Source organism: Chlamydotis macqueenii, chromosome 1, assembly GCF_036417535.1.
Source record: "Chlamydotis macqueenii isolate bChlMac1 chromosome 1, bChlMac1.mat, whole genome shotgun sequence".
Taxonomy (NCBI): Eukaryota; Metazoa; Chordata; class Aves; order Otidiformes; family Otididae; genus Chlamydotis; species Chlamydotis macqueenii.
In genome coordinates this window covers 124,428,787-124,572,965 of record NC_141556.1, presented here as the reverse complement: position 1 = coordinate 124,572,965, position 144,179 = coordinate 124,428,787, and the positions used below count along the sequence as shown (strand labels likewise).

Genomic DNA, 144,179 nt, shown 5'->3' with positions numbered 1-144,179 from the left:
AGGAGCTGCAGAAGGAACACTGCTGTTTAACATGGTACCCCAGAAAAGAAGTTGCTCTGCTGCTTCCTACTGGGCTCAGAAAAATGCGTGATTGCACAGGGAGAGGGAAGGCCCCTGGCCTGTTTCTCTTTTCATCACTGATTGCTTCAACAGAGCTACTGGGGCATCCTGAGAGGAGAGAGATGAGGAGCTTTGCTATAAACACAATCCATCCTCAGAAAGCTGATGCTGGCAAGGAAGGAAGTTTTTTCCAAAGATGAAAAGTAAGGGTGATTTTTTGGGGACAATATAATTTTTCACAATTAATCAGCCAAAACCTAGCAAGCATTACACTTTTCCAGCCAAAAGGCTTCGATGCTGTGAAAAACCCAGCCCCCTCCAAAAAACTGAATATATGAAAGTTTCTCATGAAACATCATGATGGTCTTTTGTAATGGAAAGCATTAAGCAATGTAAAATGACAGGGACCTTATCCGCTCCTCCAGAGGTAATCAGTAAGTGGTATAGGCTTTTAAGAGAGTATAATGAGGATGGAGTTGCTTATCACAGACATGATGCCATTTAAATGGGAGCCTGACAGGCAAATAATCTTGAAGCTTGTGAGTACTGCTGTGCCCAGCCCCTGCCTTGGCTTGTGTGTTGCTCACCAAGTCTGGAATGCAAAATCAGCTGCTCTGATGGAAACCGCAACTCTGTGAGCTATTTTCAGAAGGCATTAATAAGATTTTGCTTTGGGATTATCAGAACAAAATGGAAAGCCCAAGGAGGATAGAAGGGACAATTGCTCTCTGGCAAAAATATAACCACATCTACATAAAACAGAAGTTCACGTTTACCAAGAACTGAAAAAATTGTTAAAAATTTATTTAAATAGGGCATCACCTGACTTTACACAAATCTGGTCCCATGCTGAATTAGAAGCATACTGGGTTTGTGTATGGACAGCCCATCCCAGCCATGCTACAGGCAGGCTGTCTACAACACAGCACAGTTTGATGTTGTGTCACATGTCTTCCCAGCTGATGAAGATCTTGTGCCATGTTCCCAAAATGTACATAGCCGACAGGTGGTCATGTCCATGACTATGTCATCCAGAAACGTATCCTGATACACAGTCATGCTTGTGTCCTGTTTTACTGTAGATGACATGCTTGCCTAGCTATGTTCAGCCTGGAGATGTGACTTCATTGAGATGTGATCCCGTCTCTATTAATGGCATACTCAATCACATGTCACCACAAAGCTGAAAGCCTCTGTGACTTGTTCATACAAGTTAGCACACAGGTTTTTATTGCTCTTGGGGTGCTAGGACTTTATCCTAGCTTCCTGCAATCAGAGGTTTTGTGTTCTCCTATGCTGCTTCCAAATCGCTGTGTTTAAGAGCTACTGTGTTTAAGAGAAACAAGTTCTGGGAGTTGGAACAGACTCACGGCTCTGCTGCAGCGGTAGTAGAGCAGCCTGAGTCAGAAGACACTTCCTCCAAGCTCCTTCAGCATGCCAGGTACAAATAGCCTTATTTTTCTTTTCCTGTAACTTCTACACACTCAGGTCTGGAAAAATATTCAGAGGTGTCTGAGAGGTGTGCTGAACAGTGTGCCCTGCCTGGAATGACCTGTGAAACTGTCTCTGCATGATGCTAAACCTAGGCTGGGGCTGAGGTCAAACAGTGAATGAGCCCACTCAGGCATTGGGATGAGGATGGATACCTGTTCTTGCATTAACTGCTCCTGTGAGTTCTTTCTCCAGGCTCAGCCAACATCCAAATGTCCTAGTTCAGATTTTATATAGTCTCACCAGAGATCACCTCAACTTTCCTGATGGACATTTTTCTTTCTGCCCATGTTGTAATTAATTCATGTCTGACTCCTCAGGAAGCCTCTGGGAAAGTCCCTGATGTTGTCTCCCTTTCTACTTGCCAAGTTTCAAACTTTAGAAGCTGAGGCCACATTATAATGGAGCAGCTTGTTATACTGCCTATTAGTGAAAGGCCACTGTGACCCCTGAAGAAAATTATTGGAGTCCTATAAGCAATTCAATAATCTTAGTCATAAAATATGACTGGGTTAAAATTCCACAGTTCTTTGTTTAAATTCTGTGTTTTGTGCAGAGCATAGAGCTACCCATAGCATGCTATTAAAATACAGTTAGGCAGAATATTATATACTAATGGAAAACCATAACAGCGATAGCAGAAGAGCTGTGGTATGGAACCAAATCAAGCCATGTATTTTGTCACAGCTCAAATGACCCTGACTCTAACTGATTGCTAAATTACTGCTGTAGCTGCTACACGGACATGCTGGGAATATACAAAGAGTTGTTCTGACTGTTGCCCAACCCCTTTCCTCTGTGGAATGACAATTTCGCATTCCTCAGTGTCCAATACTCCTTCAGGTAATTATCCAGATATGTTTAATTATTTGTATTACTGTAGCACAATTCATACCCCAAGACTTAACACAGTAACTGTCATACCAAGAAATAATCAAGATGTCATTGAAGACACCTTCTTCTGAACAGTCTATGTCTTCCTTTTCCAGTGGAAAATCCTTTTTTTCAGTTTCATCCTCCCAGCAAGATGCGAGCTTTGCTTTTTCAAAGTATTGTTTCTTTTCTGTAGCTATGGGTACAGCTATACAGCTACTTCTGTATCTTATTTGGTTCCTGTCCTTTACAAGCATTTCTCCTTACAAGCACAGAGCCATGCTGTCTGCCATCAGTTCTCCATGTTTTTCCTCCTAACTTGTCACTATTCACCCAATATGAGGGTCTCATACCTCCCATCCCATGGCAATGTATGTGAATACACAGTATGATACAGCAGAGTTCCCCATTTTTAGGCTCGCATTCACTGGTGCCTAAATGAGTTTCTAAGCCTCATCTCTCCTCGTTTGTGGTGTTATCCCTTTCTGCAGCTGCTCCCTTACTAAGACCCTTCTAGTACCTAAAGGGGACTTCTAAGAAAGAGAGGGAGAAACTCTTTAACAGGGCCTGTTGCGATAGGATGAGGGGTAATAGTTTTAAAATAGAGGGAGGTAGATTCAGACTTGATATAAGGAAAAAAAAATTTTCACTGGCACAGGTTGTCCAGAGAGGTAGTGGATGCCCCATCCCTGGAAACATTCAAGGCCAGGTTGGCTCTGAGCAACCTGATCTGGTTGGAGATGTCCCTGCTCCTTGCAGGGGGGTTGGACTAGGTGACCTTTAAAGGTCCCTTCCAGCCCTAACAATTCTATGATTCTCTGATTCTATGACCCTTGCTTGCTGACCTCCATTCCTCGCCCTGCCTATGCAGTGATTCTTCTTCAGATATATTCTTCCTCGGCACAGTCACTTAAATTTTACGAAACACATGAGTATGCCTATATATGCACACACACAAACCCACCTTTGGCTCCACCATCGGTACAGTTAGTGCTGCCCTCTTTGCTGAGTCTAATCTGCTCCAGCATCAGTTTGCACATGCACACACATACCCTGTTGTTGTTACACAAGAAGTTACCTCCCACTCAGTCAAGTCCCTGTTGAGTTGTAATTTTCTTTAGCGCAGGACCAAGCTCATGTCTTTACCCAGAGGCTCCATTTCAACACCCCTTTGTATCCAGGAGGGTCTCAGTGAATCCACTAACCTTGCCCAGAAAAAGCTGCATATGGAGTATTTCAAACCAGTATCACCCAGCTGTTACAGGCTTTTCCTCTTCCCAAACCTTGCCATTCTTAGCCTGCTCAGAGCCACCTCTTGGTGGAGAAAGGAAACCTCTTACCAGGTATTCTGGCTTTTCTGGGACAAAAGAATTGTACAGCTCCCATTATTTTTTCCACAAAAATAACGGACTTTTGGCTTTGTGCATGAATCAAGAGAAGGCCAGAGTGATAGCCGTTTATCTTGGTCTACCTCTCTGGCCTCCTCTTCAGGGACTAGGCCAGAAAAACCAGTTGACGGCTCTGTATTGCTTCATAACTTACTACATTTGTGTTTTCTTCCTACTGCTCCTCTGGCAAAAAGATGCTGCCTGAGGCAACAAAGGCTTTATAGCATCCTGAATCATGCCTAACATGAGGCAGGGTCATCTCAACGGCAACGGCTAGGTTAGGGGACAGTCTGAAAATTTCCTGGTCCTCTCTCCACTCCAGTATAAAATCCCAGTCTCTTTTTCCCTAGGTTCATTTGCAGCAGCTCTGCTATTTGTGTAGCACAGGATGGTCACTGAGTCTTTTAGATTTTACATAGTACTCCCTGAACAGAGTTACTGTCAGTGCAAAGATTTGAGAATTTGAGAAATTATGGGCATTTCTTGAGTTAGTCTCTGTAGACTCACCAAAACTGTCTGTAGAAGAGAAATATCCAGTGGAGAAACTTATTATAACCTTTTGTTGTCTGAACATTGATCCTATCTGGCCATAAAGATGAGTGGCTGAGCATGCAACTCTCATCCCTTTCCTTAAATCCTCACTATGGCTTTTGGAGTATGTCGTAGTTCAGCCCCGATCAGGACCAGACTACACAGTCTCTCTCGCTCCCCCCACCCTCCGAGAGAATAGGGGGAGATGATATAAGAAAAACGGCTCAAGGTTTGAGATAAGGACGGGGAGAAATCCTTAAAGTTACCGTCACGGGCAAAACAGACTCGACTTGGGGAAAACTATTCATTTATTTCTAAAATTAGCAGGAGAATGAGACAGGGAACAAGATAACCTCCCCCCACCCCTCCCTCTTCCCGGGCTTAACATTATCTCTACTACCTTCCCCTCCCGAGCGGCACAGGGGGGGAAAAGAGAATGGGGGTCGCGGTCAGTTCATCACACGTTGTTTTACGCCGCTGTATCATCGTCGGGGGAAGAACTCCTCACATTCCTCCTCTGCTCCAGCGTGGGGTCCCTCCCATGGGCCACAGTCCTTCGTGGAACTGCTCCGGCGTGGGTCATCTCTTCCACGGGGTGCAGTCCCTCTAGAACAGCTGTCCCAGCGGGCCCTCCACGGGCCACAGCCTCCTTCAGGCCTCCACCTGCTCTGGCGTGGGGTCCTCCACGGGCTGCAGGTGGATCTCTGCCCCTCCGTGGACCTCCATGGACTGCAGGGGGACAACCCGCTCCACCATGGTCTTCACCACGAGTTGCAGAGGAATCTTGGCCAGAAGCCGTATTACTCCTCCCCCTCCTTCTTCACTGACCTTGGCGTCTGCAGCTGTTCCTCACAACAGGCTGGCAGACGCCTCTCAGGATCCTTTTTACATCTTATTCACTTCTCATCTCCTCTCCACTTTTTGCAGCCAGGCCGGGCCGAGTTGGGCCCAGTCGGCTGCCCGGCGGGAGGCCAGAGGGTGAGGCCTGCAAGGCCCATGAGGCTCGCGCCTCCCCCTCTCTGCCCCCCGCTCAGCTGCTTCACATCTTCTCCTCTTTTTTTTCTGTTTTCCCCTACTTAAATACGTTATCGCAGAGGCGTTATCACGGGACATTCTGCTACCAATTGGCTCGGCCTTGGCCAGCAGCGGGTCCGCCCTACACCCGGCCGAGTCCACTGAACAAAGGGGAGTGACTTCTAGCAGTTTCCTACAGAAGCTACCACCTTAGGCCCCCCCTCACTAACAAAACCAGAACAGAGTATGATTTTTTTTTTTTTTTTAGCTGGCTACATATATTAGGACTCTGTTCTCCTTGACTGCTGTAGACACACAGAAGGAGATCCTTCTGAATTCCCACGGAGCAAGAGTCACTCTTCTCTAGAGCATGAAAACAACCCAGCATACATCAGACAGAAGAGGCATAATAATGACAATAATCTACTCAATGAGCAAATAGCTTCCTTAGTAGTGGTTCCCACGGTTCTGTCAGTCCCTGCAGCACAGGCACTGCTTTTTCTCAATGTTCCTGAGGGGGCAGATCAGCACAAACTGGGTGAAATGCAGCTCTCTGCCTGCTTCCACCAGCGTGCACGCACATGCACACACACAGAGTCCATCCATGTCATGAGTCAGTAAAGACAGCCAGAGACCAAGCAACATCCATTCAGCCGAATCATGACTGACACATACCTGATGTCAAAGAAACTCTGAGCCATGCATATAGAGTTCAGCCAAACCCTCAGTGATTTTTCAGTCATAAATCATTAAAAATCAGAATTTATTTTCCTTAGTCTAAAACTTGAAAAGATATGAACAAATTAGCATAAGATCAGAAGACAGAAATGAAATGAGTTTTGAAAATAAGATCTGGGACACATTAATCTTAAGATTAAATGGTTTCCAGACAGGGAGAACCTCCAGGCAGGTTTAAAATAGCAACAGGTGGGAAAACCATGCCATACAATCCTAAGAAAGGAAGGGAGGTGACAGGGAAGAGAGAAGGTGCACTAGTGGGTATAGAAGATGGTACAAATATTTCTTTGGTTTATAAAAAAAGACAACAGATGGGGCAGACAGCTGAGATGAAAAAGATGGGGTTTAGTTTGCTGGGAAATAAAGATTTCTTTATGTGATCATCTGAGACCCCAGAAAACAAAATCTTAGGAATTACAGGCACCTAAAGAGCCTCATTTTTCCATAGCAGCCAGCTTCAAGGCACATATACCTTTTGCCATTAACAGTCTTCTGCAGACTGAAAAAAACAGGTATGTTTTCTGTATAGACTAAGAAATGAGAACTAAAAATAGCCTGTAGAGTAAAATAATTCTGAATATTGAATAATTAAATTACACTTAGTACTTCCACAATACATTAATTTCCAGAGCAGTGCATGAACAGTAATTAATAGTCATCATAACAGCCAAGAGAGTGTATAAATATTATCTCTGGTTTATAAATGTGAGAAAAAGGGGAGGGACAATAAGCAAAATGCCCAAGGCTGTTGAAGAGTTACTAGAAGAGGCAAGATGTGAAAGCGGGTATCTGTGGACCTCATCCTCCACTGGTCACCAAAATGAGTTGTTCTTCACACCACTGGGCAGTGAGCACAGACTCTCACTGGTGGAGAATGGGGGAGCATTACACACATTGCTGGCTGCTTTAAATGGCTGCACAAGTGCTAGGCAATGACACACCGGGTTCTTTGTGTCCTGGTCCCAGGTTCAAATAGTAATGTCCCCATACATCACCCTTCTGCAAAGGAAGTACGGTTCAGTTACCAGAAACTCAGGGCAGAACTGGAAGAAATCAACTCTAAGTTAAAACTGGAAAAAAAAATCTATGTTAAACATTAATACTGGGGAATAATTTAACTAGTACACAACAGCAGAATATAATACGAAAGGACTTTATACACATGGGCATGTTTGTGCACATAAAGTAAACTCCACACTCCACTGAAGTCTGTAAGATCAAGATTTTACCTGCTTGACTTTAATGAACTCAGAAATTTGTCCATGGGTTCTTGGTCTGAAGACTGTGGAGGACACCATGTCGTTCACCATAAACGTTATTAAACAGAGACAAAGAAAAGGATGGAGGACTTTCATTTCCTAGGATAGGTTAGTAATAATAAAATATTTCCATCACCCTGCACAGGGGTGACAAGAGCACTTCAGCAGCCATCCCCGCTAATCCACACATTTCTCCTTCAACACCATTCTCAGAACTGTTACAACAATAGTTATACTCTGCCAGAATTGCATCTCTGTAAGTAAAAACTGGTTATAGAGGCCGACAGCACAGCAGCTAGATCAAACTGTGAGCTCCTCTCCTTCATATGCACCCCCAATATCTGTTTTTTAGAGGCTGGCTGCGGGGCACCTCTAGCAGATTTCTGCTTTCATGTGAACATGCTGGTAGCTCCAACCACCAAAGCTGAGACCTGTGCAGACAGACCCTGGCCATAACTGGGCTTTCTAATTTTACAGCCGCGCTATATTACGACTCATCGAATTTTGCAGGGCGATGAAATTGATCTCAGCAGTAAAACTGCACCCACGAACGCTGCCTGTGTGACCCTGTTTAAATTGGAGCTGCAGAAAAGACAAACTATTGTGATTGCTTTTATTCCAGTCCCTACAACAGATATTTTCCAGCCTGGTGTGTTGATAGGACGGAGAAGAAGAATAATCCCAGACTGTCTTAGCTGTGTCAGCAGAAGCCTCTGGTGCAGATCCAGCTATACGGGCAAGAGTTCATGTTTGCTGGGATAGTTTGGTTTGCTTATAAAATACAGCTTTGCTTTCTTTAGGAGCGCAAAGAGCCGAAATGGGGATACAGCTGCACACCCAAGCACGAGACATTTTGTTTAAATCGTTGTACCTATATTACTGTATAAGTAAAGTCCTTGTAGGACCAGATGGCTTACCGCTGTCACACATGAACTTTGAGAAACCTGAGCTACTGCTTTAATATGTGACCAGCTCCAGCTGTCACTCACCCCCAGTTGAAAAGGTTATTGCCCTCTTAGCAGTGTGAAGAGAAGGAAGTGTCACTTGTTCCTTGGTTGCTCCAAATTACGGTCCCCAGCATTAGTTGAAGTCCTTAATGTGCATGATGGTGAACAGAAGCCAATGCAGTTGGGTGCACATTCCCTTCTGTTGACTCTTAGAAGGTCATAACTTTGAATAGAGGGACAGAGCAGGCAGCTGCAGGCAATAACATCTTAAAATGCTACAGCAAGGGTTACCATCTGGCAAAGCCCTTTGTAATGAAAAGGTATAAACTGAATTGAGAAATATAAGTGTTAATAAGATATCAGCTGCTAAAGCCCCAAGAAAAAAGGAGGAATATATGGGAAATTTCCTTTGTGTACCAGCCTTGCCTTAGGATTTCTGTGTCTCAAACCAGGATCCAACCCTGATGCTTTCCCTTTTGACTCAGTCTCTAGCAAGAGAGGGGTGACATTTTTCAAGCTCTCATGTGCTTGCTGGTAAGGAAATCTGCAGACTGGGACCTTTCTGGTGCCCACATGTGTGGGCAGGGTACAGAACATCCCTGGCACCTGTTCTGGTAGACACCTAAAAACATAAAGAACCTCCCTGCTTATCCTGACGCCCCCCTCTGGCTGTAAAGTGAGTGTGATGGAGCCAGAAGCAGAAGAAGCAAGAGGAAAATGGCTCCAGTTATCCTTCAAGAAAAGGCAGCCGGTGTCTTCTCCCAAAACAACCTGCATCCTACTCAATGACCACTTGTGTTATTACTGACATATTGCAAGGAGCTGAACCTCCTGCTGCTTCCCAGATGAGACTGAGACTCCCTCTTGCTAGCTTTCCTCCTGAGCCCCTTGAGGTTTGGGAGCTAAGCCCCATTAACAATTGCAGAGGGGTCCCCTGTCAATAGGAGAGAGAGAGGGTGCCACATGCTCCCTCCCTGGCTCCCCTCCATGCTGAGGTTGGCATACTCTCATATCAGACAAAACCAGATCTTCTTAGGCTGAGGAAAGCAGAGAGCCGAGGCTGCTCATACTCAAGGCGCATTTTCCACTCCCTAGGCTTATTACACGGTGAGATGGCAGGGAGAAGCAGATGAAGAAAAAGACATGCTACTGCCACTGCCTTTTCTTTAAAAAGCTGTTGATCCGCCTCAGAAAAGCAGTACCTCTGGTGGAATGAGTCATCCAGCATTTCCTACTCATTTCTTAAATTATCAATGGAGAGAGATGCTCAAAGATGCTGAATTCATATCTGGAAGTTTCTAGGGACACCTCTTTCCCTCTCTTAATGGTACAGAGAATTTGCTTTAGAAAGACTGGAATAAATGTTTCTACACCATGGCCTAGAGGCCTAAAAAGTAGGCTTATGCTGACCTAAATTGGAAATCTTTGGGTACTTGTTTGTGCTTGGACAACACTAACTCAGGAGTCACACCCAAGGAATACATCTATGGTGCTTCAGCCACTGACTGGACTTCAGCTCATGGGACAAGTCCAGAGCCATACTCAAGCAAAAACCCTGAAATTGATCTGGTAAGGACAACAGATCCTCAGAAGACCACCCCTCACTCTCTGAGGTCTTCCTCTGTTGCTGCTCCTCACTGGCTGATATGAACACAACCTAAGTTGGCCATGCGGTGTCTGCGGTGGCATTTATCAGGCTGGTGTGCTGCAGCATGTTCCCTTCCCTTGTGTCTCGTCCTGCTGCTTTTGTCCCTCTTCCTTTAGTGCTGCTTTCCTGCTCACTCTTCTCTCCTGCTCCCACTCGGCAAGCTGCTTGTCTTCCAAGGATAGCTTGACCCTCCAGGTCAGAGCTGCTGCTAGTCACCGCTTCATTTCTTATTAGTGTTTGAGGAGTTCGCTCTCTGCCTCCTAGGTCTGCCTGCAATGGCTGTAATGACACATCTATAAAATATCTGCACCTCCAGTCTAATGACACAAATTGGATTTCAAGGCTATTGAACTAACAGGGTATCTTAGCAACAACTATTTATTTGAATAACAATATTCCTAGCCATGTTAAACAATCATCTACCGCAACAGTCAAAATGCCCTAGAGCATTTTATCCTGCCCCACAACCCATTCCCTGTTGACTCATCCTCCCTTAAAAGAGTTACCAAAGTCAATGCCATTGTCCCAGAGAAGTTCTCTTCAGTGTCTTCCCAACTTTTTAGAAGAATATGAGAAAAGAAGCAGGCCACTGCGCTCCTGCTAGCTGCCCACACAGACTTGCTGCGGGGGCTTTCCTCTCACCACCTGCTAGAAATTTCTGGTCGTTTTTTATGGTGATCTGCTCAGAAGAGTGATGTTGAACTGCTTTCTTGCTTTGCTTGTTAAATGCATATCCAAAGAATCCAACACGCCAGCTACTTCCCCAGCAATGACAGCCAGGCTGATGGCTGCCCTCTTCAGAGTCAGTCCTTGACCGACATCCTCTCCCTGAAGCTGTCAGGAAGCAACAAGTGACATCTCAGCTGATTTCCCTGCTACCTCTCGTTCATGCTGCTCACCCAACTCACCACGAGGTTCACCATCCATTTCCTCTGGCCCTTATTAAAATTCTGGGAAGGATTTTTCTTTAAAAGAAATTTTCCTCTTGAAAATTAGATCTAGTGGAAATATTCTCACATCAGGAATAATTGCTAACATAACCACCTAGCTTTGCTGGTTTATTGTCATTGTACATTTTGCAATTACCTTTTTCTTTCCTTTACTAGCTAAACCGTGAGACTGCCTGTGACATCAAACCATAATTCATATGGTCACTGTTATAAATTTGTGAAAGCAAGTAATAGTTTGTCTTATGGAATAAAATAACACAGCATGAAATTATAGTAGCTTATCTTCATATTCCTTGGACAGCACATTGTTGCTCTCTGATGGGTTGAAAGCTCTTTCTTTTGATAAAGCCCACCAGTATCTGCCTTTGAACTCTCCTAGTGAGATATTTTAGTGAGAGAAATATCCAGAGACTTTTTTCTCAGCAAATCTCTACGCAGTATAAATCCAGCCCTTCTTATCCCCGGCACTCATTGGGGTTCGGCTTTGTTTCAGGAAGGGAATACTACAGTCATCAGAAAGTGCAGCCTCTCCTAGCGCGTGTTTTCCTGGGCATTGTTGAGCAGTACATTCCCCATCCCTCCCTATTTTTCCCCATATTGCCTGCCATTAATCTGCGTGTCGCCAGCAGTGAACTGAGTGGTGCCTGAGCAGCTCTGCTCCAGGGACTCGGCATGGTCCAGCCCAGGGAACGGGCACTTGCCCAGGTCCTGGGCATGGTCCAGCCCTGGCCAGCGGGCACTCGCCTGGCTCGCAGGCACAACCACTGGCTCCTCACTGGATCGCTCTTCCACCAGGTTAATTTCAGTCTAATTATTTTCTCTCTTCCTCGCACCACCCTCCCTCCCTGGTTACAAATGAGTGGTTGTGTACAGTGCAGGGAGAAACATCTTTCACAGTTTCATAAAAATAAATGTCAGCCTGACACTGAGTTAGTCAGGAAGATCTGAGGGGGTCGAAAGCTGTTCAAAAGCTGCCATCATGCATTATTTAGTGATCTCGTGTGTGTTAAGCAGGTAGATCTGCTATCCTACAAACTGTGTGCATGGGCAGGGGAATTGGTGAGGGGCACTCATCACCCTGAAACAGCCACAAGACTGTCAGAAATCTTCTGTGGAGTGTTATTGTTTGTACCTGGATAGCTGCACATAACTTAGGTTGTAAGAGGAATGTCACTCACTTCTGTCATTCTTGTTTGGTAAGGGTCTAAGTCCAAAACACGTCGTGTGACCTGTACTCCTCCCCAGCCAAGCGCAAAGAGTCTTTTGGGTAGGATATCGCATACTTTTGGTCTGAAAGCAAACAACTCTTCCTCTGACTCACTCAGCACAACTTCATTAGTGACAAGGACTAAAAGTGACAGCCTCATCATTTGATTTGATTGCTTATTGTGTTAATTTGGTATGGAAGCACTTTGAAGCTATTAATCTATTGATTCATTCTTGCTTGAGAACATAATTTGATTACTGGGGTTTTTTTTGCATTTTTATTACTTTTGTAAATAAACTGTCATGCTTGCTTCAGTTTATGTTTACTCTATTGTTAATTTTGATAACTTCTATTAAAAAAAGGGCTGCTGAGCTGGTTTACTCCTTTAGACCGCACCAAGGGCCACTCACCTAGCACGGCCAAGGCAAGCCTAGTCTTCTTCTACACCACCCATATGTAATACATACAGCTCTACTCCGTGCCCAGCAGCACTACTGACTCCGCCGGGCTACTCTATTCATAAAGCACAACTGACTACTCCAAATGCATCGCAGTACTTTTTTTTTCTGATTTATGAGCCACATTTTTTTGCAGTTGCATTAACCAACCTTTGCCAGTGTCCCTCTAAGCCTGTGACAGCCCCAAAATACATCTCAGTTTTTCTAGGTGGAGCTCTTCTTTCCATTCACACAGAGTAACTGCGTATACATACGCACACGCACGTACATCCATATAAACTAGGGCAACCTGAATTCATAAAAGCAGGCAAGCTGTTGGTGTTTTTGTCTGTTTTTAGCACTGCTGCACAGCTGAAGCAGGAAAAATTGATGCAGGCTGGCCATTTAACTTCCTGCTCTCCAAACACAAAGCGGTTTTCACCATTGCCGAGATGTTCATTTCCAATCTCCGTTTCTACAAGAATCTGACATGAGTTGTAAGGCAATACTTCTGGCTATAAATTTGTTTTTTACGAGCCTCAAAAGAGGAGAGGCCATGTAAGCTACAGTGTTGAGTGCTTCTTTGTAAACTGGCCTAAATTTAAGTTTCTTTATATACAGCTAGAGCAGCAATGCACTGGTTGGATTGTACCTAGGAAATGGAAGATGGAAGATCTGACCTTTAAAAATGTGACCTCTTTGTCGAATGAAAGTACAGCCACTGTCACCTCTTCCTCTGTCCTGTGAAGGCCCACGTTCACCCTCCAGCCTTTGCAGCATTGTCACCTTCAGTGTCACCCAGGAGAATGAAACATACTTCTCTCTGGAGACTATCGGTATTTTTTTTTATTATAGATACAAACAGTAGCTGATCAGTTAGGTAAGCAGTTAAGTATACAGCTGGAAATGAGCTGAGAAAACAATGGAGAAAGGTCCCCTCAAGTACCTGTGCTTAAGCAGACACATGATCCAGCTCAGCCAGGCTTGCATCTCTTTCCTCTGTTTTTCAGCAAACATTTGAATTGCCACTGTCTGTTTGCAGGGATATTTGAAATGGGATCATCAGTGTTTGTACTCAGACAAACACACACTGCAGGAATTGGTACCAGACAGGTTTAACCCTCACCGTGCATGCAGCGGGTGTTTGGGAGAACACGAGGAAGCACGAGGAGACCAGGGAACAAAGCAGCCAACACTTTTAGCCCAGACCCACATGACTGGTGGTTGACAGCAGTGAAAGAGGAGGAATCCTTGAGATGTGGTGAAGTGTCTGACCGGAGATGAGGTGTTTGTGGTCCAGCCCTGGAGCGTCTGAGCAGGAGCTGGGCAGAAGGGTGCAGCTAAAGACAAACTCATTATGTGAGCAGCCCTGCTCTAGTTCTGACCTTAAAGATAACTGAAGTGGGCTTGTTTGGGTGGAAGAGGGAGAAACTGTTAAGTATTTAGTACATGGTTCACGACTGTTCACTAAATGAAAGGGACAGTTACCAGATACGCTGCCTAGAGATAAGAGTGGAAAGAAAATTGGGCATCTTGGCAAGAGTTCTGCTGGAGCCGAATTCAAACTGCAAACTAATACAATATTCACCAACTCTCCAGTTCTTATTACCCTCTTTGCTAGGTTGAATCAAGGTCCTCTGTCTTCCTGGAGTTCAGTTCTTCTTTTAACTGTGACATTCTATCTGAAGAGCAACTCTCCAATTTAGGGGCAGGCAATAAATTAATATGACGATTGGTATAAATAATCACCGGAGATTTGGAATAGCTCTGCAATCACTTGGGTCTGTAAAGCTTAGCTAATGTTTCTAACGCATGTTCTGCTGTGAGATTTAATGTACCTTGTACAAGCCATTTAGTAATCTAAGCACAAATGTAGAAACAACAAATATCTATCAAACTAGTACATTTATGAGGTGGATTTTTCCATCATTAGATATTATGGCAATGCTATACAGATGATTCTCAATAAATAGCCTCAGCTCTAAACTCCATTTAATTACACGTTTATTATGCTCTTATTGTATTTGTTTTCCATTGAGCCATAAGCATCATGAGCTCTCACATGAGTTTTCTGGTTACAAACAACTAATTTACATTAAGTGGTTTTCTTAGTCATCTCTCTGTTATGTCATTACCTGGACAAAGTGCCACATCAAGGACTGGCCCCTTTCCATGGATTTGGACTGAGTAGTCATCACTCCAAGAGCTTATGAATGATGTATAAGAAAGGATACCATTGAGGTCACAAAAATCACAGTAGGATGTGATTACCATACATTCAGTTATTTTAATTAAATTGTCCATGACATTCCCAACATACCTCCATGTGCTGTCCTTTGGTGTGTTAGAAATGATATTGCACTTCTCATAAGTTAATAGCAATTAGCAGTATCCTGGTTGGCAGTTACTTTAGGCAGTATTATCTCTTAGGTAAGCTCAGTTTTCTTCTCGGCAGTCATCATGGTGGATCTGAATTACTGCAATCTCTCTCTTGGTCACATGGTCCTTGACTATAAAACTTGTTAAAATTGGCTTCAGCCCAAAGTAACTTGCCATAAAAAAACCTCTTTCAGTCAAAAGCAGTGGGAAAGCACCCACTGGTTAAAGAGAGGAATGTAAATGGAATTGAAAAGTAAAAGCTAAGAGAAGAGGGTATTCAGCCAAGACCTGACATCTTCTGTACCCAATCTGTGCTTTTTTTCGACATCTTTCTCCAGCTAGGAGAAAGTTATATGCTTCTTGATGTATCACCTGCCTGTTACCCAGGGAGATAAAATTCTTCAATAAAAAAAATGAAATGCAAGGCTGCATGCTTTCAGAACTAAGTATCATTATTTAAATTCAAACTTCTCTCATCTTCAGGAAAAATAGCATGCAGTTTCATCTACAGACTTCTGATTCCCGTGTTTTGAATTAATATTAACTATGAGCAACTGTACTTCTGGTAGAAAAGAGTGAACACCAGTGTTACAGAACCAGCTCCTGGATGTGTACAGTTCCAGAGGAGACTGTCAGCATTGCCCTTCCTTGTTTTACTGTGCCCAATTAGAGCAAACTCTGAAATGCTCGGATAAGCCTGGTACTGTATGGTCCTAAGCTTGCCTTGTCACCTACCTTCCAGATTTAATTTCTCTCTGCCCCCTGCCTCTACTGCACTTTAGAAAAATACCAGGGCTAAATAACTTCTTTTTAGTGAGTGTTGATTACAGAATGCCCTGGTCTCATCTTGCTTAGATTGCGTGAATATCCTACTGCTAAACTGTTCTGAACTTGACCCTCATTCCGCATCCAAATTCAATCATACAGCCATTCATCAGCTTGATTTTGGCAGTGTTATACATGCCCTCTGAAACATTGTTTTTGGCAGGCTCTCAAAGCACAAGTGACTTTCAGCATACAAATCTCACCGACTTGCTGCATAGTCTCCTTCATGATCCTTGATCAGCATGAGCTCAAGACCTCGGTGGACTAGCATAAAACACAAAATAGTGCGTTTGACAATTTGAATGTTTAAATGACAATTAATATGCAACCTCAGTAATAACAGCTGCTCTGTGATTGCTTTTCTCAACTCCTCTTCAGCTGAGCAGGAAAAAGGTGCCCAAGAGGGACCTGCCGCTTGTCCCAAAGCGAAGCAAATATTTCTGTAAGTTGACTTGTCCCACCAAGAACTGTCTGGAGATGGTAACTGCAAAAAGCAGGCCCGTGAATCAGGGCCTTTTTGGTTAGAGAAGAAGCAGTAATGACTGTGTATTTTTGTAAGCTTCAGAAAATTTTAGAAGCATTTCTATTCTTTTTTATAGTTTAATGTTAGTTAGTCCTGGGCTATCAGTGGGGAAATGGTAGCACATAGCAGGGCAGGGGGTGTCCCTGCCGCTCAAATTCAGTACTTGAGTACCAGTTCCCAGGCTTTTTCTAAGATCACTGGATCTCATCTCTTTAAGTTTTCAAACCCTCTAGAGAAAAGTACAAGGTGCCCTGGCATCCTTGTACACAATACGTGAGTGTCCCTGCAGCAGTTCTTTCGAAAAGCAGCAGGATGTATTTGATTGCTGCAGTGCTTTATATAATCCAGCAACTAAATATCCATACGCAAAGGTACCTAGCCCACCCATAACTGAAGAAGTGCTGTGGGGATCTGCTCAGGTCCACTAAGGTGTAATTGATAGCACTGCATTCCAACCACCCTTCTTCAGAAACCCCTGCAGAAAAAACCTGGAGGAGCTACCTGGACCCTGGCACCATCCTCCACTCCCTCAGGGAGAAACCTCAGGACCAGAAGTGATTCAGCAGAAGATGATGCAGCACAGAATTGATTTGCTTGGCAGCCACCCCACTGCAGGTCTGCTAACACTGTTGTACAACACCTTTCACCGACAATGAGTAAAGCCGAAACCCTCGCCTTTCATGGAAGGGAGATACTGAACGTGACACTGTTTAGCGTTGTTTTCTGAAGATAACATCCTAATCCAGCAAGCAGAAGTCATCCTTCATAACAGTAACCCACACCTCCGTTCTTTCAGCCATACTAACCAGAGTCTTCATATTTCTCGTGGTCTGGGAGCTGGACCCAACCCTCACCAAACAGGTCTTAGCACCCCTTTAATGAAAGAAGAGACATGCTCACACTACAAAGCCTGATTCTTCAGTCTGTTCTGCATATTGCATGCCACTAAATAACCAAAGTGAAATCTGTGTAGGAAGCCAGTAAAAGCTATTTCGTGATGATGAGGGATCAGGCTCTGCAAAATGTATCCAGAAATTAAACAAGTAAGACAGAGCAAACAACTCTGGCCTATCAAGGTAATTTATATCCTCTTAACCAGGAGAAAAAAAAACAAAACAACCCAGGCACAAGAGACATCTGGAAGTGAAAATTAACTAAAACCAAACTAATGACATAAACAAGAGAGAAATATTGCCTCCAGATCCATGTAGCTGAGCCTGATGGATATCACAAGTTAGATTGTTAGGAGTTTTTATTTTAAAAAGAATACAAGAAATCAGGGAGGAAATTTTCCATTTAAAGCCATAACTACTCGATTCAGAGATTTGTGGGGCATAAAAGACACAAGCAAAGAATAAAAAAATTGGCTGCCACAGCCCTAGATGCGTGTAGGGCCTAGAACTAATTGAATAACAATAACCATTATTTCAGAATCATTTTTGTTGCCAAAATTCACAACTAGTATTTACAATCTGCTGTATGACCACCTGCAGGTCTAAATGAATTTAAAAAATACATACTCACATATGCAACATAAATAACGATGAACAACTATTTGAAAAATATTAATGTAGAACACACATTTAAAAATGCCAGTTAAGCAAGCAAATTCTCCCCCTGTTGCAGTATCATCTTGCACTGAGGGCATTTGCTTCTGGTAGTGAAGAAATTTCTGGCCACAGTTTTCACTTCATTGCTGACCTTGAAATCACTTTCCTGTTCTCTTGCATATCTAGCTACGAAATCTTCATCCAAACTGCAGTGGGCTCTGCCATCTGTTTGATTCCCCAGCAGATCTGGGCAGAGCAGTTTTATGACTGCTTTCATGTCTATAATAGACAGTATTTTTATAAAGGTGACAAATGCTTCTGCTTAAAAAACTGAGGGGATGTTGGTTTATTTTTTATTTTAAATATTGGCAAAAATATCTTTATGGAGCTTTTATTTACTCCTATTAGCCCCAAAACCCACCAAATAAAACATTCACTAAAATAATGGTAAGCTAAGCAAAGCAGAAATGACCAGGTTTTGGATCATATACCATTATATCTTATGCAACAACAAAACTGCTTGCCAAATTCAGAGTCCACAACATTTCTAAGCACAAAAGTAATTTTCAAATCTCAGGCTAGGACTGCAGTGCTGACAGATTAAAATGCTCTTTTTCTTTACTTAGAAGTTGGCCCAATTTGACAGAAAAATCTTCAGGAGAAAGTAAATGCAGAACTCTCTGTTTTATTTGATACTACCTTACTGACTACAGGCATGCTCTGAATGTCAGTGCTGTTATCCAGGTGCTAAAAATGGAATCCTGCATCAAAACATGTCCCTGAAAGGTGCACCTGGTTCTCTCATTCCTGCATGGAAATGGTGAGGTTCTTTCCCTATGGTACCACCTCCATGGTGCACCTACTGTGCATCTTTTTTGTCCTGCTCCTGTACAACAATAATATCCAGTATTCGTAACTATTACAGAGGCTCTTGTTGTGCTTCTGAAATCACCAGAACCTAGTGTAAAAAAACAGTATATAATTTAGTTTGGCTTCATGTGACTTGTGACATCCATGTGGCTCCTTCACTTAAGTATGTCGTGCAACTGCCGCGTGAGGAACTTCCCGAAGGTGGCCTGCGGGGTAAAAGATCCTCTGTATGTCTGCAGCCTGGGCTGGGACTCAGAGAGGACTGTAAAATGCAAGCTGGAAGGAAAACATGCAAATTGCTTCCCTGAAATGGAAAAAGAGAAGAGACAGAGAGACTTACTTCATTTTCTAAAGCCTGTATGTTCTCAGAAGCGATGAATAAGACTTGTTGAGTTCTTCCCCATGGGGGATGCTCACACGAGTGTCACTGGGATGCCTGCAGTGACTCCCAGGGACTGACAGCACACTTTGCATCCTTAATCCATGAAGCCAGCAGGATGGCAGGAAGACGGGGGATGTTCTGGTGCTGCTCTGCAACTCTTGCCTACCAGGTCAGAATCCCCAGGAGAAAGTGGACAGTGTAGGGAGGTCTTCTGAGGTTGTTTAGATAGTGTGTTACAGTTCTGATGTTTATCCAGCCCCCTTTTTATGTCTCCTTTTGCCATGTGAAAATGAATAGTGAATATAAGTGACTTTTACATCATTAAAAATTCTTCCAAATGAGTCAATAAACCTCTTATTTCAGTTCCTAATACAAATATATTTCTGTAGATTGCCAGTAAAAAAAAAAAAGAAACGTTAACAAATACATACCATTCAGGACAAACACATAAAAGAACCATACATTTAAAAGGCAATCAACTATTACAAAACATTAGCAGTCGCAACTATATGTGTTAAAAAAAGGAAAGCCCTACCTGATCTGGTGTTAACTAAAAATCTTGAGTATCTACAATCTAAGTCGGGTTCCAGCAGACCCAGCATGAAGGGCCAGCAATGCAGCCAACCTTTGCACCTTATGAGTCAGTGACAGTGCCACCCCCCGCCCCCGGGCTTGCCTGCTGTGCTCTGTGCTGGAGACAATGGTGGATGTACAAGACCTGATCTCCTTGCCCCCAGGCTTGTTGCTGATACTGCTATTGGTTTCACCTGCACAGTGGGCTGAGCAGGCAGCTAACACAGCAAGGGCCTAGGAGAGACTGTAAGGTAAAGACAGGTGGGGATGATGGTGGCCGAGCGATAAGAGAGAGGAGAAGATGTCTACAAGTAGTAGGCATTTTGGGGGCAGGATATCAGAAAGTGGAGGGGAAGAGGCACCCCCTCAGAGCTGCAGAGGGAGGAGGTAGCCATGTGTTATCGAACAGTGCCCCATAAGGAAGAATGGGGGAGCATGAAGCAAGATGTCCTGGTGCCTTTCCTGTGCACCTCCTCACCCTTCTGCTCCCAGCTCCCTTTGCCTCGAGCTCGTCCTTTTGCTCCTGCTGCTTGAGCATATGGTGCTTTGTTTCCAGTGCCAGAGAGACTTTGCGAACAAGCTGCATATGCTTCTTCCATTCCTTGACCTGAGCCCATCTAGGGTGGGTAGCCAGCTTGGAGCCCAGGCGTGGGCTTGGGCACGGCTGCAACATAGCTGTTCCATAGCTCAGGTGGAAAGCACAGGAAGAGTGCCCAGCTTAAAAGCCCCTCCTGAGAGAAGGGCAGCTTTTCCCACCGAGGCTTCTCACAGTGTTTTCTCAAATAAACCTCTTTGATTCGAGACATCACAGTAGCACCCATTACCTAAGCTGGCCCTGAGCCCAAGCAGTCAAGACCCTACGAATGGCAGGAGGGTGTGCTGGGGGCCTGACAGGCAGCAGCTGTTATGGCTGGTAAGACTGACACAGATTTGAGTCCCTGACGGCGGCTCCTCCATTTAGAGGAACAGAGCTCTTCACACAACGCCTTAGGAATTTGTCTGTATGGTTGTGGAGGAAACGAGGCTGCTCACTGGAGGAACCTGAGAAGGGTAAGTAAAGGGTGTCTCCAGGAAACAGTGCCAAGATTGCTCTTCCAGAAGGAAGGGATGTGGGCGCAAAGCAAAAAAAAATCCTCCACAGAAGAGCTGCTCTTGTCCACCTCTCAGTTAATCCAAGAAACAAACAGTGTTTGAGTGAACAGTTCACATCTACTTTATTCCCGAGCATCACAGGGAAGGAGCCTGCTCCTGCTGGGCCTCTAAACTGGAGCTGCATCTTTTGCACGTTCATATAACAGACACCTATTGCATGCAACATGCAACAGCCTCTCCTTAAAAATTGAGATCTCTGCGTAGACTGGCACTGAGGTGGGTGCAAGGTATGCTCTAAGTATCAGTCTTGTTTCTTTGGTTGTTTAAAGATTTATTGTCACTATACTTTATCTGTAATGAATTTGGTCTTTTAAATGTTATTGCTTTATACAGCTTAATTCTATTTGCCAGAACATACTGACTATTAAAATGTTGTATTTTTTTCTGTTTATCACTAGCATGCTGTTGTAAAACAAATGGCTACTTTAAATTCAATCATCTTGTTTTCTGAAGGCATGAAGAGGAGTCATTGTTTAGAGGAGGAGAAGGAAACCTAAGGAGCACATCAAGAGAAAACACATTGGCTCAAAATTCATGCAGCGTACCTCAAAAGTTCAATATGTGCATGGTGTCACTTTGCCACCTTGAGTGTGGCTATTTATCAAAGAGCTCTTGGGCTGACTGTGGCCTCTGTGACTCTCTTCACACTGTCCCTCGTCCTCCTCTACCCTGTATAAAGTAAGGACCCCTCTGGGTCTCCTGGGGTATATTTTTCCCACTGAGAATCAGGTCCTGCCAGTTGTATCCTGAAGTTAACAACAGAATTAGCAGGTCCCTGATGTGACCCTCTTCCTATGGTGCTTTCCCTCATCCTGCGCTGTTATGTCACACTAACATAATATCACTTTCCATTGCAGTGGAAGTTCCACATCCTGACCTCCCTCGGCAGCATCCATTTTGTCCACAGGCCATCAGCTGTCTCACACCTGAGGTTTCCCAGCCCTCCTATCAATAAGCTGAGGACATTCAGGAGTCTCTGAAAATACTGCACAATAAGCAGGTACTATGTGTCAGTCAGGAGTCTGCATCTCTCACATAAGCGGAGAGCTGCACCTGCGTAACAGAAAAGCTGGAATTTGCTTGCTTGCCCCTACCTCTTATGTGACACTTACAGACCTGTGATGATAAGAAGTAACTTCTGCCAGTGCTGGAGAGTAGGTCAGGATCCCCAGTTCCACCTGTACTTGCCTCAGGGCAGGCTTAGAAGAAATCTAGTGAAAACAAATCACTGCACAATCAAGAAAGGAAAAGGAGGAAAATGGAAAGAGTATTGAATGCTGTGGTGTTCAAATTTCAAGGTGGAGCTCCACCACACTTCTTGACAGAAGCCATGTAGCAGGAAACTATGGACAAGTGGGACCCCACAGATGCTCCTTAACCCCTCACATTGATCTTTCCATTTCCAAGAAGAAATTATCTAATTCCTCCCAAGGTAATTGTAAATTACTACTGATCTTAAGAAAATGTCAGAGTATTCCAACTAAAAAGAAAGAAAACAATTTAAAAAAAGAGAAATCACAGATTGTGACAAACCAATCTGAGTGACTTGGCAAATGTGCAGGGTTAATTGTTGCTTTATTGCTAAAGGTGAAGATTATAAAATTGTACGGCTTCATTTTTTGTGCTGTCAGTCAAAACTTGTATCATTGGAGATGCAATAATGCTTCTCCTCAAATAATACAGACATGCTCTTTGTGTATTTTTCTGCTTTCTCTCCTCTTATCTTTTCCAGGTCCTCCACCCTTTCTCTGTAAAGGCTGATGATCTTAATTTATCTTGTTATGGTAGCTATACTTAGTCACAAATGTATTTCTGTCCCACTCCCTTCAGAGAGGACACTTTGCACAGCTTTAGAGTAAACAGGAAAGTCATCACAAGCCATCAGAAGTGCATGCCTACAAAACAGCTGGAAATCTCTTTTAAATCAAGGTATGTCCTGAGAAATAGGAAAAGTTACGAAAAGCATATTCGTATCAAAATTACTGATAAAAGCCAGACATTACATGCCTACTCTGAAGGGAAAGGGGATAAAGGACATCCCTCCACCATACGCTCCCTCCTGCCTGCACACAGTTGGTTGGATTTTGGGACAAAGTTGCTCAAGCTTCAGAAGTAAAGCTGCAAAAAAATCAAGAATTTCATTGTCCCCATCGCAAGGAACAATCCAGAGCCAAAGAAGATTACAACACGGCAGAGCCCTTACTTTGTCATCTAATAATTATTATAAAACAGCACAAAACCAAACATGGCAAGTGAACATACCTAGTTGCCATCTGGCTTTCAGGAGGATGGGAGTGTAACCTTTACCGCAGTTTTGGTAATCTGTACCATTTTTGATCTTGTAACTGGTTAGTTTGTGTTGTTAGAGGTATAAAGTTCACTCCTTTTACCACTTTTCTCTCCTAAAACTATTTACTTTGATTCTTATACCCTTGACATCTCTTTTTAGCCTAACATAAGCCAAAAGCCTTCATTTTCTGAGCATAATTCATAAAGCATGATGTGCATTCCTATAAAGCATCTGAAGACTTTCATAAAAGGCTTAAGAAAGCTTCTTAGTATTACTGCTTCTTCCTCTGTAAATACATACTGCTTGCTCATCAGTCTGAGGTGGCACTATGTTCTCAATAGTGCAGATCCATTCCACAAGCCCCGTTTCCTGAATTGGTGCTGAATATGTGTTTTGTCCTAACTCAAACTTGTTGATAAACTACTAAAGCTGATGTCAGTATCTGCTCCCTTATGTCTGTGCTGCAGCAGACTGGATGTTCTTCACTGCTTGTTGTAAATGAGCATACCTTAGTTGACATCATCAACACTACATGTGCCTCCTTACAGGATCTCTTCTAACAAATCATTCCCTGAGATTGGCCATGTACCCGCCATAGCTTCCCTGGGGACATAAAAAGCCTGAGGTTTCCTTAGAAAACACATTTTGGGTCTTGGGCCTGATAGTTTGGTTCCACTGATGCACCTGCCAAAAGCATGAAGCTACCAGCCACGTAAAAAATCGGCTGCCATGCAAGAGCTCTGCTTTCTCAGAGCCAAATTACCATGCAGAGGTGTTGGTGGGACCTGTACAGAGCCACTTGAACCTACCCAAGACACATGAGCGCAGCAAAACTATCAGACACTTATTTTTCCCGCTGCTTTCTGTCTTTTGCCAAAAAGATTGTCTTTACTTTTACTTACCTACAGTACCAGGCTGTAGGTACTGCCAGCTGAGGACAGCCACTAGCAGGCAACATGGAGAGAGAAAGAACGAGAGAAAGAGAAAAAAACAAACCTCTGCTCTCCAGGGAGGCTGAAGGGAGTGTGGACGGCAGAGGTTGTAGCCTTTCCTTTCAACAGCACCACAGGGAATCTGGGGAAGGCCAGAGTGGGCTTGAAGAGAAGAAAGTGTCACATTTCATTACCCCTGCTATAATGGCAGAAAGGGGCGAGGTCTTATCACACTTGATACAGTGGCTGTTTACATCTTTCCAGCACTTTCCCCAGAAAGTTTCTATTTAACCATCAAATAACCAATGCCAGCTTCAGGTAAGGATGGAGGTCCTCTTTTTCACTTTCTACAGTGCGATGCTCTCCTGTCGTGGGACGCAGAAGCTCCTTCTAGGCCGATGCTCTGCAGACAGACTTACTGAGAAAGAAGATATTCCCTGCGCATTATGAAGAAAAAGGAGGTCAAAGGCACCGGTTGTGAGAAGAATCCCCTGCAAACTGCTAGTGTTTTAAAGAAATATTTTTCAAATGACACAGCTAGGCAAAAATGTCCTGTTTTCAATAACTACAATAATGTTCTCTCTGCAGGGAGATGTGAAGAGCAGTTATGTTCCCAACTTTGCAAACATGGATTACAGAACTGAAAATGTATTTGCTTCAGGAAGATTTGCTTTGATTTTGTTCAATAAATACTTGAAAATCTGTACTTCCAAATCTGCAAAAATATGATAAAATCATTTTAAAAGGTAAATGTTATTTCCAATGGACACATGAAGGCTAGCAATTGTTCAGTAATCCCACTTAAGCCTAAAATGTTTGACGGCTTGGTGTTCTTGTCATATTTTAACGGTATTTGATGTAACCAGGCAGATTTATGTCCAGCTCCATTCAGATATTCTCATTTTTAATCCAGAATTTGCATCTACATCCAATGAAGTATATGCTGCTTGACCATAAGTCAAAAAGCAACTCAGCATTCCTCCAAAGACAGTCTCAGCAGGAGACTATAGATTTGGGTGGAGATAACATGGAGTATCTGGTTCTCAGTTCTCGGGACATCAACCCTGTGAGAACACTCAGAGGCTGATGTCTCTTGCAAAAGGAGCCTGACCTTCCCCTGAGCCCTGCTGCTGTAACTCTGCCCCTGGAACTGTGAAACAGAAAAAGACACAACCCCAGGAAGCTGGAGACAACAGCACCCTCATTTAGTCTGCACTGGTCATTTAGTCTGCACCGTTCCCTGCCAAGCAATGGAAGCCAATGTGAGAGGTGAACACTTCTCTGGGTGCCCAAGGATAAGCTGAGACACCTTAAGTATCCCAAGTTAGGCACTACAAAATAGAGTGACCTAAAATCACAGACTATTATCAAAAGAATGTGAGCTGTTGCCTTTGTCAAAATCAGCTTCTACCAAGACAGCCATGCGTGCTTTCTGTTGGCTGGATATTTAAATTCTGGTTGATATTATATTTTCTTTCACACTTTCTTAAAACAGTTGAAGTGGAGGGGAGGTACAACTGTAGCTACTGTTACTATCCCCCAGCCTGTGACAGCAGCATTTATCTTTTCTACAGTCCTTGTGTGAGGGGCAGGAAGATAAGTCTCTCCTGCTCTCACTTAGGTATTTTCTGTCAAAAAATCTTACTGTAATTTTTGTACAGTGAATATTTATAACTGTTGTTAGTGTCAATATAATTTTTTTTTTTGCCGTGACTGCACTTATTTACATTTTAATGGCCAAGTCAATAAAGATTTATGCACCTGTCATCTGAATTTTCCACAGAAGTGGTGAATGCTTTGAAAAAACAGTATCTCCTGCAGAATATTCCCCCTCCAAGCATCCTTTAAATGCCTTCACTGTTTCAGGAAACAGTAGGCTATCCATTAAAATAACCAGCTCTTCAGTCAAACTCAGTAAAATCTTGCAGTAGTCTTCATGGCAAAACTTCTGCATATTACAAAGGCACTTGCTCAGGGACCATTTTTTCTCTCTCTGTTTTTTAAACACTGTCCCTTGAATGGCAAAGTCTGCTTTATCACTTTGATAAGTCTCAGCTGCACAAACGACATTTTTTTTTTGTAGCTTGAGGAGATACACTGCTTAGCATTGACCTTGTTTCAATTTTAACCCAGTAAAAGGTACAGTTTGCAGGCAGGTGTGCAGGCACACCGCTTAGGAGGAGCATGCTGCACACACCTTCCTCAAAAACATGAGCTACAGAAAGGAAAACCTGAAAGCGTTCCCTCCACACCTGCTCGTGGGCTTTGTGCAGCAGCTCAGGCTAGTGAGGTGCTTGTGCACACTCACTCTGGCCGTGCTTTTCTTGAAGGCAGCCACATCACAAGCCTCTTTCATCCCCACCTGGAGGAGTCCGGCAAGACCCAGACTGCTGCTCTGCTGCCAGGGCTCTGCAGGATCAGCTCCCTTTTAATTCTTCTCCTAAACTAATACGGTATTCCTCTGCTGTCCATCCCTTGCTGGATCTAGCGGTGGGCTGGCAGCTGCAGGGAGACTAAGGAGAAGCAGGCTCTCCCCAGGGCTCTGTTCTCTCTCCAGGGTGTGTTGCCACTTGAGAACCATCCTGGCCTGCCAGAGATGAGCCAGGTCTGTTCCAGTTGAAGCTCACGGTGTCAGAGACATACAGAAGTACAAGGTTTCTAATCAGTTTAGGCTGGGGTTCAATGGCCAGATTAGTTTTAGGAAGAGTTCAAATTTGAGGCTGCGGTGAAGCCAAGGTTAGGGACCAGGGCCCAGCAGCATGCCAGCTTCATGACCTGCTCTTGTGAGGTAACATTCCTAAATCCGGCTGTCTCAATGCAACCCCGTGTGCTAGAGCTGGCAAAGAGGGGTATGTCAGAGGTGCAGAGCTGGAGGAGCCCTGGCCCCCGAAACGGTTTGGGTGCAGCGCTCCTGCTCTCAGACACAGCCCGGCTCACCCCCATGACACGGCTGCGAGCAAAGCGCTGTCAAACCCCGCGGTCCTCGCATTTGCTGCGGTCTCCAGATCCCTGCAGCTTGAACGCGAACACAAATTTATTTCCATCACGACTCTGAAAGCCGTCTTCTCCCCTGCCCAGCCCCGACTTTCCAGCCCCTTCCCCTCAAGGCCCTGAGCAGGCCAAGTAACGCCCGTCAGCACCTTCCCAAGAAAAGAGGGCGTCGGGGCGGGGGGAGCGTATCTTTCACTTCCTCTTTGAAAACCTCAAGCTCTTCCCCTCCCCGCCACCCTGCGATATTCCAGCCGATCTCACCCCGGGGTGGGGAGCACAACCCAGGGCCCGGCGGTCACAGCCCGGCTGACCAAGCCCCACCGAGCCGGGCGGCTCCGAGCAGGGCCGGCAGCGGCCGGTTGAGCCCCCTCGGCGGCGCCCCCTGGCGGCGGGGCGGGCGGCGGCAGCGGCGCGGGGGTTGCGCTCCCTCCGGCAGCGGCGGCGGCGGCGGCAGCGGCGGGGGGGGCCGGGCCGAGGCGAGCGGCGGGGCGAGCCCAGCGCTGAGCTCACCTCCCTCCGCCCTTCCCCCTCTCACCCCCCCGCTCCCCTCCCCTCCCTCCCTCCTCCTCCTCCCTCCTCCTCCTCCCGCGCCCAGCCTGCAGCCGGGATCTCAGTATTATGGCATCGAGGAGAATGGAGACCAAACCCGTGATAACGTGTCTGAAAACCCTCCTCATCATCTACTCCTTCGTCTTCTGGGTGAGTGCGGGGAGGGGGAGGGGGGGAACCGCGGCGCGGATACCCACCCACCCACCCATCGACCGCCGGGCACCCCCGCGGCGGCCGCGACCCCCACCTGCCCGTGGGGGACCGGTGTGCCGTGCGGGGACGCACTGATGCCGGAATATATATCTCCATATATATATATATATGCACACACGTGTATATATATATATTTTTTTTTTCATCTCTTCTTGTACCCCCCGGAGGGGGCGAAAGTTGCAGGGGTCTCCGCGGCTGCCGCGATGCCCACCCCCACCCCGGGCTGGACCGGTTGGGGGGTGCTGCGGGGCGGCCCCGCCGCCCGCCTCCCCGCTGCCTGCCGCATCCCCGCGTCCCCCTCCCTGACCCCCCACCCCCGGTGCTCGGACCGGGCTCTTACCTGGGCGCAGCGGCTGCTACATCCTACATGCGCCGCGCTGCGTTTCGTAACCCGGCTCGGGCTCCCGTAAACGATTTTTTTATGACCCAGATACATGAATTGAGCTGCAGTGATTGACTGACGGGGAGCCGGGTTGCTCAGGCGACCCCGGAGGCTGGAGGCTTTCGCGGCGTCCCGGCCGGTTACTCAGCAGATCCCTGGCGTGAGCAGGGTGTCGTGGCGACAATCTGCCCGTTAAAGACCTCAGAGTGGTACAGGGGGACAGCAGAGGATGGTGGCCCCGCTGCGTGCTGTTAGGGACGGCGATCTGCACATCGCTGATATGCTGAAGCAGATTTTGTCGCTTCCTAGCAAGGGAAGCCGATTGTGTATTATTGTTCTAAGAGCTTGCCTGTTACCATTTTAATAGCTTTATGCCGTGAAAAGTGGCTGTGAAAGGGAGTAACTCAAATTTTCATCATTCTCCTTAAAAATGCATTCTAAACAAAAAATTGCTTATTCATGGCAATAATCGTTTACATCTCGATGGTGAACATATGACTTTAACTTTTCAACTTTAACTTCATAGCCTTTTTTTTTTTAAAAAAAAAAGCATAACCAAAAGTAATTTTGCTAATCCATACTTAAAGCATTATTGACCCCCCCACCTCTAGCATTTAACATACCCCTCTGCTTCTTTTTTAACAATTTTGGTGGTAACTGCAGCAGATGTTTCTGCTGACTGAAATGGATAGGAAACCGGAATCATTTGTTGTTGGTTTTTTGTTTTTTTTTTTTTTGTTGGCAAGTAGATCCTTCACACTAGTCTCAAGGAGGTAGGCTGCTAAGTTTATACACTTGCCACAATTTAAAGATTCGTCCTTTCCAGTGCTCCATTCTCAACGATCTACAAGAAACTCTTCTTCCTGTGATTAATGAGCAACTGCAGGAGCTCTGGTGAATTCCTGGTATCTTTGCAAATTACGTCTTTTTAAAAGTGACCGCTGTATCTGCTGTAGCCTGAATAAACAGAGGACTTAAATCAGCACGCCCGTCGAGCTAGCACATTTCATGAACACTGATCTCATTAAAAAAGAGAGAATTGTACATGGAGCCAAGCAGCTGGCTAAGGGCATTTGCGCTGCAGGCTGTCGTGATGCCAGGCCAGGTTGACAGCTGGGACCCCGTTCGGTAAATAACACAGCTGAGCTCTTGTTTGGGCTACAGCAATGCGTCTCTGCTGGTGGGATGCTCTTGTGCGAATTCTTTTCCTCTGAACTGTCTGTCAGGCTCCCGTCTGTCCCAGCCTTCTCCAAGGGCATGGCCCACTAATGTGGGTCTTCCAGTTACTTAACACCCGACAGCCGTCAGGGAGTTTGTCTGTCCTCTTCCTTGAGCCTGGAAGAGGAAGAAAATAAATGGTTGGAGACAGAACCCTGCAACCAGGACCAAAAGAGAACAAATTTCTTTTCCACCATGCTTCCTGTTGTATCTGTTTTCCCAAGGCACCAACTAGGGAAACCCAGGCAAATCTCAATGGGAGAAGACAAAAAAAGGCTTGGTAAAGGTCCAGAGTAGTTGACAGCAGACTCTAAGTCTTCATCAGTTGTTCTTCCTTTAGCACAGAAGAAGAAAAAATAATTCATGTTTTTGGCCTCTTTCTGGGCTTTGAATCAACCCATTTAATATAAATTGGAGCAAGGCTGCACTTATTGCCAGGAGTAGAGCAGACACATGGTGTGCTCTGGCCCTATCCTCATTTTCTTTTTACAGGCAAATTTGAGAGCTGAGGGATGCACGGAGTTGTCTCAATCCCCCTCCATTATTTTCTGGGGTGCTCTTTGTACCCTTACAAGCTTCTGGCTGCAGAGTAGTGTAACTCAAATTTGGTCCCTGTGAATTCTCAGAGCTGAAAATATGGGATGGATTCAATAGGAGGAACTATTTAAAAAAAAATATTTCTTGGACTTACCTAAATACCAGAATGAAGACATGCCAGTGCCACAAATGGCTGGTTTGTAGAATTTTATTCTGACGGCTTACCCACAGTTTTTTGAGAGGCTGTAAGTTAATTTCTGGAGGAGAAAGCCCTGCATTCCTTAGCTGCAGTTTGTACGGGTTTTTTCTAGCTATGAGGATGGAGCTGCAGTATAACACATGGTAGAAAGTGGTCCTGTGACAAGGAGGTATGTGGTAGAAACCCTTCGGATGTCTGGCCAGGTGATTATGGATTGTGATGTGAAGGGACGGGGAGAGAAGATGCTTGTTTGAATCCAGTGAGCTGTTTTGAAACATCCAGAAGGACTTGCCTGTGTTTACGTTGTTTATAAAAGAAGAAAATCTATGTGTGCAGAACGTTCCTATCATGAGTGATTATTTGTCAGGGTTAAATATGCATTGCATTTGTATCAATGGGTGAGATGTATGTAGATGAAGGCTTTTAGTATAAGCATTAAATGAGGCTCCACTGACTCCACGGGAGCTGCAGGGCAGTAATGAAGAGACATGGTTCATTCAAATTTTGCACTGCATAGCGTGTTCCTTTAGAAATAGGTTTTATTTAAAAGTATTTGTTATTTTGAAAGCTTCTTCTCCTCCCTCTCACTGTACTTCCCAACTTCTTTCCATAAATGTATCACCATGGTACAAAAAATCCATAAACAGAGATAACAAGCTTTTTATGTGCTCATATGTATTGTTATTCATAGTACACATTAAATGCCTAGGGTTACCGCTTTTGGTCCTTAAGGGACGTAGTAATAAAAATTCAACAGCCGTTTTTTTCCTAATCAGAATTCTGTACTGAATGCATCTGATTTGGAACTAGTAGATTAAAAAAAGGCAGTAAAAGCAGTCCTTGCCTGTTAGCTATTTTTATTTTTTTCCTTTTGGGCATCATAAATTGCTTCATAGAAATCCGAGATATAACCTGTCTTGTTTTTAAGGGAAGGTGAATTTTGGATTAGGCTTCAAAGTGATTTTTTTTTTTTTTTTTATAGGGGAGTGAAACCTTTAAGCACCCCTCAGTACCTTTTATTTCTCTAGTTCTTAAGTGATCTTATGTCTTAAAATGTATGTATACTTAATATTTCATGGTAGGCTTTGAAATATGTTTTGTATCAAATTAACAGCCTGCCTCAATGTGTTTTAGGAGGGAGCTTTAAGGTCCTTAAAGTTACAGGGCTGCAGGAAATGGGTTTCATCTTGCATGCAAAGCTTGTTGTTGCCCCGAACAGGCACCGTAGCAAAGTGATTAGCTTCCGATTTTAGGCCCTGTGAGGCACTTGGCATTCAAATGAGTGCTTTGTGTGTGCTGTCCTGCTGGTATAGGGATTTCTTGCTGTTAATTAAGGTAATAAAAATATCTAAGTAGAGTTTCCATTCAGATGTTTTTCCAAGGTGAGTCACTGATCTGAAGAGCATCTTCCAACCCAGATCTTTGTTTTGGATACTAAATTAGGTTCTTAGAACTTGGCTTGTCTTTTGCTATGTGATAAAATCAGAACTAAGATACCTATTTGCAATAGTAGTAGTTCAGTTTTCCAGGATTATATCCCTTGGAAAATGGATCTGTGCATCCTGGTACGACCCTTTGGAGCTTAGCAGGTGGCAGGAGAGCTGTGGACTGGACTGTGGTGGGACAGGTAAGTGTCGCTTGTCTGTGAGGCCACAGCCAATGCTGTGAGTTTAAAACAGCTTGAAATTGTGTATTTACATATCATTCATCTTCTTTTAGCCAGTTCCTCTGGTTGCTGTGGGAATGCAGTGTCAGTGGCCTGGAGGGCTCAGGTGGTCAGAAGATGGCCCTGTGAAGGACGATGGGCTCAGGCCCCCTCTGTTACAAGGGGCATGGGTACAGCTGGTGTCTGCTTCAGAGAAGTGGCCCCCCCATCTCCCTCTTCTCTCAGGCTTCCCTGAAAAGGAGGTCGGTGGCGGGGGCACGAGAGTGGCTGTGGCGTCGATGCAGGCAGCTCCCGGTCCTCACATTGCAGCGATACGGCAGAGATGGCATTCACCCACCATTTCAGGACCACACAAAGTCATTTTCTGGGAAATGCCCAAGACAAAGAACAAGCATGATGGCCTGCTCTCTTAACGCAAATTTATGGCTGAACTGCTGACCCATCTTCAAATGCAGCCATTTGAGCCATGCATTCTAATATAAGATTAAATTTGCGTGTCCCTCTGAGTTACTAGTGGCATTAGTCATCTTCACTGTGAACGTCCAGCTGGATTGCTGAAATTACTGTTTTTTCTCCTTGGAACTTCTTTCCAGTGCTTCTGCATTGGTTTCTGCATGTGTCTGGTCTTTTTAATACCTCTTACCATGCTTATGTTTTTTCTTTTAATCTTTTTTTAGTATCTGTTAGCAGACGGTTTTAAAGGAAATATTTTGGGAAATGTTTTTACTTTCCCATGTGGCTTAGATTGCTCAATCTTTTGGTGGCTCCATTGACTGCAAAGTCATCATTGCTATACTTTTAGAAAGAAATGTTATTATTTGTACATAGTCACCTGAAATCCAGAAAAATTACACTCTCAAAAATGCACAATGTCCCCGTCATGATGGATTTGAAGTGCCCCATTGTTAAGGCACAAACCTCATGCACTTGCCTCCTTAAGTCGGTTGTTTCCTGTTCTGTTCTTATAATGACATACATGAAAGATTAAAGATAATGGTGTTTTCTTGTGAGCGTAGCCCAAGCTGAATTCTGTTGGCTAAATAAATAACTGGATTTAAAAAAAAAAAAAAAAAAAAAAAGGCTAGATGGTCTTTAAAAACATAGCTCCAGCGTCTACTTTCTAAGTTTTCTATTGGGGTACCTCCCCAACTTGGCTTAGTTGTGCAGGTTTTTTTTTTATGGGATTTTTTGTTTTTATCACAGCTGTGGTATAAAACTCCCTTAATGACAGTCCTAATGGAGGAGAGCCATGCCAGCATGACAACTCTGGTAAATGCAAGTAAACAGAGAAGATAAAGCCATGACTTCCACTAGCAAGTGCTGGGGCTGTTCTCGCAGATGTGCTGGGAGGTGGTGCCTGGCCCTGGAGTCACCCGTGAGTGGGACGGCATGGCAGGAAAGCTGCTGTGTGAGTGTGCCTTCAGACATTGCAAGGATGTCACGTTGTACTCCTCCTTGGCAGGGAATTGGTTTTTGTGAGTGTAGCCAGCTTGTGTGTTTTGGAGCAGAGGAGTTGGCAAGTCGATATAGTTTTTGCATTGCTGATGCCCATTCACATTCAGAAAATTGTGTGTGTATGGTGCAAATTAGCTTTGTACACCTCATTTAAGGGAGTAATTGAATTTTCTCTTTGTTAAATACTCTTTCTTTTCTTGCTGTTTGGGTAACTATGCTTGCGTCTTGACAAGGTACCTGCAACACCTTGACCTTGGAGTTTGTATCTGGACAGTTCTCTAGTTCAGGGATGGTAACTTTTTCACATTAACACATCAGTTTGGACTGGTGAAGAGGGATAGTGGGTGACTTGAAGTGTTTCAGCTATATTTGGGAAGACAAAGGATACATTCCTAAAGAAGAAGCAGCAGAAGTCCTTGCTCTTTCACAGGTGATGGGGTGTGCTGGAGTACTGCTGTCTGTGGAGTAAACACTTCGGCTGTTTAGCGTTCCTTCCTGCTCTAAGCAACCTGTTGTGTGGCCTAAACAGTGTAAATACCAGTCCTAAGGGAGGGTGCTGGGGAGGCCTTGCTGGCACTTTTCTGTCAAAAAAACAGTAGTGCCCTTTTTCTTGGATGCTGGTTCATACCAGCCTTGCTCATCAAGGAAACGGAGGCAATTATCATAGGTAAACCAAGGGAATTTAAAATGGATCCAAGAATCTGATTTTATCTCTGATTATATGACTATTTATCAATTCCCTGTGCTGTCAGGGAGGTAAATTAGGTTACCTGGTACAGTTAGTTGTCTCTGTCTCTGGATTTATATCATTGTTTCTTCAGTTGTTTCAACTGTCATAGAAATTTATGTGCCGATGAGCTAATAGATGAATATCTAGAAAGGCTCTTTGTGCATGTGAGCTTGCAGAAACATCTCCTTCAATCTTTCACATGCTTTTTAAGTCCAATGATACTTGGTACAGAGATGCTAGCTTTACTGCAGTACTGAGTCTATTCTGCATCCACCAAATTTGCAGGTGAAAATCCTGGTGACGTCAGTGTCTTGCAAACCTAGGTGACTGAATCTTTAGAATAAAACACAAGACTCCAGAGGTGACCATAGGGAACAGCTGACAGTTACTGTAAGGCTGCTTTTATTTGCATAATGTTATTTCTTTAGACTCATCACTATTAATTAGCGTTTAATCATCTCTCAGAGAATAGGTTCTTCGCAGCAGTACAGCAGGCCTCGTTCCGACTTTGCTCTCTTTCACCGTGGTGGGCAGATGGCTTAAATGTTCTGTCTTTATAGCAGTTCTGGGTTATGAGAGGGAAGCATTTAAATTTCTCTTGCACTAAAGGGACTCCGAAGCATGGCACGCTCCTGTCTGACTGGATTATCGTTATTTCATAGCTGAGCTGGTTCCTTGAGCTCTGGGAGTAGGCCACGGGATTTTTAGGAGCTGTAATAAAAGAATGGAAGCGATGCTGTTAATATTAATTTTGTGGTAATTTCCATGTAGCATTTTGCACGATGTTTTTCAGATGTTCTTCTTTAATCTATGTAGTTCTGAGGACAGTGCTAAAATCCTTAAAAGCAGCAAGCAGCCCCCCTTCCCCTTCTGTTTCTCTCTTTCTCCGTCTCCCTGAATTGCTGAGCAGAGTTCAGGTGGTGGCTGGCCACCTTGCAGTGCCCATGGTGACCCTCACCTGGAAGCCAGCCTGGAAGCACCATGAGGCAGGAGGACTCTGTGGAGCCACCCACGCCAGGCAGGAGGCTGAAACTGTGCCTTGCCATCATTTATTTCTGGGAGTTAATTTGCCGTGAACTTTGAGAAAAGGTTGGGTTTGGTTTGGGCTGCATGTGGATATGGATGGATCAGATTGAAATGTCCTGTTTCCATATTCAGGCAAGATTTTTTAAGAGTTTATTTGCTAGGAGAATTTGATGGTGTGAATCATGAGGTGATGAACTTAATCTACAAAAGTCTGTGGAGCAAACCTAAGGAAAAGGTTGGCGTGCGTATACAGTGCAGCAGAGAAGGAAGATAGGAGGGAAGAGGAGAGGGTGAAACCCAGTAAACATCATGGGAAGAGGAGCACTTCCATTTCCCTAAAACTGGGAAGGGAAGGTAAGGAAGCCCCTGCTGTATGACCCTTATAACCGCTCACTGCCTTAATGCTCAGACCTCCTGATGCCACAGGACTGAAGTTATCAGTGAAGCTAACAAGTTCTTCAGGATCTTGTTCCTGACCAGATTACAGGTACTGCTTCAGAGAATATAGTACATGGGAACAGAAAATTGCTCCGAATGCCACCAGCAAAGTGTGTTTCCAACTCACCCCTTGCACACGAGAAATTATTCTTATTGCAAGGACCTAAATACATTCCCTGCAACTGAAGTTTCAGCTAGACCATGCTGATTTAATCCTTTGGTAAGTTTTAAAAACATTTCACATTTGGATGGAGTTTCCGATGGGTTGGCCTCCGTCTGGCAACAACTTTGACATGTTTAGAAAATTCCTTTCAACACTTTTGGCAACAGAATATGAGAAAGTTCTCATTTTCTATGTTTCTAAAAATAATGGAAGCTATATCAAAACCTGAAGTTTTTGATGGAGGTAGTCCTCTAGGGGATGGAAACTGTCGGTAATTTGGGAAATCCTAAAAAAATGAAGTTTTCAAAGAAATAAGAATTTCCTGAATATGCTAGGTAACCTCAACATTCTTTTTTCTATCTGGTCATGAAACTTAGGCCAGTTTATGGTGTCATGAATTGTGTCATGGCATGTGTTGAATGAGTCCAATTAGGCAGAACGAAGGCCTGCCCTTTTGAAGACCTATAAAGTGTGCTGGCTTCAAAGTTGCATCTGGGGCTTGGGGCTCAACCAGAGTTGAAAGTCTGTAGCAAAAGTGGGGAACTAGGGGTCTATGGGTCTTTGCAGTCTGCAGGGATGTAGGCCTGTATTGGGATTTTTGTCCGTGTTAGAAGATAACGCAAAGGTGCATGACAGTGTGCAGCTTGCCTGGGGCTGCCCAAATGCTCTACTCTGACCTCAGCAAAGAAAATGTGAAGGACATTGTATATAGTTATGGAAACGTGCACATCAATTCCAAAAGCTATCTGAGATGGAGGATTGCTGCAAATTTCCCGTGGTGAAAGGGAGAGGGGAAGATCCCATGATTTCTGTTGTGTTCCCTTATGGTCTCCTGGCCAACTTGCTGTTGCCACCCTCACATCAAAACACAATCAAAACACCAGAAATCTGTCAGGAAAGTTGTGGCTTTTATTCTTGCAAGAACAGGTTAAGATAAAAGAGAGGACACTTTCCAGGTATGTATTAATAAAAGAGAAGATGGAAACTCAATCCTCCTGTGTGTGGTTCACTTCAATAGTACTTAACATCTAACTGGCTCTAATTAGGCTGGGAATGATAATATAATTAAGGGCATGTCACTTCTGTTTCCCTTTGAAAACAAAGAGGAAACAGAAATACAGACAGGTTACCCTCAGTACCTCGGCGCTCTCCCTGATGGCTGCGTCTCATTGCTGTTGCAGCAGCCCTGTGCTGGATGCAGGGCTTACTGCTCTGCAGCGTGCACTGGTTGCAGACAGAACGTGATTCAGTTTACCTGTAAAATAATGTCTTCTAGGAAACCAGCACCTGATATTATTGTGTGTTTAGAGATACTGGTTTTTAACTACCTCTTAGTTTACAGATCATTGATGCTACGTTAGAGCTGCTTTTTTGGATAGCTGCATCTTTGAGTCAGTCAAAGCAGACCCAGTTTGCAGTCGCTAGCTAATGTTGAGATCAGCTTGCGATTATCTGGGACCCAGTTTCTCTTTCCAGCATACTTCAGGAAAAACTGCTGAGTTAAATCATGCAGGTTAAATGACCTAGAGGTTTAAATTGATCTCTCTTGTCCCACCTGCAGACTTTAGGATTTTTTTTTCACATGTAAGTGCAGTTTAAAAACTCCTGAAGAAAGAGCCAGGACGTCAAGATGTCGAGGAGCTGGTTTTGGGAGTATTTCAGTATTATTTCCTGGAACATACAAGCCAAACCCCATATTCCTAGGTGCCTGTTCTCATAAAACAGGGGATGATGCAAAGGGATTGGATCAGGATTTACAAACAGAAGGTCACACCTTTCAGAAAGAAAAAAAAAAGTAGTTTGCAAGGACAGCATTACAGGTTTATTTTTGTCATGGCAAGTAAGACTGGGGATGCATAAAGCCTTTCTAGGAGGCAACAAGACCTTGCTATATTTCATCGGTTTGCGCAGGGTCTTTGTGGAGCTTTCAGAGTGCTTGTTCAGAACTCTTGCTGGCAGGATGAGGCAACTGTTGTCTTTGCCCATGGCCATTTCATAGAATCATAGAACCTTAAGGGTGGAAGAGACCTCCAGGATCATCAAATCCAACCGTCAACCTAATACCACCATGTCCACTAAACCATATCCCAAAGTGCCACATCTACACATTCTTTGAACACCTCCAGCAATGGTGACTCCACCACTTCCCTGGGCAGCCTGTTCCAGTGCCTGACCACTCTTCCAGTAAAGAAGTGTTTCCTAATATCCAACTCAAACCTCCTCTGCTGCAGCTTGAGGCCATATTTTCTCATGGAAAAATACTCCTTTAAAAATCTTTCCCTTTGGTCTGCTTACTTCAAAATGATGCTTTTGCTGAGCATCCTCCCAGCCTGGAAGGGGCAGCTTAGTGCTCTCTGTCCCCTTGCACGGCACTGAGCTCACCCACCCTCGCCCGTGTTTACCAGCACACTCACCAGAGAGGCATGTGAGACAGGACCATTGGTCCTTGCCCCATCCGAGGTGGACCCTCCTGCAGCTGTGGGTCAGCCAAGAGCCACCCAGCCAGGGCGAGAGCATTGCTGGGGTCTGCTCTGGGGCAGGCAGGCATGGGGTGGGCTGTCTCGCTGTGCTCGCCGGTCTGTGAAATTACAAGCTGCAGGTGATGTGCTGGACCAACCAGTGTGGTAATAAACTGAGTATTTCATCCAGCAATTGCATTATTTTCAACCGAAGCCAGCAACAAAAATAAAACCTCCTACTTCCAGGAGTTTTGTGTTTTGTAAGCAACAGCTAGTTGCTTTCTGACGCGAAAGAGGGTTGTACTTAAAATAGGTACATCTGTGGGAGAGAGAATTTTAAGCTAGTGAAATTGTTCAAAATGATATGGAAAAGTTGCCTTAGCTTCTGTGAGCTGGCATGATATGCATGTAATACTGAGGCAGAGAAATAGGTGCTCTTTAACACAAACCAAACCTGGTTCCTGTCATACGGAAACCTGAGCATGCTGCACCATAGCTATTTTGTAACAGAAGTATCAGATTTAAAGTGTTCCCTCTGCCCTCCCTCACTGACCTCAGATTGCCAGGGGACCAGACAGGATTAATCCCTGTACCCTGAAGAATATCCAGTATTAAAGCAAGGAGGTGGGCTGTTTCGTAGAGCAGTGCAGTCCCCAAATCACGAAGAATATAACCGTGTCACAACAACTTAGTTGATTTATTCTTTTAATTTCATGAAGTGCTTGGCTTTGCAGTTTCATGCCAGATGTTAGACTAAAACAACTTCCTATTTTTTCCAACATCGTTGAATATGTAAAATACATAAAATGGCAGACCTCTAAATCTGAAGGATATCAAGAAGAATTTCATGCTATGTCTTTGCTCTTAGGCAATCAATCAAGGTATTAATGGTATAAAACCAAGAGCCACCTCATCAGTGAGAAACAGACGGTTACTCGGTTTTTCTTCTAGTACCGTTCACCAGCCGGTCAGTTGTGGACTCCAAGCCTGAGTCTGTGTGGCGGTAACATCTGCCTTCTGAAAGCATATTTGCTCTGTATCATATGTTAATGCAATACTGGTAAACAAAAGGATATTATATAAAAGGCATTTTAAGAAGAATTAAATCAGCTAAGGTTGATGAGTACATGCAAGTGGACTGAGCTTTGCCCATATGAAATAATAAAATACCTTCCAAAGTCATCTTGCTCTGCTTAAAATCAGTGGGAAGCATACATGACCAGACTGTCTTATGCAGTCAGATGATTGTTTCTGAAACTCACCCGTGCTTACTATTCAGTTTCGGTGAAACAGAAGGCTATTCTGGCTTGGATCCCACAGAACTCCCATAGTGTTGGGATTGGGAGGGTTTATCATTCATTCTTGTGCTGGATATCTCAGCAGGATAAACCTTTTTCCTTTCCTCTGTCAAGACAGGAGACTTTTTACGTTCTGCCTCCTGTCTCTAGATGTCCTTTGGTTGCGCTTTGATTTTGCAGCACAATGCAGTTTCACAAGAAGATGTGTGCTCCTCCAGCATGGTGGTTCCACTAAAACTTAGTAGATGGACCCCAAAAGAGGCAGAATGGCATTTACAATTTTGGAGCTTCTATAAAAACAAAGCCGAAACTAAAGAACGTGAGCGCAAAAGACTCGCTCTGTACATGTGTTGATGAGATAGCGCACTGTGAGATCACACGTGAGTCAGCTCGTGGATGAATAAATGCTGAGTATTATGGCCAGCATCAGAGCGCATGGCAGAGTGCACGTTGTTTGGATTAAATTCAGAAAAAAATGGAGCCTGGTGCTCCCTGTGTGTTTATAAGGTGGGTTTTTTTGCAACAGTGACAGTTGAGTATTATGTTTTCCTGTTCTTCAAATACTGTTGTTCTTAAGAAGCATTGTGTCATTACTTCTGGGAAAACTAAGTCTTCAAATTTATTTACCAGTGGTAGTTCTTGAAAAATAATAGTTGGCAAGCCCATTGTACAAAGACACTTATGCAAGTCAAGCAGCAGGTCTAAGGAACAGTTTGGTCAAATTTGGCACAGCTGTGAATCAGTTATTTTAGGGCCCTGACTGTAATAATTATTATATTGTGGCACTCACTTTGACATCTTATTTCAATTGCAGGAATAGCAAGCTGAAGTAAAAATTGCATTTTACCTGCTGTTAAGGTGGCTATTGTAGAGCATGGGAACATTTCTGAGAAGACTAATGAATACTGCCTGGGAAAAGTGATTATTGGATGGAACAGCTGGCTGTATCTGAACTATGAAATTGGTAGACCATGATGCTTCTTTATTCTGATGTTGCATACACAGTGCACTGGAAAAAACATTTCAGGTTGCCCAGTATCTTGGGAGGGGGAGCAGAGCTGCCAGTGCATGATGGCAGACGCCCAGGTGAGTGGGCTTCCACAACTGGGAATGATCCAGCAACTTTCCTGACTTCATAGATCAGGCAAGGCCTTTTGTAGGGGGAAAAAAATCCCCTCATACAGGGCACAGAGGTGGATAGTTTTCCTTCAAAGAAGTAAGTGTACATTTCTGTAGAGGGATATCCACCTCTATTTTGAAAGATCATTTGGCTGGAGTGCAAGGATGTCAACATGCTTACGCCAAAGGAAGGAAACTCGGTGTGCCTGCTTAAGAATGTCCTCATCCTCTTGGTGCTAAGTGTCAGTGATCTGCTATCTCCATGGTATGTACCAAGCGTGGCAAGCAGGATCAAATTTAAATGTTGACCTCCAGAACAAGCTGCGTACATAAAGATACAGAGCAGGATTTTGCTAACATGGAGCTCTGTTTAAAGACCAGTGTGCAGAATGTTGTCATTTGTGGATTCTGCCGGATTTTCTGAGTGAGATTGTCAAGTGCTCCTAGGAATTGGACTCACTTCTTAGTTAAAGAAGGATTTCTCTCTAATTTACTTGTGCAGTGGATGCTATGACAGCTGCAAAGACTTATTAGCAGTTTTCTTTGCTAAATTTTAATCGGACAGCTACAAAGTACAGTCCGTGTGGAGATGGCAGCTCTTGGGATTCTGCTTTAGCGCAAGAAAAGTGCACTAGCACTTACTGGGTCTGAGGCTGAGTTGTGATGGGAAGGACAGAGTGGGCTTCCCAAGCTGCCATTTAAGGCTAGAACAGCTTGTGAGGATAAGGATTTCACTTATTGCTCAGAGGAAGCATTTAGTTTGGGGATTTCTTCAGGAAGAAGGGAGTTTGTTCATGCTGAGAGCCTATTCTGTAGCCATACCGTAGGTCTGTGCATTCGCCCACACCCCAGCGAGGCCCATCTGGAAGAAGCTAATGCTGGCTGCCCTTGGTTTTGTGTCAGAATTAAATTAAGTTTTTTCACTAGCCGTAGATTAAGGTGTGCTTTGTTGTTTGGCGAGTGTAGGTGGGGACACCTCATGGAAAAAAGTGACCATTCGTCCTAGTATGCATCTTGGAGCTGAGCAGGTTTGGGTGAATGGCTGGCTAGTTTTCTTCTGGTGGTCCCTGTGCAGTTTTATCCTAATGTCCCTTGTGATGGCTATTGCTCAGCTGGTCGGGCTGAGAGCAGAGCAGAATAGCTTAGAGCAGTCACTGTCCTGTTCTTGTCCTCTTGTATGGTCTGGTGGACAGGAGGGGAAAGGGCTCAGCAGGGACTCAGCAAAAGGTCATTCATTTCTCTGGTTTTTCTGGACCTTGCCACCTAAATCAGAGAATTTTCAGGTAAGCTACAGCATGATTTCTGTTTCCCACTTCTCTTTCTCTGTAAGTGGTATCATGCAGAGGCAGAGACTGGCCTGTGGTTCACTTCATGCTTTCGTATCTTTTATCACCTTATTTGGCGCAGTTTAAATTACACTTTTTAAATGGTAAATTATGAGTTGCTTAGGAAAGACTCCTTAATGCCATTTTTTTTTTGCTGGCAGTTTATTTCTTCCTTTTCCTGTAAGTAGTACCAATCTAGTATCTAGTGGGACTGCCTGCTAAGCAGTAACAGATGGCCTCTGCTAGCTAGGACAGGAAGGATCACAGGGGCAGGAGCCAGTGTGATCTACATGCGTGTTTTGGATTGCATCAAGAATGCTTCCCAGGAGGGAGCACAGCTGGCACTGGAATTGTGGAAATCTGATTTTTGGTATTCTTTATTCCAAGTCTTGGCATACTTGAAAATTAACGTATGTGGTTCATTTTGGGTTATATCAATAATATTGAAATTATACCCCTTCTTGGATAAAATTGCTGTGCTTGCTGATTTTCTCATTTTTTTTTTCTTATTCTGTAATCAAAAGTACCGCATGAGAAAGTGTACAGAAGAGAGCAGCCAGTTTCATTATGTAATCTTACTTCCATGTACGCTCTACCACAGGATGACCTTAAAGCAACTAATGCAAAGCAGAAGGAGGAAAAACAGAATTACTCGTAGACATTTTGGACCAGTTTTTCCCCTGCTACCCTTGCTCCTGCACTAAAGTGCTTTGGTATCATGATGGGCAGGAGGCCAAAGAGGAGAGAGGGATGTGTCAGAAAGTGTCTGCCTTGCAGAGCTCTTGTCTTGGTGCTGTGTCTTCTTTACGCTGGGCAGGCAGCATCCTCCACACTCGGGCTTGGTTTTCGTCTGTAGCAGTAGGCACATCTCTAAGGGAGAAGGGAAAAAACGTGGATGAAGGAAGCAGGGATCTGAAACACAGTACGTGTAGGCAAATCTTTGGTTCTGCTCGGGTGGCTAGGGCTTAGCCACAACCACTGAAATTACAGCGTGCTTTGTGCACTGTATTATGTTGGATGTTTTTCAAGGCGCCAGCACGGAAAGGCCAAGAGATCCCAGACATGGCCTTGTGATTGTGATGTGGTAGATCAGGCCTTTTGGAGGGCTCTTAGAGTACGTATTGGTATCTGTTTCCTCTTGACACTAAGAAACCGTGTTTCTGGGAGGCAGGAGACATGAATAAAAATAACAGAAACTTCTTACTGAAAAATTGTCTGTCAGACATGGGAAAATCTTCACTTTATGGGTTTTTTTTCTTTTTATATTGTGGGTTTTTATGTTATGGGAAGCTAGGAGCTTCCCATGCAAATCCAATCTAGAAGATTACATTTCATTCAGTTCTCCTTTTCCTTCCCCCGGAAGGACAGAGGCTAAGCAGTCCTTACTTCATGTAAGTTAACTAGAGCATATGGTGACCATGGGATGATGTAATGCTCTGATTTCTTTTCTTTACAGTAGGATGATAACCACGTTACAAGTGCCCAGAGAGTGATGCAGAAGATGACCTAAGGTGGTCGGAAAGGCTGAGACTTTGTCCTTGGGCAGCTGAGCAAGGGGAAAACACTTCTCCTCAGCCTGCCCTGGAAGCATTTCTGTCTCACAACTTGGCTTATGAAAGTTGTGCTTTTCTAGTGCTGCATCACTGTGATGACAGTAGTTCCTGCTGTCTTGATGTCTGTCTTTTGAGCAAAAGCAGAAAAGGCTGGCAATGTGTTATGAAAAAATCCATGAGGAATGTTTCTGAATTGCCCTGGGAGAGAAGAGGAGACCAAGTAAGGCAGTGAAAACTTCTCCTCTCCCCCTGTCCCTCATACACACACTTGCTTGAGTCTAGGGTAAAGCCAAATTCTGCGTGGGCTCACTTACAAGCTTTTCTGGTCATTCAAGAAATAGAGAGATACAAGTGGTACATCTGGAGCCTCTTGCTAAATTAACGCAAGACTTCTTTTTTTGGAAACCTCTTTCCCTCCATTTGAACCATCTTTTGCCTCATTTGGTATTAAAGTAATCTCAAAGGCAATTTAAGCCTTCCTTGTGCCATTCTGTGTTTGTGAACTCATTTTCGTCTGTAGAAGGTCATTTTCCTTGAAGCAGTCACTTCAGCTTATAGAAATGAATAGCTTTCAGGACTCTAGTGGCCATACTGCCTTCTGCTGAGTTTCCAAGGAAAGGCTGAGATATTTCAGGAATTTCTCTTCCAGGTGGTCACAGGATTCCACCACAAAGATCTCTTGTTCTGCCAGCTTTCTTCCGAAACCTGCCTGCTTGTGCTAGCAAGACTCTTCTGCATGTGTTCAGCACGAGAAAGTCAGAGGGACTCTGTTCATGGTGGACTAAAAGCCTTTCTTTGATATGATGTGAATCCCCTGGGCAATGCTGTCACAAAAATGACCGTGTTTAACAGTATTTTTCATATCCTTTCACTTTCACCTTGCTGGCCTGAAGCTAGAAGGTTGTTTCAAGGCTTGTTCTGTCTGAAGAAAAGTAGCCTCCGTCATTTGCATTTGCCTTAGGAGCGCTTCCATCTTGGGCATATGCAAGATAACTGCATGGTCTTTGTGCGATGCGTCTGCAAAGCCCCATTTCTGGGAGTAATTCTGAGAGTAATTCTGTGTTAGGCTCTTAGTTTGGCAGAAACCAGCTCAAATATAAGGAAGGTCCAAACTTCAAAGGAATCAGGACTACAAAGCCCAGTTCTTTGTAAAGGCAGTGGAACTGTGCCTCAGGTGGACCTGTCATCCTAGCACAGTGTAGTATTGCTCTGAGGTACCTGGGTATCAGGAATGCACAGGTTTGACTTTACTGGTTTTGGTTGTACAGCTGCTCCACAGTGCTCTGTTGTGCACTGTAGATGTACCCTAGATGTCCCTAATCTGAACTCTCCACAATGTTTGAAGTTATGGTTTTTATGAGGGCACCTCATTGACAGTCTGAAGTGCTTTTGTGGTGTGCTGAAGTGATATTCAGCTGTTTGGGGAGATTGGTTACTCATATATATAGAGATATACAATTTTTTTTTCTCTCTAGAAGGAAATTATTCTATACTTTATCTAATAAATCAGAGGATATAAAAATTTTTTGTGGGTTTGGTTTTTTTTTTTGTTTGTTTGGTTTTTTTTGCAATTTGTTCAACTACTGTTTGCTGCGGAGTTCTTACTGGGAATTTATTTTCCCTTATGAATTGTCCAGGTTAAGGACTCAGATAAGTTTATGTCTTCTGTGGGAGCTAGAACTGCTGTGGGATATTTTCAGAGCAGTGAACTTAAATGGTTGCCCCAGTCCTGTGCCCTGCCTTTTCACCAATGGTCTTGTTTGCAGAGACAGGACTAGAAATACATTGTTGGTCATTCAGTGGTAGAAAAGATGAGTTTATCCCCACTCACTCCAGGAGCCGTAGAATACATGGCTGTGCAAAATGATCAAATGCACTTACCCTTGATGGAGGTGAGAGCTGAGCCTTTTCTCACTCTTCTGTGCTCTGTTAGCTGTGTGATGGAGTGCTGTGGCATTCCTTCTGCAGAATGGCAAAGGAGGGAGCACCTGCTTTTGTACCTAAGCTGCTGAAGGGATGAAAGTATTTAATGCTAACTCTCCCTTGCGCTTCCCTGCTTAAGCTCTGCTCTTGAAAAATAGCTCGTTAATTTGTTAGTGGCCTGGTGAGGAAGGAGAGGGTGGAAAGCCACTAACAGATGAGTTTGGTCCAGGTCCAGTCTCTCCATAGCAGTTCAGAACCTGCTCTTTCCCTCTTTGTTCTGATGGAGAGATCAGGAGCTGGGTGGTGAGGAAGGCGCTTCCCTGTTGTGCTGTATATTAGTTTGGCTGCTGCTCATACACTGACGGCTATATAAAAAGTCTCTTCTTGATGGACATGAGAAGTTGCTTAAGAAATGATGGTAAGGCTGTACAGCTTACACAGATTTCGAGTTTAACAACCACCTTCCTCCCAAAACTTCATACCAGAGTTAAATGTAGTACCTTTATTTCCTTTTCAAAGGTCTTGTGTATATCACAAGTTGTCAGGCAAAAAGATCTTTATAATAATACTTTGACCTCGTAAGTCAGCCTTCTAGATAGATAGAAATTGGCAGGTTCCTTTTGTGTGGGCTTGGCAAGCACTGCTAGAGGAAAAGACAGTTCATTACCTGCTCAGGAAGGAGAATATCGGTGTCATAACACTGTCTATTGCTGGCCTTTTCTCTAGCTCACGGGTGAGATCGGTTAGAATGAACTGTGAACTTTTTACCTGACTTTGAAATGGGCAAGAAAACCACAGAATGACTGTGAAGTGTAAAAATTTGCACTTGATTCCTGTTGTAAGAAGACATGGTAGGTTTGCACATTATTAATGCATGTTTCCAATTGGGCAGAGGAAGTAAGGATGCCTGTAAAGACAGAAGATTTTACTATGCTTTGTATTCCAGCAAACAATATGTGAAAGGTGATTAATTGAGAAAAAATGGAAGAATTTAGTTAACTTGATCTCTGATGACACAGAAAGATGTTTGAAGGAGGAAAAACTCTAGCATCACTTGTTTTGAAACTCTCTTTAATGAAGTGCCATAGTCACTCACAAATATACTACTGAAGTTTTAGATGTCTTTGTTCCTGACATACCTGCCAGTGTTTCTACAGTACACCTGGGTTGCACCTTCGATTCTCTCAGCTTCGGGAACAGGCAGACAAATGATGAACAGGTTGTCCTGAAATGCCTAATGATAAAACGGTGTTTGTATGTATATCTAACCTAAATAACAACAACAATAATATTGAACGTCCTGGAAGTGGTCTTGAAGTTCAATATTCCCTCTGCATGCTCTAGCTTATGTTCTGGTAGAATAAAGCAACAAAACATTTTCCCCATTCTGAATACTTCTCTTTGGCTAGTGAGCTGGTTTCCTCTGTCCCATGCGGTGGTCCCTTCCCAGACAGCTGCTATGAAGCTTGCCCAGGACGCAGCCCTGGTGTCAGTGGGGCATGAGGGATGGACCTGCACCATTTGTCTTTTGATGTAAGGGTAGCCACAAAGGTCATCAGTGGTCATTAGACCACTGTTTCATGGCAGCAGCTGGACTTGGGTCTTTCTGATGCCTCCTCTGTCAGGTGCCATTTGCCCTCTACTTCCAGGTGGAGATGTTTAAGCAATCTTCTCACACCCCTCAAATGTAGCACCTTTAGGGCAGCTCGTTCTCTTTAATTTCTTTTCAGAGAGACTCTCATGCTGTGGGATCATTGTTTTGGAGAACGGCAGTGGATTTCTTTGGGTTTTGTGATGGCCAGTGCTACAGAGGGGATATTTGGTCACCACATTGCTAAGACAGGCTCTGGGCTTTATTATGGGCTCCCCAACACGATACCTGCAACTTCAGCCTGAGCATTGTGGCAATTAACTTGGCACAAGGAGTATGGGGAGAGTCGAGTTACTCAGTTACTTGCAGCCTTCTCCAGCCTGCTAGTGTTGCCTCTGCTGTGGCTGATCTCTGCTTGTGTAGAGCTGGAGCTTCAGGCTGGAAGGGTTAAATGCTCCTTGCATTTCTGAGGTTGGACTTTCCCAACCAGCACAGGCAGTGCTATTCCCCCACCCATATGATCCAGTCTCTTTCTTAGGTAAAGTTGCTTGTTTTTAAGGAGTCCCCATTACTGCCTCTCTTTCACCGTCTTCCTGATGCTGCCAGTGTGTTGACATCCTCACTTAAGACCAAATACTTAATTGTCCCCACTTTAGGCTGCATCATGCACTTTAGACTTCCACCATCTTGTGTACAAGTATATACATCTATTTGTTCTGCTTCCCTCTTTTCCCATGTCCCTTTTAAATGGGACAACTTATTCAGACTTCTCTTTGGTTTTTCCCCTCTTCTTTTTGCCAATTCCCATCCTCTCCCCGGCTTGAGGCTGCGGAGGTTTTGTGACCTGGTCCACAGGAAATGCATCATCCTTAACACTGTGTGCTTTTGCACTTCCCCATTGCCTTTTGTTTAAAAACTCCTGGTGAAATAATCTCTTTCTCTTATTTTTTTTTTCCCCATCCAGTTTAAAGGTTTAACATCTGATTCTGATGATTTGGTTTAGATGAACCTGCCTTCCACTCTGCAGGCTCCCTCTGAAACTCTACCCAGCTCATCAGGAGTCCAAATGCTGCTGGGGCTTTTAGGCTGTGGTACAGTTTGGGGGTCTGAGCGCTCACCGCAGGCTGTTTTCCCTGTGATTTTACCTTTGTACAGCATTTATGGAGAGTTAGGTGTTGGGTCCTGGATGCTGCTAACACAGAGGCGGAGGAACTGTGCTGAGGTGGCAAGGGTCTGGCTGCTGGACAAGGAGGGGTTTATATCAACACCGAATAGCACAACCACGCTAAATCCACCCTGTGCCAGCTGTATCTTGGATTTGTAATGCTTTCCTAATGAGGCTGTGGCTATCTACTGTGCATGCTCCGTACGGCCGCCTGCCCTGCCCTCCTTGGCACCTGCGCTCCTGGGCGGCATCACTCACCCTCTCACTTGGGTCCCTGCTCTGCCCTTGAAATGTGTTGGTGTTTTGGGTTTTTTTTTTTGCCTACATTCAACTGCGTGCAGGGGGAAGGGGAAGATGCTGCACTGCGTTATAAAAAGGGAGGGGGAAGAGTGAGGAGAGGTGAAAAAATGGAAAATAAACAACAGCATCAACTTTGGTGCAGTGCGTGCTGACGCAGGAGGGAATGACATCGGACAAGGCACTGGCACACACAGAGGTGTCAGGAGTGCAAACCAGGCTGCAAGCCCTAAAAAGCTTTCTTGTCATCTCATTTGCAATTAACCCCCCCAGGCAGTATGATCTCTCTGTGTATAGATTAACCGTCACTTGCGGTGTGGATATCGGCAAGTATCATCTCCAGAGGTGGTGTTGTGGGCAGGCTGCTTGCAATGTGAGTGGCACCAAATATCTCCTCCCATGCCCAGGCAAGACAAAACTCATTTTGAAGACAAACAAGTCAAACAAGTCATACTGGGCTCACGGGTTATCCTCCAGCAGCAGGCAGTGATGCTGTGGGTCTCGGGCTGCTGGGCAGCTGCTGTGGGGCAGCAGCCCTTTGCTTACCTCTCGGTGTGGGGTGGGAGCAAGACTGGCAGCATCGGGGATCCCTGCTCCTCACCCCCTAATGCCATTTTGGGAGTTTCCCTAAAGGCCATGATATCATGTAATGCCTTTGGGGCAGGGGTTTGTCCTTTCTTTCCTTTGGGCTTCTCCTTGCAAGGAGTGAGCATGGATGTCACTGCTGTTGGCTGCCTGTTTCTAGCCCTGTGAAATGAGGACACCAACGACTGATGGAATTTGGTTGCGGAGGCAAAGATGGAAAAGCAGTAAGGGTGGGTTAATGGAAAGAGAGGAGAGGGACGTATGGAGGAGGGAGGTGAAAGTTAATGCAGAAGAGAAGGGCAAAGGGAAACGGATGCTTCAGGCAACCAACCAGTCATTTGATGGTCAGTAAAATAAAGAAGTGGCTAGATAGAATAAAGCGGGCAGGTGGGAGAGGAGATGGGGTTGACAGGGCATGCTCTTTTATTGCCCTGTGCACTTGCTTTCTGGGACCTTTCACTTTTCCTAAGTTTGTGGCGTTTAAGCTTCCTAAACTAAGGTTTCTTCAGTAGCAACACGCCTCTTTACATGCAATGAGGGCCAGTGTATGGGTACTATGGGAGTACTGTCGTTCTGCGTGCACGTGGTACCAGGCAACTCTAAAACCTGTAGCACTTGGTATGTACCCTTCACTGTGAGGCTGATTCATGGCCCTCTCTACTCTCCCTTCCCTTGGGGTGGGGAGCTGCTGCCTTGCTGACCCCACTCTTTGGGGAAGGGGGAGGCAAAGGGCTAAATGGGGTGGAGCCAGGCCGGTCTGTGGGATCAGTGGGTCTCAGAGTGGATTGTAGTGGGATGGAAGAGGGAAAAATTCAGTTGAGTGGCTGCAAAACTCCTATCAGCTCCTTTCTCAAATAGCTTTATAATGTTATGGCTCTTGGTGGCATTGAAATTCACAGTGCTTCCGCCAAAAAAGAAAGGTGCCAATGGCGTTGGTGTGCAGGCAGAGCTGGGTAGGAGGGCGCCTGGGCCTTGAATCAAGGCCTACACCTTTGGATGTGCCCATGTGACTGTGTTTTAAAGCTGCATTTTGTATCCTGGCTGCATAGGGACAGGGAGCGCATACCGAGGACACTCAGAAAACATGTCGGGCTGCAAGAACTTGTGTCACTTTCTGGGGGATTTGTCACAGAGCCAGCTACAGCAACATCTTGGTCCGTCAGTCATTTTGCCATTAGTAAGCGTAGACACTGAAACCCCAAACGTGCGAAGCAGTCCGCTGGCTGCGTTGTGTGTGGATGCTTAATATGCTGCTGCTAAAGGGGCTTGGGCTGTGGGAGTGGGGCCTTTCGTGTAATCCTAAAGCCAAGGGACCCCAGATGTCTGGGTAGCTGTACAGCTGAGCAGGCTCCAAAGGCCTTACTTTCCACCCCGTTCCTATTACAATGCCATTTTCTCCCAGTTCTTCTGTTGAATTAGAAAGCCAATATCACTAATAATCCTGTTTTTAAAAATGAGTTTCAGAAATTCATGAGCTGCCTGGAGGGGACAGAGCATCTCTTTTGTTTACAAGAGCAAATAATCAGATCTTTGCCAGACCATGCCCATTGAGGAGCAGATAAAGAGACTTTTCTTGTGCCAGTAAGGGACAGAAGATGTTGAGACACCCACCATAGCTGCGCCTGTGGTGGGCAAGCCTGTGCTGACAGCAGAGGGCTGTTTCAGAACATTTGTACTAATAAACTTTCTTTGTGCCTTGCTTGTTTATCTGCTTTGTTCCCTTAAATGATGGTGCATTTGTGGATAATTTCCTCCACTGGTAAGCTCCCCCCATCAAGTTGAAAGTTGTCTATTTTTAAAATGCCAGCTGCCTCTCGCATAAAAAAGCCACTGCTGATGTACCGTTGCTTGCGATGCATTATTCAAAGTCCTTTTTAGACTCTCAAATAAAGAGCTTCATTAATATTTCAGCAGCCACTGTGATTCTCTCCAAGGGGGCTCCATTCTTTCCTCACTTAACACCCCTGTATTTTTGTGTGTAGCAAAGATGCTTGGACTTCATGTTACCTTTGGTAGGGCGAACTTAGCGTTTTCTGGAGGAAGTGAATCTTAAAGGAAACTTTGACCTTGAGATTGGTACTAAGCAGATACCTGGGATACCCAGTGTCTTACTGCAGCCTTCGCAAATAGGAGTGGTTTGGGGGTAGGGGGGCTGCTTTCATGGACCGACTGCCAACGGTTGTGCTCCCTCACATGGACTGATCTTCCTAGCTGGCTTTGCTAGCTTAGAGGAGAAATAGGAAAGGGGATTGGAAAGGGAGAATCAAAACAGGTTGGATTTCTTTACGTCAAGGTTTACTTAATAAGGTTTTCAACTTTAAATATTAACTGCATTTGTACTGATTTCCAAACCACACTGAGGGCTATTTTCTTCCTTCTCTGTTTTAGGTATAAAACCTGTGGTAAGGCTGAGCTTTTGAGAATGAGCATAATTATTTCCTCACCTGAGGTTCTTGTGGAAAAAATGCTTTTGGCTCTAAAAGAGGAAGGTTGAGACAAAAAGTACCAACCATTCTGAGCTCGCTGTGTAAAAGCAGTTTTCTTAATCCATAGGGATCTTACTTTTTTCCATGTGATGCTACGATAAAAGATTCCTTTGGCTTGATTGTGCGTGACAGGTTTTGATGCTGGGAGATGGAGGTCTAGTGATACAGAGCTGCGTAATACTTTTAAAACACAGTTTCTCAATACATCAAGCAATTAAGTGTTTGAACCACAGACAAGTGTTCAAAGCTGTTGCTCACCCGTGAAACAAGAGCAAGAGTGATAAGGCTTGCTAAAAATCAGTGCTGCAGTCCCCTGGGTGCGTGAGAGCTATGGGCTGGAGTCTCCCCTGCAAATGGAGGCAGCAGGGGAATGGATGCTGGAGAGATTGATCTAAGTAGGGTGGGGACCATCACTTAGTGAAGAAATAAAGCAACAGTAAGCAGTGAGGGGATTCAGGCAGTGGGTAACTGGACACTGTGTTACGCGTCGGGCAGTCCCCGCAGTCCCACCGGTGCAGCGTGCAAGTGGAAGTCTGCGGCTTTGCTTGCAAAATTCTAGAGATGCTGTGAGCTGCAGTGGTTGAGCATCCAGCAACTCTGAATTTGCTGTTGAAGAAAATGACCCTGACCAGCTTGTTAAGAATATGTCCCAAGTCAGCACTGAAGTGAAATTATGGGTAAGAAATAAGATTGGAGTTTTTTGGGGGTAGGGGTTCATTTTTATTTTTATTTTTTCTGTTGATGCTGCTGTGCTTTAAACTACAGCTCATGTTTAGTTATCGTATTCAGTGTGAAATTAAATTACATCCTTAATTTTGTGAGCTAAACAGTAGTTTGAAAAAGTGCCAATCCTGCTCTCCCAAAATGTACAGAGAGGTTGTTTATTCCTTCAGGAGAGAAATAGCAGCTGCTGTTCTCAGAAAATAAAGATTTTTTTTTCCCCTACTTCCCTGGAATCATTCATGACTTTCCCAGTGTAATTTATTTTAAAAAAGGAGCTGGGCTTACAAGCTGTTCAGAAGGTACAGGAGAGCCTATTGCATGGTGCTGGGAAGACAGAGGGGGTGCCCAAGCAATACATTTCAGCGTATTTTGACTGAAATATTGTGTCTTGGTTGGGCAGGTGGTGGGGTTAGGCAGCCAGCACATCCAGCAGCCTGTGGTGGTCATGCGGACCTCGTGGGCTTGTGCTGTGTGGCTGAGCAGCTGAGCTGCCGGACTCTGAGCTTCATCATGGTCGTGTTGTTAATGGCGGGTGAATCATGGGGTACGCCCAGGCCAGCAGCACTCGAAGCACGACTGGAGGGTGCGGGAGCTGCCTAGGAGCTGGCTGGCATGGCTGCTATCCGGGGGTGCGGAGCCAGGCAAAGGATGTGTGCAGCCTCCCTGCCACAGCCCCTTTGGCGCCTGCAGATTATCACGTCACGCACTTACTGGCTGACCTTAATCTTCCTAATACGGGATCGCCCTCCCTGAGAGGGAAAATAAACAACCCAGATTTTCCCGCTGATGGTAATGCGGTAAGCAAACCCATTGCTCCAGGGGGGGAGCATTTACAGGGCGCTGAGATGTGGAGGATAGAAAGAGTGCCCTGGGGAAAATGGAGGAGAGATGGGATTGCGTCCTGCTTTCCCTGTTCCATGTCCATCAGGGCTTTTGGGGTTCATGTTGTCTGATGGGAAGTTCGTCCTTCTCAGGTTGCTTTTCCTGGCCAAGAAAGCTTTTTCCTTGGACTCCCTGAGGTGCTTCAGCTGGCTGCCGTTTGCTCTTTCAAATCACCGGAGATCTCTGCTTCTTGTTCCCTGTCCCAGGAGAAAGGGGAAGCATCTCTTTCCTTTGTCTTCTGGTCCTGCTATCCCTGCCTTTCCTTCAGCGAACTGTTAATGGCAATTAAATGCCTGTTATTGGTTCCTGCTGAAAGCGTGTAATAGATGGCTTGCTTTTGCGAAGGTTACAGAAGGGTCCTGGCCCAAGGGACCCATCTGAACGGTGTTGGAGCTGTTGCTCCCATCTGCTTGTTAAACAGTTGAGACTCATTATTTTACCTGAATGGTGACTGCTGGAGAAATTGGGGCCATTGTGTCTGAGGTCTGGCTGGTGTAAGAGCAGATGCTTGAAAAGAAAGATGGGTCCTCTGGTCCGCCTGCCCTTGCAAATAGCTTAGCTTGGGAAACATGAACCAAATTTGTTTCAAAAGCTCTTAAAATTTGCTAATGGTAAATGTTTGTTCCAACACAGGAAGCAAGGGCTATGTGTAGGAGGAGGGAAAAGACAGTGGCCGAAAAGCAGAACAGGAGTTCAAATCTTTTGGGCAGATGCTTGATCCAGTATCTTAATGGATCAGGTTAGCACATGAAGATGCCTTTTTGTAGCTTTCAACAATTCTTTTCAAAGCTGTGCATTTTCTAGAAACGTCCTTCAACAGTTAATATTGTCACTGATTAACTCCAGCGCCCTCCAACCCCCTTCCAAATTTGGAAGGTTGAGATTTTTCTAAAGCGACAAAGGTGTTAAGACTCTTCTGGTGAGATGTGTGGATCTCTCTCATAGCTCTCCATTTTCCTTTCCTTCTTCCAACTCAGTTCTGAAAAAGGTCTCTGAGATTTTGTCGCTGAATTCCTCTCCCAATGGGAAGAAGACCTTCTGCAAGCCTCCTGATTCTTATTTGCTCAGAAAGGGACAGGAGCTTCAGTCAGAAAATCTGGTTTGGTTGGAGGGCAGCCAAGCAAACAGGCACTCGCACGAATCACTGCTACCGATAGAGTGAGACACTGCTAGAAGTGACTCAGAGGATTTGGCTAATGCGCCCTGCAGCTACAAAGAAATGTACAGAACAAAATGTTGTTGTCAGCAGAACATCTGATGATGCAGTAGGTAAACTTGTGGAAACTAGGAAGTGAGGCTTGGAAAAATGTCAGGCGCAGCCTTCCAGGTAGCAATTGAATGCTATATTCTTGGATGTTTGCAAGACTGTAATGCTTATTTAAGACAGTAGAAAGCTAATTTGTTAATTAAGTGTTCTGTCAGCTTACTCCTCAGTGCCAGCTTGTCTGAGTCACCATCAGCCCAGCCTTCCTTCCTACAAGTGTCACAAGCGTAAATTTTTACTGCAGCTTGATCTACATGTACTTGGAAGCTGAACTCTGCTCCTTTAAACCCGTGCAAATATAAATATTGCCTGTAGCATCCCCAGCATGGTTAAAATTACCTCTTTTGTGGTAAACACTTCAGAATTGTGGAGCTGGCTTGGGTTTTCTTCTGGGAACAGCCGTTGTGCCGCTGATGGTACTGCAGGAATGCTGTTGGGTTGTAGCGATGAACAGGCAGAAGAGGAGAGTATTGGCACAGTCTGGCGTGTCTGTAGGAGCACTGGAGTACTGAACTGCTGCTGTGTGAAGCAGAGAGATGGCATGTTGCAAATGTCTATAGTGCAGTGTCTACGTTTCCTTCTGGTTTTTGCATCCTTGCCCTGGAGTCGGGGGTTTTGCCAGACATCAGTGCGGTCCCACGTAGCTACAGCCTCTTCATAGCCAAGTTTTTGGTTTGGGGATCCCAGCAGGGGAGGCTTTATGGGAGACTTGAAATTGTAACTCAGAGCAATGAGAAAATCCACAAAGCACCTGTCATGCCGCCTCTTGCCTGGACACATGTCTGTTTTTAAATCTTTTTGGGAGGGTGCCACTTTGGAGCTGAGCTCTCGCAGTTCAGGGGTACTTTCAGGAGGGAGCTCTGGCTCAAAGTGCTGCTGTTGCTCCTTGCTCGTGCAGGGGACAAGAAGGGAGACCTCTTGCTTCTGAAACTGCCCAAGCCAAGAGGTTTTTGCAGAAGGGTGCTGAGGATAGCCTCCCCTTCTGCTGGCCATCCTGGTGGGAGCCGGGGAGCTCAGTGCTGTCCAGAACTGTCAGCGCTGCCATAGGCAGGACCTTGCTCTGCTTGCTCTTGCCGGCCTCTCACAGCAGCGAAGCCCTGGTTGTTGGCTTTTTTGGGAGCAGGTGAGATGTTAGGCAAGTATGTGCACTGCTGACTTACAGCCCTTCCAGGAGCATCAGCAAAAGAGTGCATGTCGTTTTGCTAAGCTTGTGTGTAGCTCCCTCAATAAAAGGGTCAACTGCCAAAAGTTTCTTCAAGACACAAAAGTGACGCTTTCCTGCTGGCTTTTCAGTAATGCCTTAAAGGGCACGTTTCACTGGTGCAACACGAAATGGCTCTTTCTGCTAAGTGCGGTGACAGTGCTATTACTACATAGTGAATTAGGTCTTGGTCCTGAAATTAAGCTATTGGGGCTCTTTAACACTATTAATAGGAGAGATTCAAAAGCCCTTTTCTCCTTTTCTTTTTCTGCTTTTCTTCCCCTCACTTTCCCCTTCTTGCTTTTAGATGTGAAATGATTTAAAATTGCCCCAGATGGACCTTCTGGGCAGAATTATCCTAAACTACCTAAACCTGGGCAGCACAAAGAATATCTCCTTGCTCTTGTGCCCATCAGTCTAATGGGAGTGAGGAGTGAAACTCTTGGCCAGACTTTGCCAGCGTACCCCTGTGCCTGTTTATTTTGTGCCCTGTGGAGTCTTCGCCTTCCAGGTGTGCCTTCTCCTGGTGAAGGGACGGCTCACTGACCCGGCCAAGCTGAGGTCTCGCGTGCTCAGACTGGGGCTGGGAAGCCCAGTTCGCTTTGCAAAGTCACTAAACCAAGTCGGTTTAAACTGCAAGTCAGTTGGCATGTAAAGCGCTCCTGAATGAGCTGAGTTGCACCTTCTCGTGGCAGCGCCTCTTAGCCCACAATCTCCAGAGTGAGCCAGCTGTGATACTGTGCAGGGGAAGGCTGACTTTCCATGACTGAATCAGAGGTTGGGTTTTCTAGCTTTTTTTTTCCCCCCCCTGCCCTTCTCCGGATGCGTGACTGCTGCTGATTCCTAATGTGTGCAGCTCCTTTCTTCTTTCTGTGCACAGGCCATTCTCTGTGGCTTTATTACCCTCAGTTTATGGAAACTCTTGTTGAAACATAGTTCCTGATGAGCTTTGCTTAAGTACTAGTACTTGCAGCAATAAAATACACAATTATTTTTAAAATAATTTTTGAATCATTAAAGAAAAATGGAGAAGAAAACTTTTCTAGAGCACCTGCTGTTGAACAGGTGGGAAACCCAACAGTAGAGCTAAGAAGAAGGAAAAAAATAGTTGTTCTTTCTTTTGTTCTGTTGTTTTTTTTCTTTTTAATTCTATGTCCTTTGTGTATTTCTTATGTGTTCAGATATAGAAGAGGCTTATTTAGGAATGCAAGGTGTCCTACCTCTTTCCCAGTCTGTTTGGTTATCCAGCATCCTTCCTGTACCTCTGCTCTCCTCCCTGGATGTGGGGGAAGAGGCTGTGGCAGGTAATGTTGGGGAGTGCTGCTGGATGGAGTTGGCTCTGTAGCCAAAAACTGGATATCCTTTTGTTATTGCCTCTAGCTCTCTTTCTGTTTCCCTCTCCTTCATGCCCCTGCTTTCTTTTTTTTTTCTTTTTTTTTTCTTTTTTTTTTTTAAGGCAGTGTTTGCATGGGGAGATTTTCTGTCACCTTCTTCTGTAAGAAATTGCTTCCTTTTGCAAAATATATATTGCTTCCTAGCAATTCCTTTGACCTAGAGAGCACCAGACACTGATTGTGCAACTGCTGATGTTTCTGTGCTTTGCTGGTTCGTCGGAAAACCGCTAAATGCAGTAGATTATTCTCTCAGGGCGTTGAGCTCATTTGCAGTGGCGCTGCACAGGCGTTTGCCTACAGCATAAAGCATCACATGTTTTTTGGAAAATGTGGTTCCTTGATTGTGGCGAGGGGAGGACTGACTGCCTTAGACTGACTGCACAAATGTCTAGCTGGAAAGTACAATTTATCTTCAGTGCACTTTTCTGCAAAACCATACTCACTGGCATAATTTGTCCTCATATGACTAGTGTCATTAACTTTAATGGCTTGCATAATCAAGTTCTCACATTATCCTACCCTTCACTGTATTTTACTTTGCTTCTTGTTCTCATCCAAGCCTCTGAGGAACAGCGTGTGCCGTTTCGACTGGGAACAAATCTGAGCCGGTTGACGCTGAAGTGCACAGGCTCCACTTCTCATGGCCGTTCGGCTACCTAAGAAGCAAGGATAGCGGGTTTATTAATTTGCCCTAAACAACCTTTAGAAGAGTGTTTTACATTGTAAGTAATTTCAGGGTTCATATTTCCGTTTTCAGGCGTTATCAGTGTCAGTAAGAAATAAGGATTGAGACCAGTAAAGTATTTGTGCGATGTGCACCCGGCACTGGGGAATAATGGGAGTGTTGGCCTTAGTCCAGGAGAAATGTGACCCAGTAAACTTCTTCAGGCTGTTCAATCGCTCTCTTTATTATGCAGGAGCATGCAGGCTGTGTACAGGATGAATAGCATTTTCTTAGCTGCTGCCAAAGGAAATATTTTCTACGCTGTGTATAATAATTTTCTCCACTTTGTTGTGTTCCACTGCTGGCAGTGGAAGAGAGCCGCTTCTTGCCTTTTCTCAGGGCGATTTGTACTGGTGCAGCTTGAACTGAAGTGAGGCACAAGGGGACCCTTCATGAGTGGTTTGCTTCCTTCGAGCCTAAGGACAACTCAGTTGGTCAGTATCTTTGCAGAGGAATCCTCTGTCTTTCTGTAGTTATATACATCAGGAGTGAAATAATACAGGAAAAAGTTCTTGCTGAAGAAAAACGCTGGGTTTTTCTAGCGGTTACCCACTAGACAGTGGGTAACTAGATGGGAACAGATGTGAGGGAGAGACCCCTCTGCCAGCTCTGCTGGTGGCTGGGATGGGGGCTATCCCCTGAGCTGGTCCTGCTGTACCCCTCTGCAGAGGTCTGTGCCCACACCCCCAATATCTTGGACCTTAAGGGCCAGGGTACTGGAAAGCGCCGCAGGGCTGTGTTTGTCTGTGCTGAAGCTCATTTCATGCCCAGTCCTAGGAGCTTTGACCACCACTATGCAACATGGTTGTTCGGCTGGAGGTGGGGTGAGAAGCCCAGGCACCTGGGGACGGTGGGCTTCTCTTGCAGCTGAGGGCTGTAGAGTACAGCTCCTTCTGCAGGCTCCTTTCCCAGGGCTCCTCGGCTCCTCTCACTGCTTTCGGATGATGAGAACATCACTCAGACACCTGCGAGGTGTATTTTACCCCTGCTTGCCACTTCCCCACCCTTGCCATCCCCGTTTCAGTGCACAGCGGGAGGAGGGGGAGACCTTCCTCTGTTTTCCCAGGCACCCTAAAGTAGGATGCAAGGCTCCTTCATCCCTTTCCGTCAGCGCTGCTGGTGAGCAAGCCCTGGCTACAAGACTCTGGTCACGAGCAGCCTGCAGTGGGCCAAGTCCTTGCAGGGGACTGCAGGAGGTGTGGGTGATGGTCCCCACGCTGCCACTGACACACGGCCGGTTAGGGCCCCCATGGCAGTTTCTCTGCAACAGATGGTCCAGCTTGGGCTGCTCTGTGTGAAAAGTGCTGTCTCTGAGAGTCTGCGTTACCATTTGACACCTGCATGATGAAGCAACCGAGCAAAAATCCTCAATAGCGTCAGAAATAGCGCCGTGTCTCCAGGTGGTTTTTTTAACGCCTCTAGCCTTTTCTCTAGCCTTTGCCCTTCCCAGTGGTTTATTACTTTCCCAAAATAGGTTTCCTAGGAAAAAATTTTCCACTAGATTCATTCCAAAGCCAGAGTGACAAGCTGTTTATTTATTTAATTGGTTTTATGTTCCAGCCAGTAGATTAGTCTTCTCTGTGTTTGATTTTTGAGCAAGCAAAGCTAAGGGAAGGGGGAATGCATACCAAAGACGTGGGGCTTTCTTTTTCATGTTTTATCAACATTTCCTTTAAATAAAAAGCTTAATTAAGCATACCCTTCTCATTACAGTCTGTATAAATGTGGCACCTAAAGAACATGAATTGGGCTTGAGAGGAGTTTACTGTTCCTGTGCAGCCCATCATTTTCTTTACAAAAAAAAAAATCCTGCATATAATTATTTGGTTATCCCAATATATTTATCTTTTGCAACTTCATACATGACTCTCAGGGATTTTCCTGGCATTCTGACAGCCTGAGGTTCCCCAGCACTCAGACTATATTTTTTTCTCCCGAGCTTCTAAAATTGCATTAGAGTGGAGGTTATTTTCTTACTTTTTAAATCTAAATTTGTTTTTTATGCTTCATAGGTCAGAATGCTCACACTTGTGTGTACAACCCATCTGCACACAAAATAAGATAAAATATGCAGGGTTCATTAGTCAGATGTGGTGAATGACTTGAAATGTTTAATTAAATTAAAACTAGAAAAGGCGCAGTGAATTAGATGTTCACAGAGTAACAGAGGTGGGGAAAAAACTTTGTGAATAATATGGTATTTAAAATCTAGGCTCCCTTATTTGCCCACGTTTCATTCCCACCCATTCCTTTCTGCAAGGATGATCAGACAATAAAATATATGGCATCCTCAACTTGTTATTTCTTACGGGAATTCTGCTGTGTTAATTTTTATGTGTTGATGGTATACTTTTTGTCCTTGATCTGGTTTAGAGCTAGGCATTTCTTGAGTTGACAATGTACCTTTGTTTAACAAGGAAACACCGAAATCTTTCCCAGCAATGGCATCGCCTTTTTTTCTTACAACTGAAGCTTTGGAAAAGTCTATTCCCACTTAGGAAAAGTCTATTTCCACTTAATTTTTACAAACTAGCTTACATAGCTAAACTTGTGAAGTCCTTGCTGATCAGCACTGGCAAGGTTAAAAAAAGCACACAGAAGAGTAGGTAAGTGCTTTATTTCTCTTGCTGCTGCTCTAAAATTTTGGTGTATTTTTAAACCTTTCCTGACGATGCATGCTTCTTGTGAGCTTCTCATGAGCAGAGAATTTGCACAGAATAGAGGTTATTTCAGTTAATTACAGGGTGACGTTACAGCTTGAAATGGAGGATAAGGAATGAACAAGCACTTTTGAGTGCTCTGCCCATATCCCATTTTGTGCATGCCTCTTAATCGCTGTATCTGTTAGTATATTTTTAAGGCTGTGTTCAGTCTCAATAGGGTGATGTTTGTCTGTGGGCCTCCCTCTTACCCGGTTTGCGCCCAGTGTATTGCTGACAATGCCTGCACTGTCTCTGTGCCGTGAGCTGAATGGGCGTCTTGTAAAGGGGACTGAGATGTTATACTGGCTTGTCAGTGATGCTCTTCATTTGTATTCTACTCAAGGCGCCAAGCCACTGAGGAAAAGACGTGCCAGAATGCTTTCCTCATGAGAGCCTCTGCCCTCTTTAATTTTCCCTTGCACTACTTTACCTCGGTGAACCTTTCTCTTTCAAGGTGTAGCGGTTTCTGCAGCGTGGAGCTTGGCATTAGACAATGAAGCAGCTAGGATGTGCAGTATTTGTAAACTCATGGGTAGTTTTGAGCTGTTTGATTTTTGGCTGTGAAATATGGCATTAGGAAACACAAAGCTGCATTGAGAGCATCTGATGCCTGCCCTCTTCCTGGCTGTGCGGGGGAATTTGTGAGAGCAGAGAAATGCAAAGTGTGTTGTGGGACCGCGGCCTGTGCAGAGCTGCTTCTGAAGCAAGAGCTAGTTCAGCTTTTCAGGGAACGGCACATGCCCTTGGAAACTCACGAATGGGAAGCCCCCAAACTGCTGTTATTTTAAATTGAAAGAGCAGTTTTTGCTCTTAATAAAAAAGACTGCATGCTTGAGACTTGACTTGCTAATACAGTATGTTTGGCCAAAAATGGTGAGTGATGCATCCTTGGTGGGGAGATAATGTTTAGAGAAAGTGTGATGTCCTTGCTGGCTCTGCTGCTTGAGACAGTGGCAACCTTTAGGGAGAAGGAAAGATGTTTTAATACTGTGAGGTAATTTTGTTCCCAAATTCCTGAGTACCTTCTTGTTAAAAGCCTTCCAGTTTTGTTCTAGGGTCTTCTAGAAAGTGATGGGTGCTGGATTTACATGCTGTCATCCTTCCTTGTTTTAACTGCAGCAGTTTCTAAATCCGTTATGTGATGGGCCCGTTTTTGGGACTGCTGATGCAGCACACCACTGTCGCAAGAGAGACCAGCGCCTTTGAGCGATAATCCTTGTGCACCACCCTGACAGGGGCCAGGCAACTGCTCCGCGTCTCCTGACAGCCTGTGATTAATGTAAAGTTCAACGGCACCAACTTTCACCTTCTGCCATGCAAGTCGTCCCTGCCAGCGAGAGAAAGGTCTGACTGTTTTGGTGTTAGCTCCTGTCTGTGCTGCTGTCCACACGCTGGTGTGATTTTTCTCTCCTCCATCCTTCCTGAGCTCCCTTTTGCCCTCTGCCCTTGAAGAGTCCTGTGTAAAGGCCAGATCAAACAGTCACCCTGGAAGGAAAACACAGAACAAAGAAAAGGCAATTTTGGTGAGGATTGCAGGTGATACGTCAGGTCAAATCAGTCTCTGATGGAGACAGCAAAGAAAAATGTAACATTGCAAGAGCAAATGCAGTTTGCTGACGCAAGGTCCATGGCTGGTTTTGATTGCTTCAGGGCCATGTGCATGGCTGCCTACCAACCCTCTCTGCACTTAGACTCATATGGTGCCGAACTCTTTCAAGTGAGGAAAATGAAGACCAGGAGGAGGTTACTGGACACTAGCCAGGGTGAGTGCCTGACCATTTGTGTGAGCCATGTTATGAACAAGACAAAGCTGTTCCTACCTTGGTATCCCAGGGAGTCCTAGGACGTGAATGAATATGCCCGTTTCTTGTGCCGTACTATTAATTTCCTCTGAGGCTCCCATTGCCTTACTGCCTGTCCTGAAAGACAAAGATCTAATTCTAGATTTAGACAACCACAGGTCGAGTCAAGGTCAGTAAAAAATCTCAGATAAAGGAAACGTTTTTCTCAGTCCTACTTCCCTGCTCCATTCATTAGGTACTGGAAGCAAAGCTTGTTTCTTCCTGAGTTTCATCAGCTTTTGATATGGTGGATGCTTCAGGATCCTGGTTATGTTGCTGCTGATATTAGGAAGATGGAAATTTCTTCTTCTTGAAAAGCATTTTGGATGAAGGCCTGGTAACTAAAGGAAAGTTCAAACAAATTTAGCAAATAATGTATCTTGGACCCATGCTAAACAAACACATGTGATGGTGGAGAAAGCTGTTATCTTCCTGGGCTGTGAATGAAAAAAAGTAATTCCTAATTTCAAAATAAAGGTGGCTGTGAAGAGAAAAATGCTGTTTCAGCCATAAAACTATTTGTTTATTGTATCCTATCAGGGATATGCATCCTATATACAGAGCTAGAACGACGATGTAATATTCTCACCAGCCCTACCTGGTAACTTTCATTACTCCTTTGCATCGTCATAGACTGATGGAAAGTAAAGTCCTGTTACCTTTTTTCCTTCATCAGCAATGGATGCAGAGAAGCAGACTTAAAGGAGGCCACATCACAGCAAGGGAGGCAAGGCAGAAATAGTAGGTGGGCCTGTTTGGTCCCTGGTTCATTTGGAACCAAGTATCAGAAAGAGAGATCACAGCGTCCTCTGAATGGAGTAGGTTGATCTGTCGAGGTTCCAAAACACTGCTGTTTCTGTGCATTACGGGTTTGTTCTTCTTGTGACAATCACTGTATCAGTGGAATTTTCTTACATAGTTGGAAGGAACATGATCACCTTCAACCTTGAGAGCAAATGATCTACTTCAGCAGCAATTCCTATTCATGTGTGCGCTGCATACTGAGGGGGAGAGGAATACCATGGATCTTATGTGTCTAAGCAGAACACAGTCTGCAACTGGAAATGTTATTTCTTGTAAAGTAATCTTATGTGCTGGTGACTGGACACTTTTCATTTCAAATTAAATTCCTCTTGGCCTCTCTGCATATCGGGGTTTGGGTTGATGAGCAGTTTCTCGCAAGCCTCTGTTACGCATCTTCGTCTTCTGCTTCTCCCAATGCCATGCAAATTCATGACAAGAAAAGGTTGTGACTCAAACTGTTTTTCTTCTGATTTTTTCTCATATAGGTATTTTTCTATTTCAAAGCTAATCTTTCAACCGTAACCAGGCATGTGCAAAATTGATAAACCAGTAAAGCAGCCACCCTGCCTATGAGTCCCAGCAATGGGCCAACAGATGTAGTCTGTGATACTGGCTAAGCAAAGTCTGTGAATTAACTCTGTTTTAATCAAGTGAAGTGTAGGTTGGGGTGGCTCTGAAAGAAGTGTTTGTGTAAAGGATCAACTCTCTGTTCTGCAACATTTTCAGCGGGCTTAGGAAGACATCTTGGAATTAAATATGCAACCTTCCCCAAAATGCTGTCCTGACTGAAAGTTTTCAAGACGCGTAAGGGTGATCTCGCTACCTCTTCCTAGTACTTTGACTTCTGACTAGACTGAGCCTGTGATGCAGATGTCAGCATGTTCCCAATTATTATGGCAACGTCCTTGAGCACAGCCATCTCCAGTTAGACAAATCTGCACAGATGACTATAGCAAAGTGCTGTTTCACCCCTGGTAAGGGTTTCTTCCAGCTGACATAGCATTTGTCCCAAAGTCAATTCCAGTACAATTCTTTTTTTTTTTTTCCCTCTCTTTTTTCTCCTTTCTCCATTCCTTTCTCCTGAAGCCATTTCAGGGAAGAGAAGTCACATATGTTGTACTGGCATCTGAAAGACACAGCTGAATATGAATTCACGGCTGTTTTTCAGTGGATATTCTCTGCCATTTTTTGCAGAAATCTTTTTTCACAGGCTCATCTATGGGAAGAGCGGGAATCTCTGAATCCACTTTGTTCACATTTTAAAGTTTGCCTTTCTTCCCCTTTAGAGCTAGCTGAGCTGCCTGCCTGGCTTTAGAAATCCTACCGTAATGTATCTGTCGGTGTTATGAGAATGGAAAACAAGAAAGTGTCTCTGTGCTTGCCTGACAATGTTCTTCTGTTATTAAGACATTTTGCCAGAATCAGCCCATCTTCTATTGCCGTATGAAGTTTCCAGAATAATAATGGATGCTGACGTCCAAATATTTAGAGTTCTCTAATTAGAAGAAATTATTTTTGTGCTCCACAGTAGGGGAATTGTATGTACCTTCCTCACCCTCCTGGCCCCACAGGGGCTGGAATGAACACTGCAGTGCAAGAAAGCAACTGCTGATCTCCTGCACCATGCAAAAGGCCCATGAGCTGTGGGACAGTACTGCCCCAGCTTGGTAATGTTTTCCAGAGAGGCCATGCCCCACCAGGAGAAAATCCAGTGAAAATGGGCAGACTCCAAACCTGAAACGTAATCTGAAAGGTTATGATTTTCTTATTTGCAAGAAGTTAGACCTGATCTTTCCGTGAGGATATAACATGAACTGTTCCGCTCTGGTAGTGTTCTAAGTTGTATTTTGAAAAAAAAAAAAAAAAAGAAACAGTTTTCAAAGAATTCTTCTCTAAAAATATGCTGATGTCCCATATGGACTAATGCCAGCAAGAACCCTGAAGCACATTGGGATGCTGTGCTCCTTTACGTAGTAAAGGATGTAGCCAAAATCTTTTGAGAAGAGAAACCTAAAATCCATCCACATGAGACCTCATGTGCCAGTGCTGTAGAGCATCTTCTCTTTGTGGCTGGCTGCACTGATCAGGAAATACCTGGAGGTGTAAGCATGGGTTTCTGGATGAGGTGCAGCGTACACAGGTAACTGTTACGGTGCACACATACAAATCTTGCTGTCTTGTTTGTACAATAAGTCTCACAATTCCAGCCAAGCCCTGAGCTAGCCTTGAGGCTGCCTGCCCAGCCAGCACAGAGCGCACCCCTGCCACAGGCTGCTTCATTCCAAAGCAGACACCAACCACATGCGTTTCTCTCCCTTGACTCTACTGGAGAACAAGTGTGATATGTGGCTGAAATTTCTCTTGTTAAATTTTTCAGTTGAACCCTGTCCTTAGGAAAAGGCACTTCCCTGCCATCACCTTGACCAGATAGCACAGACCATTCATGACTTAATTTTTGGTATTAATGAGGTACTTGATGCACATAAACTTCACTGGGGTTGTTGTGGCTCCTATGGTTATAATATTGTTGTAGCTCCTAGTGCTTACACTTGTAAAGCTGAGATTCGTGGAAGACTAGGAAAAAATAGATTGGCGGGGGAATGCCAGAAGGTTGTCAAGTTCTTCTCTCTGCTCCTGGGGTATGATCGGCAAGACTTTAGTTATTCATCACCAGTATTAATCTACTCTGTTTGAAGAACTCTGCATGAAATCTATTCCTGTGCTTCGTTATCATTATATGTAGTTTTATAATGTTTGATCTGAGTCGTTCTTGCTCCAATTTCAGCCCATTATTCCTTATCTGCTGTGGTTATGGAGAACAGATCACTCTATTGACTTTTGTAGCATGTTTCTATGTACGTAGAAGTCCATTATCACCCTGCCCATAGCATTCTCCTCTCTATTTTTACAATGACAAGAGATTACAATTTTCTGTAACCTCTTCTCACAAGGCTCATTTTCTAGATATCTTTCTTGTTCTTTGACCTCTCTTCCTCTGGTCCTTATTTTGGTATTTTTAAGCATTCATTGCACAAGATACTACTTCATCTGGGGCCTTATGAAGCCAAGCAGAAGGATAACCTATATTGTAGGTGATATGTGCTCCTGTTTATGTTCAGTTTTCATAACAGTATGACTTCACTGAGTCACGCTCACCTTACGGTCTACTCCACCCCAAATCTTTCTCTGAAAAGCTGTTGGCTGTTGGCTGTTTTCACCAACCTCTATTTGTACAGTTGGTTGTTTCTGGTTCTGTGCAACAACTGTACTCCTAGCCATGTTGAATTTTAAAGCACATCTTCAAATTATGAAATAATCTAATATTATCTTGTCCTCTGGTATAATTGCGTTCCCTCCAGACTTGTGTGATGCAAATTTTAATAAGCCTGTCTTTTACTTCCTCCTCTCCTTCACTGATGTCAGTGTGGAACAAAATCAAGAACAAGAAGAAAAAGAGCAAACCTATTTGGCATCTCTTTTTGCTTTTACAGTGACCCAGTGACACTTGTATAGGTCCTCCATTTGACTGTAGTCAAACTGAAGAGAAAGCGAGTATATTAGCATCCCATGAGTTTTCACTTCTGCAGGAAAGCTCTCATATTAAATGGCTCCGTAGACTTGGAAGCTAATATAATTCATAGACTGAATGTAGGTTCAAGTACTATATATATCTCCAAATCCCTTGCCAATCTGTAGGTTTTACTGTAGGTACTTTTCGTAGCACTTCTGCACTTCTTTATTTGTGCCTTCGATGTGACAGCAGGGGAGAATGGAGATAGCATGCATGGCACTGACAAATGCTCAAGCTGAAGTAATCCTGAAAAAGATCTTCGTGCCACTTTGTCTTTGGGTTTCTGATTATAATAGCAGATGTTTGCAGTGATGGGAGATGCAGGCTCCTGCTGTGAAAGATTGTAATAATGAGAAGCATTTGATGAACTGACTCTTTTTCATTCTTACTGATGAGTTGATACTTTAACGATACAAGTAATTACAGCAACTTTGATCAGATTTTGTTTAGGTGCAACTGGAATTGATTCCAAGAGAGGCAGCTTGCGTGAACTGAAAAGTAACTAAGATGTGATATGGCTGGGTACACGATCTTGCTGGCTTTGTTATTCATTCCTTTTCCATCACTGTTTCCCCATCCACTTAGCACTGATTTTATGTTAAGTGTCTCCTTAGACTTGACTTGTTCTGCAGTCTTTAAGGTTGTGTGGCATCATTTTGGTTGCATGATTATCTGAAATATAGGGAAAATAGTAATCTTGTTATAGATGAGTCTAACAGTGATGCAGTGGCAGAGTCAAATTGAAAAACGACCCGCCTGTTGCTGCAAACTCTGTGTGCTCCGTCGCCTGCTTCTGACCTGTACAGGATGAGAAATGCAGTGGCTGGGGCTAGCGCTGCGCTTTGCAGCCATCGTTCGGGGCTGGTGGGCTGGAACACTTCCAGGGAAAGGGTACTGATACCGAAGTATCTTCACACATCGCTGCTAATCATGGGAAGGAGAGTGCCCGAAGGAAGGACAAAACTCTGTAAACAACTCTGAGATGGAAACATGTGCCACAGTCCTTTTGGTTGTTTTGACCAAGGGTAGGCCAGCAGGAGGTCTGTAGCAAACTGCTGCTGTCTCCAGGTCAAGGAAAACATTTTAGGAGTAATCTCCCTCTGCTTTATTTTGCTTTTCATTCCTGTGAAATACTGGGGGTTGAAGAATAAATGGGCAGCAGTTATTTTTTCATGGCCATCGCCCCAGGGAAGCGGGTGTGAACTTGGTAGCTGTGCTGCTTGCTGGTCACCTGCTGTCCTCTGGAAACTGCAGGCAGGGACCACTGCAGGCAGCCATTGTGGGCTCTGACAGCTCTGACTCCGCTTTCTTAGAAAGATCATAGAATCATAGAATGGTTAGGGTTGGAAGGGACCTTCAAAGGTCATCTAGTCCAACCCCCCTGTAAGGAGCAGGGACATCTCCAACCAGATCAGGTTGCTCAGAGCCTCATCCAACCTGGCCTTGAATGTTTCCAGGGATGGGGCAGCCACCACTTCTGTGGGCAACCTGTGCCAGTGTTCACCACCCTCATTGTAAAAAATGTTTTCCTAATATCTAATATCTAATCTAAATCTACCTCCCTCTGTTTCAAAACCATTACCCCTAGTCCTGTCACAGCAGGCCGTGCTGAAAAGTTTCTCCCCATTGTTCCTGTAGGCCCCCTTTAGGTACTGGAAGGCTGCTCCCACAGATCTGTAGGGATTTGAAATAAATATCCCTTTCTCCCACACCATAAGGTCTTGCCTTGAGTTTTCTTACAGAGAGAAGGATGAGGTGTCACCTGTACTACCTGCTGTCAGCCAAAAGCGACTGCTGGGGCATGAGGCTGGAGGAGCAGAAATGGGCCACCGTTTCTGGGAGGGCAGACCGCTCCTCCTGCATCTCTCCTTGCGTGGCAGTCGGCAGTTAAATGGTGGCTGTGAAATGGAGACAGGCAGGAGCTGGTCATTTTTGGAGTGGTGCTGGTGAATGTGTCACGGAGCTGCCTGCCTTCACACCACCCCGGCAGCAGCAGCCCCGTCGTGACATGGATGCTATAATTAGCTGGTGGCAATTGGCAGCCGTTTGCTTCTGTCACAGGGCTTCAGGCTGTCTGAAATGGTAAATACACAGAGCTATGGGGTTTTTGCTTTAATGACTATAAGTATCTTCCCAATGCCACAACCAGCTGGCTTCCTTAACCTGGATTTCAGACTGATTTGTGGTTTTATTTTTGTAATTCAAGAGTAGATTGGTCTTTGCTTTCCCCAAGTAAATTGTCGGAGATGTGTTGAAGCATTAAGAGGCCTTCTTGACGTTTCTGTGCAACCCTTTCAATTTATAATAAGCTTTCATCTAATTGAAAGACCTCTGTGATAGGAACATGTACAGATCCCTTTCTGGAGACAGTCTCAGTGCATCCCTTTAACCCACGTCCTTACTGTGTGGGACCTCACCCACATCCGCCCTGCTTCAACCGGTTAGGAGTACAGAAACTCTTATGAGGTTAGAAGCTCCCTTTTCACTGAAGGCATTTTCTTTATTTAATGTAGCAAGATTCTGGGTCATTTTTATCTAAGATTGCTTACATTGCTTATGGATGGGCAAAGTTATGTACCCCTAACTCTGCAGCTTGCGCCACTTACCTGTGCCTGTCTCATGGAGAAAAGATTGTGGGACTGTACACTGCCAAATGTTGTAGTTGCAGGAGGTAAAGCTAGGGAAGGATACCACATCCTATTCACTCTATTTTTCTTTTTATTAACAACATGATAGGCCAGTACATCAGGATTTGTTCTGGCTTTTAGTGGGTCAGTTAACTTAAATGGTTTGGTACCTGCCTCATCTGGCAAGCTATTAATTTCCATTATTTTTTTTCTGTGGTAGTAGGAAATGTGCTTCAGGGTAGGACGTTTGTGGCTTCACTGAAAGTTCTTAGTATTAAATCTCTTTTCCACTTTGTTCTTGCATCAAAGGCTTTCAATCTTGAAAAGCAAAAGAAAGGCATGGAAAAATCCATCAGCAGTGAAAGGATAGGTTTAATCTTAAAATGACAATGTGCTCATGAAGACTTCTTTACCCAGATGAATGAATGTATCATCTATAAGATTCATTGTAGTGTTTCTGTATTTTTTAAAGTATTTTTTAAATTTACGATACAGCTGATGATAATATTTTAATCTATATGTCAAAAATATGAATACTGATTTATATACATGTTCACTCATGTATTGCTTGTTTTAAGAGTAGCAGAACAGCTCTTCTTTGAAACTGGAAGGCGAAAGTTTGTATATAGTGTTGAACAAGGTGTCTTAAATCACACCTTCTCAGTTTGCCATCTTGTTTCACAACCCCAGCTGTTGTGTTGGTCTTGTTGGTGAAAGCTAGGCTATTTGCCATGCAGAGGCCAAGAACTGGACTAACCTCCCCTCTCTAAAATGTTCATCATACTTCAGGGTTGGGTTGTTTTTTTTTTTGTTGTTGCTGGCATGTCATCCTGATCCTGCAGCACTAGCACTTCTCTGGCAGTTTTTAACAACATGACTCTGGGAAAGGAGAATGAGGTCTCACATCTTCGTGGTGAGCAGGGTAAAATCCAGAAGTCTGCATCGTATCAGACTGTGGAAGGCTGATATTGACCTGGTTCTATCAAACTCAAATGCCGACAGTAGGAGCTTGAAACATGGACTCCTTCTGGTGTCTGTTGTTGTAGGGCGTCATTGGCCTGCCCTGTCTTTGGTTAGAGAGCTGGACAAACAGCATCTGGAAGTACACTGGGTGCTAACAATCTTTCATGTCTTTTTTTCAGCCTGTTTTTTTTTCAGCCTATTATATGAAGTGTTCAGGTTTGCTTATCGAAGGATTTGGTTTGTGCCCTGACAGCCCTTTTTTTTGCAGCTGTGATCAGCCCTTAGAGCAGAGCTCTCCAGGCTTTGCCTTTAATTCAAGCTACTGGTCTGTGTGGAGTCTCATCTAATGCCTGCGCGCTTCATACAGCCTCCTGCTCTCTTACGCAAGGGTAAGGCCATTTATATGAAAACGCACACAGCGAGCTCAGCGGGTCTGCTCCTATATCTCAGTGGTGTGGCTTTGAACCATTAATCTCTCCTGTGGTGGCTGATGCACATTTGGAATGAAATGCATGAAATGACATCATGAGGCTTTAAAGGCGAGACTGGCAGATAACTTTGCAGTCTTATCTTTCGAAGTCAAATGTTTTTCCTTCAAATCCGTACATATGTTATAATCCTGAGCACCTTTCCCCCATCTCTTCCCTTTGTCTGCTCCTTTTCATGAATTATTCCCTGTTTCATAAATAAATAAGGATGTAAGCACATTTTGGGAGATTTTGCAAATGCTGTTTATAGAATAAATTTGTTTGGTAGAAAAGATAGCTCTAAAAAATATTTGGTATCAGATAACAACGCTGTAATCCTAAGCACCTGCTTCACACCCAGGTTGCAGTAACGCTGAGGACCAGATCAGGAATTTTTAGGAGGCAGCACTGCTTGCAATGTATGATAATAGGAGTGTCTGCTGCCTGACATATGGTGGAACTAATGTACAGCCTTAGTGGCTGTATTTATGGTTTGCAACAGCCAGATACACCACAACAAGCAGAACTGCTCTTCAGTGTCATGGGAATTCCCTAGTGTTATGGCTTAACAGAAGGATGGGGCCATCTCTTCGCTGAGACATTTGGTATTCCAACCCTCTGAAGCAATTTTCATTAGACTGTGCCATGTGCCTCACGTACTGAGTGAGTGTTTTATGCCGAGGCTGGCACAAGCCAATTTGTTGACGGTCTGTTTACCTTGTACTCCATACTGTGCTGTGTTCCAGACAGCAAAGGAAAGCGTTGTGTCTGCTCCCCTCATCGCCTGAGAGAGGGATTAGGATGGGAAGCAGAGCATCCACTGGAGCTAGAGCTGTTGCCCATATATTTGCTGCTCACATAACAGATAATCTCCTACGTTCAGCACGAAGCATCCGGAACAAAGTGCTACCCGCGCCGTTCCCCTGCTGACATCCATCGTTCTAGTTTTCATCTGCTTGCAGGTTTTCAGGGCTGGGCCTCTCACGTATCGCTCAGGTCCCAGGACAGGCTTTGTCAGGAGTTGCTCAGTTATTCCATCCTAAGGGCTGGCAAATTACCCCTTCAAAACATGACTCCTTAGATTTTTCATGCTTGGATGTAGATGTGTATGTATATTCGTCTAATGCAATGTATAAAATCATTTTTCTAGAAAAACACTTAATTTGCCATATACTGTTGGCTGTTTTGCTAGGCTTCTCTCTCCTCACCTGACATGCACTCTCAGCCCTGTTTCAGTCCTTGAATATCTTCAAGCGTTAGACAAGTTTTTAAGTCACTCAACCTGCCATAGAAATTTTTTTCTCCTCTGGGCCTCCAAATTTCTCTGCTTGAAGCCAGTCAATTTAAACAGCCCTAGCTTTAATCACATCCTTGGACTGCTCCTGATCAAGATTTGCGCTGCAAGAGAAGTGGGAATTTTTCCCACTTTTTATGTAGCACTTCCATCTTACTTTGGAAAGGACCCAGGACAGCAATTTTTAACATTCTTCCTCTCTTCACAAGAAAGTGTAAGTATTTTACATTATGTTAGAGGCTTCAGCATCCTCCAAGCATTGTATCCATCATATTGAAAGGACACAAAAACTGTTTGTAGTGGGATTTGAAAAGCCGTCTGATGCGTTTCCAGAAAGGTGACATATGGAGGGTGTAAGAATAGCTTTTTTTTAACATTTCTGTCTTGCCATCCAAACCCAATTGTGCCTTTACCACCTGTGTACAACCCACGATTTCAAACTCATGCTGCAATCACCTTATGTGCCCTCCTTCCCCATCACGTATTCCAATTCATACTCTCAGGCTCTGCTGCAGAGTGACTTGAAGGGACTCTTCAAATTTGGCAGGGAGAATGTGGCTGCTGTAGAGTCTCTAATCCATCCTTCTGTATTTTATTCATCACTGACAGGGGATTTGGAGAGGGTGGGGATCTGAATAAAGTGTGTAAAATTTGCTGCCAACAGTGTGATAATTAAAAGAGAGAAGATAACAGTATATGTAATAATATTGTTACATATGCACAAAGCAGGGCTGATCTCAATGTTGGAAGCTGGATATTTCTGAGCTATGTGCCTTTAAGACCTACATAATGCTGCTGCATTACCTTAGGGTTTTTCTTTTGAATTTCCAGCTTCAGAAAACCAAGCCTGCTTTTTTTTTTTTTTTTAATTCCTTCCCCTGATGGCACTCTCAAAACCTGGGGGTGTTTATTTGAAAGAAGACTCACTGCATATAAGATAATATGGTGTGATAAGACATGTTGCAGTAAATAGGGGCAGAATCGTGTGGACATCACTGTCACAGCGATGGCATGGTTGAGCTGATTTTCTTCCCTCCCCTTTCTAATACCATCTTTTTCACTTCGGGCCGCTACAACTAATTTTTCTCTATTGCTCTCTGACATCTGGTGGCAGCACCAGGTAGTGCAGCTAATTTGCTTAAAACCTTGCCAAGAGGGTCGCTCAGATATTCGGGTTTGACGCTTGAGTAGCTTTGCTGAAAAAGAAAATAACTCGGTATTGTACTTTGGAGTAGTTTCCCCCCTGGGTGATAGCACTTCTAGAAGGATGGGATTTATCCAGACCCTTCAATAAATTGTCTTTATATGGCCACAAAGGTGATCAGAGGGCTGGGGCACCTCTCCTATGAGGACAGGCTGAGAGAGTTGGGGCTGTTCAGCCTGGAGAAGAGGAAGTTCCGGGGAGACCTGATAGCGGTCTTCCAGTACCTAAAGGGGGCCTACAAGAAAGATGGGGAGAGACTGTTCAGTAGGGCCTGTTGTGAAAGGACGAGGGGTAATGGTTTTAAAATAGGGGGAGGTCAATTCAGACTGGACATAAAGAAAAAAATTTTTACAATAAGGGTGATGGAACACTGGAACAGGTTGCCCAGAGAGGTGGTGGATGCCCCATCCCTGGAAACATTCAAGGCCAGGTTGGATGAGGCTCTGAGCAACCTGATCTGGTTGGAGAGGTCCCTGCTTCTTGCAGGGGGGTTGGACTAGGTGACCTTTAAAGGTCCTTTCCAACCCTAACCATTCTGTGATTCTAAGATTTTATATATATATATCTCACATTAGGAATTACACAGTAAACTTGCATTAACATGGTGCATCTTGATTTAAAATGTTGACAGTGAAATTTCACTAAGAACTGCTATCTTATGCTTACAGAGAATAAGATTGATGATAGCAATGCTGTAGAAGAGATAAAGGCCATTGGCTGGCTCTTGCTAGTTAGCTCTGAGAAAATGGCCAAGTCTGGAAACAGAATTATGCTGTATTCTCAGCTAGAAAGAGACTTCTTTTTGCTTTTGCTAGAAATGACTGAGTCCTTTCTACTCCTTTCCCTTCCTCCTCTTCGTAAGTGCTGAGTAGAAACAGAAATGAGGGTAAAACGAACAAAATGGGCATTAGATGCTCATATCTGTGTGGCAGGTGCAGCAGTAGATGAGCTCACTGCAGTTCCAGTGTGGGGGACTGAGGTTTGTGTGCAGCTGCCGAGGTGGTGTCGGTGAACCTCCCCCTGCTACTCTGGTGCTGTGTCACTAACAAATAACCTGGTTTCTCTGTGAAGACCAGTAGCAGGAATAGATGGATAAAGTATTGTTAATAGGAAGGGCAGCTGGCTTTGTAATCATTTGTCTTCTGGTCACAGGTTCCCCTTGTAATACTTGCTTCTGCCTTCTCGCTGGGTAAGAGTGGTGAGACCTCAGCAGGATGTCAAGTGATAGCGATTAATTTTGTGCGACATACTGCAGATTGCACTCCCGTTCCAATTTTAGGCAGAGTGCTTGAAAATCTATGCTTCTTTTCCTCCCCAGTCTCCAGTCCTAAGATAAGAAACTGGCCAGCTAATACTGGGAATTGTGATCCCCACAGCTTCTTAAGGGGCTTCAAGGGGCTTTTCTGCCGTAACTCCTGGTTTTGCACTCAGTGCCATCTTGCCACTTCTGATGTGTAAATGGCATTATCAGCAGCTTGTCCCATGCTTTCTCTGGCAATCAAATGAGCCAATGGCTATCAGTATCTTCTTTTTATTCTCTTTCTTGGTGGTTTTTCTTGCTTGTTTGTTCCAAAGTGCCCTCCATACTGGGTTTTGCCTAAAAGATTGCTCTACTTCTCAGACACAGCTGCCATTTATTGATCACTGTGACTCTTCTGGCAGAATAGATGGTTGCATATCCCAGTTCTCCATATTTGGTCCTGGAGGGAGGGCAGAGCAGTAACAGGGATGGCTCTTCAAACAGCCCTGCTGGCTGCCCCCCCAAAAAACCTGAGGTAAGTATCAAGGTTTATGTCCGTCGGCACTGCAGAGCTGAACTCTGCGTAGAAGAAGCTTTAGGAAAGACTGGCCACGTTCAGCAGATGGGACAGTTCTGTGGCAGCCTGAATTCCTCCGGAGCCCCACTGCCGATGTTCCTACTGAAAAAGGAAGGGAACATCAGGATACCTTGAGCTTATAATCCTCATCCTTTGTGCTTTGCTTTGGAAAGTTTTAACAGAAATCATACCATAGGAAGGTGCCCAAATCAGTATTTCCCTTCCCACTTTGTCCTGTCATTAGTAGGACCGTCAGTATAATCCATGATTTTTGAAGTATTTTACACAGGGACTTTGGTGATAATATCTGCAGAGCTTTTCTCTAGCTAGCCTGTTACAGAGGCATTTAATCTTTGTTCATAGTGTCAGTGTGCCATCCCATTTCATAGAAAAAAAAAAGTCCCTAAAGATTTTAAAACCTGTGTTTTACAAGGATGTTTAGTAGTCTGAATTATACCCAAGTCCATTATAGCTTATTAGGTAAAATATTTACCATATGTGTTTTCCCACTGTGAAAGACAGCTAGACTTGATTAGATGTTTAGATGCTCAGATGTTTTGAATGAAGAATAGAGATGAGGCTCTTGGTTGGTGGCAGAGGCAGCAGGAAGGACAATATGAGCCTGTGAACTGCTGCAAGATCCCCCAAGTCATAAAACTGCACTCATCTTTTGTGTTCAAGATGACTTAATCTTAATCTACATGGCAATAATTTCCTGCTCACCAGTGAATAAGTGATCATCATATTAAAGTCTGCTCAGTCCTTTTGTGGGGAAAGAGCAAGTACATAGACCTTGGGTTTTCAGTGAAGCCAGAGAAGTCTTGTTCTACCTCCTGCTATGGAGAATGGTGTTCCCTTCATATCAACTGTCATCTTCTCCATGTGGCACAGAGTAGTTTCTGCTCTCCTTCCTGTCAGCTGGCTTTTATGTGGATGGGAAATAAACTTGGTGTGCTGAACTGTTGGGTTTCATGTTGTGCAGTGGCTCCAAATTCTTCTGCAGTGTAGCCCACACCTTAGCAAGGGGGTTGTTCCCTGGAACTTCAGTGTCGTGTAGCACCCCCGCAGTAGTTACACCACTCGTATTGGTATGAAAGTAATGATTTTATGTATTTTAGCTACATTTACTGCAATTTAGCAATTGGGTCTAAGTAGTGCCAGGACAGCTCTCTGCTTGCTGTCGTACACGGCGTATGACTTGAGATCCAGTAGCACAGCCTATTTGTAAGAACGTCCCAGCACTGCTTGCTTTGAGCGTCATTCTGGGGAAGTGGCTCGGAAGGCTGGGGAACCCAGGAGGGGTTTGCCGTTGCTTCATTTTGCACAGAAAATGCCTCTGCATTGGAATAGAAGATTTTTATTTAAACCCTTCATTTAGGAGAGATTTTTTTCCTGTCCAGTTAAAATAGGTCAAGGTTGAGATCCAGATCATCATAAATCACTCCTGCTTTAAAGGCAAATGTTTTCCTATGTGGCCCGAGGGACTGAAATCCAGTCTGACAAGGCGCACAGACCTGCATTTTATTCTTGGCTTTTCCGCGCTGCCTCTGTTGTATTTTTCTCCGTCTGGACAGCAGTGCTTACCTTGCGCTGCTGTTGTGGGGATTAATTAATCCCTCTATTTGCACAGCGCTTTGAACATGCCCAAACAAAATGCTGTTACTTTAATTGCCTCGTGGCTCCGCGCAGCCTCCCGTGACAGCAGGCTCTGAGAGCCAAATGGATGGGCAGAGTGAGGCCCCTCTACCTGGCGAGCAGCCAAGGGCCAGCAAACGTGCTGCCTTCTGAGGTTTGCCTGCCCCAGCTCCCAGCCAGCCCAAACGGAGGGGGACACCGTCCCCACCACAGGGTGCACCCAGCCTGTGGATTGGAGACAGGCTTACCAGGGGCTCGTGCAGACTCTTGGGATGTTCGCTGCGCACTGTGCCTGGAGCAGCCTCTGGAGGAGGAGCTGCCTGCCCTGGTGATGAGGCTGCCATGGGCAAGTCTTCTTCAGCAAGACTAGCATGCAGGTTGCTGTGCACCTAGCCCTGACTGGCCTTTGCTTAGAAGACGTCGAACCACTACAGGATGATGTCCTACATCATATGCAAATACCTGAGGACAAAATGGTCACTTAGCCATCTTAAACATGGATTATCAACTTTATCTGTAATCTTCTAGGCATTTAAGGCCATAAACCAGATCACTGGTGCTGTCTTTAGAGGGCAACAGGGTTTGTGTATTGTTTTGTCAGATGGCCATCTCAGGTACTTATTGTCTCACCTACATGAATTTTCTTTGTGAGATAGCTGATTGTATTGTTTTGGAAGGGAGAGTTGGTTAACAGTAGAACAGGGGCAGGTTAAAGGCGTAACAAGGATATTAACCAGTTGTAGTTACAGCAATAAGCACTTGCATACCAGTGCTTGTTTTTCTTTACATCTCTTCTTCCAGAAGAGATGCACTAGTAAAGCATGCAGGGCTTCACAATGCGCTATAAAATATCAATAGAAACATTGTGGTGGTGTTTGCTGTTTCATTTCCTTACATCTCTTAATTTGCTGTCTTACTTTATTGCTCCTCATTTTTCTCTTGTCAGTCTCTTTTTCCTCTGTTTTGTGTTGGCAAAGTTACTTCCAAGGGGAACTGGCTGCCAGGATGGTAGCAGTAGTGCCCCCACCTGCCAGCAGCCCATAGTCTTGGTGAGTCTTGAGGGTGGCTGTACGGGAGCTGCAGAAAATGCAGGCCACAAATGGACATGGAACGGTAAGCCAGAAGACAAAATTTATTTTGCTGTCATCATGATGGTGGATCCTTTTCCAGTGATATATTCAGGATACTTGGATGCCAGTGGGAGGAAGCGGAGTATAAGAGAACACAGAGAGGGAAAGGCCTCCAGAAAAACAGTTGAGTTACTAATCATGTGTCAGGAAACACATTTAGGATGACAATGCTGCATGGGCAGGGGTGGCTGTGGTCGGCCTGTGGTGACCTGCTGGAGCTGCGGTGTGGACTTTCCCTTGCAAGGAGGAGGAGAACTATGAAAAGGACATCTTTCTTCAGTTACCTAAGCTGAAGAACTGCCACAGAGGTGTAGCCTTCGGAAAGTTGAGCTCAGGCATGAGAGAGGAGCTGTGGGGAAGGATTGAGTTACTCCACTTCTCTGAAGAATTAAAACAAAGTGATCATAGCTACCAAAATCCATCCAGGAACACCGCATGGCTTCAACATATTTCAGATGTGAATGTCAGTCTGACCATAAACATGCTTACTACACATTGTTTGAAAAGATGTATTTTGTTCCTGTAACAACTGAATTTCACCCATCTTTATTTTGTGGAGTCTCTGCTGCTTTAAGCATTCCTGCTAAATGGAAGATTTGTTGGTGACTCACAGCCATGGGAACTGTGATGTGAGACCTGTATGCTTACTGGAAAGTCAAAGGTTGGAGCTGACAGACTCAGCCCAAATCTCACGTTGGACTGATACCAGTGTGTTGTGAGGTATGGATTACTGTCATTTCCATCTTTCTCCATGTGTTTTGCCACAATGTAAAGGGCTTGTAGATGGCATTTGATACAAAGCAGCATCTGTACGAGGGTGAAGGATAATGACTGATTAGCAGCACGGCTGACTGCCTGTGTAGTGTCACTTCAACATATATTGACCTGCCTTCTTCAGTTAAAGCTGTATGCCCTTTGCTTTCCTCCTGCCATGGTTACATTTCACAGAATGACCCAAAGCCTTTGCGAGGGCACTTCCTTAGTCATCAGGTTCCTCTTGGCTATCCCTGGAGCTATTTTATAATTTCTCTGTCCCCTATGCTAGCTACTCTGACGTGAGCTCCTCCTCCAAAAAAAAAATTAACACAGTTGCCTTGGGTAATGTTCATTCTGCTAATGTGCTTTGCTGCGATAAGAGGAATGGTTGTCATTTGAGATAGCTGGAAAAGGAAATGAGGAATTTCTTCAGCAGAGTACAAATCATATTGCTTTCTCTTCCAGGGAGCCAGCAGGTACCAGTGGTCGGTGTGAGGGGGAGGATTGCATGGTATCGAAGACATGATCATGATGCACCCCATACGCGTGCTGTGCCTTCATCATTCATTGCTTGCTTCCATCTCCCTCTTTCCCCTAAAAGTGAGAGGATAGAAGCTGTTGTCTCTTGTTCCCTGGCTGATGGAAGAACAGTCTTAACACTCTTCTTCCTACGCATTGTGTCCTCACTCTTATAACCCCACGTAGGGGCCTTTCTTCTGTGCTTCCTGCTCAACCCAACAGGGGACCATGGCTCCTTTCCATCATCTCTGCCTGGGCTGGGTCCCACGTCTCCACCGTGCTGGGGCCTTCCACTCTGGGTGGTGGGAGGCTGAGCCCCGCATTTGGGTTTTGCTGCCTCGAACCAGTATTCGTGGGTAGCTGGGGCCTCTGGGGTGGGCTGGCAGAGTTTACATATTGGCTTTCAGCAGAAATGACGCAGGGGCTCCTACATGACTTTTACTGTTGGCTCAGCTCTTGCTGCCCTGATTTTGTTTTCTTTTGTTTTGTTTGGAGAGCAGGAGGGTGGATGGTGGGAGGATCCTCTGTGGCTGGAGGATTACCCTTCCTCCAGCTTTACATGCTGCTTTTCCTTGACTTCTTCGACTTCTGCCCATGCAGTTGGTGGCATGGAAGCTGTGGAGCAAGCTGAGTGGTGGTGGCACTGAAGCCTCACCATGTTACACAGTGCCCTCTGGGACTCAAGCAAGGCTGCAACCTCAGTTTCCTATCTTCGGTAACCTAGTGTGCCTCTATACCTGCGGGGTCCACTGTGCACTCACATGACCAACCAAAGCCTGATTTAAGTCCCCAGTTTCCAGGATGTACTGCCTTGGTCCGATCTGTTTTGCCTGGGGACCATTGATGACCTTGGTTGCCCTTCCAGCAGAAGCAGCCCAAACTGCAGCTCCACAGAGTCTGGCTTGGTGGTCCTGGTCGTTTTCACCCCCATGCAGGTCTTCTCTCTCTGCTGCCCTGGGGAGCTCTGTGCTTTGTTTTGCTGTCCTCCTGGTGGCTGTTGGTGTTGGAGATCATGAGATGTGCTCCCTTGCTGGTGTTGCCTGGAACAGTTGCAGCCTTTCTCCTGCTGCCCCATTTCTGCCTGCCTCCTCATTGTCGAACGAGACACCAACTGTCAAGAATTTAGGCTTGTGCATCAGAAATTGTGCTGGTTTCGTCTTGCTTTCTTCTTCCCAGGAGGCAGGAGGGAGAGGAGAGGGAAGAGGCAGAGAGTGAAGAAAGCAGACTGATGGGCTACTCGTGGCGCTGCTGACAGGATGAGCAATTTTCGGTGGGGAATGTTTTTTCCCACTTTGTCCATGCCTCCCCGAGGTGCTTGTGGAACAAACGCAATTCCCTTGGGAGCTGGGCTGGGAATGGAGGATGGGAAGCACCCTCTAGTTTTTCAAGGCACAGGCCAGAACCGAGGCAGGAGCTTAAGACACTTGAATATACTCAGGATTTCGTAACAGAAAACCATTTGAGCAGAACCTATGAGGTTTAGTTGTGAATTTGTATGGGGTGAAGGGAGTGGCTTCATGTTTAATTTTGATCAAAGTATTTTTAGAAGCAGGTCAATTGACGTAGAGTATTCCTAGGTTTTCATTGCCCTACTACCTGATGCCAGTCAGTTGTTAGAAATGTTTCATTTTTGTTGTCTTTAACCTCTAAATCGAAATAAAGGAAATGAATTGCACCGGAGCTTCTGCTCAAACATTTACTGCACTCTCTTACTACCTTTTAAACGCTTAAGGTTGGTTCAGAACTCGCTATTAATAATTGCATTGTATTCATTTATTTTTAAGTTGACTCTAAGCCTGAAAGCAACCAAGCAGAAGAAGTATTTAATAACCAAGAAACTTAGAGGAACGGTACACAGAGCCCCGTGCTGTTAACATCCTTCAGCAAAAAAGATTAAGTGCTGCTGTCGTCATTTGGGCTTTAGGGAGTGGGAGGGAGCGGGGGAAGGGAGAGGGGAGATGTCTGATCCACTTAATGCAAAGTATAAATTGATGTCATTTTAATTTTCTTCTTATAAGATTTACCACTTTACATGTAAATACCAGGCAGCGATGTGGCTATGCTGGATTTCCTATTCATATGGAGAACGTGTTCATCTGCTGGAACCTAACTGATCGCACTGAGTTAAGGGGAGGATAATAAAAAGCTATGGGGTGAATAATGGAAGGATTTTAAAATGAGGCATGAGGGGCAGCAGATAGAATACAGCGTAATTTTGGAGGTAAAACTACAGTTGAGATTAACTGTACGTTTCTGGACATCTGGCTGATCTAACGTCTGCCTGGCGATTATCTTGTAATTGTTAAACCTGCTGCATTTATGTGTCGGATTAGGTCTGTTTAAATATGTATGCAGAAAGCAGAACAGTTATTGATTCTGCGCGGCATAATGGATCATAGTTTGGAGTAGGTTTTATTTCTACTTTAGTTCATGTGTTCATTTGGTTCTTGTTTTGCTTTTTCTCAGTTTTTCTTGTTTTGCTCGTCAAAACAAGCATCTGTGAGAAGCTCAGTGATAGGAAAGAGTTTAAGATGCAAAAGTTATCATTTTTAGAGGCACTCATTTAGAAAGTAAAAATGGGTGTCTTGTTAGTGACTAAAAACGCATCTTCTGAACAATTGTATGGAATAGCTCCTAATAATGCTGCATCTGTATTTAATCCCTTTCACTGTTCCAGATTTTTAATTAAAGACTCTTTTGTCTTTACGCCAATTAGTTTCAGATCCTAACCTTTGCGCTTAACAAAAATGGTTGCAGGAGCTCAGCACTATTTGTAAAGAAAGAAAAGTACTAGGAAAAAACACATTAATATCAGCTCCCATAGAAACACTCAAGCATTTCATTAGCCGTTGTAAGCTGGAGAGACAATAGGGAAGGCTTTATTAGGCGAGAGGTGGTAAATGGAAAATTGGCAGCAGAAAATCAAAGTTTGATCACGAATAGTCCCTCACAACTGCAACACCACCTTATTGTTCATGTGTTTGCGTTTCCGTCATGCCCCGATCACAAGTCTCCAAGGCCGTGCGATAAATAAATAAATAACCCAGCCTCCACCGGCGAGAAAATACAATATGATGGCTCAGCGCCAGCAAAAAAATGCTCTGCAGCCATCTGCTCAGCATCAGCCCAGCACCGGCCAGCGCGCTGTGAGTGGGAAGGGAAGTACAGATCATTCCTCAAGGCTTGATGGTCAAAATGTCACTGGTTTTCTGTTCTTTGCAGAGTATATTTAATGTGATCTTTTCCTTACAGGAACTGTCTCTGCTGGTGTTTCTAGTTACACATCTACATTAAAAATTCACTGTAAATATGTTGTGTCTATATTAAAAGGCTAAGGGTAGGGAGCTGAAATACTGAATATTTTGGTATGTTATCCTAAGAGGCATTAAATGAAAAAAATGCACACATGTCAAGGGGATGGAAGAGAAGGGTCAAATTAATGCAAGCACGCGAGTGGTCAGAAAATGTGATGTTTCTTTAGAGTTAGGTTTTTAAAGATGGTTAGGTACCTAAAGGTGCAAATGGGTCCTGGTGTTTTCACGTGGTCTGGCTGCTGGACCTCTGTGCGATGAACGACAGGTTTTGGAAATTAGATGCCTATTTTCTATAGCATTATCCCTTCTGAATGTCCTGGTACTTTTGAAAATTTCCCTATTTACATGCTGGGCTTCTTACAACCTCTGGTAATCTGGTTTATAGTAGTTATGAAATCTACCATCTCTGTATTTTATCCTCTGCCCTGACAGCCACGTGTTAACACTGGATTTTTGGACTGAGCTATTAACAAAGGAAATAGAGGATATGAGAGCTCATAGCTCTGGCTTAGCATTTAGATACCTAAAATCAATTAAAATAACCGACCTGTAGTCTACCAAGTGCCTCTGTGAGACTTATGAGCCCTTATTTTAGTGTTTCTGCAGAGTCTGGCAGGCATTATTTTGTGGGTATGGTTGCTCTTTGTACTTGTGGGAGCTAAACATGCACTTGCATGTTAAAAAAGGAAAAGTGAGATCCAAAAACTTTGTTCATGTAATGCTGGATGGATTTAGAGAGAGCCATACACTTGATGCTTCAGAGCAGGGGGTTGAAAGTTTAGCAGGCATTGTCAAGTTGGAACATAAAACCTGTAAACCAGAATGAGATCTTCACCACAAAAATACCTATGCTTTTTTTTTTTTTCCCAGCCGGCTCTAATTTAAACAGACTCTTTAGCCTGTTTTATATGTGATCCACATAGTCACATGGGTCATGTGTGCTTGCAAAAAAAGAGTTAAGAGCATGATTGGAAACCACCCTTAGACCTTGCACTTGCACTGTTGTGAGTGTGACTTGTGCTGCTGCTGGAGGAAGATGAGGAACTCACTAGGCAGCCTGGAAAACTGTGGTTTGTGCATCAGTCACAGTGTTTGTGGAGGCTCCCTGCAAGCACCAGTGACCCTCATGTGGAGTCACACACTGGAGTTTGAGAAGCTTCAGTCTTCTGATGAAGATTTCAAAGAAAAACGATGAGAGCTTGCTTTCTCATGCCTCCTTTGTTCTCTTTCTAGGTTTTGCTGCCAGGAAATGCATGTATTAGATTGGGGTCCCAACAGCATTGTGGCCATTCACTGCTGTGCATCTTGAACGCAGGATTACCAGGGCTCCTAAGCAGTATGGACCACTTCAAGCTTTAGTCCACTTCAGGGCTCAGGTTCTTCTCTGTGCTGAGTACAGGTCACGCAGAGCAGAAGTCTCTCGCAGAGAGCCAGGATCAGGGGACAGAGAGCCAGGTTGAAAGACTGGTTATTGGTATGTTTTAACACTGAAAAAGATCTGACATGAGTATGGATATTGTGGTGTGTAGATATTTCTAAAGCTGTAGAAATGCAGGAGGAAAAAGCCTGACTCTCTACTATCATCGGTAACTATATTGTCTGATGTCTTTGTGTATTGACCAAACTCTATCTCACAGCTAGCTGGCTGTTGCTTCCAACAATCCTATTGAAAGGCTATTCAGAAACTTGTTCATATGAGGGGTTCAACATCTAACTTTATCCCAAGATGATACAGTTGAGTTTTTGTACACATGCAGTTCCCCAGAAGTACATAAGGGAAGCCAGTTGAGCTCAAAGATGGTTGGACTTATTCTCAGGTGTTGCTGTGTTCAGCAAAGCAAGCCACAACCTTCTGATCCTTCCTCACACAGTTGACTGATTGGAGGTGGAAGAGCTGAGCATTTCTTCTCCAGGTCTTTCCCACCCTCATTTTGTTGTATTTGAGCATGAACAGCCAGAAGAGGAGATTTCATGAGTGCTTTGTTCTGTAGCACCAATATTTTTTTGCCTCAGTCTTCACCGATAAGGGCTCTTGTCTCACCACCCAAGCTGTGGAAGGCACAAGCAGGGACTGCGAGGATCAAGAACCGCCCACTGTACTCGAAGAGCAGGTTCGGGAACATCTGAGGAACTTGAAGGTGCACAAGTCCATGGGACCTGATAAGATCCATCCGCGGGTCCTGAGGGAACTGGCAGATGAAGTTGCCAAGCCACTGGCCATTGTATTTGAGAAGTCGTGGCGGTCTGGTGAGGTCCCCAATGACTGGAAGACAAGGAACATAACCCCCATTTTCAAAAAGGGGAACAAGGAGGACCCGGGCAACTACAGGCCGGTCAGCCTCACCTCTATGCCTGGCAAGGTCATGGAGCAGATTCTCCTGGAAACCATGCTAAGGCACATGGAGAGCAAGGAGGTGGTTGGTGACAGCCAACATGGCTTCACCAAGGGCTGATCGTACCTGACCAATTTGGTAGCCTTCTATGACGGGGTGACAGCATCAGTGGACAAGGGTCGAGCAATGGATATCATCTACCTGGACTTGTGCAAAGCTTTTGACACTGTCCTGCACAACATCCTTCTCTCTAAACTGGAGAGGCATGGGTTTGATGGACGGACCACTCGGTGGATAAGGAGTTGGCTGGATGGCCGCACTCAGAGAGTGGTGGTCAACAGCTCGATATCCAAGTGGAGACCAGTCACGAGTGGCGCCCCTCAGGGGTCCATGTTGGGCCCGGCCCTGTTCAACATCTTTGTCAGTGACATGGACAGTGGGGTAGAGTGCACCGTCAGCAAGTTTGCCGATGACACCAAGCTGTGTGGTGCCATCGACACACTAGAAGGGAGGGATGGCATCCAGAAGGACCTTGACAGGCTGGAGAGGTGGGCTCGTGCCAACATCATGAAGTTCAACCAGGCCGAGTGCAAGGTCCTGCACCTGGGTCATGGCAATCCCAGGCACAAATACAGGCTGGGTGGGGAATGGATTGAGAGCAGCCCTGAGGAGAAGGACTTGGGAGTGCTGGTGGACGAGAAGCTCAACAGGAGCCGGCAATGCACCCTTGCGGCCCAGAAGGCCAACCGCATCCTGGGCTGCATCAAGAGAAGCGTGGCCAGCAGGTCGAGGGAGGTGATTCTCCCCCTCTACTCTGCCCTCGTGAGACCCCACCTGGAGTACTGTGTCCAGTTCTGGAGCCCCCAACATCAGAAGGACATGGACCAGTTGGAGAAGGTCCAGAGGAGGGCCATGAAGATGATAAGAGGGTTGGAGCACCTTTCCTATGAGGACAGGCTGAGAGAGTTGGGGCTGTTCAGCCTGGAGAAGAGAAGGCTTCAGGGAGACCTTATAGCAGTCTTCCAGTACCTCAAGGGGGCCTACAGGAAAGATGGGGAGAGGCTGTTCAGTAGGGCCTGTTGCGATAGGACGAGGGGTAATGGTTTTAAAATAGAGGGGGGTAGATTTAGATTAGACATAAGGAAGAAGTTTTTTACACTGAGGGTTGTAGAACACTGGCACAGGTTGCCCAGAGAGGTGGTTGATGCCCCATCCCTGGAAACATTCAAGGCCAGGCTGGATGAGGCTCTGAGCAACCTGATCTAGTCGGGGATGTCCCTGCTCCTTGCAGGGGTTTGGACTAGATGGCCTTTGAAGGTCCCTTCCAACTCTAACCATTCTATGATTCTATGATTCTATTTCTATGTGCCTACTGGAAATACATTGTTTGCACAAGCATTTTTCACACTTGTATTGGTTTGGAAGCTCATGCCTTTTGAGACCTGGGTTCAGGTCTTTCATCTGCAGTTCCTGATGGCTGAGATCAGCATATGGCAGAGATCTTTATTCTTACACAGAGGACAACATGCAGTTAATGGTGCTCCATCTGTTTTGGTCCAAAATGCCTCCATTTCCTCAGTGTCCTCTGTGTGACAGTGTTGACCAGTTTCATCAGCAATAAACTTTCCTTAGGATATTCTTAATTTTTTTTTTGTGATGCTCATAAAAACAAGTCAGCTCCAACGCTTGCAGAATTCCTCTAATAACTCCAGCAGGTTTTCTATCAGCAAAGGCTACTGCAGCTTTCCCCATTTTGCCAACTCCTTTATCATCAAGCTGTTTCTGTACAGCTTTTATTCTGTGTTCTGCATGGTGCTCAGTCAGCAGGTTTACGGAAGGGAACTCAGATGGTTCCAGTGGTATTTCTGTTGTATAAAAAGTGAGTCAGCTTTTCAGAAAGAGTTATTTGGGTTAATTTGCAATAATGAAGCTTCAGTAAGCCATGCTGCATGGCCTCATAGCACCTCCTGCTTATTCCATGCCTTCATTTAATAAAGCAAGCGAGGCAAACTAGAAAAAAAATATTTTTATGTTAAAAAAGGACATTATTTAAATTAATTTAAAAAAAATGGCTTTATTTGGCAGCAGTAATACAGGCAATGCTGCTAAAGATGTACACTGGTGATCTTGATTTAAAAATTAATGCCGGTTTTAAGTTTTGAAAGGAACATTTTCATAATATCATTGCATTTTAATGGAACATTACCAGTTTAAGAAATAACAGTGAAGATAATACCCTGCTGATGGCTTGCTGCCAGATACCATCCATTCCAAAAGGAGGGGGCAATGGCTCATACCCAGTGGCACTGATTGTAAATGCTGCAAGCATTTATAAAAAGAAGAAAAAGAGGGCTTGGTTTTCCATTTCTGTTGTCACTTTATCAGCTTGGACAATGCAAATGCTATCAAACAATTTCTAATAGGTTTTACTTTCTCCTTATATTTGCTTTCTAAAACAGTGTAATTCCTGTAATGATGTAGCAGGGAAGTATTTCCTTGTGTTGACTTTAAAATATCCATTTGAATGAGAAATTTTTTTTTTGTTCAACAAGTGTAAATGTATTTCAGAAGCCCTTTCAGATCTGAATTTTTCAGCAAATTTGATCAAGGTAAGTTCAACTTTATCAGATTAGGACAAAGGGGAATTTGGCTGTGTTTGAGCAGTCCTGTTGGGGAAGAGGGTAAAGAATGGGGAAAGGACACGTTTTCATTGTAGTTTAAGCATTGCTTTGCTTTGAAAGATACCCTTAAGTATTCTTTATGTGATTTAAGATGTAAGTAATACAGTGTAGTGGAAAAGAGCCACTCTGCTTTATTTTTCTGTAACCAACAGATCATGAGTGTCTTTTGAATGGACCTCCATGGAGAGAGGAGATCTAGAGCCACTGAAACGTTGACACCTTCCCTGTGGTTTTTGTTGGCTTCCCTCTGTGTTGGGCTGGCATTTAGAAGAAAGCAAACCTGCCTCTGGGCTGTAGAGCCCAACTGCTTTTTCTTAATTTAAGTTTTCCTGTATTCCTTCTTTATTCATCTTCTTTCCATTCTTGTTCTCTCAGTAACAGGGTGTTCTGCTGCGCAGAACTGTAGCACAAAATAGCTAAGGTGAAACTTCTCCCAAGCGTTAAGTACTTTAGAGCCAGGTCTTGAATTGTGCTGACAATAATATTTATGTCTAATGGAGGCAACATACTTGTATTGTGGGAACATTCTCACCTTCTGACTTCCCAATCTACACGGGCAATTTTAGTGAAAGGAAAGCTAACTTTGGAGAACTTAACATCCTTGTACTATACGTGTGGTGGACCCAATGAGCAGGTAGCAAGAGCAGACCCAATATAACTGTTCCAAACTTATAGACTTTCTTTGCGTTTGTTTTCAGCCTTGTCTGGGATGTGCTGATGAGTTTCTGCATTTTTCCCAGTGAGGGACAAGGGGATGCCCGTGCTACCCACGTCGAACTCCCCTGCGCTGCCCTCTGTGCAGTAATGTGACAAGTATTGAGTGGTGTGTGCTTGTTATCACTCCCATGAGTTTGTCCTCTCCAGCTTCATGGAGCTGTCACCCTTGCAGTCAGTCAGAGAAAATAATTCTCTGACTAAAGGGGAGACATCCTTTGGGGTGTGCGCTTATCTAAGCTTTGTTTTCTAGACAGCTTCATCTTGCAGTGGCATCATTTATCCTATGTGAAGTATTCCTGCGATGAGTTCTTATTTGGACACTCCTTTATCCATTGGCGCCTTAGCATCCAGCCATAGTTTTTTACCTTTATGAATGGCACTCATCTTAATGTCTAAAGCAGTCCAGGTTGTTTTACTTCTAACCAAAGTGTGCTCCTCTTCCCAAGCCAGCAAGAGCATCTAGAGCTCCCAGTCATCCATTTTCTGTAGCAGACTATTAAACAGTACCACAGTGCTCTAGAAAGAGATGCATCAAGTCCTTTTCCAATGTCTAGGGTATGGAAATGGTTGGTTAGTTGGCTGTTTATCATGTAATTTCACTAATAAAGTCTAAACTGGGAACTTAGAGTCTAGGAACCTGGTGGTCTGAGAGTCAAATCTTGTTGCCCGATTTATTGGGATGGTGTAAGGGCAGAAGGGATTAGATGTAAGTGATTTGCATTGTGCAAAGAACTCTGTAAGTCCAATTGTTTTTCTTTCTTGATATATTATAGAATGGTACTTTTTTTTTTTGTAATTGCCAAGGCATTCATTTGGTATTTCATTCATGTCATGAATGGTATTTGAGTAATCTGCGGGTCAGTGAGTTTCAGCTCTTCTGTGCTTAATTTACAATGTACCTGAAATACATTTTTGAAAGTCTGACCCTTTTGGCACAAACAAAAAAAGATTAATTCTTGTTAGTTTTAGATTTTCATTACTCTTGATGTAGCATGTCCTGGAATGCTTTCTACGATAATGAAGGCACCTCTGCAGTTGCAGTGCAGCAAAATGTCTTTGCGGTGTAAAACTTGTAACAGAAGTACTAAGATCAATGTAAGTGAAGTATGAATGGAAATTCTATGTGTGAAATCTCCAAAAGAAAAAGCAGAACAAAGGTTAAAGGAACAACATCTGTTAATTGCAATGGAGCACCCTTTGTATGAGTCCATTCAAGGAACCAAAGGGCAAGAGGAAGTAAAACTTGACCTAAAGATGGGAAAAGCTGAAGAATGTGACTGGAGCCATAAGATGCTCAAAGAAAATGAAAGAACTGTGAAATTCAGGAAATTTTGCCGAAGACTTCTGAGAAGAGTAAAACAAAATAATGAAGCAGAAGTTTCTGAGCAATATTCACTCCTGAATGGTATGGAAGATGAGCTCAAAATTAGTTTTTTATGTCCCATGGAGAAGAACCCAGGAGATATGGTGAGGACTGGGCAGCCAGCGTCTCCTGACCTCTGTGGTGTGTGTGCACAGGTGATCCTGGCCAGACCAGCTGGTTGGACACATGCATCTTGGTGCTTACGTGTATTTGAACGTGAGAGCATCTGTAAGTGAAATCAGCTTTGGAGTTTCATGGGATAAAATTACCTTCCATGAAGAATTCCATGAAGTCTTACACTGAGTTTTGTTACACTGGTGTTATGGTTTTGTTTAGTGAGGGGGGGCCTGTGGTGGCAGCTTCTGTAGGAAACTGCTAGAAGTTACTGCCCTTTGTTCAGTGGACTCGGCTGAGCCTAGGGTGGACCCGCTGCTGGCCAAGGCCAAGCCAATTGGTAGCAGAATGTCCCATGATAACGCCTCTGTGATAACGTATTTAAGAAGGGGAAAACAGAAAAAAAGGAAGAGAAGATGTGAAGCAGCTGAGTTGGGGCAGAGAGGGGGAGGCGCGAGCCTTGTGGGCCTTACAGGCCTCACCCTCTGGCCTCTCGCCAGGCAGCCGACTGGGCCCAACTCGGCCCGGCCCAGCTGCAAGAAGTGGAGAGGAGATGAGAAGTGAATGAGATGTAAAAAGATCCTGAGAGGAGTCTGCCAGCCTGTTGTGAAGATTTTTTCTTGTGAGAGGAACGGCTGCAGACACCAAGGTCAGTGAAGAAGGAGCAGGAAGAGTAATGCGGCTTCTGGCCAAGATTCCCCTGCAGCCTGTGGTGCAGCCCATGGTGGAGCAGGTTGTTCCCCTGCAGTCCATGGAGGTCCATGGAGGGGCAGAGATCCACCTGCAGCCCGTGGAGGACCCCACATCAGGGCAGGTGGAGGCCTGAAGGAGGCTGTGGCCCGTGGAGGGCCCACTGGGGCAGCTGTTCTGGAGGGACTGCACCCCATGGAGCGGACTGCACTGACCCATGCCGGAGCGGTTTCTTGAAGGACTGTGGCCCGTGGGAGGGACCCCACGAAGGAGCAGGGGAGGAATGTGAGGAGTTCTTCCCCCAATGATGAAGCAGCAGGGTGAAACAACGCATGATGAACTGACCGCGCAGAGGGGGAGGCGCAGGCCTCATGGGCCTTGCAGGCCTCACCCTCTGGCCTCTTGCCAGGCAGCCGACTGGGCCTGACTCGGTCCAGCCCAGCTGCAAGAAGTGGAGAGGAGATGAGAAGTGAGTAAGATGTAAAAAAGATCCTGAGAGACATCTACCAGCCTGTTGTGAGGAACGGCTGCAGACACCAAGGTCAGTTCAGAAGTGAGGGGGAGGATTAACGCGGCTCCTGGCCAAGATTCCCCTGCAGCCTGTGGTGCAGCCCATGGTGGAGCAGGTTGTCCCCTGCAGCCCATGGAGGTCCACGGAGGAGCAGAGGTCCACTTGGAGCCCGTGAAGGACCCCACACCGGGGGAGGTGGATGCCTGAAGGCGACTGTGGCCCGTGAAGGGCCCGCTGGGACAGCTGTTCTGAAGGGACTGCACTCCGTGGAAGAGATGACCCACGCCGGAGCAGTTTCACGAAGGACTGTGGCATAGGGGTGGGACCCCACAACGGAGCAGGGGAGGAATGTGAGGAGTTCTTCCCCCAACCATGAAGCAGTGGCGTGAAACAACGCATGATGAACTGACCGCGACCCCCATTCCCTCTTCCCCCCTGTGCCACTCGGAGCGGGGAAGGTAGTAGAGATAATGTTAAGCTTGGGAAGAGGGAGGGGTGGGGGGAGGTTATCTTGTTCCCTGTCTCATTATCCTGCTATTTTTAGTAATAAATGAATAGTTTTCCCCAAGTCGAGTCCATTTTGCCCGTAACGGTAATTTTCAGGATTTCTCCCCGTCCTTATCTCAAACCTCAAGCTGTTTTTCTTATATCATCTCCCCCTATTCTCTTGGAAGTGAGAGAGAGACTGCGTAGTCTAGTCCCGATCGGGGCTGAACTATGACAACTAGTTTCCTACACCTCTAGGCAGAGTCTTGAAGTCCTAGAAAGACATACAGACTGAGGAAGTCAATGATGATGCAGACTGTCAGAGAAGTTACTATTACTTGTTGGGCTGTGTCTTCTTCTCCAGAGGTCAATCTTGGAGCGCTCTCTGTTGATAACGGTTAGATGGGACTAACATATTTCTGAAGAAGCGGAACATCCTCAGGCTGTTTGTCAGGGCTGTCACTGCTGGAAGCAGCCTTTGTTGTGCTCTTTCTCCCTTTGAATCCTAGGAAAGCACACAATTCCCTAGCTTTGTCCTTGACAAAGGCAAGAGAGCTCCCCAACAGCCTGGAATGCTTGGAAGCCACAAGGTCTGTCTGTTAATATAATAGATATTAAAATGCAGCTCTTTATATTTTTATATGTTAATTAAATAGGATGATGTGCCACTTTGTATACACACTTGGAGTTTGGAAGTGAAAGCACTGTAATGTGTGTTAACGATGTGGTTGGGAATACAAAATGGAAAAGGGTTATCTGTTTTTTCCCACAGTATTTTGTGTCGAGGTTTTGGGTTTGGTTTGTTTGTTTGTTTGTTTTTTTCATTATACTTGGGTGAGTGTAGCAACTTTATTTGCTGTTGTCTTCCTTGATGACATTGCTACTGTTTTGTTCCCGGGCTGCCAGGCTCCAATAGCTTAAATTTATGTAGCGAATTTGGTAAGCCACCATGTTGCCATTGTGTCATCCTGCATTAACAGCAAGCATCGGCTACAGCCAGACAGGATGGCAAATTTGGGAGCTACATCCCTGCTGGAGGCAGTCACAGCACAGTCTTAGAGATGGCTGCTGGCAGTGTGCAGTAGGAAGTGGTGAAGTAAAATAGGAAAGCTTGGTAAATGCATGTGAGAGAGTAATCAACTAGGAATTTTGTATGGCTCATGCTCAGCCTTTTAATGCCTTCTATTTTCTCTCATTAGTAGGTGGCTCCCCAAATTGAAACCTTTAAAGATCATAGATGAGGCTTGAACAAGACTAACTGGCAACAGTGCAAACATGAATTTTACACCAACCAGTCAAATGAAATAAAACAGAATGATGTGTATAATGACGGTAACATTAGCTTGCCTTACTGCTGATATGAATGCTAGTAAGATAAATATGGACTATCTGTAAATAAACTATCATTATACTAGCATGAAGCATCCCTTCAAACTGTAATTCTTCTTGAGAAAGAGGCAATGGTTTTCTTTAATCTTTTCAATGGGTGCTCTACGCTGAATCGTTTCCTTTAATTGCTATTCTATAAACATATAACATTTTTTAATGCCTATTTTCTATATTTATCTTTGTACTTTCCATTAATTGTAGTACTTCCATTCAAGCTTGAAAAATGAAATTGCTTCCTCAACATATTTCTTCTCTGCTGTACGTAAACATGGACTTTTTTTATTAGCCCTGTTTCCAGGGAAGCTGAAAGTGCACTAGCTCCAAATTCACGGAGAGGCTTTCACCAGTCGTCTTAGTCACAGGCGCTTTAAAGGAAACTCAGAAGAGCTGCCACCTAGAACAAGCCTCATCTCTTTCTCTTACTGTGGGGAATTTATCTCATGTTTGGGGGACTGAAGAGCAACAGCACGAGCCAGCGGGATGGCTGCTTACCTCTGCCTTTCCAGTGGCTGCTCTGGGCAGCTCAGCAAGGCTTTGTAAGTTAGAGTCTGAAACTGTGTGTGCCAGAGCTAGGTATTGTGATAAAGTCCTCCTCTCTCCCTTCATTTAAACAGTCCACCTACTTTATTTATTTGCTTTGATTGCAGATTTGATTAGTAAGTATGTTAATGGTATATCAAAACTTGATTAGAGCTGGTGAAATGAACCGGAATAAAGAAGTCTTGAAGTATTTTAAAAGGAATCACCTTTCACAGCAATAAGATATGGAAAGTCCGGTACAATTTGGTCCATCTGTCATTTAGAACATCACTGTAGTTGTTTCAAGAAAAGAAAACTTGAAGGAGAGAGGAGCAAGTGAGCCACCTTCTGCAGATCTTTCACTGCATCTCAAATAGCAGGACCATTCCTACTCAGTAGTTTTCAGGTATTTCGCTGGTCTTGACAAAGGACATTTTACCAGCCAAGTGGAGGTACGTCGGCAGGGACGAGCAGTCCGCAGATGAAAGCGGCAGCTATTGCCTCCTGAGGCTCTTCTGAAGGGGCTTGCAGCAGCTGAGCTATGAATAACGAGAGCGTGGGTCCTGTGCTCCCAAAGGAGCTGTGGCAAAGCTTGAGGGTGGGATGAGGGAATCCTGCATGGGTCCCACACCTTCTGGATCCACACCAGAACATAAGCTGTGTTTAAGTGGTGGGAGACATATGGTTAAAAAGCTTTTCTGGATGGCCTGACTGTCCTGATGGGGAATAGACTTGCAGGTTAGTCCGTTTCTAAAAAGAGCATAGAACTACAAGCAGTATAGTTACATGTGTGTTTTCAGCCATCTGGTAGTGTCACCTGGTATTATGTTTATCTGATATTTCGTACTGTCTTTTTTGGTTTTGGTTTTTGGTTGTTTTTTTTTTTATTAAAAAACACACACAACTTCACAACTTCAAAAAATTGCATTAAAATTTTTAAGGTCTGGCTCCTACTTCTAGGTAACTTCTGGTTTTGTTTCAGCCAGAATTTAACAGTCTGAGAGCAAGGCTAGATTTTTTTTTTTTTTTTGACATGAGAACACACCCAATCGACCCACAGTCGAAAGTGTCAGTATTTTCATTAAGTAACTCTAATGTGTAGCAAAAAACAACTTATATGTGAGGGATATGCCTTTATTTTCAGATACATGCTCAAGTGCAATACCCACAAACCCAGGCACTCCTGTATCTCAACCACTGAAGCAACAGTATGTGTGTCTGTATAGAAATATAAAACACAGTTCAGATGTTTCTTTTAATGTAATCCAGGGACTTCCGGTGAATGTTTATATGTCATAAACTATTTTGAAATAATATTTGTAAACTATGGTGTGTCAGCTGTGGGGAGTGATCATTTTGAATTTTGATTCTTGGAAATGTTTTTCTTTTAATAAGATGGTGTACTACAAGGCAGGTTCACTGCAGTCTTGTGCTAGGTGCTAGGACCATGCTAGGGAATGGTAGCTTCTCCTCTGCAGTCCCTCAGAGCTGCCTTGTTGTCAGTTCCCCTTTCTACCAGTCTGGCTTGTGGAGCAGTCATCTTTTTTCCACTGAGGGTAAGGATATTCTGATTTCATAGCTTCACACGCGCAGCTGAGCATCACCTCCTTCAATATTTAACACCACCACACAGATAAAGACATTGCTAAACCTGCAAAGAAGGGAGTCAGCGGTGACTCTAGCGGCAACTGATCTTGGCCAGAAGGCCTCTGACATCCACATAATTGTTTCAGGGGGGTGTGCGTCTGATTTATCTCTAGGCAGTTGCTGATTTTAAGGACTGTACATTCTAAAAAGGCACACTTACACATTTCACAAAACTTTCAGAAGTTATGAACTGGCTGCACATGATGTCTGTCTATGGTGTGGGCTCTGAAGGAACTGACAAATTTGAATTTCATCTGTTTTCTTCCTCCTCCTTTTAGCTGTTAGGAAGATAGGACTTGAGAGAACAACTGTGGTTATTAAATCCATCTCCCGGCAGTGCAGGAGAGTGCACAGACCATCTGCGCACCACAGTCCATGGAAATGCCTTCCTGTTGGGATTCAGGGCAGATATTTCCTTCCTCTATCTAAAAAAAAAAATGTTTGAGTATTAAAAGCGGCTTCTGACTGACTTTAGTAGGAATGGCTTCTTTAGTAGGAGCAGCACATGAAAAGCATTCGCATGCAAATGAAAAACAGAGCAGTATGAAAAACTGTTTTGTAGACGCTGAGCCAGAGTGCTGGACTGGGACAAAACGGGGTTATTTCAGAGTGGAAGAAATCATGTTTTTCCCCTCCTTAGCCTTGTTTTGTTACCTTTTTTCTTCCTTGGCTGCATTGCTACCTGTGTTTGGGAGGAGCAGTAGCCAAGGTGTGGGTGAGAGCAAATACAGATGGTTATAGAGAACATCGTTGGTTTTGAAGGACTGACTTGGGTATGCTGGAACAAGAACACTTGCTTTCTCATGATGGCCCATGTACATATGGAGATCCACCATACGTACACTGCCTGCCAAAAGCAGACCTGTATCCACTGGAGAAGTTCACTGCATTGCGGTTCCTGGAAGAGCTGGAAACGAGTAGATGGCTTGTGTGAGAGGAGAAGAGGAAAGAACCAGAAGTCTCAATTATGAAAGAAATGTGTCCTTTCAAGGAAAAAAAAAAAAGCCGTCTTACAGTAGGAATTGCAGCTCTCAGCTTGTTCTGAGTATGATTAGGTGATTGTAAATAACCAGTGATTGTCCATAAAATGGGATCAGTACATTAGGAGTTCGGTTGCAATAATAAAATCCTTTTTAAACTTTAAACAAAGCACTTATCAGATCATTACACGTGCTCCCAAGCTGATTTTTACATGGATTGAACTGAAATGAATGCTGCAGCTGACGACCTTCCTGGCGGCTTGGCACTGCACGAGCGGAGGCTACGAGCCCCCCCGGCCCCTCGCTTCCTCTTCCCAGCTTCCAGCCAATTAGGGATTTTAGCAAGGCCCCCCTGCTCTCCCCTTGTGCCGCTGCCCAGCAGCCTCCCTCCCACGGTTGAAGGGATGAAAGCTGCCCAGCTGTCGTCTTTCACAGGCAGCAGTTGTGTGGCTGGCTTCGCCTCCTTCCCTCCTGCCCCGCTCTTTGAGGGGAGGGGGCTGCTCCCAACCTCATTACTCTCATTTCCACCCTAAACGCATTTGTGGCCAACATGTGCCTGCTTTGTTCCCAGCGCAGTTGTCCTTTGGCTTAAATAGTTGTCTCGTGTCCTTGGTGTGTAATCCCCTTACAGGCAGGTTCATATCCCTACCCCTCTTTATGTCACTTAATGTGAGGCTTTGAAAGCCACGTGGCTCGCCTCCTGCTAGAGACACTCTCTGTCGCTCCGTCATCCTGGGGGGTCTTTCATTGTACCCGTTGCAGTATCACCTCGCCTTTCTTGAATGGGAATAACTGGACTTATGCCCATTGCAGATTGCAGTAGAGCATCATGGATGGGGCTCACCAATGCCTTCTGCAGTGGTGGCCCATGCACAGCCTCTTCTGGAAATACCTTGCCTGTGGAAATGCACCGTTGGGTTGCACGTGCCTTTTTCTCTATGTGTGTGCCATGAGTCGTTCCTCATGAATTCCACGGTCAGCTGGCATTCATAAATCCTTTTCCTCCACTATTATTTGCAAATTTAGGAGCTTGAAACTTCTGGCATTGGTCCCAGCAGCATGACCTTGAATTTGGTACTATTGAATTTCATTGCATGTCTATTATTGTACATTTCAATGCCATTTTCTGATATTTCTGAAGGTTATTAGGGGCGTAGATGCTTGAATACACAGTGGTTCCGAGAGTTTCACACCACTACTGTTGTGAGCGGTGACTAATGAGCTTGTAAATTACTTTTAAATTCTTTTCAAGTTTTCTTACTGCTAAATCTTAACTTTGTAAGACCAGCAGATAAACAAACTGATTGCTCTGCTTTTCCTCCAGTTCCCACAACTAGCAAAGTGAGAAATGGCTCTGGGTCTCGTGCTGCTGTGGGTGTCGTTACTGCTTCTCATTACATTCAGAAGGAAGCTGTGTAAGATCAGTGAAGTCAGAATTACAGAAATACAATAGCCATATGGACAGTGGAAGACTAGTGCCTAGTGAAGGATGGAATTGGATTGATACTGCTCCACATTTGCCCAAGAGTTTTTGTGTGCCCAGCAGGTCTGGTTGCTCCCCTCGCCCTCTGGGCACGTTGCTGGTGATGGTGCAATGGGGAATCCTTTTTCCACATGCTGTCCGTGTGCGTGTGTTAGATGGGTGCACTAATTCCCTGGAGGAGCTTCCTCTCCTAAACTGCTTTCCAGAAACTCCCCTTCAGAGTCATTTTGCAAGTCTTTGCTGACTGTATCTATTCTGACAACTTTTATGGTGTCTGCTGTCATCCAATGCGTGTGCTAGTGCAAAAGATTCCATTTTTTTTCTGTACATTTGACTCAGGATGCACACATTATATATTTTCTTCCTCTTTAGAGCTGGATGAACCACATGGTCACTATATGCTCACTGCATGCTCACTGCACGTTCTTTTTTTTTTGTTTTATTCCTCTTGAGAGATGAAAACATTTTGATGATTTGCTTGGATTTAGGATGGCATAGTATGATGCTGTAGTTCGTTGTTACATGTCTGAATACTTACACATATTTGTAAAACAAGCAAGTAGACAGAAAAAAAAAAAGCCACATGATGGCCACAAACTTCAGATGTGAAAGGAGACTCATAACTCTGAGGAGGACCCACTGGTTTGTTTAGCCAAGCGAATATGGAGGTTCACTTTTCCTTTTCTCATGTACAGGAACACCATCTCTGCTTTCCCGTCTGTTAGCCTTTTGCTGTGCTGAAATTCAGTTGCAGTGTGAGTTTGGGTAAGCCATATCCAGACTTTGGTAGAAAGAGTAGATCTCCAGCCAAATACCAGACAGACTAGGGCTTCTTCAGAGCAAATACATGTTAGAGGAAGAAGGATATTCAGAAGAAAAATCAAGGAATGAGGAGCTTAGCTGGCAGATGGGGTTTCAGCAGTGCATGTGCAGCATTTGCAGAGCATCCTGGAAATGTGTTGACCAGATGCATGCTGCAAAGATGCTGCCTCACTGCTGCATCAGGTCTCTGTGGTTGGCCTCCACTGTCATCATGTGCCTCTTGGAGGGGGATGGAGACAGGGAATGTGAAACACCCATCGGTGCTTGACTGCAGTGTCAAGCTCGAGCAACATTCTTGGTCTTGGCTTTGTGCCTTAGCCTTTGCACAGCTGCCATCCCTTGAAAGCTCAACTCCCTGAGCACAGTTCGTGACAGAGAAGGCTATGGCTGTCTCTAACCACAGCTCCACAGAGGAGGTGCAGATGAGGCCCGGTCCCATTTCCATCACAGCTTGGACAAACAGGTGACCTGCAGCTAGCCACCTGCGTGAGGTGCATGGTTCTGCCTGATGCAGGCTGCAGCTCTGCAGAGGTGCTGGCTGCTGAGCAGGTGGAAGCTGAAGCCATCCAGCTGCTCTCCAGAAACAGCCTGTGCCCTCATAAGCTTGGTCCAAAGCAGGCCTGCCCCTCACCGGCCTGGTTTTTATTGTGGTGGCCACAGACCACCATGTGGCTTCCTCACAAATGACCACAATTGGCACGCATAGGAGCCACGGCACATGCGATGAATCAGTTTTTGGGAAGTGGGGATGGCCGCAGGGCTTTAAGCCATGCTCCACAAGTGAATGATGGGTGCTGAAGGCACCTCCTTTCTCTAATTACGTGCTTTAGTTTGCAGAGTGGGATGCCACTTTTGATGTCTCCAAACTGCAAGTTCTTTTTCCTTAGACGTTCAGTCATGCATATTTAAAGCTAAGTTTCAAGAAATTAGGTCTGAAAATTCCCAGCAGAAATGTATTTTTGCATTTTATTTTTATCCAGAGATGACCACATTTTTGTCTGCAGCTGACTTAAAAGAGATATCAATTAATAGAGCCACTGGTGACTAAACTGTAAAACAGAATATTTTCTCTCATTTAATGAAGTATCTTACATAAAAATAAGCATAAGCCTCATCATGAAGAACTTAATTTTACTAAGATTTGCAAGTAGTTTTCTGTAAGTGCAAGGTGTAATAAAGCTGAGTTTTCACCATGAGAATATGACTCTTTATTATAAACATTCATTATATGGATGGTTGTCGTAGTTCAGCCCCAACGGGGACCAGACTACGCAGTCTCTCTCTCACTCCCCCCACTCTCCAAGAGAATAGGAGGAGATTTGACAAACAAAAGAAAACCAGGAAAAAAAAAAACCAAACACGCGGGTTGAGATTGAACAAAAAGTAAATTTAACAGTAATGACAGAAGAAAACAATAGAGTGATGGAACACAAATACAGTATAATAGCTCACAACAGATCTCCACATCCAGTCTCTTCCAACTAGGAGGGCCTCCCTTCAGCACCCTCCTCACTTATATACTGAGCATGATGGCAGATGGGATGGAATAGCCCTTTGGCTAATTTGGGTAAATTAACCCCAGCTGTTAGCTAATTAGTTAACTATCCCAGCCATAGGGGCTACCAGCTTCAGTTCTCCACCCAGCTCAGGTAAATATTAACTCTATCCTGGCCAGAACCAGGACAATGGTCTTAGTATGGAGATCACAATGAGTCCCAGATCTCATTACTCTTCCTGAATCTTTCTGTAAGTGGCATGTAATTAATTATTTCCTTATAGAAGCATTCTATAAGTATTTGCTACTGTATTAGCAAGAAATTACTAGTTTTGAGCCATGCTGCAAGGATGTTTTCAAGCTCTTGTGTGGTGTCTCCCGCTATACTGCCCTCTTTGTTAGTGCTTTTAGGACTTCTTGGGCTGTATCCAATGCTTCATCCTGCTGCAAACAAAATTGCTCTGATGTTTTCTTCCCTGGTCTTCATTAAATGATTGTTGGCCTCTTCTCCTGGTTGCAAGGAGAAGGTTGCAATCACCTCTCTGTGATTTTTAATGTGTTTTCCCTATGGAATAAGTGACACAGCCTTCGTTGTCATTTCTGCCCCAGCCTGCGTGAGAAATGTTATTTAACCTTAGTATATGGACAGTGTATGGATGGGTGGGAGTGCTGGGAGACACCTGGGTTGTATATAAAATGTTCAGTTCCTATCAGAGGTCATTTAACTCTACCTCCTTGTTGTCTACAGAGACGCTATTGAAGTTAGGGATAAGTACATGCTCTTCTCTGCAGAGTCAGTGGTGAGCAGGCAGATCAACTGCATTCTCCACTATAACTTAGTATTCACTTAGGTGTTCATATGAGGGTCAGTGTTTTGTTTCCTTTTCATTATTTTTTTAACCAGCACTGCAGTTTGACTGCTGAGGACATTAATCTGGTGGTGGCTCACTCACAACTAGTATTCATGCACTTGTAATAATGTCACAGCAAGGAAAAGCACTGAACCTTAAAAATATTTAAAAGAAAGAAATAGGATACCAGTTCATGTATGGAAAGTACCTGTGGAAGAACAGGTTGTTAAGCTTGGCATCAGTGTGTCTAATCAAAATCTCCTCCATTGTATTTCAGGGCCAGTCTGGTGCCTGTCCCCTGACCAATATGCTCTAGACACTCAGCTCTGACCTGGTGGCAACATGAGAGCAGAGGCAGCATCCTCCTTGCCGTAGTTTGCACGTACTGGTACCCCTGATGACGGTTTCTGCAGGGAGGGCATGGGCCAGTAGTTTTAATACACAAGAATGGCAGTTTTGGATGGAAACAGCAAGACCTATGGTAGATAATCAGTTTTTTGACAGCAGCTAGTACTAGATGGATGCTGAGCAGCAAGGATCATAAGGATTGCTGGGGTGAAGGGATGAAGCAAGACCCGTTGTGCTGGACATTCTACACATGCAACAGGAAGACGCAACCCTGAGCCCAAATTGTTGTAGCCTACCCAGGTGAGACAGACAATGGATTGCAGAGAGAAATGTAATCTGATACATTAATCTTATCGCATTTTTTCTTTAAATCCTTTTGGCTGGATTTTCTTAGGAAGGGATTATTTAGATGGGAAACTCTGTCAGCAGAGGAGAGGAAGAGGAAGGACAGGCCTGAGTTAGAAGAGCAGTGAGATAAGAAATTGTTGTGTCAGGTACTGGGAGATGTATTAAGAAATGGTGAAGTCAGAGACTGGAAGACGCTCAAGCGGTTACGTACCAGACTGGCCATTTAAGGTCTTTTCTCTTAACATAGTGACCTTTGCAGACTCTCAGCTTGCAAATGGTCCGGAAATGGTTGTTAATTGGCTTGCAACTTTTTCTTGAGTAGAGTCTTCACTGAGTAGAGTATAATAAAAACAGACAGGGAAGTTTTACTAGAAACATTTGTTTCTGACTAGCATCAGAATTCCTTTTTTTTTTTTCTTTTTAAAGCATCTTCATTTTTAGTGGAAATACTAGGCAGCACCATTGGTGACTACACTTTTGGTGGTGGTTTTGTGTTTTAATGGGCTTCATTTTGTATTTTGTCCAAAGGGGAGGTAAGGACATTAAAGAGTTGCCTTCTTCCAAAGATACAGATCATGACACCGTCATTTCTTATTAGCTCCAGCAGAGGTCGATCCTATGCAAAAGGTAACCCAAGTTGGTTTGGTAGGTGTAAAGATCACCAGATACAAGAGTGGAGAATTCAGCTGTGTTGCTGGCTTGCATGCATCTCCATGTTGCATCATATCTTTTCTTACTGCTCTGCTCCTGCCCGTGAAGAGCTGACACTGAAGCTCAAAAGAAGATTTATGTTCGTTTCGGTCACCTGCCTGCCTGATGAGAGCCCAGAAGCTGAAGCAGGAGAAGATTCAAAGGCAGCCACTCCCATTGTTTGGCAGGCTGTAAAGCAAGAACATTTTGAATGTGATCCCTTGCCTATTTTGGGAAAGTTATAAAATCTTCAGAGATAGGGCAGTTATTTTTAAGCCTCTCTGGACATACTTTTAATGCAGGATTTGTTCTGTATGCTGTCAAGGTCGACTGTTTTCTTCGTGAAAAAGTTTTCTTTGTGAAAAAGTTTCCCTCCTCTGGGGAAATGTCTGGTAGATCTAATTAGCTGTCTGCCTTGATCCTCTCTCATTTCCTCACAGTCTGCTAAACCTATGGCTAGACCTTTCAGCTTCAGACAAGATGGATTGCATCAGTCCTTGTTTGCCTTCCCCTGGCTTCATCCATTTTATGTACAGGCTTTCTCTCGCCTGCTTGAGGAGAAGATTGCAGTAGAGCTGTGCAGAGACAGTGTACCTCTACCAAAATGTAGGGAAGCTGATGTTTGGAAAAGGAAGCATTGGAATTGAGGAGCTGAAAATATCAGCAATATGAGTATTTTCCTTGCATCTGACTCTTTGCTGCTTCTTTGGATCTCTTTTTAAAAGCTGCACACAATTTACATTTATTTAGCAAGGTTGCAAATATGAAATGAAATTTTAAAAATGATACCTACAATGACATCCTGATTACTGAAACTGCCCACCTGTATCTCAGTTCTGTGGATAAGGAACTGGTCCAGGGAAAAGCTGAGCTCTTCCTGCTCCTTTTGGAATCAGTAGGGATTGCAATGTGCTCCGTATCAATCAGGATTGGGTTCCAAGTTTCATTTTGCCAGAGCTTAGGAATCAAAATAGCTGACATCTGTAATGAACAGGAGGACATGAATTATGTAGACAAATAAACTAGCAATTACTGCTGCACATTTATCTTCACTTCTGTAAATGATAAACTTTAAATGTTCCATATGGAAGCCCTGCGTATAAATTAGTTCCTCTGCATTCCGGCCTCTTGAATCTCTGTGGATGTGAGATGTGGTAGCTTCTGTATCTCCTATCTCAGTTTAAGGCAGCAGCTCCCTTTATACCATGCCACCAGTGCTCTGTGAGATTTGGGGTATGAAGACAACCAACTAAATTAGGATATAGCATACATTCAGTTTAAAGGAATACATAGTGTTTTCCTGCTTAATTCTGACAGAATTAAAGATAGTGGACTTTCAAAAGTTATTTTGTCACTGTTGCCCAGAAGGAGGGGGTTGATAGTTTAATCTTTGTCCCAGCACTATTAAAAGAAGTAGTTCTTGGACATTTTTCTGTTGCCCTTTATTGAGAAACTGCATGTGTTTAGTGTTAGTTCTGATTTCAGCAATGCCCAGTGTTACCAGAATATCACTCTCCCTGCCTCGTATAAAGCTGCAGCACATACCCTTGTATTAACACTGTTGGCCATATCTTGGTCTGTGTGTCTCTCAAATACAGATGGACAATATTTATTGGACAAGTGAAGTTAGACCTAACATTGGGTTCAGTCGTATTTCTGCCTGCCTGTAGCATGTTAACTTTTTCCCCACATCCAGTCAGCTCCAGAACTGGGGCAATACTGCAGATAACATGGGAAACATCTGTACTAATGCTGGAGGAAGGCAAAAGAGCTAGAAAGCCTGCCTTTGACTGAAATCAGTGACTGGTGGGATGTGTCTGTGATGTCATGCTTGAGGAGAGGCAGGACAAGGCAAGGAGAGATAATTTGGTGGTCCATGTGCAGTCTTGCTGTCCTACTGACAATCCCCAGTACATTCACATGTGAGAGTAAATGTGAGATACGGAGAGATGTTAGCTGGGAAGGAGCAGGGGAGGCCAGTGAGGTTTGAGCATGATGCACGTGGCCAAAGCAAGGGGTAGAGCTGATTGGGGGTGTTTTTGTGCAAATTGTTGTTTGTGGTTTTTTTTTTTAAGCCAGAACATGCCAATTCATCTAGGTTAAAACGCTCCATGAGAACATATTGATTCCAGTGCAGTTCTTTTTAGAAAAATGACCAGGTGACCTACCTGCTTCATTTCCTGCCATCTCGTCAGTCGAGGGTTTCTGGGGTGTGTTTGCCAAGTCTGAGTTCAGATGCAATGAAATGTGAGACCTGCTAGCACTAAACAAGCAGTTTCTAGCTGTGTGTAGTCTTTACAATCCTCACCCTACTTCGATATCTCCTACATTGTAGTTTTTTTTAATCTTTAAAATGGTTGACCTAAAAGAATGGCAGGTCTAATAATGTTTTATTGAATATTACATCTCTGGTTTCCTGGCTGAGGAAACATGAGTCTAGGGGCTTCCACCACAGTGAATTTTTGTAAGGAAGGCATGATCTGCCTTTTGTGAAATCCAGGGTGAAGTAGCTTTCTAATAACATAGAAGGCTGGAGAAAGAGCACAGAAAAGAAGAGAAGTTGCACACAGTTGTTTTTTTTTTCCTTTTCTAGTCCCAAAAAGAAATAGTGTTTCAAGGTTGCTGGTCTTGAAAGGCCAGTGCAGTGATGGTGTATCAAAGAGTGTCTTCATTCTCTCAGCTGCCCTCAGTTTGGTATGTCTCAGCCCATGAGCCTGGAGCAGGTATCACTACTTTGCTCTGCAGAGGCTGACAGTGACTTCTCCCAGGCAGGAGAAGCCCAATCTGATGGGCTGTGCTGGCAGGGGACAGGAGCAGCACCAGGGGGTCTCAGCCTACGGCCCCCGTGTCAAGAAGGGTTGCCCTTGTGCTGGAGCAGCCTTATAGCAATGCCAGTAGCGAGGCAGTCACCAAAGCAAAATAATCATAGAATCATAGAATGATTTGGGTTGGAAGGGACCTTTAAAGGTCATCTAGTCCAACCCCCCTGCAAGGAGAAGGAACATCTCCAACTAGATCAGGTTGCTCAGAGCCTCATCCAACCTGGCCTTGAATGTTTCCAGGGATGGGGCATCCACCACCTCTCTGGGCAACCTGTGCCAGTGTTCCACCACCCTCATTTTAAAAAAAAAAAAAATTCCTTATGTCCAGTCTGAATATGCTTCCTTCTGTTTTAAAACTATTACCACTCATCCTATCACAACAGACCCTGGTAAGAACTTGTCGTGGTTTTGTTAGTGGGGGGGGCCTAATGTGGTAGCTTCTGTTGGAAACTGCTAGAAGTCGCTCCCCTTTGTTCAGTGGACTCGGCCGGGCCTAGGGGAGACCCGCTGCTGGCCAAGGCCAAGCCGATTGGTAGCAGAATGTCCCATGATAACGCCTCTGCGATAACGTATTTAAGAAAGGGAAAACAGAAAAAAAAAAAAGAGAGAAGAGAAGGTGTGAAGAAGCTGAGCGGGGGCAGAGGCGCAGAGGGGGAGGCGCAGGCCTCATGGGCCTTGCAGGCCTCACCCTCTGGCCTCTTGCCAGGCAGCTGACTGGGCCTGACTCGGTCCAGCCCAGCCGCAAGAAGTGGAGAGGAGATGAGAAGTGAATAAGATGTAAAAAAGATCCTGAGAGACATCTACCAGCCTGTTGTGAGGAACGGCTGCAGACACCAAGGTCAGTTCAGAAGTGAGGGGGAGGAGTAACGCGGCTCCTGGCCAAGATTCCCCTGCAGCCTGTGGTGCAGCCCATGGTGGAGCAGGCTGTCCCCCTGCAGCCCATGGAGGTCCACGGAGGAGCAGAGGTCCACTTGGAGCCCGTGAAGGACCCCACACCGGGGGAGGTGGATGCCTGAAGGCGACTGTGGCCCGTGAAGGGTCCGCTGGGACAGCTGTTCTGAAGGGACTGAACTCCGTGGAAGAGATGACCCACGCCAGAGCAGTTTCACGAAGGACTGTGGCATAGGGGTGGGACCCCACAACGGAGCAGGGGAGGAATGTGAGGAGTTCTTCCCCCAACTATGAAGCAGTGGCGTGAAACAACATGTGATGAACTGACCGCAACCCCCATTCCCTTTTCCCCCCCTGTGCCGCTCGGGAGGGGAAGGTAGTAGAGATAATGTTAAGCTTGGGAAGAGGGAGGGGTGGAGGGAGGTTATCTTGTTCTCTGTCTCATTATCCTGCTGTTTGTAGTAATAAATGAATAGTTTTCCCCAAGTCGAGTCTGTTTTGCCCGTGACGGTAACTTTAAGGACTTCTCCCTGTCCTTATCTCAAACCTCGAGCCATTTTTCCATATATTTTCTCTCCCTGTTCTCTCAGAGGGTGGGGGGAGTGAGAGAGAGACTGCGTAGTCTGGTCCTGATCAGGCCTGAACTACTACAGAACTGCTTTGGTGGAGGCTGCTAGCAGGAGATGCTGTGGGTGGTGTTGGTGATGGGGAGTGCTTCAGGCAGGGTACGAGGCTTTCAGGGCTGGGACGTTTCCTCACTGGGTGGTCTCGGAGGCTCAGGACTCTCCCAAGAGCAGCTGTGCGTGAGGCTGGAAGGAGAAAGCCGTACATCAGGAGTCGAAATGAAGCACTTTGGCCTGAAAACACGTGCAGAAAGGAAGCGTCCATCAAAATAGTGTGAGAAGCGGGACAGTTTGCAAGCATTGAGAAGCACTGACAAAAATCAGCACAAAGTGCTTGCAAGCCCATTTGTGGACATGAAACCTGACCAAGTTTCTAGGGCTTGTTATGGCAGTGGGACTGTCCCTGAGCATGGGTAAACCAGGCCAGCCTTGGCTCCTAGCACAGACCTCTCTCGTGATGGCCTCTGTTCAGGGGCGGATGCATGCTTTGACTGTTTTATCCAGGTGTGGGCTATTACTGTTTAAACCAAGGTTTGTATAAAGTCCAAGGAAAACTTCAGAGCTCTTTTCTGCATCAAAGCATTGAGTATGATAGGCCTTGAAACCTGATATTTGGGGCTTTTTTTCACTTTCCCTTTCCCTTAACCTCACCAGAGGACAGAGCAGCACAAAAAGCTGGATGATCTCATCGTGTAATAATGACAGCTTCCGTTTTTCTGTCCATGATGCGAGTTTTACATCCGTAAGCACTGAGGGAACATTTCACCTGCCTGGCTCTGCCTTGGGCCCCCTGTCATCTGTGGGACCCAGTGCTGCGATTAAGGGAATGGTCAGAGATCTGCTTCAGGAGGGTAAGGTCTGCACGTTGGGGGTCTCAGCAGGGGCAGTGAGTGAGCAGCTGCGAGCCCAGGTGCTACCAGATCAGCCCTAGAAGTTCCTCCATGGGCTTCATTAATCCCACCTCTCTGCCCCCTGTGCATGCTGGGCTCCTGCCTTGCACTGTGCCCGTGATGGCTGGTAAATCTTGAAAATGGCTGAGCTATCTAGGCAGCCCTTCCCTGTGCATTCTTCCTCCAATCGGCTGCCTCTGTGCATATTCAGACTCTGAGCTTGAAACTATAGGAAAAAAAAACCAACCCTCAGAGATGCTTGAGGGAGGTTGTGAAAGCCAGAGCTGCCTTTATTACATCATTCTTGTCTCAGCTGCTGTTGCTGAAGCACAGAGAGGCCACTCTGACCCTTCTGCCTTCCAGGAGCTGTGGGCGTTGTGGGGTCTCAGCCCTCCAAAGAGCAGCTACTGATGATTCTCCCACAGGTCCTTACATTTGGGCAGGATCTCTCCTGTAGTCACTTTTTAGAAGCAAACCTTTTTTTTTTTCTTTCCCCTTTGCTAATACTTCTTTTTCTGTACCACTCTAGGTGTCTTATCTGGGGCATGGTGGGATCTGCAGCTGCCAGTTTGTTTCTTCTGTGTCTGCTGAGGATCTGGAGTGGGGTTGTGCCACTCTTTTAGCACAGGCTGTAGCTCTCATACTATTTCCAGGACAAGTCTTAATTCTCAGAGGGGCCACACGAAGGCCAGGTTTTGCTGTTGAAGTCCACCAGTGGAGTAGGGGTGCTGCTCTCTTGCTCCACGTGTGCTGGCTGTTGCAGGTGTTTATAAATAGAGCTACTCTGGGTGGTGAATCTTGGCTCAGGGTGTTCTAAAAAGTGGAAGGGCTTGTGATCACTCTTCTCTGACTGCCAGGATATCTGAAATATTTTGTACGTCTCCATGAGAAGATGTATTGATCATATCCATATATCTATCTGCCACTGTTTATCTCAATGATTCCCTAATCATTTTCCATTTTGCCATTGAATTACATGATCATGGTTTGAAAGGAAACTTTACAGTGGGAAGGGAGTGAGGAAGACTGGGGAGAGACTGTGCATGGCAGGAGGTGCTCTGAGTTTCCTTTTAGATCTTTCAGATGCAAAATGGACCCACATCACCTAGCTCTTGCACCTATTGGGCCTGACCCACAGGTCACACTGGACACAGAATCAGGCTGGTGTGGTGGTTTCAGGTCAAATTAAGGAATTTCATTGTTAATCAGGTACAACCATACAAGGCTCATTTCCACAGCCTGTTGGGGCAAGAGGTAGAGTAGGAGAAGATGTAGTGATGATGAGTGGCAGGAGCAGTGTGTATGCCTGCTACTTTGTTTTCAGGCCAGTGGTATCATGATCCGTCTGCCCTTGTCTGTTCTGCTTTTAAAGGAAACAAACCTAAAAACTAAACCAAACAAGAGGCCAGTACACTGATTGTTCCCTTGATTGTGTGATGGAGCAGAGAGATAGGGATAAAAACTGTCTTGAAAATAAGGAAACAAGGTTTTCCTTTGGGCAGAGCTGGGCGTTAGTCATACCACTGCTCATACTCTGTTAAATAAAGGTCATCAAAAGGTTTGCGGGGAAGTCTTCTGGTTTTTCCTCTTCACGAGTGAAATTCCAGCCGGCGTTGCTGCAACCCAAGGTGCGTCTGCAGCATGTCTCTGTGGAAACATCCCATCCCCTCTGCACCGTGCCAAGCTTGCTGGGGGTTTAGACCTCCCCACGAACAGAGGGATTTCCTTAAATCCATGTAAATCAGAGCTTTATTACGAAGCAGAAGGGGAATAAACCACCGAGAGGCTTTGCTCCTTTTTTTCCAAAGTCTGTGCGTACCATAAATTGGATAGGCTCCCCTGAGGCAGGGGGAAACCAAACCCTTAAAAGGCATAGTAAAGGGTTAGTAATTGTTTCAAAGAGCTGACTAAAAATGCTTTTTATTACAAGCCTTGAGTTCTCTTTCAAATGTGAAGCTGTTTGTTCATTTTGGCAGCGAAGGCTGCTTTTATGTCTCCCTGGGGAGAGTGGTAACACTTTCAGCAGCTCAGGCACAGAAACCAGCCCTTTGTTGAACTGGAGGCGAGAAACCCAAAGTTGTTCTGAGGATTTCCAAGTTCCTCACAGCTCGCTGTCGGACTTTGCTGATTAATCTGTACCCTCTGAAAAAGCTTTTGTTAGGGAGCAGAGGGAGAGGTGAAGATATTGTTGTGTGTGGATGGGACCAGACTCAGTGGAGGCGTTTGATGCCTGTGTGTAGGTAGAAGTTGGATTTATTTCTATTGTCACTGTGGGCAGGAGAGCAGAAACCCCTCCTAATCCTGTCCCAAAGGTGTGACAGAAATGCCAACGCCTGCCGTGGCTGGTCGGGGGAAACAAGTGAGGCTTAGAGAGAGAGAGGGACATGATGGGTTTCCCTGGCAGTGCTGCACTCCGGCGTGCTCCGAGTGGAAGCCAGGTAGGGGCAGGTCGTCCCTACAACTCTGGGAAGCACGGAGGAAGGAAAAGGATGAGCTAGGCAGTGTCAAAATTGCCAAGTGAGATTATTTCCTCTCTGGTATAGAAAGGATCTCCTCTCTCTGAGGACACATTAGTCTGCTTTTTATCTGCCTGGTTCCCTCTCCTTCTGTTTCTCTCTTTATTCTCTCTTTTCTTTGGTTTCTTCTTTTTCCCTGCATCCCTCCCTCTGTATCTTTCTTCAGAGCATCTATTTTCTATCCTCCCTTCTGGTATTTTCCTTAGGTGGCTCTGATTATTCATCAGCTCTGCTGAATGCAGTTCTCTCTCCAGAGAGGGAGAAGTGCTGCACCAGAGCAGGTTGAGCAGAGGATGGGCTCCTTTGCCTGCTAGTGCTGAGCAGCAGGACGGTGGAAAGGGCCCAGTGGGGAGGCACTGATGAGGGTGCACCCTGCATTGTCCTTTTTGAGCCAGCCTATGTAAAAAAAGCCAAAAAGCTGCTTTCCTTTTTTTTTGCTTTGAGAAGGGTTTCCCTGAATCAACTCACACCAGCCTATATGAAAAGTAACTGAAAGATCTTACAACGGAGCTCAGCTGGGAGTTTTTAAGTGCAATGTAACTGTGAACAAGGATCCCCACCATGAACAACTGCAAGGCAGCGCTGGTGTAATAGTGTTGGATTTATATCAATAGCAGTGTAAAGATGTTCACAAGAGAAAACTTGGAAAGCAAGCAAAAGAATAGTGTCAGGACATTTCTTCTGCTCCTGCATGTCATCAGTGGCCTGGAGGAGCCAGTAAGAATTTTGGGGGGAATTCAGGAAGCATTTGCAGAGCTAGCACTCAAGACTGGCCCTTCGTGTCCCACCTTTGGTTGCACTGTGGGAATGAATTACATGTGTACAGTCTTGAAACAGGCGTGTCAGCATTGAGTGACAATCAGCAGACGGTGCAGGCATTATCCCTGTTGTGGCCACTGCTCGATGTCAGCGTATGGCGCACCGTGGCCTTCCCCCACGTCTCTGCTGGTGCTGGGAGCTTGCGTGTCCCAGCTGCCCTGTCCCAGCTAGCCTCTTCTTGCACATCTCCCTCAAGAAGCTGGGTGCTCCCAGGGCCCACTGATGTCCTCCCACCCCATGCTCAGGAGGGAAAGCTTCTGCGCAGCCAGGGACTCACTTGCTGTATAGCCTGAGGAGCCGGGGAAGGCTCACTTGTCAGATTAATGCACTACAAGGGATGTTCGTGTTCCTGAAACTTTGGCAGGAAGAAGGATGGGACATCAAGCAATACGGTTTTGTGGTTCAGGCAGTTTTTGTGGCAAAACTCAGGATGTATGAGATGGCAGCAGTTATTGTTGGTTTTTGGTAAGAGTGATGGTGCTGGCCACCTTTCTCAGTTGCTGTAGGGGCAGAGAGCCTGTTCCTGCAGGTGGTAAACTGCTCCTCCCTTGGCAGTCATCAGCTTTGCAGTGATTAGTCCTAGACTTTGGACCTCCAGTGGCAGTCTTAATGTAACATCTCCAGATGCTGGAAATTAATTTTCTCTATCCATCCCTCTGGAGTTAGTAAAAGTCTTGAGGCTTCCTTCTGCCAACGCAACAGTACCAATGAATCTCTTCAGGATCGCTGTGTACTGAATTTGGTTGCCTGCCCTGGTAGCTCCTGACAGCTTTCTTCTCTTGCTTTGCAGATCACAGGTGTTATCCTTCTTGCAGTCGGCGTCTGGGGCAAGCTCACCCTTGGCACATACATCTCTCTCATTGCTGAGAACTCCACCAATGCCCCCTACGTGCTCATCGGAACGGGTACCACAATCATTGTCTTCGGGCTTTTCGGCTGCTTTGCCACTTGTCGTGGCAGCCCATGGATGCTGAAACTGGTAAGCATGCCAAAGTGCCTTAAGCAAGAGGGGAAGAGGTTCTGTTGAAGTACTGGGATTCCCCCAAACCCCTGCCAAGCTTCACCAGATGTCCATGTGGTTTTTTAGGCACATCAGCTAGATTTTATTGATCTTAATGTTCAACACATGTGTGTTTTGGACAAAGAAGGGGGAAAAAAATCTTTGCCAAAACCAGTTGTTGATTGAGTATGAATGAATGTTGCTACTGCACAGCATACAGGCCCATGTGTGGTTGGCAGTGGGGTGAAATGCTGTTGACGAATTACTCTATGAGTAATTCTACAATTGTTCTGGGTTTTTTTTTGTGAGCCAGATGATAGATAAGTATATTTACAATCTTAAAAATGTCCAAAGCAATCATAAATGTGAAATTCATTTGAAGTATATTTTAAAGGGGTCATTTTAATACTCTGATGTGAAATCTATGGAAAAAATATTTAGTACCTTCTAAAAGCACACCAGCCTTTCTTTTTCTCCTGACATTCACTAGAATAAAACAAGTCAGCCCCAGAAAACAAAGCTCTGTATGGTATGTTTGTCCTCATTTCAAAAGCAGCGTGGACTTGAGGTACACTAAGCAGAGGTACAGCAGCTGTCTCTCAGTCCAGTTTAACTTCTCTCCCTATAAGGTTATCTGTTCTGAGTTTTCCAGCCTATCCTAAAGTGCAAAGTGACCATAGGTTAAGCAAATCTATGTGATAAACTGTGTTTCTAGGAATATTCAAGAGCAAAATCCTACCTATGTAATGATTTGAAGGGTAAAAATAGCACTTGTGATGCACTGAGATAGTGGAAAAGGGCTTGACAGTACAATGCATCTCCTGCTACAGTATTTTGAGGCTGATTTTTTAAGGAGATGGGATAATTCTTCTCCAGTTTGAACTGGATTTTTACAAAGGATATTCTAAAGAGAGTTAATTTGCTCAGCTGATGGCCCAACAGGGGAGAGGTAGCAGCTGCAGATCGGCCAGCAGGTCTGTGTTGGTGGCCAGTTGGCATGTACCTAGTGCTATCGTAGGCACACACTGCTGCTGTCTCTTGCTGGTGATGTGATGTCAGAGCATGTGTAGAGGCTTGTCAGAGTTACTGCAGTCCAGATGGGAAAGGGATAAAGGTGAAAGAAGATGAAAATCCACAGGAATTCAGGCTCTGCTAGTTGCTGCATAACTCACGTAACTTTTTTAGAGGTATGCCATTTACAGTGGCACGTGCTGTTCCAAGCACATGGTTTTATTTTTATTGTACATGTAAGAAATATTTCAAAATTTTCTTTCTCTCCTGAACAGAATACAGGCAGTGATTTGACAGCTGCATTAATTGTAGAGAATTATTTTTCTACTTCTCCCTTCACTGTTGTCCTCCCTTCCCCAACATTCTTCCATTAAAAGTAAATTTCCCGCTTTCCACTAAATCCTGCTAGGACTGAGTTTAACTTAAAATGTTGCCTTTTTTGCCTAACTACTATTTAGCATGTGGAGAAAAAAAGGTAATTTTCCTTCCAGAAGATTAAGCCCCAACTTCAGACTTTACCATCCCACTTCATATTTTTTTCTTTACGTTCTTCATTTCTGCTTAGATGTATTTTTAATAGTTTGTAAATGTCTACACTGAAAACACTGTTTTCAAGGTTTATTTAGCTCCGGATCCAAATGCTATTCCTAAAGCCAAGCATAGGCTTTGGCTTAGCAAGGTATTTGAGGCATTTGTCTAGTATTACTGTGAGAATATTCCCAGTGAATTCAGTGGTTCAGTTCATTCATTGGAGAAACTTCAGGAATCGAGCAGCAAATCCTGGTGTAGAACCGAGGTAGATAAACATGAACCAAAACACCTGGAGGAGCCTGTTTACTTTAGCAGAGTGCCATGTGAACATAAAGAGTCTGTTTGTATTCCTTGTTGCAAGATCAAAACCTGAGTGACTTGGATCCATCTCTGGCATGTGAGTGTTTTTTAATTTATATGAGAATGCTAAGAAATGTGGGAACAGAAATGTCAGAAAAGCTAGTAATTAGACAATGCATATAATCTGTGAGTTGTATAAACACATATTCAGGCAATAACCTATGTATCACACAAAAAGACCTTTGGTTTATTAACATCTTTAAAGAGTGTCTAGAGTGGAAAATTAAATTTTATGTGGTAACTGAGAAGTATCTGTGCTGAGATAAAAGCCTGTCACGTTCTGACTTCTCTTGTCTCCTTCCTTTTCAGTATGCCATGTTCTTGTCCCTGGTGTTCCTGGCTGAGCTAGTGGCTGGCATTTCAGGGTTTGTGTTTCGCCACGAGGTAGGTGGGAATGTGCTGAGTTTGCATATGGCAGTGCCTCCCTGGGCAGGAGCTGCTGCAAAGTTCTCTGGAGCGTGGCAAATGTGTAGGTCGCTGAGCTCGGCGGCTCCATACACATCTCCAGGGATGCGGCTGATGTGCAACAATAACATGTGCAGCTCTTAAAAACTGATGCGATTCCAAATGAAGGGATTTAGCCAAAGCTCTTGGCCTCAGCTGCCCGATAATTTACCCTGGAGCTATCATTCTTTGTGTGCCCATCATGTAAGATCTTCTTTACATATGCTGAGGGCTGCAAAATAGATTAAATACTTTTCTTAAATACAGCTTCTTCAGCCAGGCAAGTGCTTGTTTATATAAGGCAGAGAGCACTTCTGCATCAGGCCAGACTTGATGTTTTGTAAATCATTTTCTTTTTTGGGGGAGGAGGGAGTGGGATGGGATTTTGTTTCTATCCTGAGAATAAGGAGAGGTTACAAATAGAGTGAGGTAAGAAACTGGGATGGGAAGAAGCTTTGAAAAAACATGATGGTCTAGATTTGTAGTAGCACTTCTGCTTTATCCACTGTAATCAGGTCTATCTCTGGCTTTAAGTCCATGGATCTACATGCCATTAGTGCTGAACCAGGACAACCTCAGAGACCCTCCTTGCCTGTCCTCTTTGTATTAACTGATTTTCTAGTCTCCTCTTTTGACAAGATATTTCCCTTGCTATCGGCTTTTCTGGTGTCTGCCCTTGCAAGTGGTGGATAGTTTTTAATCTGATCTTGAAACACCTATCTATCTGCTGAGGATTGCTGTTTCATCTGGCCTAACCTGCAGCAGCCTCAGTGCCAGGTTACTGCTCCCATTTGGAAGAGGCAGTCTCTTGTGAAGGTCACAGACATGTGGGTTGCCCAAATCATCTGCTACCCAGCCCCCTTACAACCAGTCGAAGTACCTTCTCCAGCTGAGAGACCTCTTGTTCCTTACCTAAATGCTTTTGGCACTGTGGATGAGAGCTGCAGCCCAGTCAGGGGATTCGTGTCTTCTTTTTTTTGCCGCTGGCTTCCGTCAGCAAGGAGTTTGCACAAGCTCTGGCTCCCACCATGCGTCCATGAGCAGAGAGAAGCAGTCCTTCAGACTTAGTGCTGGAACAAAGTGTTTGGGACAAAGCATCAAAGGATATCTTTCTTATAGGTTAAGTCATTTTCTGTTTTTTTTAAATGTAGCAGTTTGCTGGCGTAGTTTTCTTTCTATGTCCGATAGACTCCACTTGAAAAATGGCACGAGTGGCTCCTGACCATTAAGAGGAAGCCCTACGAGCTCTAAAAACACACTTGAAAATGAGTGAGAAGGGCTATTTTGGGTGCCTTGTAAGGTTTGGAAATGCATTTGCTTCCTGCAAAAACTTCAGATGTTATGCTTTTCGTTGCTCACGTGGGTTATTTTTTTTCCTTGCCCTCATAGATCAAGGATACTTTCCTTAGAACATACACTGAAGCAATCCAGAATTACAACAAGAACGATGAGCGGAGCCATGCAGTGGATAACGTGCAGGAAAGCGTAAGTCTAAAATTGGATATCCAAAAGTAATAAATAAAGAGAGACGAAGCATACATTCAGATTTGATCACAGAACATGACGTGTGGATGGCTCAATCTGCAAGCCGTATATTGCAAGCAAAATTAGAGGCTGGCAAAGCTGATCTAAAGAAAAAGTATTTCAACTGATAGGCTTGTACAAGATGTTTAAGTTTTAATAAACAAGCTACGTAATAAAGACAGGACCTGTCCCACTTGCTTGTTGTTGGTGCTAGATCTTGAATTAGGTTTAGGAGACAGTTTTATCCCTTAAGAACAAGGTGTTCTTATGGGAATGTATCAATAGGATTATGAAATGTTGTCAGTTTGAGCTGGATGAGACAGGATTTTATAATCTAGCATCCTGTATCACTAATAAACTGCAGCAATTCTCTTCAGACGTACAAGGAGAGACTGGCAAAGGAGACCTAGTGAGTTAAGGGAAGAAACAGAGTATATTTTCTCCAGAGGAAAAGGGGGTGAACAAACATGCTGCTGAGGTCGGCAATGAAAGTTATTCTGTGGCCATGGTGGAGGGATGGATTAGGTGCTTGGTGGAAGAGCCTTTCTGACCCACAGGGTGTGATAGCAGGGCAATGGGAGGTTGCCTTGCCTTCCAGCAAGGCACAGCACATGAGCAAATGCCACAGCATGGCCAAACTGATTTGAGATGCCAACCACAAGGGAGCAAGTCCACCAACTACGAGACAGAGCAATAAAATTCACATTTAAATTCCTACTGGAAACTGTACCATAGCAAGAAGTTATCCCCTTCAGTTCATAATACATTCTATAAGCCAATTTGCTTTCCATATGATTGTAACTTGCTGAATGGCTGAAATTTTAATGTGATTGTTTTGATGACTTCTAGATCTTCTTTAGAGATTACAGCTATTATGTTGGACCTCTCAGCCTATTTGAAACTGTGCCTCTAACCTGACTTCTCCGGGTTAGCAGATTACTGTACTGCTCTAAACTGAGTATATTCTGCCACCAAATTGTCTGTTTGCCTAATGTTAACCTGTATTTTGAACTTCTGATTCCTTGCAGTTGGCTAAACTAAATAGTTTTGAGTAATTGTTCAGTGTTTCTGTCGTAGTAGAATGGTAATTTCATTTGTAGGTCTGTTTTTAAAGAAAGTGCATTTATAAGCCCTTTTCACACAGAAAGTTCAGCACATACTCCATATCTTTGAGTGACTATCTTCTAACTTAGCATCTAGAGCAAAACATCCTTCCCAATTTATGATTTTTTGTCTAATTTCATAGACACACTCTATGAACATATGGTCTCTGTCTATTCATAGCTCAGTGAATTTTCCTAGAAATTATTTTGGTGAGTTAGAGAGCCTTGCCTCACCTTAGCAATTTGTACTAGTTTGACCCTGTATGTCTTACATGTAATTCTATGTAATGCTTTGGGTATTTTAAGGCTGGGGTTTTTTTACCACATTGTGAGGCTATGTCTCTGAATTTCCAAGATCATCTTTAATCAAGTAAGTAAATAAGCAAAGGAAACAAATGAAAAAAAACCCCAACAGATCTTCAACTAAAAAAAGGTGGCTTTATGGCTGGGCCTTTGTCAAATGTTGCAAAGAATAGCTCTGCTCATAAAATACCTTTTTTTTTTTTTAGTAGGTCATCTGCTCTCATCCTCTGTAAATGAAATTCTTCATACTTTCATGATAAATGAGGCAGGGAGGTGATATCTGCTTTTCAAAACTGGAAACAACCTGTCTTCGTTTTTATTATGAGCTTATTAAGTAAGCAGTGACGATTCTGTACTAGTTTTAATTCTGGTTGGTTGGTTTGTTTGAAATCTACCTCTTATTCCTTGTAGCTGAGCTGCTGTGGCATTCAGAGCTACACCAACTGGAGCACCAGCCCTTACTTCTTCAAACATGGCATCCCTACAAGCTGTTGCATGAACTCCAGTGACTGTAATACTCAGGATCTGCGCAACATGACCGTGGCTGCCACTAAAGTAAACCAGAAGGTACCAGTAACGTTGTGCCAGAGGCAGTTGTTGTGAAACCATCCAGTATACCACTGGAGTGTTGCGTTTTGTTTCAAATGATAACGTGTGTATTGGGCTGGAGTGATGGTAAGGAGGAGCTTTGCCCTCCACTTGCTTTCAAAATCTTTAAGCCGACCTTTCTCAAATGACCAAGTGCAGCCATATTTCTGATTAGGAGGGGATTTGTCCCCCTTCCTCACAGCAGAGGCTGAGGTATGACATTGTACACAGAGGCAGTGCTGGCCAGGCACAGGACCACGAGTGGCATGTGTGCTCAGCTCCCCCTGAAGGTTAGGTCAGTCTGCACTTCTCTGCTTCTCTGCTCCTTCCTGCTGAATGTGGTGGGTTTTTTGTTGAGGACAAAGATGTAGCTAGGTGGAGGGAAGGACAGGCTCTAGTCTTGCTTAGGTTCAAACAGTAATTTCAGTGCTGGAGCCTAACTGTCATCCCAAACACAGAAAACACAAGTGATGGACAGCAAGCACTGTGGTTGGCTGGTGCATTTACAATAACTCTTAAGAAGATCTTCAAACATGTGCTGCAAGCATAGCACAACCAAAGTGATCCCTCCCTTGGGGTCACCTGAAGGATCAGGTTGGAAAAACAGAATATGTTTGGAAAAGCAGGCTGGGAAAATGGAAAGAAAATTAATAACTGGGGAATAAAAATACAGAAAACATAAAGAGAAGGAGGAATAAAGAGAAAATAATGCTGTATATATAGCAGACACTGCACTGCAGAAATGCAACTCCAGTTATTGCTTTAAGTGCTGGTGCATCATCAATTCTCTCTTTCTCTCTTGAGATTTGCAAGAGGCACTAGACAGTTCGTTGCTAAAAGGAATTATATTGTGGCCAAATCACCAAGCTAAGTTGCAGCACAGCTTAATCAGACTTAAGGATTTTTTTTCTGTTTTTGTTTTCAGAGTTGAATTTAAAAAAAAATAAATAGAAGTCCTGAGTAGATAACAGGGGAAATAAGAAAATTCCTCTCTGTTTCTGTTTTTTTTTTTTACCTCAATCACCTGTGAATCAGGAGGCTGAAATGGTGGCTGAGTACAGCTTGAAACATCTTCCTTTGAAAACCAGTCAAGTGGACAACATTTTCTAGCATGTATTTAAAAAAAAAAAAAAAGATACTAGAGGATTATTTTCCACTAAGCCTTTCTTTTCTGTGATAGTTTAATGAGAGCCACTTGTTGCAGACATACGTGGAACACTAGTGACATCCATCTGTTACCAAAATCACAGTCACCACCAGCAAATTAATCTTGAAGGATAAGCCACTCCATTCAGTTGCACTTTGTGAACTTGTGGTAACTTTCTGGTTTTGTATTAGTGGAGAGAAGGTGAGAGGCAGGACGAGGTGGATCCAGGCAACATGCAGTACAGCCAGCATCTGATGCAGGCAGAGTGTCTCCTGAGCAGCCTGTCCTGAGCCCCTGCTTCTGCCCACCTTCCTGGCAGGGAAGCTTTCTGGTGTGACTGGTACTCTGTCAGCAGGTCCCACCTTTTCAGTTCGGCGTGGTCATACGCTCTGAATCTTTCCTGGCTGCATAACTGAGCAGATGCCATTTGCATTCCCAGCACTGATCTGGTGTATTCCCAAAGTACAGGGCTTGTTCTGCGTGCTCTGCATGTACACATCCCTGTCCACTTGTGAGCTCCTCTTGGCAAAGGATGCCTGCAAAATTGTAGGAAGCAGCCGAGGGATGAACGAGCTTGTGCTAGTCCAGGGCTAGTAACTTGCTTCAGCCATGCTTACACTTAAGCATCTCTCCTGCAAATGCACAACTTGCCTGGCAGAAGAGGAATGCTGATTCCTCAGGAAGCAGTTGACTTAATTACTTTATTTAATTACCTAGGGGAAGTTTGAATGTCCTGCAACATCTGAAAAATTGTGTCCCATTTTCTGAGATAACCATTTATAATCAAAGATTGTAAAGATTTCTGTTTAGCAGTTGTGAGATCTCAGTCGTCCTAAGTGTTTGAGCAAGGTGGGATGTTTCTGACAGGGGCATGAGAATAAAAAGCAAGCAGGAGGAAATGTTGTGTGGTCCGATGCTTTCACTTCAGATAGGAAGCAAACATTGCCTCTGACCCAAGCTCATCTTGGAAATAGGCACTTTGCTCTGTGTGTGTTGGAAAAAAAGGAAAATACATATTGGTTGTGTTGTGAAAGACCCTTGTTACTGTTTCTGTGGATAAGTGTATTTAGAATACTTCTTTTCATTGCAAAACTATCAGTAAGACAAGTTTTGATGAGCTATCAAATTACTATCAGTTTATGACAACTAGTGATGTATTATCCAAAGAGGATTAAACTAATGATCTAGGGGTAATGGTTTCAAAATAGAGGGAGATAGACTTAGATTAGATATGAGGAAAATTTTTTTCACAATGAAGGTGGTGGAACACTGGCACAGGTTGCCTAGAGAGGTGGTGGCTGCCCCATCCCTGGAAACATTCAAGGCCAGGTTGGATGAGGCTCTGAGCAACCTGATCTGGTTGAAGATGTCCCTGCTCCTTGCAGGGGGGCTGGACTAGATGACCTTTAAAGGTCCCTTCCAACCCAAACTATTCTGTGATTCTGTGATTCTATGATTCTATGATCTGGGAAAACACAGTCTTCAAATGAGTAGAGCAATCAAAACTCTCCTCACTTGAATGATTTTTAATGAGATCTGTCTCCCTCAAATTACCATTGTTGTTAGATGTTGTGTCTCTTGAAGGGTGTTGAACAGAACAGATTTCAGAAGAGCTAGGAGAACATTAACCCATGTCAGACAGAATAAAAGCACTGCTTGAGAAATCTATTCTCGTTTCATAGCATGTAAGACACACACAACTGTAGTTGCTTGATGTGTTAAATAAGTAAGCTTGAATCTGACATACTGTACACTGTTGTAAGACGTAATTAAGGATTTGTATGTACACTTAAACATTTCAGAAAGGAACTGCAGCTGTGCTGGTCCTCCGCTACTATTAGGTTTACCACTTCATTACTCTCAGGATTAAATGAAATATCTTCTAATGTTATAAAAGAGGTTGAAGAAATGATACAATTTACTTCATGAATGGCCTGTCTCTAACAAAGGACATAATTCTTTCTTTCTATCTGTTATTTTTTACAAGCATCTAATGCTCTGAAGTCATGTAAAGAGTTCCTAAAGTATTTGCAGAAGTGAGGGGGGTGTGGATGGAGGGGGAATGTGGAGACAATTCGCTCTTATGGGACAGGAGTCCAAACTGGGAAAGGGAACTCACTTTTATTTCTGTTTTTTCCAACTTCTGATAAAGTGAATAAAGTTATAACATTAAATAAAATGCCTCGGGACTGGCTTTAGAGAAAGAGTGGTGTTGGTCATTTGAGGAAGCATGGCAAAAGGGGCCAAGAGGTGGCTTTCGATTGTGTGGGCAGGTAGGTTAGTAATGAAAGAAAAAAATAGACATTATCCCTTTTTTCTTCAAGTTTTGCATCACTTGTATAGATTCATTTAGACACCACAAACTATGAAAGCTAATTTCAAATTCTTTTTTGAGGGGTAAAGTAGCTGAGGGGAGAAATTTGGCAAAAATTATCATATTGAGGGGGACATCTCAAAAAAGGCTATCCAAGAGAAGGGCAGACGTGTATGAATCCTCTGGCCCTGGTGTGGGCTGTGAATTGAAGCAAGTCAGCTGCTGGAGTCAGGGTCTGAGCTAGAAAAAGAAAATTGGGCTTGGGGAGCAGGACAGGGAGTTTTATGTCCAAGAGCAAACGAACCAAGAAACTTCATAAAAAATCCTCGATAACTTTGTTATATGATTTAAAGTTATTGACTGCTCAGTACCTTGCCTGGTGTCCTTTGGCAGGTGAAGGCAAGCAGAATGCCTCACTGGACACCTGAAGCACGCTTGTATTAAATATCTGGAGTATTAGATCAGCATCATTTATTCATTTCTGACATCTGTATTGTATTATAACATTACCTTATTTTGTTACTGGTTTGGTTTCAGATCAAAGCTATATTAATGTTTTTTAAAACTATGTGAACTAACTTTCTTTAATAAGATCTATAAAAATAAGTGCAACATCCATTTAGCTTTTAAAAGTAGTGAAATACATTTATTTCTTAAAAGGACTGGTTTTACCAGCACTTTCCATCATTCACTCAGAATTGCTATTAAATAAAAAGATTACATTGTTGGAAATTATAGCAAAAATATTGTCCAGCCAAGTCCATTTTAAATGAGAAATTTGTATGTATGCATTTGTGGCAGACAAGGTCAATACAAGGAATTATTGTTTGTTTTCCAGGGCTGTTATGACTTGGTGACCAGTTTTATGGAGACAAATATGGGAATCATAGCTGGAGTGGCTTTTGGGATTGCGTTCTCACAGGTAAGTACATACACACTTCCCTTCCTTTTTCCCCCCTCTCTTTTTCTTTACCCAGACTTCAAGGAAGGAAGGATTATGGAAAGGGACTGAACTCAGCATGCTCATTAGGCCTGAGGTCATCTGTTCATTGATTTTCTTTTTTTCAACTTAAATGAAGTTTCTCCTTGGGAATATCAGTTACGGTTGAGCTAATGACTAGCTCAAGGAAAACAACTTGTCCCTCCACTGGGTCAAATAGAGGTTAACCCAATAAAACATTGGCTTAAATGGAGCATAAACAGCTAAGAAGACAAATAGCTTATCTGTTGTTTGGATAGGCTTCTATCTAGACTTCAAATAAGAGTGCACCTTCAGGCCTCCTCATCCTAGACCTGGAGCCTGGAGGGGGCACTTGGTTTTGATGACCAATTTTTTTTTTCCTTTCTTTTTAGCACCGATCACTGAGCAGAGATCTACCAAAATCAGACTATTAAACCAACCGTTTGCCTGCATCAAAAGGAGTTTGGCATGGGAGGGACAAAAGGAGCGCTAAGAAGGTGTTTGCTGCTCCCTGATATTCAAACTGCCTTTACCTAGAGAGGAGTTGGGGAAACTAAAGGTCTGGTCACAATCTTCTGATCAAGAAGGGGCAGGAAAACACCTGCATCTTTCAACAAGATGCTCCTTTATACTAGTCACTTTGTGTGGGATGGCAAGGAGTGTCCTGGAAACATGCAGAAATGAGAGAGGGGGAAACACAGGCAATGCAAAAGTGCTTGCAGAATGGTTCAGCAAAAACACCAGCGACATGTATGATGCTTGAACCACTTCTACCTGAGAGGCAATCTGCCTTCTCTCTGCGGAAAGTACACAGTACAACTGCAAGTGTTGTATTCTAAAATGATCATGCAACGTTCATTTGCTTCATTCACACAATATTAAAAATCTAGGTCCTGAGGCAACACTGGAGATATATGAATATATTTGTTGAATGACTTATGTTTATCCAGTGGTTGGAAAAAAATGAGGTGCTAGGAAAAATTATTTGACTTCTTAAAACTCCTTAATTGAGATAGTCATCTGTAGATTTACACTGTGCTGCACTAGAAAGAAGTGATTTGCCAGTGCTGTTGCTAGTGAAGGGCAAGTGAATTAATGGGAGGGCTGTGGCTGCCCTCTTGCCCCTGTTGCCCCATGTGGTCAGCCCATGCTCGGCTGCACAGTGTTTTAGTCACCACTCCCCAAGGTTTAATTTGCTCAGCAGTTACAGTGGCCTCCAGTTTCTTCAGAGTAACTGTCCCCAAGCCGTGTGGAAAATGCGTACCATGCCCTCTCAGTCAATGTACGCATAACCTGAGGGAGCCTTAAAACTGTTTGGGCTCAGACCAGCTGACTGTCCTGCCTTGGGCATATCTGAAAACCTAATGCCTTCTAGCCTAGGTGTTAGATGTGAGAAGCCCATGATTTGGCCTGTAAGCCTGTTTCATGTGGGCATAAATGTTGGTCCATCATACCACCAGCCACCCAGAGTGTGTGCGTGGCCATCAGGTCTTTGGGATCCAGAAGCAGTGAAGCCACCAGGCTGGAGCTGTTGGTGCACGGAGCAGGGGCTATTTTGGGGTTTTTTTTAATAAGCTATTCTAGTTCTTGTTGAATGGTTACTGTTGTCTTGATACTCTTCTCCAACCTTGATTATGGCTTGATTACTGCTGTAGGACTCTAGGCTCTTATTTCAGTTTGGTTTCTAGACAGCCAGAAGGCTATAAAGCATCTTTTAAAATGCTTCATGTAAAACCATACAAAAGAAAAAAGGGATGAGTAGAATTTTACAGTTCATATGCTGCTGGGGCAAATGCCTGTGTAGGACTAATCCTACCTGAAAGCCTTTAGTGGGTCTATCATACGTATGATAGGCAAAGCATCATCTTATCTTGCCTGAAAGTTGTTTGCAGCTGGGAGGGAGACTGTAAGAAGAGTGCAGCTGGAATTGTTGGTCTTTTGGGATGCGTCAGGATGTTTACTCCAGGTCATCAGTTGTTTGTGAGCTCAACACAGGAAGATGGGCGGCCAGAGTGTGGTCCCTGCTATGGGAGCCCTTTGGCGCAAGGTGAGATCACCATGACAGGCTGCAGGCAGCACAGGGGGGAAGACAGGCACTTTGCCACTGTGGCTCCAAGTGAAAACCAAAGTATGTTTTTGATGTGGTGCTGGCAGCTCATGCTGCCTGATGGCAGCGTGTGTCCCACTGCCAGCTGGGGATGTCGCTCCCCTGCATAAGCGCAAGGCTCTGGCACTCCGAGTAGATGCTTAGCTGCTTGGGGTATTTGCGAATGTGTAAAAAGGAGAAGAGAGGGGATGTAGGGGAGAAAAACGCATCTCTCCTGGGGTGTGAAGAGTAAAGGCGGCCAGTTACCATTTACTGCCTAATCTGTTTTGCTGGACCCAATTAGGGATGGTGTTTACAAATTGATTTCAGGTTAACCGTGGCTAGCAGTAATGCCAGGCAGTGCTCCAGCTGTAGGCAAGGTTTTGCTGTTCCTCCTGAGAATAGGTTTAATCTAAATAAAAGACAAATTGCATCATGTTGCTCTTCTCCAGTAAAGCATGCTCAAGGGCCTTTCCTTCACATGATTTGTGAGGTGTTGACTAGCATGGGGAATGTGCTTATTCACAGAAATAGGGAAAGTTGATGTAATGGCATTGCATGTCTCACAGGCCTGGCACAGGCCTCCCAATCGGAGTCAGAGTTTAAAAAAAAAAACTGCTGTGTTGCTGACATCGTCTGCATTGCTCCTCGGGCTTGAAATAATAATAATAAAATACAATTTGATTGGTTTTGGAATCAGATGCCAATGCTGACTTCCAGCTGGAATCATTTCAGTTTAGCAGGTGCTCTTCAGAGCAGCAAAATGATTGCTGTGTTGTGCCCAACAGAGAATAAAATTATGCAAGCAGCAGAGACGATGAAGAGTTTTGTCTAGATAAAACTACAGCAGAGGCATTGGCTTAAGGGGCACAAGAGGCAGGGTTTGGAGGGGGTGGCAGGGTTTGGAGTGGGCTTTATAGGTTATGGTTGCAGTAGAGTCCTTGACTAGGGGAGTCACAGTGTTAAGGCCAAATTATTCCTTTTGTACTGACGGGCTGGAAGCCAGGCGCTCTCCACGTGCTCAAAACCAGTTCCTGAGCTCACACAGTTTCTGTCATTTGAAGATATGTTCTCGTGCGACTACAGTCCCCCTCTGCAGTGCAGCATCCACCTGCCCTCTTTGTTGTTCACATTAATGTGAGTAGCTCTGCCCGACTGGATGCTGCAACTCTTGTCAGAGTACAGGGAGGCTGCGCCTTGGCCCTAGCACAGGATTACACCTCAGTCACCCCTTGCACCAGGGTTAGGGAGTGGGATCCGTATCGGGAACCAATATGTGACTAAAAATCTAATAGAAGACCAATTTTGTTGCTTCTAAATACTAACCAGTGTGGATTCAGCGTGGAGATAGGGCCTGTGCCAGAGGCATACCACAGCACAGGAGGCTGACTCAGGTGAGCAATTTGTGACATGAAAAATTTGCTGTCTTCTAAAATAGAGCCAGGGAACCTGGATGCTTGAAGATCTCATGGCAAGGTAAATCATTCAACTAAACAATTATTCCTGATGGATAAAAAAATCCGGTTTTAGCTTACTTGATCTACTGATGAATTCCCAGTTAGTTCAACAGATTTCTATTTATAGAAGTTCTCTCAAAGAATGAGAAATGGTGAAGATACTAAGAGCCAAAATAAAATAGAAATTCAAATTGCACTTCGGTTTCTCTTCAGTATAATAGGATACAATAAATATGTCATGCAGGACAGCTTCCAGTCAAGGTTAACTTCTGGAAAATATCTATATTTAAAAGCCAGTTTGTGATGAGAGGTAAGATTGCTAGGAAGTTGATGTGGATGGATTTCAGTGGCCAGATCTGAGATATGCCTGAGACGACTGCTAGAAACCATGGAGAGCTGAACAACGCACGCACTGCATTCTGCTCTCTGGAATGAGCTTTGGCCAACAGGATGGTAGTAAAGAAGACACACCTGAAGGATGTGGGTTTCCCAGTGTTTTAAGCCAATTAATTTGTCAGCATTTTCACGTTTCCTGTGGCAAGACAAACTCTCAGTTTGCTGTGTAATAGTTTGGGGGACAAAGATAATAAAAAAAAGAGAAGAAAGGAGAAAAGTGAGAGATAATACAAATGCAGAACCAAGTCTGGCATCTTAGCATTCAAAAAACTGAGACTATTAAAAAGAAAAAAATAAGAAGTGGATAAAAGTTAAGATAAAAGGGGGAGTGAAGACCACTCATTTGTGGTTCACAGACTGGGAGCCTCTAACCTGACTTAAATGCAGAGGATTGTAGTTATAACTCTAATGAAAGAGCACCATGAGGAAAATTCAATTCAGCAACTTAATACAGTATTGCCTCTTCTTCGCTAGAGGAAGGACAGTGCTCTTGTGGTTAAATGTGGAGTCTACACACCTTGGAAAATGTTTGGAAGTTCATCTTCCTGAAAAATGCAGTAGGGCAGAGAAGTAACCTCTGAGACCAACTGAGGAAGGTGAGAGAAGGCTGAAAGGTACCACAAACACAGAAAAGGGATAGTGAAGTGGGTGGGATGGGGCCACCCAGAGGTACTTCCTCTGTTCTGCCGGTCAAAGCATGGAGACATACCTGCAGGGTTGCTCTATGGGGAATCTCATTCTCCAACACTGAACTGAGCTAAAGAAACATTGCACAAGTAAGCAGTGGGGGTCTTAAAGCCTCTCTCGTAAACGCACAGAATGTGTGGGTTTTCAGCAGCGCTTCCCAAACAGCTAAATTGATAAAATTTTGTGCCAAAATTTTCCTCATGGTGCGCTTTCATTGGTGTTTGGTTGCATGTGGGGGACGGTGGGGATTCATGCTGCTTTTAAAGATGACTCCAGGTCCTTTTGAGATGCCCAGAGCGGTCCTGGTGGACACTGAAACAGAAGAGGGACCAGTAGCAGCAAATTTCTGGCAAATGAATCATGTCTTGACCAGAAGTGTGGTATCTTAGGGGCAGAAAACAGTTTATCCGATTTGAGGTACCCTGGCTTGGTCTTGATCTGGGCTGATGCCAGCCCAAATCTGGTAGAGAAGATGTATATTTTGATGATAATTGCATTAACAAGGAGCACTGATGGTCTAGGGGAAAGGACACGCAATCCCAAGCGTGAAATAGAGGAAGGAGCCAGCATGGATGAGCAGGCAGCCAGGCGTTATCTATGCATGCACTGCGGGGTCTGAGGGAGCTCCGCTGCTGCCAAAAGGTTGTGATCCCCCTCCTTGAGCACCGCTGCCTTTTAATGCGCTCTGCCCGCAGCAGAAGGAGAGGGGCAGGGGTGGTGGTGCCCCACGGGCACGGGTGAGCCGGCTGGAGGAGCTGTGACACCCCCTCCTTGGAGCCAGGTCCAGGGAAGGCTGGTCCTTCTGCAGAGACGGCCCTCTTGCCTCACCCCCTGTAGCCAGGGATGAGCTGTAACAATCTGGTGATGCTCGTGAGTTAATTGACCAACCCAAATGAGAAAAGCGAGGTTGAATTATTTACAGTATATTAACGCTGTTGGCATATGCAGGAAACGCTAACGAACTGCAACAGGCGAAGCGTTGAAATGACTGAGTGCTTATTGACGAGTGGAAGCCAGGGATCTGTTTTCAATAATCTGAGTGACAGCCAAGGGAATAGTGAAAGACTTTTTTCTTATTTATTTCCAGATTTATAACGCTCATTTCTCTGGTGCTGCATCATTTGTAAAGAAAGCATAACCGCTCTGAGGCGTTAGGAGGCTTTTCTCCAGCACACTCTTGGCAAAGTCAAGGGGGCTGCCAGCTCTTGGTGGCGGTGGGTGGTGGCAAGGGACCCGGGTGGAGCTTGCGAGTGAGCCGCAGCTGGTAGCGTGCCGATACCTCCACTACTTTACTCATCCACGTTTGATTTGGCCAGGCAATGACAAAGGGATTGACAAGCAGCAAAAAGGGATGCTGCCTAAAAAGGGATGATGCCTGATAAAAATCAAGAGGAAAATCTGATTAAGAAAGCTGGGAGATTTTAATGCTGTTTTTCTGATTAGAGCGGTCCTTAAGATAAGACATAGATTTTGTAGTGCATAATAACTCCAGAACATGAAACCTCTGCTCGCCATGGCCTCTCCTTCACTCTGCATTCATTTAACGTAACTTCTTCTATTCTGTTTCTGTTCTTGTCCGGCACAGTTGATCGGGATGCTGCTGGCATGCTGTCTGTCCCGGTTTATTACTGCTAACCAGTACGAGATGGTGTAACAAGGTGAGCTTTCCCCACTTTCTATCCAGTATGCTGTAGACACTCCAGTATATTGTCATGGCTGTGCTGCTTCTGCTGAAGGTAGCGGGCAAGCTTTAGATGCTCAGCATGGTCATCGAGAATTAAGTCTTCCCACGGGATATTCTGTTTGGTGGGGGGGATGGGGGGGAAGCAGGGAAACGCACTATTGACTATTTTGTCGTTTTGGTTTTCTTCTTGAAAAGGAAGGGCAAAATATCCACCGGGAAGGCTGTTAGCAACCAAAGCAACCCACTTCTTTTCTTTTATCCCCCCAACCCAGTCTTTCAGAGTGCGAAGTCCAGAGCCTGTCTCAAGATCAGGAGCTGCAGAATTGGAGAAAGACTGAAACGAATGTTATAGCACACACTGTCTCTCGCACGCACGCACGCACGCACACACCACACCCCAACACAAAGCAAGCACGTGCGCGCGCGCACTCGCATCCCACCTCCTGAATTCTGTCCCATGCGTAGTGTACCATTCTGTGAAGTACTGCGGTGCCACCGACAGCAGCCGAGTCCCCTCAGCCTCCGGACCCCAACCCCGTCCCCGCGGCTGGGCGTAGGACAGCACCGTATGTATGTTCTTGGTCACACAGTAGCTGCATCGTAAGTTAACAAAGGTAATTCATTAACAGCATCGATCAGGCTGTGCATGTAGTGACTGGAGGGCATAATTAGCCTTTCACCATGGTTAATAAGTGTTGCACACATTCATCTAAACCGGTATATGAAATATATATTCTTTTGGTTTTATCTTAATTCTTGTTTTGTTTATCGCTTTACTAAGGTTTTCATCCTTTCCCCCTTCCCTGCGCCTGCCCCCCTTTCCCCAAAACAAAGGAATCAGTAACATAACATAAAGATACTTGAAAATTATGTTAAGATATTGTGCTTGAAGGGAACCGTTATTCCTGATGTTCTTCTACATCTTTGATTCTTACTCAGTGTTGTATGCCTAGTGCGTATCCCAGTAGGCTTTGTCTAGTGCATTTTGCCTCTGAACCTGATCCTGTGTAATACTGTTATTAAGCTGTGTTGTTGCTTACTGTGAAGGCAGGAATTTTGCTTCCTTTATTTTTATTAGGTAGTGACGAACTAATTGAACTGTGCTGTACTGCGGCCTTCATACTTTTTTCCTGTTCTTTCTTTTTCTTTCTTTTTGCATTGAGGTTGCAGCCACCAAATACATTGTTGAATCAAATCGAAATAAAAAGATATACACACACACAAAAAAAAAATCACAAAAAAAACAGGCATAGGAAATATTTTTGGGGGAAAGCAAAAGTTTAAAACCTTTTTAAAAAAAATAGGACTTTTTTAATAATGCCTCTATCTAGCATGCCAACGAGAATGCGTTGATATTGTGAGTATTTGTGATATACGTATTAATAAATGGAACCATTACAGATTTCTAGCCGCATCCTTTTCATTCTTTAGTTGTAACAACACTCTTTTGAGGGGGGAAGTGAATGTGAAACACAAGTGCACAGCTTGGAGTGACATATCTTTATGCATATTTTAACAAATAACTTGCTCTTGGCAGAAAAAAATGTTATTACCCTGGGAAAAAAAAAGGAAAAGAGCTGGAATTGTTTCAAAACTCCTAGAAAAACCTTCCACAGCTGGTTTCACCATGTGACAAATGCATTCCCTCTGCTTTGCAATTTTTCTTCTTGTGACTGATACGATCTGCAACGTTTAATTATCCTGTCCTTAGCACTGCACCTGATTTTGGCTGAGGGTGGGGAGAAGAGGGATCTGGGGTTAAGGGTCATAGCCATCTTTGCTGCGTTTGTGGAAAGGCAAGCACTTACCTCTTTCTCATTTGAATACGTGAAGTGTTGAAGATCTGATGGAAAGCCCATGAAAGTTTAAATTTGGATGTTTTAGACCGAGCCCTTACAGTGGCAAGATGGACAGAGAAGACGACTTGAGGAGGGAAGCCCTGTAGCCTTCCATCTGTGGAGGAGCTGTGCAGTGCCTGTGTCCGCACAGCCCATACAGCTGCCAGAGTCCCAGCCCGTCCTCCGTCCATCTGTCCATCCATCAGTGCCATCCACCTGGTTACTGCAGTCCTTCCCCCCCAGGGAGGGCTGCCCTGCGTGGTGCTTCCAATGAACCTTTGAGTGGTGCTGGTGCGGTCGGTGCGCTCTCACTCACAACTAAAAGGCCGGGGCATACGCTGAGGCAGCGTGTCTTAAAAACCCCGGTAGCACCCTTGGCTTTATTTAGAGAGCACTTTGAGAGCAGGAAGGGGTGGGATCCTGCTTTCTTTGCCAGGGGGATGGGAAATCAGTACTCCGTGTTGATCTTGAAACACAGGTAATGTTTTTTTCTAGATTTGATCCACTGCCAAAACTAAAAGCTGTGGTTTGCAGCACAGTCTCTGCTTCTGTATTTGATTACAACACAGAGCTTCACATTTGGCTTCTGACAATTTGCATTTTTCAGCTCGGCTCTAAAATGCAGAACCCCACCGTATGCAGTCTTCGGCGGTGCAGTGCCCAGGAGCCGGAGCGCTGGCTGCGCTGAGAGCCGGGTGCACTGTAACACACTTCCACAGGCCTGCTTTGTTCCCTGAAAAACGTGAGCAACTCGTAGTTTCTTCATCACTTACATTTTCCCTATTATAAGTTGTTGGTAATGGGGACAGAAAGGCTTAGTACACTTGTGCAAGATGGGCATTAAGGTGTTGGGGAGTCTGAAGTGTATTTTGTGGCAGGATGCTGTTATGACTGGGGAGGCACTGACTTACAGCTGAAGACCTCTTTTCCCTTGGAGTCTCCTGTATCTGAGATGTTCCCCTGCCAATATAAATGAACAGCACATGGTGAGTTTTGTAGCACTTGTCCTGTGGAAGCGTGGTTCTTCACGCCACACATACACATGGACACACATGCACTGTGTGAAATGCAAAAAACTCGCCCATAGCTGAAAATGGTCCAGCTTTTAAAATCTGAACATTCCAGGCTGAGGTCAAAGAGCAGAAGAGCTTTTGTTACTTTTAAGAGGAGAGCTCCTTTCATCAGCATTTGTACAGTTATTACGTGTGAAAGTGTTGCTCCTAACTGTTGATAATTTTGGAAGCTGTCATGCAAAGTACCAGCACTGCACTCCAAATCCTGCTTATCTCACTCAAATAATTTTACTAATTTTTTTTCCCTACCAAGCAAATCTCTTTAACTTGAAGCAAGTAGAGCACTCACAAAGGTGAGCTGTCCATCTCCCTCCCCTTCCCCCTTCTTCCCCCTCATAGCCTGTCATTGGGGTTCGAAAATAATTTGAAATAGAGATTTGTAAATAAGAGGAATCTGGTCCACAAATTTAAATCTGCCCTCAATACAGCATCTGCTGTGAGGGAGCAGGCTGTCTTTAAGTTGGAGAACACCAATACAAGTCCTGCATAAATGCAGGGCACTTTGCGTGTGCTTTGCTGGGGATAAAGCTGCTCGGCGCAGGTCGAAGCGCTCACATTTGCAGTCGCTTCTGAGGGCTTAAAAACAGTCGCAGCCGCTCGCTCGGTTGCTGGGGCTACGAGATGCTGGAGTGATGCCCTTCTCCCAGAGGCACAGGAAGTTCATGGGGGGATGTTTTTCCACACCAGAAAGAACTGGCGCACCAGCCGCCCCAGTTTCCCTCCTCTATTCATCCCCAGGGAAGATCTCCCCTGCCCCAGGGAGGGAAGGGAGGGGGGTGAGGCTGCCTCCTCCTCCTTCAGGAGCCACCAGCAACCTTCCGGAGTGGAAAAGCCTCTCCTCAGTTTTCTTTCCTTTTTTTTTTTTTTTTTTTTTCCCTTTTTCCTGAAAGAAAGAGTTGTTTGTGCCAAGAGGTGTTTCTTTTGAAGATGCTGATGTTGGGTGACAGGTCAGCAGGCCTTCAAACTGTTCGTTCGAGCTTCCCCGTGCCCATTCAGTAAAGTATGTGCTCGGCTTTCAGGCGTAAGCGGTGGATTAAGTCCATTCAGCAAAGCCCTTCAGTGCATGCTCAATTGTTTCCCTCAGCCCAGCGGCACTCCTGCTTGTATCCTTCTTGTATGGGGTAGGTGTGTTAATTGGACTCTCAGCAGCTTCCGTGGAGAGGATCAGGCTGGTGAAGGACCCGCCAATGGCTCCCCCAGCAAAATCTCCCTGGCTTGGGCTGGGGTCACACAGCAGCAGCTCCAGCAGACAAGGTTGCGTGAGCTGGCACCACGGCATCCCCTGCCATGGGCACAGCATCCCTGTGGTTCCGTTCCTCCCTCCCGGAGGGAGAAGCTAGACAATGGAAAGGAAACAAAGCCAGGGCTGCCAATTACAGGTTAATGTCAGCTGGGTGCAGAAGGGAGGGATTTTCCCTCCTGAGGTCAGCCTGCCACTGGGTGCCAGGGGGGCTTTGCCTCCAGTACTGAGGTCCACTCTCCCGCATGAACTGAGTAAGCGGTGGAGGGGGCCAGCTTCAGCTGCGCTGGGCTGGGCTGGGCTGCCTGATCCCCTCCCCAGCAAATGGCATTCACCAGACCCACGCTGAGCAAAAGGAGGGTGGGCAGGCCTGGGAGTCGAAGCAGGTGATGAGGCGACTGGATGAGTCCTGGGAGGGGCAGGAGGAACAGGACATAGCTGGGGGACGAGGAGAGTGAAGATGGAGTGAGATTTGGGAGGAGGAAGAAGGGGCATTGAAACCATCTCATTTTGGCCCCAGTGAGCTTCTGGCTTGGTTTGGCTGCAAGGCAGACCAGCGGCCTTAGCTGGCATGTGCATCCCCTCCTGAGCTGTCTCCCAGGGCTTGCTTCTGCTGCGGAGGCCAGCTCTGAGCACTGCCAAGACGATAACATGGTGCTGTGAAAATGATTTTTCACCCTAGCATCAAACTGCGGCTCTGGGAGCAGGAGGCCATGCTGGAGGGCTTTGCTGGCTGCCGCCATCCTTGGGCAAACATCCCTGCTGAGGAGACTGGCTTGGCAGGACTGCTTATGGGATTTCAGTCTGTTGCTCTGCAGAGGACCCAATGCAGGGGCTAAAATTATTTCATCTTCTGTGACCCTTCCCCTTGACTTTAATGACTCATTACCATTTCAGATGATCTTAAGATTAGAAAATCAACGTGCTGCCAGCCAAGCCCCACCAACTATTTAGTTACTGCTGTGTAAAATAACTGGCATCCCACTGCAGGGGCAGGATTGATTGGGATGTCAGACTTCTACCAGGGCTGACTTAGGGCTGCTTCAGTAGGAACCTGCATAATGAAAATAGAAATGTTCATGATTCAACATGCAAATGACACTCCTGCTTTTTTTTTGTAAGTAAAAGTGTTTTGCCCCTCAAACATGTGAAATCTGGTGAACGTTCTGCAGGCTGCTTTTACCAGCCTGGCCTAACTTTGAAGAGAAAAGCTGTTGCTTTTGCCTTTTGCTTGTCTCTGCACCTGTTCCTGTTGCAACCAGGAAGCCTTTTATTCAAAGGGGGTTTCATTTTTGCCCGATGTGACCGGAGAGACTTGGTACATGTGAGCTCATTAAAAGCAAGCCACGCTGAGGCAGCAGCTCCTGAAGCTTGTACTTATTTTAGATTGCAGTCCTTCCATGTAATCAATAACTGAGATGTGTATATACACACACGTATATAACAGCCCTGGTGCACTATACAAGTGTAACTTGTAATGTGATGCACATTCCCAATGCAACTACTGAATCACCAGAATGCTATTTTTTGTTCACCATACTCATACAACACAGTGTCTTGGCCAAGACTTTCAGAAGCACTAGACTTCAGGCAACCCTCTGGAGGTGCTTTCAAATGCTCTAGCTTTCAGAAAGTGCCAAGCGACCTACCTTTCGGGAAACCAGCCCTTTCAAAACCTCTCAGGGCACTCAGAAGTGAAAAGTTATTTCTGAAAGCCCTATCTGTGCTTAAAAAGGAGACTATTCATCTAAGTAAAAAACACTATTTATTTCTTTAAATTGCAATTATTTCCAGAGGGGAAGCAAGGACAGCTCTGTGGCTTGCATGTGCTTTATCTTCTTGGGTAGTGTTGTGGTTTAGCCCTGGTCACCACACACTTTCTCGCTTACCCTCCCCCTCCCCAGTGGGATAGGGGAGAGACTTGGGAAGAAAGGAAAACACTCGGGTTGAGATAACGACAGTTTACTGGAATAGCAAAGGAAAACTACAATAATAACAAAATATAAGGATATTAAAATATACAGAATGAACAATGTACACTTTCTCACCACCTGATGTCCCAGTGACCGATACAGCCCGTCCCGAGCAGCGAACATGGAAGGAAAACTGAGCAGCAAGCAAAGGAGCAAAAGGGAGCCAGCAAGGTAGAGTGAGCGATACCAGTGAGCAAGCAAAAGAGATGAGATGGAAAAATGGATTCGCCGCCGGGGGCAGTCCCCACTTATATACTGAGCATGACGTTTATGGCATGGAATACTCTCTTTGGCCAGTTTGGGTCAATTATCCTGTCTGTCTTTCTCCCAGCTTCCTGCACCTGCACAATTAGCGAGACCTGGAAAGTCGGACAATGTCCTTGGTCTCATTAGCAACAACTCATAACATCAGTGTGTGTATCAACATTCTTCACATCCGAAATGCAAAACACACCAGCTACTGAGAGGAAAATTAACGCCATCCTTGACAAAACCAGGACAAGTAGAGAATCATAAAACATGATGTGAGAGAAGGAGAACTGGATAGGTGGAGAAAAAAAGGAAAAAAATACATAACCCTCTTTTTTTTCAGTCAGAAGTATTTCATACAGAAAGTATTTCAACCTGATCATGTGTCCGACATGGTGGTGCAGCGATCTCCAGCTCCGAGCTGGGCAGACTTGGCAGCTCAGGCTGGCAGCAGAGGGGTCTGCGGCATGGTCTGGAGAGGACTGCTGCCTGCCAGGACACCCCTTATGTCCTCCTGACGGTGAGAGCAGCCTTTTGTGGGAGCCTGCAGGTATCTTCAGCCCTGGGGTTATTTGTAATGAAAAGCAAACAAAAAATGGCTAGCAATTTTATTCACCCTGGAGCCCACCGTCAGCCAAATGTCCGATGAACGAGTCCTCCCAAGTACAGACGCTGGTACTTTGGGTCTGTGGGTTGTTGCTGTGTGCTACTCCACTTACCTTCATGCTGGGCTGGTACTCACAGGGCCAGAACGGCCTCCTCCCCACAAGCCAGGCAGAGTTCAGCCCTACAGGGAACCAGCCCGAGCCCCTCCGGTAGTCCACCGGGCTTTGTAATGGGTTCCTCCCGACGTTGATCCAGATAGCCTAGGTGGTCCCTCTTTGTTTGGACGACCCATTTTAAGTGCTACAATGAGGAAGGGAAACCAAAAAGCCAATCAAAATAATCTTTATGAGACCCATTCAATAAAAAAGTTATTGGCAATTAGCACTGTTTTTTTATAAAAAAGTAATTAGCCCTCCTGCCCTGAGAATTAATGAATGCTTTTCATTACACCCCAGGGGGTAGTCGACCCAATAATAATCCACTTCAGATGAATGTTGTTCTAAAACAGCGTTGTTTGACAACGCAGGCAGCAGGACGGTCACAAACAGGAGGAGGCGATCCTACTCTGGTGAACACCGGAGCGGGTTGCTTCAAAATGAAAGGCCATTAATAATTTGCTTGGATTAGTGCAATAGACTTGACTTCTTCTCATTAAGGAGATGAAGCAAAGCACACAAAAAGACCAGTGCCTCATTTGTCTCTGAGTGCAAAGCTTAGGAAGCCAGTGAAGGTGCACTGGTGCTGGCTACTACCTTTTGCCGAATGTGTCTGTAGAGCTTGACAGAGTGGAACAGGCTTTGGCTGCGTGAGTGTCTGGACACAGCGATTTTGCTGTCCAAGAGGTGTTTGACAGAGGGTTGTGTGACCCTGCTGTCTCCACTGCTTAACCCATTGGCACCACAGGGAATAAGTACCAGCTGACAGCATCCCTTCCCCGTTGCTCCTCTTGGATTGTGGCTTTTTCAGCGAGATACACGTTAGCATGAATGAAAAAACCACACAGACTTCTCAATTCAGTGGTTGTCCTGCTCTGACAGCCCATCTGTGGTCATCACAGCTGGCTGGTTCTCCTCAGTGTAGTAAGCACGGCACAGGAAGGTGCTCCCCATCAGAAGAAAGCCCTGGCAGACTAAGCAGATAAAACGATTTCCCTGCCCTGTGAGCATCCTTGCCACTTCCTGGGGCAGTGCTCCACTCCAAACCTCACGTCCCAAGTGGCCCTTGCTCAGCCCGGGTCTGGTGGGGACCCAGGCTGCCGCTGCTGACCGGGAAGGCTGCTGGCAGAGCTTCCTGCAACCAGGCTGTAAAAGCTTCCCCATCACATTTACAACCATGAGGATTCAAGTGAAGAGCTGAACCCTCCCCTCCACGCTGGGCTGTTAAATTAGGAAGAAGTGGTCCAGGATGATGCTGGAGAGCTTGGCCCCCAGGGCTTTCTCCATAGGAAGAGAGCAGGTAATGGAGAGGTCTAATGAAGGAGGCCAGCAGCAAATTTACATGCTGCAGATAAGGTCTTCCGTGCCCATTTCTCCCCCTGCCATCTCACACTCACTCGCTGGAGAGCTCATTCCCATCCCGAGGCAAATAGATGCCTCCAACCTCTCCTGCTTTCCCGCCCTCCCTACACTCTCCCGGGGAGCAGGGACCTTCCACCCCATGGAGGGAGCGAGGGCTGCAGGGATATGGTGCTGCAGCCCTAGGGGCAAAGATGTGAGACCCAAAGGCAAGCGTGGCAACCGGCTCTGGAGTCAATGTGACATTTATAGCCTGCTCTACGAAATGCCTCCGTGGTGGTCACATCTCTGCTGCTGCTTTGCGCTGTGTGCATGTCGTACTTCAGCCCCGATTGGGACCAGACTACACAGTCTCTCTCTCACTCCCCCCACCCTCCAAGAGAATATGGGGAGATGATATAAGAAAAACGGCTCGAGGTTTGAGATAAGGACAGGGAGAAATCCTGAAAATTACCATCACAGGCAAAACAGACTCGACTTGGGGAAAACTATTCATTTATTTCTAAAACTAGCAGAAGAATGAGACAGGGAACAAGATAACCTCCCCCCACCCCTCCCTCTTCCCGGGCTTAACATTATCTCTACTACCTTCCCTGCTCCGAGTGGCACAGGGGGGAAGAGGGAATGGGGGTCGCGGTCAGTTCATCACGCTTTGTTTCATGCTACTGCTTCATGGTTGGGGGAAGAACTCCTCGCATTCCTCCCCTGCTCCATCGGGGGGTCCCTCCCACGGGCCACAGTCCTTCTTGAAACTGCTACGGCGTGGGTCATCTCTTCCACAGGGTGCAGTCCCTCCAGAACGGCTGCCCCAGTGGGCCCTCCACGGGCCACAGCCTCCTTCAGGCCTCCACCTGCTCCAGTATGGGGTCCTCCATGGGCTGCAGGTGAATCTCTGCCCTTCCGTGGACCTCCATGGGCTGCAGGGGAACAACCTGCTCCACCATGGGCCGCACCACAGGCTGCAGGGGAATCTTGGCCAGGAGCCGCATTACTCCTCCCCCTCCTTCTGAACTGACCTTGGCGTCTGCAGCCGTTCCTCACAACAGGCTGGTAGATGTCTCTCAGGATCCTTTTTACATCTCATTCACTTCTCATCTCCTCTCCACTTCTTGCGGCTGGGCTGGGCCAAGTTGGGCCCAGCCGGCTGCCTGGCAACAGGCCAGAGGGTGAGGCCTGCAAGGCCCACAAGGCTCGCGCCTCCCCCTCTCTGCCCCCACTCAGCTGTTTCACATCTTCTCTTTTTTTTTTTTCTGTTTTCCCCTTCTTAAATACGTTATCACAGAGGCGTTATCATGGGACATTCTGCTACCAATTGGCTTGGCCTTGGCCAGCAGCGGGTCCACCCTAGGCCTGGCCGAGTCCACTGAACAAAGGGGAGCGACTTCTAGCAGTTTCCTACAGAAGCTGCCACCTCAGGCCCCTCCTCACTAAACAAAACCAGAACAGTGCAGCAAGATAAAACACCCAGATGAGCAGTAAATGTAATGATTGCTCAACTTGCATTGCGATAATGCCTGGAGGCCATAATGCAGTATCAGAGCACTGTCCCCCTGGATATGTCAAGGAAATACAGACATGCCATGAAGCTGAGGCTGTAGGTGTAAGGACAGGAATAAACAGGGTCAGAAAATAAGGAAAGGAGAATCAGGCAGCATGGAGGCTGTTGGGATCAGGGTAATGAGAACAGGGCTGCATTACAGTTGCTTTAGGCAATCTCTATTTTGGCATTTTATAGATTATGGATGCCTAATTTCGCAGCTGTACGCTTCTTTGGGCACGTTTGTTTTGATGTAATTACTTCCCTTCAAAAAAACAGTACATGAGGGAAAATAATTTTTTTCATGTGCAGCAATAACCATCCTCTGAGGGACCCTTAGCAGGGCTGCAATCCCTACACCAGCCCCCTTGCCACTTGTCGCACCAGTTCTTTATGGGACAGTGGAGCAGGACTGCTCAGCTGCTGGCCCGCAGGCAAAGCTGGCTGGGCTGCCGGGAGTGGGAATTAAGGGGATGCTCATGCGGATCACCTGCCCCACTGGAGAGGCTGATTCCCATGCTGTGTCATGATTTCAGTAAAAAGGGGAAAGAAAAGGTCCATCAATTTAACATTGGGTAGAGTTTTGTTCCCCCTTTTTGCTGGAAGGGTTGGCAGAACTCTGGGGAAAGTTTTACAAGAGGGGAAAAATATTTTTTTTTCCACTTTAGAAGTTTTCGAAGTTCAATTAGCTGTAATTGGGTTTGAAAGAGGAATTAGTATTCACTTAACTGCCACATTCAAAGTATCGGGGCTCCAGGATTACATTATTTGGTAATATAATGGTATTTTAAATTAATGTATTTGTATTTGCAATTTTCAGCTTTTAGAGAGCTGCCTTTTTTTTTTTAGTTGATTTTTGCTTTTTTTCAACAAATGAAATGGATGAAGACCTGGTGTGAACTTACTACAGAACTGAGAAAGCACTGAGGAAATCTCATATGGATCCATACAGTGTGCTGGAGCCTGTATTTTCCATCATCCATTCTCTTGCAATGCTAGGAAAGGTAATTTTGTAGGAATGGTTGACGCTTGGAAAGGAAAATATCCTTTAATGCCGTCACAGCCACAGAGCCAAGAAATACTAGCTGCCAGCATTTGCAGCTAGGACAGGCCAGACTCTAACGTGTAAAGGCAGCTACAAGCTCAAAACCAGGCTGTGCCAGTGGCCTTTCAATGCCATTATGATGGGATGAGGAGGTTTTGGTTCAGTAGGAGCTGCGACCACTACATAGGTGCACTTACTGATGTGGAAGATGCTCACAAACCCTCTCTAGAAACTACCTGCCCCACAGAACTCCCGTTAATACAGCACTTGAGGAACCTATCCCAGGTAGGCACAGCAAATGTAAAACCTGGACGGCTCTTACCTACGAGCTACCCCGCACCAGCCGCAGGCCAGGTCTGTCAGCCCCCAGCAGCCTGGGGTAGTCATCGTTCTTCCCAGGACACTGCCACCACTGCGGGACAGCACATCCAGCACCTCCTCGTCCCCCTGGCTCCCTGTCTGGACGGTTTTCCTGGCCTTCCCTAGGGACAGCCGTGCACAACAGTGGTTTAAAAGCAAAAACTAATAGAGTAAGGAGCTGGACAGCTTTGGTCTATTTTTCACATTTTATCCCAAGTCTTTAAATAGCTTCCTTCAAGTCCTGAGGTGGATGTGATGTGCCTAAGATTTCCTATTAGAAAGGGATGTGATGGTAGGGTAGGAGACATACAGAAATGCAGGCTGCCCCTGGGCCACTGGAGTAAGGAGCTCAGCTCGTTCCGGCTACAAAGTCGCAGTCTCCCTTAAAAAAAAAAGCAAAACAGCAAAACCCCAAAATTATAGTAACTTCTGAACCTGAACTGTTTCTCTGCTGTTTTTATTATTTCCTAGTGGATCAACTGATGCTTAAGTAATGGCAAATGCTGTTCTCTTTGGACGACTGAGGTGACTAATAATAGCTTTTTTTCTGGGAGTCAGACTGTGTTTCTGCAAAAACGCTGAAATTCCAGCCCAAACAAGCACCAACCAACAGGTTCAAATCCCAGCAGTGGCTGCAGCAGCGGTGCTGCTGGCCAAGCCCTAGGCTCCTGGGCTGCAGTCCCCCGTCCTTGACGGCCAAACTCTTGCTTTCCCCGCAAGCAGCTTGCAGCTGGACGCTTGAAGAATGGTTATGTTAAAAATGAATGCTGGAAATGCCACAGACTACTTTTCTTGGCCTGAAGTGGCACAGCAGTGTGACAGCCCATCATGAAGTTGAAGCTCAACCTGTCCAACCGGCGGCCAAATCATCGCCCATGTTCTTGCTGCATTGCTGCCTGCAATAAACTCACCTGTAGCATTGAAGGCGGATACGCATAGCTGCACGGTTACAATAGTCGGGAGGCAACTTTTAGCTGGGGCACAAATGAGCTGTTATGTTTGCCACTGGCTTATTCCCAGACAAGCTACAGCTGCTACTGTTCCTCAGCCTCCCTAATTCTCTCTTGCAAATCAGCATTTTGTATTTGAGAATAATTGGATTGGATTGGATTGGAACAAGGCACTATATAGAGCGCCTTGCTGCTGCCTGAAGAAGGGAAGGATAGATTGAGCAGTTGAATAAGGAGGCCTTTCTGTCTGTAGGGCCTCATTCATCTTCTGACAAGACGGTGTTACTCAGCTGTGCCGAAGGGCTGCTGTGGGTGGCACAGGGTGCAATTGCCCCCACGCCACCTCAGGCTGCGCTGCTCACCCTGTCACCGACACGCCAGGGAGCTGCCGAAAAATGGCCAGGGAGGACTCATCTCCCCCTCACCCCAGGAGTCTCCATCCCTTCCCCAGCAAACACACAGACTGGTGGAGAGCAGAGCTTCACATGACAGCATTATGGGGTCTCAGCGCCCAAAAGACATTTGGAAATTCAGCCTTTCTGTGGTGAGTCTGCCAAAATGGCATGGTGGCAAATAGGAAAAGACCTGGCTTTTCTGCCATGCTGGAGTTAGTCCAGTCTAGCTGACTAAACCTAAGTCGTGCTGTGGAGGACACAACCTACAGGCTGTAGGGGTCTGGAAGAGCTGCATTTCTGAGCCCTGGCAGTCCCTTCCAGCCTCATGTTGGTGCGCTTTTCAACATTGCATTCAAAGATCAAGCTTTTTGGTTTTTTCTCCCCCAATTAACATTTTCAACATTTTGATTCCGTAAGGAAGATGTACGTCTGTGCCACTTGGGGAAGGTACTAGCAAGGGTGCACATCTCTGCATCTAAGGCACAGTCCTACAACAGCCCAACAACCAAGGGCTGATTGACTAAACAGTGTATTAGTAGCAGGCTAATGAACTGGCCTGTAAAATTGTTAAAGTACAAGATGGCCATGATACACTAGGCCCTCATGTGGACCATATCTTCTCTGTTTTGTGCAAGTTGATAAGCAGAAGAATCCCTAGCCATGGTCTTTCCAATTTGACCCTATATGGTCTTTCCAATTATCCATGTTCTTTATTTTTACCACTAACCCTTCAGGGAAGAAATGTGGCAAAATAAACTCAACTTGGGGAAAATTATTTATTTATTATTAAAACCAAAGCAGGATAATGAGGAAGAGAGCAAAAACAGCTTACCCCCATCCCTCCCTCTTCCCAGGCCTAAATTAATTTCAATTATCTCTACCTCCTTCCCCTTTTGAGCAGCACAAAGGCTAATAGGGAATGGCGGTTATGGTCAGTTCATCACGCTTTGTTTATCGCCACTCCTTCCTCCTTGAGGGAAGAACTCCTCACATTCCTCCCCTGCTCCAGCGTGCGGTCCCACCCACGGGCTACAGCCCTTCGTGAGCTGCTCCGGTGTGGGTTGTTTTTCCACGGGGTGCAGTCCTTCAGGAACAGCTGCCCCAGTGAGCCCTCCACCGGGCCACAGCCTCCTTCAGGCATCTGCTTGCCCCAGCGTGGGGTCCTCCAGCGGCTGCAGGTGGATCTCTGCCCCTCCGTGGACCTCCATGGGCTGCAGGGGGACAACCTGCTCCACCATGGGCTGCACCACAGGCTGCAGGGGAATCGGTCAGAAGCAACATTACTCCTCTCCCTCCTTCTTCACTGACCTTGGTGTCTGGAGCCGTTCCTCTCACAAGAAATTCTTCACAATCAGCTCAGGCAGATGCCTCTCAGGATCTTTTAACATCTCATTCACATCTCATCTCCTCTCCATTTCTTGTAGTCAGGCCGGGCCGAGTTGGGCCCAGTTGGCCGCCCGGCGAGAGGCCAGAGGGTGAGGCCTGCAAGGCCCACGAGGCCCGCGCCTCCTCCTCTCTGCCCCCGCTCAGCTCCTTCACTTCTTCTTCATTTTTTTTATTTTTTCCCCTTCTTAAATATGTTATTGCAGAGGTGTTATCAAGGAACAATTTGCTTGGCCCTGTCCAGTGGCAGGTCTGCCTTAGACTGGCCGACTCCACTGGACAAAAAGGAAACTTCTAGCAGCTTCTTGCAGAAGCTGCCACCGTAGCCCCCTCCCCAAAACAAAACCAACACAGTTTCGCAAGCTCTGTGCCTGAGCGCAGGATTGTTGCATCCTTGGATGCCACTGTGGAGCCATCAGGCAGAGTCTCAGTGCAATACAACATTGCACCTCCCGCGCACCCACACAGGAGATTGGGAGATCTCATTTCAGGCCTGCAAGCTCTGACAGTGTCCCTTTCAGCGCTATTGCAATTACACCTGTTACACCACCGCTCTTGATTCCCACTTAATGTACTGTGGCGCTCGCGGTGGTGTTGCAACGACAGCTGACAGATCCCCTGCCTTTGCAGATCCGCTCCTGTCAGGTTGCAGGTGCCTGCTAATCAAATAATGATGTTGTTTTGGTTGCACTCTTGTTTGCCTCTGCTAAATGACAAGCAGTAGCTTGTACCCTGCTTTCTGGCGCTTCCCTTTCAAGCTTCACAGTTGTACTTGCCGAGGTGGTCCTCACCGCTTTGCAATATGGTGGCAGTTCCATCCTGGGGAAGAATGCGCGGTGGCACTCCCCAGCAGCGCCTGGCACCCAGCGGCCCTTATTAGCCTGTCATGGAGGCAGCTCTGAAATCGATAGGGAGCGAAGGGCAGTCACCTGAAACTGGTCTCAATTTGGTTTCTGCTGATTGATCTGCCAGCTTCACTGGGGGAAAACAAGTTATGCTGGATGTTAAATATTTGTGGGTCCACTCCCTTCATCCCAGGAGCACTTTTAGTTAGGAGCCAGGGAGGTAAAGGCAGGAAGATACGAGCCCCCTCTCTCTGCAGTGGTTGTTTCTGTAAATCTCACTGTTGCTAATGAGCCTGGGTGCAAACGAGGTACTGCTGAAACACACAGTTAGACACCGATCGTTGTGGGGGACTCACCACCGGAGATTTCAGCACCAAAACTGCAGGCTTAAAAAAAAGATTTCTCATTATATAGTCATGACCACAGGAACAAGACTGGGGTTTTACATATTCCTCCTGTTAAACAAGCTTGTTCGCCAGCGTCTGAAGCCCAGAGCAGCTCCAGCCTCTGCCAGGAAAAGCTCTGCTCGTCACGCCACGCAGTCAGAGCTCCTTGAAGGCTTTCGCTGCAGGACCTGAACTTCCATGCAGCTCAGGTGCTTGGGAGAAATCTGCCTAAATAAGGAAGGGTACAATTAATAGATTGCCCTCCTGCTTGAGATCAGGGCAACTAATCTTGCTAATAATACAATTTCCCACTTTGTCACAGATAAAGGACATCTCATTTAGTGCAAGTTGGAAGAGCTAGCGTAGCGTAAGGCTCAGTCTCTGCACACAGGAGGAATCTCCAGTGAAGCGTAAAGCCCAGCAGCAAATCTGACGCTGCTGTATTTCCTAGTGGGTTATTGTGCGGCACCATGTTTCAAGCTGACTTTCGCAGCACCTCAAACACAGAGCTGGGAAGCAGCTCCAGAATGCAGACTAGGGCACGCCGGTGTTGGAGGGCTGCTTGCTGTATAAGTGTACTTTGCTTACTTCAGAAATCTTACTGAAGATGAGCTGCCAGGCTTAAAAGATTAAATATAGGGAACATGGAAGGGTACTGTGGAAAAAAAAAATCAGATAAAAGCCTGCCTCTTCGTAGGAAAAGGGGAAACAGCACAGTCAGTGGCACTTATTGTTGATTTTAGTGGTGGTTGGAGCTGCAAGGCTGAGAGTAAGGGTAAGAAGAGAAGAACATGACTTCAGAGATGACATATTTACATAAATGAGCTACCAAAGATTGATGTTCTGCATAAGAACTCAGAAAGAAAAAAAATCCTGCATATTGAAAGCAGACTTAAAAGAAATAATTAGCTTTGTTAATCTGACATATAAAAGAAACTGCAT

At 45.0% G+C, this 144,179-nt stretch overlaps 1 protein-coding gene across 1 annotated transcript; it reads left to right on the top strand.

Annotated features, from left to right (window-relative positions):
* The first annotated feature begins 27,559 nt into the window (after positions 1-27,559).
* TSPAN7 (tetraspanin 7) lies at positions 27,560-129,245 on the top strand. The gene is made up of 8 exons (XM_086766563.1): positions 27,560-27,709; positions 111,038-111,226; positions 113,459-113,533; positions 114,983-115,078; positions 116,935-117,090; positions 121,411-121,494; positions 127,745-127,817; positions 128,116-129,245. Exons 1-7 carry the CDS (start codon positions 27,629-27,631, stop codon positions 127,811-127,813), a joined length of 750 nt encoding a protein of 249 aa, XP_086622689.1. The 5' UTR covers positions 27,560-27,628; the 3' UTR covers positions 127,814-127,817; positions 128,116-129,245.
* The last annotated feature ends 14,934 nt before the right edge of the window (positions 129,246-144,179 follow it).

What these genes read in the sequence shown, in the direction of transcription:
- TSPAN7 (XM_086766563.1), top strand. Translation starts at nt 27,629, where the DNA reads ATGGCATCGAGGAGAATGGAGACCAAACCCGTGATAACGTGTCTGAAA. An exon ending in GGTTTGTGTTTCGCCACGAG is followed by an intron (nt 113,534 to 114,982) that starts GTAGGTGGGAAT and finishes TTGCCCTCATAG; the next exon opens with ATCAAGGATACTTTCCTTAG. An exon ending in TTGGGATTGCGTTCTCACAG is followed by an intron (nt 121,495 to 127,744) that starts GTAAGTACATAC and finishes TGTCCGGCACAG; the next exon opens with TTGATCGGGATGCTGCTGGC.